Source organism: Athene noctua, chromosome Z, assembly GCF_965140245.1.
Source record: "Athene noctua chromosome Z, bAthNoc1.hap1.1, whole genome shotgun sequence".
Lineage (NCBI taxonomy): Eukaryota > Metazoa > Chordata > Aves > Strigiformes > Strigidae > Athene > Athene noctua.
Genome location: NC_134077.1, coordinates 74,227,678 through 74,371,856, shown reverse-complemented (window position 1 = coordinate 74,371,856; position 144,179 = coordinate 74,227,678). Strand labels below are relative to the sequence as shown.

At 41.6% G+C, this 144,179-nt stretch overlaps 3 protein-coding genes and 1 long non-coding RNA gene across 4 annotated transcripts; 2 read left to right on the top strand and 2 right to left on the bottom strand.

Annotated features, from left to right (window-relative positions):
• The first annotated feature begins 40,977 nt into the window (after positions 1 to 40,977).
• LOC141973602 (cyclin-dependent kinase 4 inhibitor B-like) lies at positions 40,978 to 42,969 on the top strand. The gene is made up of 2 exons (XM_074932352.1): positions 40,978 to 41,240; positions 42,706 to 42,969. The coding sequence occupies exons 1-2, from the start codon at positions 41,100 to 41,102 to the stop codon at positions 42,967 to 42,969; spliced, it is 405 nt and encodes a 134-aa protein (XP_074788453.1). The 5' UTR covers positions 40,978 to 41,099.
• Positions 42,970 to 43,359: 390 nt separating this feature from the next.
• On the bottom strand, positions 43,360 to 46,600 carry LOC141974009 (uncharacterized). Its single transcript, XR_012635655.1, has 4 exons — positions 46,542 to 46,600; positions 46,062 to 46,422; positions 45,276 to 45,359; positions 43,360 to 43,619 (listed from the first exon to the last, which is right to left on the bottom strand). It is a non-coding gene; the product is annotated as an uncharacterized LOC141974009 (long non-coding RNA).
• A 7,026-nt stretch (positions 46,601 to 53,626) lies between these two features.
• Positions 53,627 to 56,360, top strand: LOC141973805 (cyclin-dependent kinase 4 inhibitor B-like). The gene is made up of 2 exons (XM_074932719.1): positions 53,627 to 53,770; positions 56,052 to 56,360. The coding sequence occupies exons 1-2, from the start codon at positions 53,627 to 53,629 to the stop codon at positions 56,358 to 56,360; spliced, it is 453 nt and encodes a 150-aa protein (XP_074788820.1).
• An 11,489-nt stretch (positions 56,361 to 67,849) lies between these two features.
• On the bottom strand, positions 67,850 to 100,170 carry MTAP (methylthioadenosine phosphorylase). Its single transcript, XM_074931672.1, has 8 exons — positions 100,110 to 100,170; positions 95,466 to 95,552; positions 87,921 to 87,979; positions 85,415 to 85,582; positions 78,551 to 78,653; positions 74,852 to 75,091; positions 74,204 to 74,326; positions 67,850 to 68,808 (listed from the first exon to the last, which is right to left on the bottom strand). Exons 1-8 carry the CDS (start codon positions 100,131 to 100,133, stop codon positions 68,770 to 68,772), a joined length of 843 nt encoding a protein of 280 aa, XP_074787773.1. The 5' UTR covers positions 100,134 to 100,170; the 3' UTR covers positions 67,850 to 68,769.
• Between the last annotated feature and the right edge of the window lie 44,009 nt (positions 100,171 to 144,179).

The following is a 144,179-nucleotide window of genomic DNA, read 5'->3' as shown; positions in this document are numbered from 1 at the left end:
AATGAAAAATAGAGCCTCCCTGAATGTAAGGAGAGGAGAAGGAGAAGTAAAAGTCTCTTCTGATAATATCAAACTTACATACTAATCTTCAGGTTGCCCTGGGTAGGCTTCTTATTAAGACAATCTGCTCAAAAACCCCTTCTATACATACATTTCTAAGTGATCATTTCTATGCTGATTTCCCCTGTAAAAAGCCTGTCCAGTGACAATGAAACTGAGCTTTCAATATTAAGCCAAAATCTATTTCCAACAATTAACAATTTCCAACACCTAATAGAGTGTGTGTGAGAAGAAATTTAGTTAAGAGGCTATCTACTCTCCTTGGAGATTTGTATCCTCACCTAAAATGTAAAATATGTGTATTTTATGTGCTCGGACAAGCAGTTCAGTGTCACATGAACGACGTGAAACAGAGGACATTTCTTTGTCTTTATGTGAGTTTGAAAAATACTAAGAAAACAAGTTGAAAACAACAGGAAAATTACATTAGGAAACACCAAATGTTTCAAGAGAACACACAATATTACTGAGGTAAATCTCTGCCTTATGATAAAGAATTCCTTCTTTTGCCCAAGAATCTGAACTGTGACTACATCTCTAAGTTTTGGTAGTCTGAACTATGCTGCAGATTTGCTTGATGTTGCCTTGTGCCACCTTCCTCTGTATATCTTACCTGATGGGAAAAGGCCAAGGGGAAGGCAGGGGCTGTCAGGGCTTTCTCAGGCACCTGCTGGTGAGTTACCTGGAGTCCTTTTCTTTTCATCTTTTATTCAGTATTGATGAAAATCTCAGCGAAAAATCTGGTGAGTGAAAAGAGATTGTTCTTATTCCATGCTTGCATAAACTCAGACTCCTGAACATTGGAGATTTGGACTCAGTAACTTCAAACAAGTTATTCAAGACTGGATTGGATGTAAAATTAAAGCTAACCTCAAGTCAGATGCTGAGTCACTTCAGTATCTGGTCCTTGGAGTGAAATCCAAAGGGCCAGAAACAGCAGGGAAAGATCCTTGTGCGTTGCACTGGAGGAGTGAATACTCATGGAAGGCGGTGCAATAAAACCAGCTGCTCTACATAAAACCATCTGTAGCTTGGCAATCACTACTCAGAAAGGTGTGCCTGAAACCTCACTCCTTTCTCAAAAGTGGCCACTAGGTTCCCAGGTGCAACCAGGCAATCACGTCTTCATGCACACAGAGCCCAGGGTCCTCCTCTGCAGATGAGCATTGGTGTTCAAAAATATGACCCAAACAGAAGTGATCCCTGCAGCTAGCTTTCTAGAGAGGTGCTGTGGGGCTGGTCCAACTTGTTTTATACCACACAGACTGTCTGTGGTGAAGGATTCAGTTAAGGCTTTAACTGAGGTATTCAGCTCTCCTCTCCCTATCACCAGGACTCTGACTCAGCTACCTACAGAGATTAACCAAAATATCCTGAAGCTATATATTAAACAGCATCAATTGACAGAAGTTTTTTGTCTCTGGTATCCTGCCTTGACCATTCAAAAACATTGGTTTTGTGGTAGAAATTGTTAAAGTTTAACTGGCTCATACTAACATTGCAGTAGTATTGCCCTGAGCATCTGGCACTTGGAGGAACACTGCTGTTCTTCCCATCCCCAACTGAGATTCAGTATTTAATAATGGGGATCCTTTGTTCCATGAACTGAGGTGAACAGTCATATTTAGGAGCAACAGGATTTCCCGTCACGTCATCTCCAGGCCACAGAAAGAGGCAGGTGATTTATGTGCAGGCAGAATGGTTAGACTGGATGGCAACTATTTATGATCCTATATTAAGAAAATTACAGGATATGAACCATTTTCTGTGGGCTTTTTTTTTTCCCAGTAGATTTCTAGTTTAAGTTTCCACTGACTCCTGAAAAGCACCAAGTGTACAGTTACCTTTTTTGGTCAGTCTCCATTTTTTTTTTACCTGCTAAAGCTATAAAATTCTCAGATTAGGTTCTTGTTTGGGTTGTTTTGTTTTTCTAAACACTCAGATCCTTTCAAGATCAGCTTTAATGCACCCACATATTGTATTTATTACCATCTACTTTCATGTGTTATCCACACTTAATAGGATGGAGTAGGATATTGCCAATAGTAGCAAACTACATACTTTTCCCAGCATCTTTGCCAAATAGCCATAAAAGTCTGTCTGGTAGATCGCCAATGAATGCTGGTGGTCTATAACCACATTTCTCAAACAATATGGAAATAAATCTTCTCTGGAATATCTTTGATCTGCTAGAAAACAAAGCATTTATTCACTAGGATGAAATAGTAAGCATTCTTCAAATCATGAACACAAACTTTCTGAAGAGAAAACGAAGATGTCTGCTATTCTGTGCAGTGGGACCACATGCACATCCCAAAATCTGATGTTTTGTAAGTCTACTGAGCATCGGTACCTGTATTTTTTCTCTGTGATGAAATATGTTGTTGAATATGCAGGAGGAGGAGTCCTATGGTAATGCAGTTATCACTGTATGCATCCCCAACTTGCTGCTACAAGCAACACAACCCAGACACGCTCTTGCCTTGGCAGCTGAGTGATCATGTCACCACCCTGCAGTTGTAAGGAAGGAGTGGGCTGTGGCTCTGTCCTATATGTCCTGCTTACTCAACAGGTGACTTTATGGGCTATTTTCTGATAACAGTTAAGTTAACCAGGGAGTTGCCAACAGCACTATATGGTAGGGTTCACTTTCATTGAATTGATTCTTTTGAAAACAGCCTGTATATTCTTTTGCCTTTTATGCCTTCCTTGTGAGAAAAGGCTCTAATACCACCGCTAAATGTGAAAAGCAACCACAGGCTTCTGTCACATATGATTTACTGATCACCACGTCTCTCACCTTTCAGGTGGGATTTAAAGACCTTCTGGGCAAGAATTTGCACATGAACTTCCCTGTTTGATTCAGGTCCAACAGCCTTGGAGAGAGAGCTCCCAGAGGTTTTCAGAGATGAATGAGATCTCTACTGGGAGCTTCCAAACAAATCTGTCTCCACCTTTCAATTCCTCATTGGGTTTTTTTAATACAGAACAGCTCCATAAACCCCAGTGGGTGTAAACTCAGCCCAGCTTTCATTACAACTCACCTTAGGATCCATTAGGGAAACTTCTCAAACAGGCCACATCTGGCACACTGAAGAAAGCAGAGTACAGAGGCACATTTCCAGAGATTTCAACATCCCTGCCTTCCTTCTGATACCCATGTAGCTGGCTGTGGCACACCTGCGTGTGTCCTTGCCCTGGAGCAATAACCGTCCTGAGGAGCTGCAGGGATGCACCTCCGCCAAGAGCCCGTTCAGACTTATCTGCAGAATGACTGAGCAGAGTCTCTCAGACCTTGTGGCAGGAGAGCCCAAGTCTGTGTGGAATGGTGAGAGATCTGGGTGAGCTAGAAGGCTATACGCAGACTGGAAAAGCAGATGGTTGTTATAAAACAGCCATCAAGGGGTTAACAGCCCAGAAATGCTTTGGGATAAATGCCATGCGCTAAACCTCCTTTCCTTCCTGTTCATTCAGCAGGAGTCGTTATCCCTGCACACTGTTTGGATGCAGCTGAAATAAAAATAGCCTGTCCTCCGCAATTCTCTAGACGGGCTTCAGCCGGGCAGGGGTTTTTGTGCAGGAAGGCGGATGGAGCAGAAAGGGAGGAGAAAGATTTATCTGAGAAATCCCTTTGGAAGTCTAGCCACCACCGGCAAAGCAGCTGCCTGGCTATCTGCACTAACATCAGGCTGCTCCCTCCTTACAGCTATCCCCCACAGGAGTGCCTCTTGCTTGCGCACCAGTCCCCCGCGGCACTCGAGAGCACTGGGATGCTTTGTTCTAGTCCTGTTACAAAGAAACACCTCCATTAGACATAAAGCTATGATCTTATTCAAATCACAGAACAAGACAGCACAGTAATGTTATTTGTGATTTTTCTCACTGTCTTTACTTCTAAATATCAGGAAATGAAGCTACCACAGCTGTTCAGGGTTCCTCTGCAATCAGTCACTTTCAGGAGGCAGCTGATCCCCTTTGACTTAAACACTCATTGTAGGGTGATTCTAACTTTTCTGTAAGACTAGATTAATACAATTCCCAGTCCCCAGTAACTGGTATTTCCCATCTGTAGGTTCCACCTGACTGAAAATAGCTATTTGAGGCCTTCTTAAGAACTAGACACGTATGACTCATAAAGCTATAGTCACAATAAAATGGTGGTGCCAACTCTTACTAACAAAGGTATATCTGAAATGCCATTGAGCCGAAGTCTCACCAGAAGTCGATGAGATCTCTTACCAAGGGTTAGGGCTCTATGTTACTTTTGCAAACATTACAGCAGCTGTAGATTGACCCTGGAAATCTCTGTCCAGTCCTGATGTCTATGCTTCAGAGTACATTCTGGCAAAAAAAGCCACAAGAACAATCCTTAGTCTTGAAAATTTCCCCTGTAGTCAGAGATACTTGAGAAATCTCACTGATTAACGCAACAAAAACTTGAACGGTGATTTGGTCACAGCCTGTTAGTACCCACATTTGGGGAATGTTTTCAATACTATATGCTTCTTTCAATGAAGCAAGTAAAAAGTCATGATGTCATTCAATGGCTGAAAGCTAAAACTGAACAGAATCAGGCATACAATAAAGATGTCTATTTTTTAAGAGGATGATTGGCCCACTAAGGTGGTAACTGGTTCTCTGCCAGTGAAAGCTTTTTGATAAATAAAACTGATCTTTCCACAGACATACTGAAGTACAACTGTGGGGCTGATATAGACATTACTAAGAGAGTTTGATAGTCCATGATGTTTAGAGATGGTAGTAGTTACCCATTTTTCTCCTCAGATGTACAACAGCCTATTTGCCTCAATACTTAGGGCTTTCTTCCGTTCTTCGCACATGTCAAAATATGGAAAGGAAGAGAAAGTAGCATGAGGGAGGTATTAGAGAATATTTGAGACAGTGATACGTAACGAATGAACAAGTAATTCTCCAGTGTGTTTGCAGCAGAAATTAACGGGGTGCTTGATGCAAACTACAACAAAGAGATGCTCTACCTGTTTGATGTGACAAGGACCACAACAGGCAGATATTTGCTACCATTATGAAACTGCAATATCTGATTTTTTTTCCTACTAATAGAATCCATAGTGAATAAGAGATCAGACCCTCAAAAAATAAATCCTGGTTGGCATCTCAAGACCTATGGCAGCCAGAAGTAAAAGAGAAGCAAAAAACATTCTAGACTTCAAACCACAGAGGAGATACAAAAAATTACTTTTTAATCCTCTTTCTCTGAACTTCTGGGTATTCCTACCAGCAAGGAATTGAGAACTATATCTAGACTGTCCAAAAGAGGAGTATGCCAGCTGCATCGTTCCCACCATCATGCTTTGTACAGGAGCAGGGCTCCAGTTCTTCAGGCATGAACAAGACCACACACGGTCAGCAGCCAAAAAAAGACATTCCTGCCCCAATCCAGTAAAAGCACAGCTGGTAAAGGCTCATCAGGCAACATACATACACATCTTAGACACCTGCGAGTGGCAAACGAGGTCGCAATAAAGAAAAATAGGTGGAGATTTATCAATGAGCTTTTTGCAGTGCTTTCAAAATTCCCTGATAAAGGCAGAGGCTTCGTTATAATGAGTCTGCTGGCAGAAACAGCAGTTTTTTCTCCATCCAAGCGATTGGATGATCAGACTCGTATGATTGCCTTTTGTGTGCTGACTCACCAGAGGGCAGCAGCTTTCCAGATGTGATGTCAGCCCCTAAAAACGCGAGACGTCCCTCTTGCTCTCCCGGTCTGACCGTCCTTCTTACTGTATCCTGATGTCAGCAATCCCATTTTGCATGCTCGGCTGGCAAGCTAAACATCACAATGATTTGGGATAACGGCAAGTCAGGTCAGGTATCTAATGCATGGTTAATCCACAGTTCAATCTCTCAGTGTGTCTGTAGTATCAAAACAATCTCTTGCAATTAGTCTGCAATGAGTAACAAGTCCAGGATGATCTGCTAACTCATACAGACTTTTCTGTCACTCCATGGCAAACTGAAAAGATTTGTTGAAAAAATCTTTTTTTTTAGCAGCTAGATATGCTGGCAGCAGGACACCCCTTCTTCCCCCCCCCCCCCCCCCCCCCCCCCTATTTTTCTACTTTTAAGTGAAGGATGGAGAAAATTACATTTATCCTCTATTAAGACAGGCAAAAACTCTGTCTTCCAGGAGTATACCCTGGCAGGGAGAAAGTCTGACATCTGTGTATCTCTAGTCGTGTGTGTCTGCAGCTACACTTTGTTATTAGCTCCACTCCCTTTCCTACCCCTTCATTTCCCATGCCAAAATCAGGATAATATTTCCCTCACGGTGAGGAAGTTAGGAGAGTTTCTGGGAGGCGCTGTGTAACATGTGCCATACGTCGGCACGAAGGACAAGAAGTAAGAAATCTTCACTGCAGCAGTATTTCTGTTCTTGCTGCCTGGCTTCTGGGTGGCCTGGTGTAAAACCGATGCCTCAGAACTCCAGCACAGACGTGGTGGTGTCATTCATTCCTAAACTGGACATAAACTAACTGCAGAGACTGAGGACTGAGTCCATTTCCATTTCAGCTGAATGGGAATGGTGCCACTGTTCACAGCAGGACCTGCAATTTGCCACCAGAGATGTGCATAAAATGCCTTTAACATTCATCCCAAGGGGAGCCCGTTGTGGAAGTGCAGAGGACATACATCCCCTGAATAGCCACCAAGGTTCTCCAGAAGTACAAGATGCAGCAACGGCATAGTTAGAGAAAAACAAAACCCACTGGTGATTGTTTTAAATACCTCTGCCTAGTCCAGTGCTCCTGGGAAGGTGAAAGGAATTGGAACAAACATTATGGGAATGCAAAATCTTATCAAAAAATCCCTATCAAGAGACTATAAGAATTTGTCAAGTACCGGGGAAGTGTGCTATACATGCACAGGACTGCAGGCTGGAGCACGGTACGTTCATAGTTACATGTTCAAAGGATAAACCCCTCTCCATGCACCCTTTGCAATTGAGACCAAACTTCTCAAAGATCCTTAAGTGTTTGATTTCATGTGGAAGCACTAACTGTGATTTCTGCATGACAGAGATTAATTCCACCCTCCACCAGCAGATACCACTTGGAGCTTAAACATCTATTTTGGGTGCTACTTGAATTGGAGCAGCAGCCGTAGATGAAATCACAAGTCGATTATGTTAGTCACTGTACACATACACACTGCCAACAAAAGACAGGCCCTGCCCTAAGTCATTCACTGTCTAAATAGACTGGAGGAAGGACAGGAGAGGAGGGACACAGAGAGATGAAAGGGCTTATCTGAGGTCCTACCTCAGTAGAGCAGGAGCAGGTCACAGCATCCCTCCATTCAGCCCATCTCTCTGCCATCATTTCTGCAGTCAGTTCTCACCAGTTTTCCCCTCCCTGCAGGCTGAGCTCTCTGTGCTGTTGATATAATTTCTGGAGCAACATAAGAGATGACAGTACAGAGCGAGAAACACTGGTGAGGAAGGGATGCAGGTCCTCCAGCATGTCCGGGTAAATAAAGCACACCAGAGGTAAACTGAATGAAGCGATTTCTTGTGAAGGAAAAAAGCTTGCCCAGTGACAAAGTGAAGACAAGGAACTGCTTGTAGCTCAGCCCCCCAGTAGCAGGACCACCCATGGCTGCCCAGCTGCAGTGCCCACACCACAGAGGGGTTGCACAGACTCCCTCCACAGGGACATGCACTCCTTGCAACCCACACAGGACCCTCTCCAGCTTTTAGCACAGTCTCCAGCTAGCAAGTAGGGGAAAAACAGCAGGGCTGAACTTATCTACATGGGGAAAATGCCTTTTCTCCAGTGTACCGATGGTTTTACAGCTACATTTAGGCAGAAAAGGACTCCTCCTTATCCATGAGCCCCCCTCCGTCTGGATCGTAATTGGAAATTCAGCCTTCAAGAGCAAGGGCTAGAATCCTACTCTTCTTACAGAAGTACTGGTATCCAGTAAACCCTTCATGCGCCCTATACAATTCATCAGGGTGGATATACTGTTTTTTAACTTACTATTCCAAATCACCTGGCTTTTTCCTCTTCAACTGAAACCCCATTTGGTCTAAGCCTTTCTAAATTACCTTAATTTATTTAGCAAAATTATTCTCTCTATCCCTGTTTTTCTAAGCTTCTGTACAAGTGTGGGGTTTTTTTAAATATTGGGGGGGGGGGGGGGGGGGCTGGGGAGGGCGGGGGGAATATAAATCAGGAGAACGAAGACTGCTGCTTTCGATTTATGAGAAAAGCACCATGTAGGATGTATCAGGTTGCATGGAAACATGGTTTTGCCTAAAGTGTTACATCTTTTTTCCAGGGTTCTAGACAAGGAATTAATAGCGATGTAGCCAAACAAATATTTAACCACTGTTAACTGTGGAGACTTTCTGACAGCTTTAACAAAGTTTGTCCTTCCAGCAGATTCTGTCAAGCACTACAATATTGATCACCCGCAGGAAGGCACAGAAGATTCACAAAATTTAGATTTAACAAGAGCAAAGGGAAGCAGGCAGGAAGGAGACACATGAATTATTCGTATGAGCAGTCCTGAAAATTAATTCATAGTGCAGAAGAAAGATACTCTTGCAGAGCTTACAGCAATCAAAGGGCACCCTGCAGGGCTGCATCTAGAAGAGGGATTGGGTAAAATGTAGGCCATGGGTGCAAAGAAGAGCTGCTGGTAGCTGCTGCCACCCATTTGGAGAAAAGTGGATTAGGCTCCTCGACTCGTCTTTTGGAAGGAGCTCCCTCTCCATAGTGGGGTAACAGCACTGCAGGTCACCTTGGAGAGCATGAAACAGCCCCACTGGGCTCACCCCACGGATGTGGGCATTGCTTTCTGCTGTGGCTGCTTGGGTGACTTCAGAGGAAGGCACTGCCTGCTGAGCATGTCTGGACTTCTAAGAAATAGGAAGAGTTTTTAAACACCCAGCTTCCCATAAATGCAGTTCCTTTAATAGATGATAATTTTATCACCAATGACTAAAATTGAGCATTTGCAAGCCTGCAGCTGTATTTTTGGTACCAGGCTTAACACCTCAGTCCCTGAAGCCACCAGGAGTTCAGGCCTGGTGGTGATCCCCCAGGTTTTCTCCAAGACCACCCTCCTTTTTCCAGGATGCCTCCAGGAGCCCCCATCCATGCTCATCATCCTGCCCTTCCCACCTCAGCAGCACGCGAACTCTCTGCAAGTTGGGGACAGCTCATGCTCCCCAGTGGGTTTGTTCTCTATTGCACGCTCCTTGTCTTAGGCTAGTCCTAGCACTGCTTATTCTGCTTTTCATTTTGCTGCTGTGTGAGGGATAAAGTGTGTAAGCAGCCAATGAAGCCATCAAAGGGGACTTACTTTGCCATATTTTTTTTGCTATCATTTGCATGGCAACTCTTCATTAAAGCTCGTACATCATTGTCCTTTCCAGCTCAGCCAAAAAAATCTACACAAGCACCAGAAGAATTATTTAACAACAAAAAAATCTAAGCTTCAAGGAGCCCTTTTGCAGAAGTAACTCTCATTATGCAGGGTTAGGTTTCTATGCATGATACTGATTTTCAGACACTTGATAGCTTCCTAAGGGAAAAAATACAATTTAGATCATGCAGCATAAGAGTAGCTGGCAGCTACTGTTAGCGAACAAAATATAGCTACAGATGTTTACTTTTTAATAGATAAGCAAGAGTCTTCTGTCTTCCTGGAGCCTGACTGGAATTCAGATATTGTTTGACTTTTTCTCTCCCACAACACATATTTGATCTTATAATACTTTCGAAACCTTGAGCAAATAAAATACTGCAAGTTAAACATTACATGAGTCAAATGTACCCATTAGCATGACTTCAAAACAGCTGCTCAGAAGAACTTAGATCTGTAAGCAATTATTTTAATGAGGAATTAAGAGTAACCAGTCTTCACCACAGCTCATTTTCCTAATAATTCACCTGCCAGCTCTGTGAAGATTTCTGAATATAGCACCATTCCTATCCATTCCTACAGCTTCTTTTTGTTAGTGGGTGGTTGGTTTTCTTTCCCATTGGTGAAGCCCAGAGCATTTGACATCTGTTCATTATTTACCCAGTGCAGTGCACTTGGCAAGTGTAGCCAGTTCTGCTCATTTCATCACAAAAGTAAACCAAGGCACAGTGAGGCTCTGCCAGTGTTAATGGCTTACATGGCACTGACAATTTACACCAGGTAATGATATATCCAAAGATGTTAAATTGGTTGCCAGGGCTATGAAACAAGCAGAGCCGATAGTAGTGGGAGACATTGCAGTTCTGGTCACCACTACTGACAGCACAACACCTGCAAATTGGACCACTGGCAGTCCTGAGAAAATGCTGTTGGAAGGGAGTTTGTTGTCCGGAGTACTTTTTTTTCTTATTTGAAAAATTAAAAAATAAACCACTGATCCATATAAGTACATGTATTTGAGACATTTAATAAAAATACCTCAAAAATTCAAATAGAGAAATAAAATGTTTATTTTCAAAATTACAGTCATTCATCCCCTCTAAACTGAATTTCTTATAAGCAAACATGAAACAATAACATTTAAATTCAAGGGATTTTTTTAATCTCTAAATGCAAATGTCTGATTGCTAACCCCATCAAAAACAATGCCAGAACTACCAGTTATCTTAGTGGACTCAGGATTTCACCCAAACTAATATCTAAACTTCTGTGGGTAACACGTGAGGACGAGCATCCTGAAAATGGAAGGTTTGCTTGCTTTTATAGCTTGAGGATGAGAGATAGATACTTAAAAAAGCTGAACATAGCCTAGCATAACAGTATGCTGGCTTTGACCTCTGTAGCTTTCTCAGTGTCACATTAAAGGAGCCCAAAAAACTTCCTTGTTAAAAAAGAGTCTCGCATAAGGTAAAAGTTGGTCTAAGCATCCCTTTAGAAACAACAGTATTGATGATACAAATAGCCTGAAGTCATAAATACACATTTTATTAAAAAGGATCTCTGAATTATTTTATTTCACACAGACTGATGTTACTATATCTTCTCTAACTTTCTATGTTTGAGTGTATTTTTCAATTTTAAACATTCTTCTTCCTTTGTTGTCCCCAGAGCTTTATTTAAGATAGTGTGACATTAGTTCTTCAGTAACAAATCAGTTTCCTCACCCAAAACTGTTTTCATTTCCATATCAAATCTAGTGCAATTTACTTCAGTAATTTTCTCAGAGCTTTAATAAGACAAAGCAACTTCATTTATTTAAAGCTTCTTTAGGTGCTGGTTGTTGGTGTGTGTAAGGTTCAGATGGAAAAGAAAGTGACAAATAGTAATTTTCAGGATTTTGTATTTTAATTACAGAATTCTGCACCAGGCTCATAAGATCTGATGGAAGTTCTACAAATAGAAGTGTTATTACAAAGACTGTTACGTGTACCCATAAAAGCAATGGAAAGATGCTTTAGTGATCTTTAGTATTGCTAGCTTCAGAAATTATGGGATTTAATTGCCTTTTTCTTGATCAAACAGGTATTTTCAATAGACCCTACAAGGATTTAGAGCCCAAAACCATTAACAGATTCTTTGTTCATTTTAACAAACAAACAGACACATGCAAGCTCCACCCTGGCCTTGGAGCCAAGAGAGAGTGGGTGTAGGTCAGTGCATTTGCTTTCCTTCTGAAAAGGAGATTTCTAAGTAGTATGAACTTCATATTTATCTCAGAATACCCATACCACTTCTTCTGGTGCATTGAGACATAAATCATGTACTAGGTAAAACTGTAGGGCTTCATCATATTTTGTTTTGCCCACCCATACCCATTTAAAAAATGTACAGAGAAGACCATTAAAAATTGTAAAGTTATCATAATAAAAAGCTGCATCCCCAGCACAGGCAGGTTCTGTGGCTGATGAGAGGATAGATACTTCCACTTCTGTGAATCCTTTCTTGGGGAGGTTTGCCTGAAATACACAAGTACAGGAAAGTTAACTGACTTCAACTCGGCAACCTGAACGAATACTACAACAAAAATTGCACTAACTTTGTAGAAGCCCATAGTAGAATAGCTATGGTGTTATGGTTATTTGTTTTTAAAAATTAAGGACTCTAGTACTGTACGAGTCATTTTGTTCCTGGCATTAGCAGAACCTAGACTTTTTTGCATACATCTCATCTTCTGGGTTTTACAGACCCCTGCTTTGGGACACTCAGTGGCTTCAGAGCTATTCTTTTCCCCAAGGCCTTTCACCTTTTTGGCATTAAAACAGGCTATATGTAATGTTTGCACTCTAATGGAAACCAGACGTGGCAAGAATGAAAGCAGAGCCTGAATCCCAAAAAGCCAACTTTGGCCCCAAAAGGCTTCAGTAATAGCTAGCTTTCTTCATCTGTCCCCTCTTGCCTGGATTTCTCCTTGGTTAGACAAAGGGCTCCAGAGCCACCAACATTTCCATGCCATCTTTCAACGTTGGTATACGGTGTACATGACATCTCTTTCCCAAAATCAGATGTTGGTGGGACTGGGGCAGCTGGAAGGAAGGTGTCATGGGACCATCAAGACAAGCTGTTTCCTCCTTGTATGTGAAGACCATGTTTTTGGGGGCGTGCACTTGAATAGCTGCAGTTCTTTGGTTTCTTTCTCATAGGAGCATGACAGCTCCTCAGCTTTTGTTTTGCCTAGTGGTAGGTTCTGAAGTGATTTCCATCTACCTCTATTAAGATACTACAGTCACAAAAATAAAACACACCAGGCCTGTTCTTACCACGGTCATAGCAACTACTTTGTGGTTACAGCCCAAGACACGAGGAGAAGCCCAACACAGGCTCTGACGTAAGGGCCCTGAGCTCAGAAGCCAGACACAAAGTGTAGACTAAAATATTTCCTCCCCAAAACAGAGTTCCATGAAAGCAATGTACTTTGTTGAAAATTAAATTGTGGTGTTATTTTGATGGGAAATTTATTCTAAAACATCTTGAATGTTCAATCACTATTTAAAGGTGGACGTTTTTCTTTTTAATGAATCAAGCAGCTTCAGTTTCCATTACAGAACTTTGAAATCAAAGCCCTGTGATCTCTCTGTCCTTGAAAAATGTTTCTGATTTTATTTTCTACATTGTTTCGTTAACAAAGCCCAAGAGGTGAAATGCAGCAATGTAGAAGCAGCCTTCTCAAACACACTAGGGAGAGACAGGCACGGGCCTACCAAAACAATCCTCATCTCATAAAACTTGCTCAAGCCCTGTTGGCTCCATGCAGTAACAAGCTTGGATTTCTTTCAGGTGACCCATCAGTACCTCCTCCACAAGCCTTTGCTCACCACCTCATTCTCCCAGCCCCAAGAAGTACCAGCAGCAGTTTATGCCTCTCACTTCTCTTCCGCTCCTTCTTCCCCAGTCATGTTTTCTCAATTGCTTTCCATTCCTGAGCACACTTCACCAAAAGAGCACTTTTTTAAGCGTTTTCCCTCATCAGAAGTCTTTTGAATGTTCACTTGCACTTGAAATAAAACTGAAAGTCAGGGCCCAAAGTGCAGTGCAGCAGGGCTTCTGTTTTGATACTGGTCTTATTGCAGCAAGTAAGCTACAAAATCTTGCAGTGGGCATGGCTCCAGATAATAATTGGCAAATTGGGCAAGTGTACTCTGGGCTTTTAGACATATGATTATATTACAGGCCAGATGCAAATGATAAACATACTGCATGTTGTACAGATATATATTTGTCCAGAGCAAACTTAGTCCACATCAAAATAAAAATTGTGTTAGCAATACTGCCAGATTTGAAATATTCATGTATTTTAGACCCTTGCTCTCAACCGTTACCCTTCAGGGCATTACAGAGTGTTTTGGAAAACATCTAGCATTTTGCACTCCTCCTCTGCATAAAACAGCTGAAACTGTGTTTGTTTTTAAAAATTGCCTAATAATTAAGAGCTTCCTTGCCAAGATTCAAGCCTGAAGCCAAGTGCAGAGACCATATTAACATCTTGGAGTGGGGGAAGGAGAATTTTTGTGTGAAAGAAATAAATTCCCTATCACAGGAAGAAAATAGAGAAAGATCGAAAATCAAAGCACCTAAAAATGAGTATAGACCTGAAACATAAAACATGAGGGAGGGGGGAAAATTATTTTGTTTCTCCATGTATATAGCCTTGTATTATTGCTTCTAAGATCATCTTAAAGCAACCATTTTTCCTAAAAAAGGGGATGAGAATAAATTAACATTCCACAATTTTTTTAGAAATGCAGCTTTTACATTCCTCACATTGGCAGCATTAAAGACACACAGATTTCACTGACATGACATTTTTAAAAAGCTTAGAGCAGAAGACTTCCAATTAAAAATCTTCTTCAAAACACCGAACATCAGCTTCTTCAGAGGAGCACCAATTTAAAGAAAACAACCAACATAAAGCTGAACAGATAGTTTCCTGAACCCTCTCCATAAAAGCTGACAAGACTATCTGTCATCTGGCAGGTGCAGAATCACTCTGAGACTCAGGGCACCTGGGTACCATTCCCAGCTGTGTCCTTCATGTGTTTTGGACAAGTCATTTACCTCCATATGCCTCAAGATTCCAAATGCAAAATGTATAAAATAGCTTTATGCTAGCCCATGGTACTCATACTATTTATACATGTACACATCCCTTTATTGCTCCAGCCAGAAGCATTTTTCCCATATTCACTTGCAAAAGCTGTTGAAACTCACCAAAGTTTCCTTCAATGGCTCTAGTATTGAACCCACATCCTTCAATATTTAATTTTTAAAAATAAATTTAGGATGCAGTACATCTTGAAAACCACCAGCTCAGTACAAATAATAATAAGAAAGCACCTATTCATCAGTAAAGGTCAATTCTTTGAACCTTGAAGTAGTTAATTTAAAAAACTTCAAGTTAGATCTCTTGCATTGCCTGGAATTCCAGGTTTCCCCTAGGATGTTTGCAGTGGTCAGGGGAGTCTATCACTTTCAGAAAATTTATGTCTGAATCAAAAAATCAACCTCTCCAAAGCCTGAAACTCCTTTTCGCCTGGTATGACTCCTGAGACCAGTGTGCATGAGTGTGCGTGTAATTTTTTTCACTGTGTCCACTTTATGAATGGGTAAAGACAAACCACAGAGGTTAAATGATTCACCTACAAAGTCTTTGGACACAAACAGAAACTCTTGGTGATTTGTATTTCCAACCACCAGATCCAAGGAAAAAAAAAAAAATCAGCATCTCATGCAAAGCAGAGCCAGGTACCAGACAAGTCCATTTGAGAAGGAGAAGGAAATTCTCCAACAAATGTAACGCAAGTGAGTTACTTTTAACTGAAGAGGAAGCTGTGCCCTTAAACCATACCTTTCCTGGTTCATACAAACCTCTCCAAGAACCAACTCTACACAGCTGAATTTTGAGTCTCTTAGGCTAATGCACTATTTTCCTTCCCATTCATTGATGGGAGAGATGCCGTTGCTGGCTACCAGTTGGCAAAGAGAAAGGAGCTGTCATAATCCTGGATATGACACACGCATCTAGCTGTGGCCTCAGGCAGGTAAATGTCTTCCAGTCTTTCGTGCTACCAACTAGAAATAGTATCTGCAATCTGTGAGTGCTCCAAGGTTCATCTCAGGCACTGAGCTCCATGACTTGCATTTAAGATAGCAGGCATTTCACATAGTGTTCCACCGTGACATCAGAAAAGAGCAGTGCAGCCTTAAAGCCAAGCTTTCCATATCAGACCTCCATCTTCCTACTGTGAATGAACATTGCTACTCTGTGAGTATCCCATTCTGTCATTATTTTGAAAACTATTTTTGTTAGGCTGGATCATACATGAAGACTCCCTGAGAAAACCCAACAGCTTTTGCATATAAAACTTCTACTTCATGCAGCTTGAGCCCCTTCTAATTCCATTTCCTTTGTCTGTGTTCAAATTTGCTTCTAGTAAATAGTTTTGTTTTTCAGCTTTAACCAGTACAAAGAATTTAACCCAGCCAGATGGAAATACCTTCATAAAATTACTGAGAAATGTCATGTAGTAATACTGTGAATGAGTTCCAGGAATTACTGAAAGTCACTTGCTATTTATTGCTTAGTAATATAGTGCTTGAGGTTTCCTGTCACTAGTTCAGTTGTGCCAAAGCCTGAAAAACTAAAATACAGTTTCACATGATTTGCAAATGCCTACTTCTACCCAATTACTTTACAAAAATAACTAACCTGGTATTCAAGCGCACATGAAGAAGATTGGAGACCTTCCTTTATTCTTTATTTTTTATAACCAAACTGCTTGTAAAAACTAACCATGAGAGCAAAACCAAAAAGGATAACACCGAATTAAAGTGCAGTAGGCATCATTCTCCCATGATTTCAGACAAATAATTCTGTCACCCTTACCAAATAACTCAAGCACAGCATTTCATGTTAATTTCAACTTGCAGCTGCTTTCCACGTTGGACAGGCAGCCCCTCACCACCGCAAGGAGAAGGGCTACTCCACATCCTCCTCTACTCCCGAGGCCATCAGCTGAGAGCACAGTTCAGCTTTCATGACCACAGGGAACTGATTTCCTCAGCAGGAACATGCAAATGCTCCTGTTCCTGACTGAAGCACAGCAGACCATCTCCAGATGCCCTGCCTACGTGACTGAGGACCAAAGACCCACACACACCGTCAGAGACCTTGGGAGGACTCCAATCCACCTCCCTGTCCAGAGCAGGCTCAGCTGTGGGGTCAGACCAGGTCATTCAGGGTTTTTTTATCCTTTTGGGGCTGGAAACACTCCAAGGATGGAGAAATGGACAGGACATAACCTCTGTGGGCCTCTGCTGCACTGCTGTGCAGTCTTCATGGGGAAAAACCTTTTCCTTATCGTCAGGCTGAGCATCTCCTATTTCAGACTATGACCATTGCCTCTCACCCTCCTGCTCTTTCCTGCTCTGAGCAGCAGTTTTCTCTTCTCAGTAACCTCCTCTTAGACATTGGTAAGCAGTAAGGAACAGCAAGAACGGGGCTGCTCCATGGTGGGCACAAACAGGGTGTTCCCCGCACAGGCAGTGCCCTCGGTGTTCAGGTTGATGACAGTGACCAGTCCCATCTGCAGCTCCAAACAAGGTGAGGTAACAAGTCAGTCCTGGGGTCTACCAAGGGAGTCCAGTCACAAACAGCAAGAAACAGGGCTGGGTGCGCTATGTGTAGCTCAGGCCAGAATGGCTTGATGGGCCATTGGGTTGGACTGGAGACCTCCAAGATCCCTTTCAACCTCCACAATTCTGTGATAGATCATTTCAGATAGTTATGCACTGTGTCCATCTTTGCTTCTGTCTCCCCTGATAAGCCTCAGACTCATGAATTTTCCTAGCATGGAAGAAACAGTCAAATGAAGACAATCTTGCCAAGGAAGTAAATGCCATTGGTATACTTTTCCAGGGAACTATCTGCAAAACACCAGCCTAGTCAAAACTGAGAGATCGAGCCAACCACAAAGCCCCAAGATGAGAAGCTTTTTTTGAGAGTCAAAGCAGTGTGTACTGACCAAAAGGAGAAAACAAGGACAACTTTTACATATATTTAAAGTAAAAGAGTGAGCAGAATATATATTGATCTGGATCCATCTTAACTACCCCAAGTGAATGCAGCTTACACAGTCAAAGCCCTGTCCCTGTTTCATGTACTGCCACCCTCAGCAGTGAAAATAAAGGCTTCTCTGGTGACAGAAATAGCCCTATATCTCAAGCCCAGACAGAGCTGATACTTCTGGGAAACTACTTCTTCTAGTCTCTGCATGTTTCCTTGGAGGGAGACCAGTTAGGTCATGTACTCTTCCTTGGAAACCATCCAGATTTTAAGGGATTCATCTTTTTGCCCCATAAAAAGTCATGTCTTTATGTCGGCACAGCAGTCTGATGTGGTTTTCCACCTATTTATGTGAGTAAGTTCAACAGTGATGTGAAGTAGTATGGCCACCAGCTCTGAGGCAGCACCTTTCTAGGACATGTTCTGGCTCAGGTCTGTCAGGAAGAATGCATGCCCACAAGCACCCTCTTAGCAAGGTCAGAAAAAATGAGATAAAACTGTGAGAACTAGTTCAAAGGAGGGACTAGAATCAGGAACACTCTAATTCTACTACTCTGGGATAAAACTGTGTGTGTTGGGGATTTCCAAAAAGGATGGCAGCCCAGAGCTCAGACAATTTGGCTTCTGGGGACAGGAGATGAGGACAGCCTTTTATTTTACAACCCCAAGGAACAGAGAGCAGGTGGGAATTTTAAGGGCTTTGCTAAACTGGCAGAGATCTGGAGCTGATTGGCATGCTTGCTTAAATAGAGTATATGAGCATCAGAGAGAGCAGCCTCCCTGCCCTCACCATCTATGCTCCCACCATGGTTCCCAGCCTCTACTTCTCATGACCCCCCCTCCTATACATAACTCATGCCCTTCTACCCAAACAGTTACTCTGAACGACATCTGTGATTACAGATCTCCTCAACTAAGGAGGTGCAAAACCACACCATCTCCCAGGACTGACCTCCTGCCTGGGAGGCTGGGCACATATGACCCTTGTATTACAAACACGCCACCAAGACTGGCAGCCTGACAGATAGCAGGCAGGTGATTCAAGTGATAAGCAATAACATTTTTACAGTTGTCTGTCAAGAACGGCATGGCTGTTGTACTCAGTGTCTTGTGCTTACGAAGAGTGTCTACATAAAGAACTTACTGAGGAGGGAGTAACAGCACTGCAGATGTGTCCCACATTAATGGTGTTACTGTGAGGGGCACAAGTCAGAAAGAGAAAGGAATAGCTAAAGCATAAAAGAGAATGGTCATCTGGTTGCAGTCTATGCAGCAAGTGGGCATAGCTTCACTGAGACTTGGATGAGTAAAACAGGCTATTAATTCTCCAATTTAATGTTTTAAAGAGCAAATCACTTTAAATCAACGCATGTTTGCAACTTCCTTTTACACATTTTGCTGTGCAGGAGGAGGGGTGGTAAATACATACATCTACTATGCTGTTTTAAATATATTTATTTAGCTGGCAGAAATTATAATTTTACAAAGATCACTAAAAGAAATACATTATTCTCAAGTCTTGGAAATAAAAGTGCAAACTGATCCAGTGGCAGACATACCCAGAAAGCGAACAAATGTTTCATCTGTTGTTCTCACAGAAGAACGAAGACAAACGAAAAGACTCACAGTTTATTCTCAGAGCAGCCCTCTCATCAGGCAACACAGGTCAACACTGAATGTTTACGATATCCATGAGTTCTTCTTTCTGTTGCTATTAAACTCTGCAGCTTTACCCAAGTAATTTAGGGAAGCATATTTTAGGGAGGCCACTGACTTGGGAGTTTTGGAAGTATGGTTCATAGCAGATGCATAGTATTTCCTCTTGTCTGATATTTTGCTGTCAGCAAAGCTTTTGATCCTGACGTTTCCAAAACAGGGCACACAAAAATCAGGTTAGCTAAAATGAACCTTTAGATGGACTGGTGAAGTACGTTGTGTATTTAATGTTCTGGAAGTTCCCAGAAGACTCAGAAGTAGCACATGCACTGGGAGGGAGAATGTTAACCCTTTTGTGGCAGGCACATTTTATTGCACGTATTCAGGAATATTTCAAGAATTCCCTCTCACAGTCATATGACAGCTCTCACTGTGGCACTGGAGAAGGGAGGAAGTTATATCTTTATACCCAAGCCAGTGCTATAGGAAGCATGCAAACTGTGGATGTTTATACCAGAAAACCAAACCACGGCTTAAATAAAAATGTTAGTCAATATTTGTTATTGAAATGTCAATTTCACAGCAGAATTAAGGGAGAAGAAAAGTAGAGGCCAACCAGTGTTTTCTAGTTCTTCACCCTTTTCCTGGAGAAGCACAAATACAATGTAGTATCAGAAGCAGGAGTAAGAGCACAGGTCCTGGTCAGGACAGCCTCAAGATTCTCCACATGACAAATACCTGGCATCCTCCTGAGAGCAGTCTGTTTCAAGATTCAGTCAAATCAGGTGAAGGAAGGAAAAGAGTTGAAGAGTCTTTCACACATCTGGTGAGAATTTGGACAAAGGGGGCAGAGGCTCTGCTTCTTTGTCTAACTCCAGGAAAAATCTGTGGCTGTGAACTCTGAATAGATGCACCTTTCCAGCTGGTTGGCACCTTAAAGAACCTTCTACCTCATGAAGCCTTCTCCCCTTCAGAGAGTTTCCTAGGGATGCCTTACTAGCTTGCTGGTTTTGATAAATTGTCTGGCACCTGGCGCTGCAAAGCTTTCATCAGGGGTTTAGGTGGCTCTGACATCCAGTAATGACTGAGCACTACTCTAACAGTACTGGTCTAGCAATGACTGGTGATGACTAGCTTTTTTCTGTGAAACAACTTTGATTTTTCTTTCATAAGCACAGGAGGGAGAAGACTCCAGCAACAGCGTGTCTGACTCAGTGGAGGTGATCTGAAACAATGCAGTCGACCAAGCTTGACTGTCCTTTCTGTGATGGGACCTCAAGCTCACCAGAGATGTCAGATGCACTTGCTGAGAAATTTTTTCTTATAATGAGGTCCCCAAATAAATCCAAAAAGCTTTCAGACACATAAAGCCAGTTTTATTTTAGAATTGGGAAAAGAAAAATTTAAAGCTGTGAGGTCAGCAGAAATGAAAATATGTTTATAACTAATTCTTTCCTGGTACTGATATCCCAGTTTTCTTGCCGGATTTCAGCCACCTAGGAGGCTACCTAGACTCCCTGATCCCTTAGGGGTTTCCCTCTACATCATCATAAGACTACCCTTTTGGACTTCTTGGATATATTCTACCCTTTTCGGCAGTTTCTGCTGCAAGCTCTCTGTTCTTTCTCTGGGTCTAGACAGGTATCAGAGCATCTCTCAATGTCTGGCACCCTATCTTCTTGAGCACGTTTAGTTGCTTTTGAGGGAAGAGATACTCTTCTCTCCCTTCCAGAGGTGTCCACCCATCACAGTTCTTATAAATGAGCTTAACATAGGAACTGAAAGCAAAAAGGAATCAACAGACACTGTTCACCAGCCCATCAGATTCACAACAAGGAAACAGGAAACAATTAATAGAAATTTCCCCAACATCACTCTGAAAGCAAGTCTTTCAGTAATGCTGGGTTTCACAATTCAAATATATTTTCATTTAAATGGTTGACCTGTTTATGTATTGGTTTCTTTATTTTTCATATCAGTCTTGTATCAGCTTCTTATTTTATCAGGTAAATCTTAGTCATTTTGACCCTGAGGCAAATTATGACTACATCAGCATATGTGAAACCCAGAATTGAAGTTAGATAACACTGCAAATAAAAGCCTGAAAGAGAAAAGACCTTCTACCTTGAATACTTGTAAAATGCAGCTATTGTGATCATTTTTCCCCTTAAAATGTAAAAGAAATGTTTCTGCACTTGGGCTTATGCCTTTACAATTTTTATCACTGTTTCAAGTCCCGCATCTATTACTCCAACTCACTGCTTCATTAAATTATTAAACAAGCATAAGTAAGGGAATCAGACATGAAGGCCTCATCCATCTCAGGTTTATATGGCTATGCCTCAACATATGGCTCAACATTTTTGGTTCTCAGCTATATCTGCTAGCCAATATGAGTAGGGGAATCTCAGTATGTGATATGCTAATTATTTCAGCCATGAAGACAGATGGGAGTGAAGCTGAGATACCAGATAAAAAGGAGAAGGGGAGAGGCAATAGTGTAAACTTCTCTGGAGTTAAAAACGGTGACAGGTATATCTATATGTCAGTAGAATGGGAAAAGCAAGATTTGCTCTTCACACTGGTACATACTAATCAATGGTAGCTTCTATGAAGTTGTATTATGTTCTTGCACCTCTCCAGTAGCACCACCTGACAGGCACCCCTCTTCCTTTCTTTTGTGTTTGCTGCAGGACATGTGTGAAGCACTGACAACACATTCTGACTTTCCAGGTTTATCTGTTAATCAACACATGGCTCATCTGCACAACCCCTTCTCTGATAGAAGAACAGAATAAAAACTCTCCCTATGCTGATCTGCTGGGTAGCAAGAGCTTGCAATACCCAGACTTTTAAGTATTTTCATGATAACGGGTAGCAGGCTTTGGAAAAGCTCCAAGAAAAAATATTGAGAATACACCCCTTTAATCATGTGTTTGTCTTGATGATATCAATGGAGTCAGTCCCTTTGAACTCCACTGACTACAGAGAAAAAGCACTCGGCACCACTTCTGAGAACCACAGACCTTCTCATACCCTTTTTTACCAGACACACTGGTTTGGAAGACAAGAAGGAAAACATAAAACTTCTCCTCTTCCTCCCTTTCTTTTTTATTTGATGGCCCAAATAGGGGAAGATCCTGGAAGAGATGCCTCTGGATTTGGGTCACCCCCAGTGCCTGAGAGGATGCTAAAAAAGGATTAAGCAGCCCTGAAATGTCTCACTTAGCATAACACCACTGCCAGCCAAGCTAATATACCTGGGAGTACTGCAGTAAAACCGCCCTGGTGCAGTCACTGAATATTGCTGTTCAGAGGGAAGGTGGTTACATATCCACCCCAGAGCACCAGTCAGGTATGAGCATCTGATCTTAGCAGGCAAGTTTGCCATAAACATCCCCAAATCTGTCCTGTAACCTAACAGACTATTTCCTGTTTTGTCTCAAGAATTCCATAAGAAATTGCATAAAGAATGATGACCAAGCATGATGACCCAGATATGTTATGAAACAAACCAGAGTACTAATAAATCAATGAAATGCAGGAATCTGGTCAGAAACTGCTAATCTTTTAATTATTTCTCCAGTGGTATTTGGAGACTTTCCAATAGACCAGAAAACTAAGAAAGATTGTGATTTCCTCCTGACCAGTGGAAATCTCCAGAAACGATTTCTTGAGATAGGACTCCTTTGCATCTGACAAGAATCACGTCTTTCAACATAGAGAAAGAGAGAGCAAAGATACTTATAAATTCCTCCTGAACCCTTCCAACAACTCCTCTTAAATGAGGATAAGCACATACAACTAACAGAATAAATTCAAACTGAGCAATGTGTTCAATGCCACAGAACAAAGAAGAACCAAACTAGAACTTGATCCCATCCCTTTTATGTCTTCTTACCTGACACATACAGTTAAACTAATAGTGTTTGTTTATTTATTTAATAGGAACTATTTATCACAATATCTCTATTGCTTGAAGATAGTGAGCACGGAGTATCTGTCTACAACACTACCCAGCAAAAACTGTTGCAAAATGAAACCAGGAAGTCTACAGACTCTATACTTTTTTCACAGATTCTCTAGCATTTAATAACCTGAAAAAGTCTCTAATTCTCTTGCAGTCCCTCTGTTTCTGCTGTACCGGAAACCCTTATTATCACTTCTTGTAATTTTAAGCATTTATTTTTCAGAATTCCTGCTCATCCCCATTTCAAGTTTGACTCTGTTGACTTTATGTTCCTTTCTGTTGTCCTAAACTGCATTAAATTTTCTTTTCTGGAAGAGAATTCTCTAGGCTCTAGGGATACTGAGAAGCTATTTCAACCCAAGCTGTCCCATGCTGAACCTCGTCTGTTCAACCCTCTCCTATAGGGCAACAGTGTCCTTGTTATCAAACGCCTTGTTTCAGCTTACAAATTGTAACCACATCTCTAAGCACATAAAGATCCTTAAACCACGTAAAAACTGCTACATTATTTTCACAAGTCAGAGCCAGAGTTAGAAGTGAAAGAGCCTGAGACATTTCAGTCTTTCCTATTGAAGCTGCTCCACTCTGTGAAGACAGGTCAAGAACCTAAGCCCCACCTCCTTTCCTCATAGTACCCTTCCTTTCAGTATGAGGTGTTGGTCCCACTGTCGTTCAGCCTAGGGGCTGAGAAAGAGCAACTGCAGAGTATGCTATTGTCCAGTGGTCAGAGTACTTATCTGGAAAATGAGAGCTGTGGTCAAACCCCTTGAAGAAAGGAGGGAGGGATTCAAGTTCAGGTTAATGAACAGAAGGTCTCCAACTCCATCATATCATACAGCTGTTTTTTCAGGTGAAACTGCTACTTTAATAACAATGCTGTGATAATTCCTACTGCATCCAAGCGGCACAGAAATGCCTACCTTATTCCAGCAGGGATCAGGCATGGCTGACATATTTGGCTCTCCAGTGTGTTTTCAGATACAGATTATTTCTGGTAATGTACATAAAGAGCTTCAGAAATGCAAATCTGTGCATCAAAGTACTCTGATATCTCTAAGGCTAAACAATAACTAAGCAAGGATCTCCAGAACACAGATTTGGCAGTTAAATTACCATGCCATCTTACTGTGGTCATTTTCAAATGACACCCAGCTGGTGGGAAACAGAAACAGGAACACAGTGGGCTGTGTCAAGATGACCTACATCTCCCTCCAGCATGTGTGTTATTGCTTAAGGAAATCTGATAGTGTTTCCAAATTCACAGAACTGCAGTTTTCACCAGGTTGCAGAAGACTAATGACTAGCCTGCAAGAGCTGGACTTCAACCAACAACTGGTGGACTTTGTTTCATTATTAACTAATTGGTGTCTCCTTTTATGGCAAAATCAAGCAGAATGACCCACAAGTAATAAAGACCTAAGCCCCTACACTGTATGTTGTATTTGAAGACTTCCTGTTCTAAGCAAGCTGTCTTTTCAGACACATCTAAATGTGCCAATGGAAGTTTAAAAATAAAAATAAACACAGAAATGGAAATTTAGGCTCTGTAGCATCCTGAACTTCATGCATTAGCCGATGACTGAGAAAATCTTTAAGTGCGAAACAGTAGGTTGGATCCATACCTAGGACCTGTTAGCTTAGGTCTGTGTTAGTCTCCACCATGGTTTACAGCAGCTGAGGGTCTATGTGGTGTTCTGCAGTGACACAACCACTTCTACTTTGTCCACAAGAACAGCCTTGACACATTTTACTCACTACCATAATTTTTCTTGGCATGTAGATACGCCAAAATTTATCATTGAGAACAAGGTTGTCTCGGTATTTACTCAGCTGTGCTCGCAAGCCCATCTGCCAACAGAGGCAAGAAGAGGTACTAATTCCCATCTCTCTGATATGGGTACAGGAGCCAGTAAGGGAAAAAAAGCTGCACTCCTCTCTGGAGCAACCCAAAGGGAAAGGAAGGTGTTTCTGGCCCAAGTCATGTTGACATCTGCCCACTGAGTGAAGCAGGTTCTAATGATCCTGACTGGGCTATCAGTGTATCTAAAATGAGTGGAAAAACATGGGGTTCAACAGGAAGATTTTCCTGTTGAGTTGAGTTTTCAACAGTTGAGTTGTTTCTCTGGAGAGAAGACCAAAATTTATTATTCCAGCTCACTTTTTAGGGCTAATTGGATCTATACTCTGATTTCTAGTTTTTGTAGTTCCTCTCCTTCCATGAAGTGGAACAATAACAGCAAAAGGAAGAAGGATAAGAAGTTTTAAGAGAAAGAAAAAACCCCAGTTTCAGAAAATGACTGTATGAGAAGGTAACTTTAAAAAGGAAAAAAAGTTTTAATACATTGCTCAGAAACATGTATTTTCTATTAAGTGAACTGATTGCTTTCAAAGCAGGAATGCAAAAAGCATCTTCTTTCTTGTTTGCCACTCATTGTGACAAATTTTACAGTTGTTTTGGGGTGTTTTACAGAGCATGAATGAACAAATGTGAGAGAGACTTTCATGCTGGGGAATCAGGAGCAGAATTCGTTTGTGCAAGTTTCCAAAAGGTGAATTTGGGTACTCTTCTGAATACTCACAAGGCCTGATTTTGCAGGAGCCCTGAGTGTGTACAAGTCAGCAAAGAATGAGGAAACACAGTAGGATATAACCATTGGTAGAAAGAGAGAAGACTACACCCTGTGCTGTGCAATCACTTGACAAAAAGGGAGCTCTCAAATCTTGAGGGGGAACCTGTCATGCAGTTTTGTGCAGTACAGTAACCGACCTGAACATCTTGCACACTAAAGACATTTTTTATGAGACTATCAGCACTTGTGGTGGTAGCTCCAGGCACTCAGAAAAAAAAAAAAAAAATCAAATTCAGCTCTCCCATACCAAATCACATTACTGTTATTGCCCTAAATTAAAAAGGTGTTTGTTACAGATTCCAGCTTCCCTGCTGTCAAATCCTTTGCTCCTCCTGCATCTGAAACCCACCAAGGGCTAAATCCAAGAATGGCTGTTGAATAAAGCTGTTTTGTGTACACACAATGAGCATTTTGTTCAAACCATTTAAGACATATTTTACAATAAATATTTTCATTATCAGAGGCATTTTAACAATGTTTCACCTTTAGTCACAGTTTTCAGATTCACTGTGTACAGTATTAAGTTTGGTATTTGATGCGCAACACATTCTTCTTTTTCTTTTATAATGCTTAGTAATTTTTAAACCACCCCATGTTGCTAGAGAGGGCCAACCAGGGGTAAGTAAACGTTTTTGTCCATAACACATGTTTTCATATTTAATCTTATTTCAGTATGCAATAGGTTCTTTCTCACAATAGAAAGTCATGTGACAATATCTATACGGATACAACTGTTTTATAGCACTGGTTTCTTTGTGGTGTTTCCCTGTGAGTTTATTTTTTAAAGATCAATCGTTGTGTATTCAAAAGGAAAGCTGTGACATGCCCTTGGAAACATTTTCTTTGACACACATTCAACTAAAAAAACCCACCTACTTTTGAGATGGGCACAGACATATAGCTAATTATGGCACGGATTTTGCAAAAAATATTTCATGCACAGTGTTTTATTTTTTACAGTCTCCCACTCATCTCACTTGCAGAAGCAAGACCCGCTGCTGAAACCAACCATGGTACAAATAGAAACCATTTCTTAGACTTTAAAACGAATGTAATATCAGCTTACCTCTCTGCTGAGCTTTGTCTCTCTTGTCACTGCAAATCACAATAAAAACAAACTCCAAACTCAGCTTCTAGTGAGCACCTCCTCTAGTCTGCAAAATTCCATGACCCCTCACAGAAGTCTGCTGGGAATTAATGAAATGAACTGACCAGTATCAAAACTGTCTCTTCAGGAAGATGTAGCATCAAAGTGACTCAGTTGAAAACTCTGCCTGCTGATGCAAGACCTACAATGGCTTAGTAGAAGAACCACATTTCCCTGTGTGGGAAACCTTCTGTATGTTAAAAAGAGAAAGGGACTCCCCCACCACATCTCATTTTTCATATTAAAGCTGACCCAGTGATGACTTCCTCAACAAAGGCATCTGACCCAAAGGTGCTAGGAAGGAATACAGAGTTACAGCCACCTCCTCATCTGCTTATGACTCCTTTACTCATGACTTCAGCCCTCATCCTCTGAGAAGTGTATTTATCCTCTATTCACTTCTAAGAAGTGAATCTATCACCTCGTCATATTGGGGAGGCTGTATTTTCTTCTTCCCTACAGGGGGAAGCTGAACATGACCTCTTCTTTACACACAACACAAGAGACTAATGAGTTTCATTACACCAGAAGAACAGCAGACTCTCTGCTGCATACAGGAAGGCAACAGTGCAGTGTGTACATGCTCTCAGACTTGCTTTAGATTATTTTTATCTAATGTGAGTACAGCAAATAATGAATTTACAGCAGCATAACACTGAGTACTTAGCAGTTGAAAGCACTTTCACACTGACTTCAATAACCAAACCAGGTATCTCAGAGGTAGAGTATGTCTGTGTATGTCCACTGACACTGTGCAGAGATGTCCTGAAATGCCTGGTGCTGCCACGAGGTACCTGCTTTTGCAAACACAACTGCTCAGCATTGCTCCTTGCTGCTGTGCCACATCTCAGATACAGATCTTTTTGCTGCTCTGCAGGGTGGTACTGATCAGCCACAAATCTGGCCAACCTCAATGGACAACAACATCAACAAATAGTGCAGAGTAAATGAGGAGGTGAGGCTGCCTGTTCCTTCTCCACTAATGGGGGAGCTTCATCAAATTTACACCAGTTAGACAGTATCATGGAGTAGGAGACAAGCCACAAAATGTCACCTGAGCTTGCCCCACAGTTTGCACCTTCCTCAGCTTCTGCCACCGAGCAAGTGCCTACAGGCAAAGTATTTCACATTCGTTGTTGTTCACTCATTTGCTATTTGCAGTAAACACTTAAGAGAACCTACGGTGTCAAACAATAGAGGTTATAGAGTCTCCTTATGAGTAAGGCCCTTTCTGTGAGGTTGATGTCATCAAATGAGGTCAGTGAAAAAAGGTAGGTCAGATATACTCTGAACCTGTTTACTCATCCCCCAATACTAGTCATTATCAGAGAAGTTATGAAAGAATTCAAAATGTTAAGAAAGTGTACTGTTTATTAACTGTTATTGCAAACTATTTTGTAAGCAACGTTTCAATGAACTTTGGGAGAAAATTTTAGATCTTTAAAGCCACTGAATCACTATAGCTCCTATTTAGAAATTTTCAGTCAAGGCTTCAAAATCTTTCAGTACAACGAAATCAGGGGAAAGTTAGCAAGCATGACAAGTTGGCCTTACATCACTGTCTCTACATTTTGCAGCAGTAATCATGGGGAATTTTGGTGTGTACATGTCTCCAAGGAGCAAGTGTGCAGCAGAGCTCTAATTAACAAGCCCTAACTTCCTCTCTGGTCCTTCAGCTTGAACCTATCGCCCAGGGATGGGACTGTTTCCTTTACCTAGATCAGTTCACTAAAACACATAATATGAAACCAGGGAGCTGACCTTGTCAAGCAATGACTGCTGCACTGAAACCATGCTTTGCGGTTCCAGCAGTGCTTGAAGATTCATGCCTGCAAATAGTTGAGGGTGTCTTACCCATAAGAAACTTTGTGCACATGACTGCATGCAGAATCATCTCCTTGCTGGCATAGGTCCTACTTTTAACAAGTATTTATGGCATGGGTTGTTTAGCCACACTTGAGGCTCTATATTTATGCAAAATAGAGTTTAGTCATCCCCAAAAATCTCAGTACTGGAACTGCAGTGAATGGAAATTAAAGGATCAAAATCTGGGACACAGATTTTCTGCTGTATTGCAATATCTGAGGAACAGGGAATGAGGTTGTGAGGCTATGCCTCTTGTTTCCAAGCTGCTAACACTCTCACAACAACCATTCCTTTGAATTACACAGCTTCAGTAGGCATCCCTGCATTCCTAATTTCACAAAGGGACAGACATGGTAGAAATGAGCATTGCAAACAGAAATTTGAGAGAACCAGTTAAAAGTGCTCACTGAAATGAGTCCTGTTCAGAGGTCAGTTCTTTGTGAGCAAGCTGATGTTATGTAAACTAGGATTTATGTAAGAGGAGAACATCTGGATGCCTGTGACCCTGTGTCTTAATAAAATAAGACATACTACAAGGAACTACATGAACACCATCCATCACAGCTGCCTTCTCTTGGGGAAGCTGTTCTGCAAAAGATCAATAATGCTGCAGGAATAAAAGGCAACTGTATGTGCCCTATGAATTTATTTGCTTTCTTTATCCAGTCTTTTTTTTGCTTAGCTTTTTCTAGTATTTGCTGGTTTGTAATCTAATTCCTATTCTTCCATTTTCGTTCTGTTTTCTCCTCTCTTCCACTATCTTAGTTTCCCATTCTTCACTGCAACCACTCTCATTTCCATCTGTTCCTCCCTGTGTGGCCTCATCCTGAATGAGAGATCTCCTGAACTTTCTGTCAGCTGATCTAAAGCTGGTACATGCCAGAAACATCAGATCATGCAAGGTTCAAAGAACAAGGAGACACAAATTAAAACTGAAGGTTCTATCAAGAGGGGAAGAGGAATTCTGTCTTTGCCAGGTCAGAGCTGTTTCTTTCTGCCTCTTAGGAACTAGACAGCATTAACAAATGTCAGGACTACTAAAATATGCAAACAAAGGCATTATCTCTTTTACCAGAATAGAAGAGTACAGCATTCTTAGCCTCTTTTCCAAGGATATGCAAAAGCTTTGCAAGCACAGGGGCACAGCACTCCACTTACTGAGATTTCCTAAGGGAATTCAATCGTTTCTGAGTGTTGGGGCTTTTTTGCAGCTCCCCCACAGCCATCAAACAAACTTCAGGCCGCCATTTCAGGTTGCTCCGTACCCGCCGCTGCCGGGCGATTGGAGCGTGTCCAACATCCCCCCAGCCCAAGAAAAAACAGCCGCGTTTCCTCTAGGTGGCACACGTACCTCTCCTAAAATTCACACTGAGGTGGGCACCCGCCTCCGACACGCATTTGGCAACTTTTCTATGGGTTATTGCAATTAAAAAAAAAAAAAAAAAAAAAAAAAAGTGTCAGGTCCGCTGCCCCGGCAGGGAGTGGGGCTGCGGTCCGCGGGGGCGAGGCAGGGCGGCAGGTGGGAGATGGGGCATTGTGTTTGCCATCCCCGATAAAAGCGGTGAGTGCAAAGAGTGAAGGTCGTTATAAAGCAGAATGCTCTTGAAAAAATGCCGTTGCCTTTGAAACCTGTAATAGCACATGGAAACTCTGGGAACTGTTAAATAAAGTCAGACTTACAAAAAATAGCTATTTGGATATAGCAACTGTGTGGAGACTACAGAAGAGCCTAATTCTACCCGAGAGCAGCCTGCCATCTCCCACACACAGACACAGAAGTGTGTACCATCAGCCCCAAAAGCAAAGAGTCATGTCTGCTGGGGCTGGAGCATTCTAAACACCTTTGTGTGTGCTGCCCCTGCCTGGTCTCTTTTTGCAGCCCTCATGGTCAGGGGTTACATCTGTCACAGGTATGACCTCCATCCATCTGCTACTCACATTAAAAATGGTATCTCTTGCAGGTATTCTTGCAGGTATTACCCACAGATGAATGGCATTTTCACCACATGTCCCAATTCTCCAGTACTGTGAGCTGCTGTCTTCTAGTAGTCTTGTTAACCACTTTCTCCCTGTACTCTTACCTGTGTTTGGAGGTCCTGGTTGTTATGCCTGATGCCTGAACACAAGCTGTTAAAAATGTTTTTTGGGGAAAGAGAAAACAAATTAGAAGAGCCATATTATATTTATTGTTAAAGGTCTTACTCATACAGCACTCACAGTACTCCACTTGCTGTCACCTCTAAGCAACACCACAAATTTAATTAATAACATATAAACCTAGGATGGCCACAGGTCATGACCCAACATGTTCCATATAGATATGCATACAACCAGAAAATGCAAAAGGATGAAGTTAAGATGATAAAGAGCAATTCTCCCAGTCTTCCAAAATTCTCTAGTTTCTAAAATTTGTTTTCAAAAAAGACATAAAACTTTGCCAGTCAGAAGCCCTCTCCATTCAGCTGGACAGAAAAGCTACATCCAGCACACATGGGGGAAATTACATGCTTGGTATATGCTCTAGACACCTGAAAATGCCACCAACCAACACTAACCTGATCTTGGGAGGCCAGAACTCCACCAGCTGCAGCAGCTGGCACACCCCTGTACCCAGGATTTTCTGCCTCTCTGTACAGTCACTGCTTTGGAGTCCAACCAGGAGGGCTGCTGCAAACCTGATGAAAGAAGACATGACAAGCAGGTATAGGCTGTGATATTATTGGTCTGCCTCTGCAAAAAATGCTGTGCTGCCAGCTGCCGAAACCCTGTCCCTTTTCAGCAAGGAAACAAACAGGGACCTACACCTCACATAAAATTCTGCTGTGGAACTAACAGAAGAGCTCCTGAGCTGTAAAATGTTAGACCTTAAAGGGAGGAGCCAGCATGTGGGGTATGATCAAGTTGATGTGCTGCATTAGTACATTAAGGATCATTGCAAGATTACAGTCTGGAAGATATATTGAACACAGCAGCAATCAGTAACTGAAAGAAAAAAAAAAAAGGCAGCTCAGTTTTCCCTTATTGTAAATAAAGACTTTTTTTTTTTTTTTTTTTTTTTTTTTTTTTAATGTAGAAGCAAGTATTTCCGGTCACATTCCACTCCTAAATAAAACCTGTATTTGGACACAAAACCAGACAGCTTTATAGAGGACAGCACTGTGGTTAGTTACCTGAGACTACAGGAATGGTAACTAATGTGCATGTGTGTTATGGCAGGTGGGCACAGTGCCATTCCAGAGGCAACAGATAGCAAAACACCTGTGTTTCCTAGGCAGTTGCCTCTTCTGTGAATATGTAACTTGAAAACAAACACATGCCCAAATGTGCTTGATAGCAGCCATCATAGGCTGTCCCAAAAGAAACCCGGAACAGTGTGTGACAACGTGTTAAAGCGCACACAGCAGCTTGCATTACAGCATCAGCAGGTGCAGAAAAAGCAGCAGATTAGCTGTATTATCCCTCCATGTACAGCAGCTGCTTCTGCTAACTACTTGGCCTCTGCAGGAAAGCAATGAGAGAATCAGAAGCTATCCCTGCCCTGAAACAGAATGCCACTAAGTGGTTGTTCAACACTGCAAATCATTCCAACCTGATTTTGTTCACCAAAAAACCCATGCACAGCCATGCAGGCTGCCAAACCTACTGTCTTTTCCCCACTTTGAGCACCCTCTGTGTCTTACAGCCATGAAAAACAGCTTTAGTGGGATTCATTTTACAAAAGGCAGCAGTGCTATAGAGTGACTATATCTAACCCAGCTAAATGGAAGTATGAAGAGGCATATTGTAATATAGCAGCATGAGAAACAAGGATACTCAGGGAACTATTTCTAAGAGAGTATCTTAAGGTTGCAATCAGTGAGGAGTCTGCTGTAACCCTGCAGATAGGAAGTCCAGAATCACAGTGCCTCTTCCACTGTGAGAAGACTATACTTGTTGATAAAGAAAGATGACTCAACACATATTTCTGTCCTGGTTCAGATGGGATAGGGTTAAGTTTCCCCAGCAGAGAAGGGGGAAGGGATCTCCAGGTGGGTTATTCATACCATGCTGATGTCAGGTCCAGGCGTGGGAGCACGGGAACTTTTTCCTTTGTGGCTTTGGTGACGGGGAGCACACGGTAGGCTGGCTGTATCCATTGCGGTATTTCTCTGTATATCTTTTGTCTTGCTTACTGTTATTGCCATTTATTGTTGTTATCATTGCTACTGTTGTTGTTCAGATTGCTTATTACACTGTTGTATTAAATTTCTTATTTTAACCCGGGGTTTGTGCCCTACTTGTGTCCAAAGGTGGGGGAGGGACAAGGGCAACATGGTCTCTGGTCCCGGCAGGGCTTAAACCACCACAATTTCTCAATAGGATGTTCTTTGATGAGTAGTCTTATCAAAGCTTTTATAGGAAACACTGCGTACCTAAAAAGTTTAAAATGCAATGTGACACAAGTTTAACATGTTTATCACTAAAACAAAATAAAAATTTTAAAGTAAATGTAACAAAGTGAAGTTTTAATGACATAAACATTAACGATCTATGCATTTTAACAAAAAAAGGATAAATCACAGATAGCAGGGATCTCCTCAGCTAGAAAGTTTAATTCTAAACCATACCATAACATGTTCTCTTTAGTGCTTAAAGCCACATGTATTATAAAATATTCCATTCTGTTTCATGAGATCATACATGCATTATTTAAATCACAAGAATGCCAGCATTGCCAAATTATAAATATGAAGTTATTTTAAAAATTCTGTGTCAAGCCACTCTGATTTTGCTAAGCATGTCTTAAAATATTTGATACTAAAACACACTGTTCCATCTACTAACATTTCATGGACCATTTGATAAATTACGAGGCAAATCTCTTTCATTATTCTATTTACAGAAATCATCTGTGTTCTCATGTTAAAAATAAACCCGCTATATCTTAAGTCCAAGGTCATGGGCTTTTAGAAACCAACAGAGTTTCAAGGTAGGCCTTTCCTGCCAACATGGTGCCTCCTTGCTTATCCATAATTATAACACCTAAGAACAACAGAAGTGGTTTTATAACTGAATTTTTGATTTAGAGATTCTTGTATAGAAAACTTTGTCACTGAGGATTAAAATATTTTTACACCTGTAACACCAGATTTTATTGCCTGATTAGTCTTGTTTTACTGTGGGAGATGTTAGCATTCACTATCAGCTGCTTCTACAGACCTAAACATAATGCAAGCATCCCCTGAATTTATTTCAACAGAAAAGACTCTTACCAATAAAACAGGTAGCATTTAGCTGTGTCAAAAACTATAGAAAGAATATACTTCAAGACACAGGGCATGAGCCAGAAACACCAGTAAACCCAAAGTGGAGTGCAGAGGGAGACTAAGTCATGTCTTAGGAATGTAGGGAAGATTTAACACTACACGGTTCACCCAGCATAAACATTTCAGCTGGAAGTATGAACTCTACAAAGCACATGTGGCATGGACAGATACTGCACACATAATATGTGTTCAACATTTTACTGAAGCTTATTTTACTTGTATAAACAATTTGCAAACAAGTTAAGTGGATAATGGACCTTATCAGGTAAGTTACTGTATATAAAAACTGCAGGATAGTAAAGGAATCCAAACGCCAAACACCATCCCGTCATCAGTCATACAGAAATACTGAATGCCTTCAAAGAGATTGACTATGTTCCCTCCCCCACAGTTTTCTCTTTGTTTCAGGCTCAGACTCATCCCTCGGCCCTTCACTCTGCCCCTAGAGCTACTTACTGTTAGATTTGGCAGCATACCCTACAGATATAATACACACTTTGTAACAAACTTATTAAGAAAAAAAGAGAAAAACAGTCCATATTCAAAAGTGGAATGTAAGCTAGACAGGAACTAAAACTTTGCCCTGTATTTTTTTCTCTCCCGTACCATTGCTTCTGCCTGCCTAGCAGTGGGGTTTGACCAAAGCCTCAGGCGTCAGCTGCATCCCCATGTTTCTGCCTTCTCGCCATTGCAAAAGGGCTTTGAATGACAAATAGCAAAAGACAAAACCAGTGGGCAGACATTTCTGGTGTTTAAAAGACTCAGGTAAAGTTGAAAAGTAAGTTGCTTTCCAATAACTTTTCAGAGTGCACGTCACCTTTATTTCAGAAGGCTGTATGAAGCCTGGAGAATGGGGGAAGTGATGACATGTCAGGAGGCAAGGAACTGAAAGTTCAGCATTTGAAAAGAAACTAGTTGAGAAATTGAAAATACTATTCTAATTTTCAGCTGAACACTTTAGCTGAAATTAAAACACTTTCGGCATTTAATGAATGCTCTGGAGACAGAATGCTGGGGTTAGAGTGTCAAACCATTGCTCCACCATTCTCATGAAGTTCTAAGTACTTTGGTGTGGCCAGTTTGGGGAGTGCCATTATCCTGTTTCCTGCTTTTTTTGATAGTCTCAGTTTCAGGTCTTAGGTGATTAGGTAAGATAAAGATCTTAACATTTTGCAATAGGTTCGAAAATATGATCCAGGAACTGATAAAATTAATAGACAAGCTAAAATGTTTGGCTTTTATCGTGTGATAATTCAAAGTGTGTTATGTGGTAACTAATGGTTTGGGCTTTACAATAGCTGAACTAACAGTATACAGACTCCTTGCATTCTCAGTAGTCTGCCAGCCAGCTTGGGAACATCAGGTTTGTTATTCCTAACAATTAATTTTCAAGATGATCTAGAAAGAAGAGTGGGGTAGAGGGAAAGAAAACTTCTAATTCTTTTTCTTAAAACTTCATGGACTTTACAAAAGCAAGACAAAACTTCTTTGCAGGTCAGCTTTTCAAAAATGTCTTGACCTCCTCCCTGTGTTCCTTACTTAAAGGCAGGACAGGCACAGCTGCCAAGTGAAAAATTCAGAAACGTCCATTAAACTCTCAGCTAGCAAAGCTCACTTTGCAATCAGTTGACAAGAGGTCTGAATAAAAATTGAAAAAAAAGTAATTACTACTTGATGTCCATGGGCTCAGGTAGATCAAAATTTCATATTCCAAGATTTCTGTATGTTGAAGTAATGCACTAAATTTCACCACCTCCAAAGCCCCAGCTCCATTTGGAATAATTCACATTCTTGTGAATACAAGTTGACTGTAACTATGAAACCTTTCTCCTTTGTTCCCCATGGAGATATAAATACAAACCTTTAGAGATACAGCAATCAAGAAGGATAATTTACTACAAAATTGAACCTGCAGATTCTCAGTATGTCTTTACGTGCAGCTAAACTGTAGTGAGAAACTCATTAGCTTTTAGCAGCTAAACTCAACCACTGCACTCTTGATCAAAATAGAAAAAAACTGGCACAAGTGGCTGATTCTCCAATCTGACAAATGCATTACAGCTTAAGCAGAAGAGTTGTCATTAACAATATAAATCTATGTACATACACTTGAGGACTGGATTAAACATTTAATTAGACCTGCTCATTGTGAATTTTATGTAATTCAGTAATATAGTCATTGATTGTGAAAGATACTTGACATCTGCCTGACATGTTAAACACTGCTTAACTCTCAGACAGCATGTTATCAGACTCACCCCCTTCTTCAGACACTCCAAAGATGACAGTTCCCTGCAACTGCAGAATTGCAAAGCCCATGAACAGGATGCACAGTAGCTTTATCATTTCCCTTTATATATTGAACACATCTCAAATTCAGCCCCACAGCCTATGAGCACAATCTTACATGTGTAAGTGAGCCAGAGAGACAAAGTGGTTTGCTGACCACTGTACAGTTTAAGTTATGAGGATGTGAGAATTATTACTTAGATTCTAAGTTGTTTTGCTACACGGATGCCAGAAAAGCAAGCTGGAGGTGTGCTAGACTTTGTGAACTGGAGAATGCGTCCTAGATTCTGCATTCATGTCTTTCTCTGTAATCAGCTAAACCTTTGGATATGAAGGCATCTAAAATAAAAATTTAAAAATATTTTTAAATCAAACCCCTAGATCTAGACAGCACATTTTTTGATGCTGTGGTTTATCAGTATTTCCATAGAACAAAACACAGGACCAAACCTTTGGGGCCATCTATGTGTCAGGAAACTGGTGGAACAAATGTGGTATAAATAACAAAATCAGGGATAGCTTACAGAGAGGGTAGTCCACTATCATCTACTTGTGTTTTGGTAGCTTACAGCTGTCTGTCATAAGAAAGTCATTGATTTGTTTTCTAGTTTGAGTGCTTCCTCTATCACTGATTCAGCTGTTCTAGGAGGCTGTTTTGTCAAAGAGCCCCAAGGAAGCAAGTGGCATATCCAACATAGTAACCAAACATGGAAGCAAGTTTCAGTGTCTCACTGAATCTGTAAAGCTTAGACCATCGATAAGAGTAACAGTGCACATAAAGAGCTCATTGCAAAGACAACTAGGCATATAGCCATAAAATTGCCAGAAGTGTATCTATGCAATGTGTTGTAGTGCTTAGTCCACATTGTCATAAGGAACAACTGAGTGAAAAAGAGAAAATCCACTTCCAAAACAGTATCAATACTATTCAAAAGAGTCTCAACTAAATTTAAATCAGTGCTTATACTTTCACTTGAAAGAAATCCAAAACCAGCATGTTTTTCTGTTCTGATTTATTTGCATATTTATTTTTATCCAGACAAGGAATGTTAGGTCACCTGTGCTGTCTATCTTCCTCCTTCCCACAGAAAGAGACCCAGCTGAGGGAAGAACAGAACTTCCTGCTCCAAACATAACTCCCTGAAGTGTGTTACCTGGAAGAAAACATATCTGTGACAAACCTGCCAATAACTTAATTTCCTGCTCAGTGATAACTAGCCTAATTTCTTACCAGACCAAGCAGAAGAAATCATGGAAGAAACAGACTTTTTCACAAAGCCAGATTCTCCCCTGCTGAGGTTAAATCTCCCTAATATAGGCAATTACTATCTGGGGGAGCAGACTGCCAGAGCTGGCATGTAATAACTGTGAGGTGCAGTCGGTAGGAGAACTGGCCTGTAAACAGCTGATGGTTTGGAGACTGGAACCCCACTGCTCTTACAGTCATATTATCACCCATCTTGAAGATTTTAAAATCTTTCTCCCTGTTTTGTTCATTTGTATGATTTTATTTTGTTTTCATATCCTTACCACTGTATCCCCAAATATTTCTGTCATCCTGTGATGCCCATTATTCTTGGCAGACATCCCTGGTGATTTCCTACAAGAATCAGTGGTGTCTATTCACGCCAGTGGAAACAGAAACATAACTGATGCTGGGGATTTTTCTAACATCTGGACCTACTTTGTCACAACATGATACATTAAGATTATTCTGCAGAAAAAAAAATATTGGCAGGCTTTTCAAAATCCACAGCTCTTTACCCTGTACTAAATTGCATTTCATTGTGGTACAAGTTCTTCTTTTTAATTATGAAACAGTGTTTTGGAAGAAATTCAATTTCTCCGGAGTCAGATCCATGAAAAGTAAGAAAATCTGCTGTGAGTAACATCTTCCTTTATGGTAAGCTGCTTTTGGGTAATATTGAGCCGATCACACATTATGCATATGAACAATTATCTTCCTGAATCTTTCAATATTTCTATTTTTTCCTTCTGACTGTGGAAATTGGATCATTGCAGTGCTTGTAAGATCTACCTGATTGCCTAGTGATTCATATTTATTTGGCATTTTTTCAGTGTCTATATGCATATTTAATATGCCTGCGGCACACATTTGTAATACAGTTATGAAAGGTATGATGCCTCCCTAAATGATTGTTTTAAGGTCATGATTGCACAACTTATTCTTCCATGATTAACTGAAAATGGAAGAAGTCACCATATAACAGTTTCTTTAAAGCTACCATCAACTGGACAGTGACACTGTCCTTCAGCCAGCAACTGCATACTCAGAGCAAAAGGAAAACATTGTCTGAGACTTCAGCTCCAAAGCAAGCAGTTTTCAAATGAAATATCTTCTTTTCTCTCATGGGTGAGTTTTCAGTTCTTATGGATATATCATCGGCACCAAAGCCCTGTCAGAACCGTTTTTCTATCACTAGTGCATGACTGTCCTGTAGCTGAGAATCAGGACCAGTATACTATCTCTACTAAACTGATTCTGCAATATTGCTGTTTACACCAGCTGCTGTCAAAATTAGCTTACAGCCTGTTTAAGACTTAAGTATACTTTTCACTACTTGGGTGTTTCTGCTGTACAGTTGTCTACATACCAGGTTATATCGATTTAACTCCTCCTCTTGTTTCCTTTTTTTTTACTATAGGGGTCTGAAATATCTTTATTTTCTGATTTTTATGGCACCCTGTGCTTGAATAGCAAATTCATTAATAAAGAGGAAAGAAAGACAAAACAAAAGAAAACACAAAACAAACAAAAACCACAGACACACCACACACACACCCCAAACAATAGGAAATTACCAGATAGTGTATAAATGCTCAGTTATTTAAGAAGAAGCAATTATTTCTATCAAGAAGGTCTTAATCATGAGTGGAACTCCATTCATTTCTACATATCTGAGCAGATAAATAGTAGCCAAGCGTTGCAAATAAAGCCACAAACTTGACCCTTACATAGATGGTCTTCACTGGCCATGCCAGTAAACATTCTTCTGTTTGCTGCTGATGGAAATTGCCTGTACCATTTGGTACTGAAAACAGAGAGCATTCTTGGTGCTATAGCTGTGCCTGTCTAAAGTATTAGTCCAAGAAAGTAGTTGCATTTTTATATTAACTGATTGTTTCAGATAAAGATGCAGGTAAACAAGTGAGCAGCATGGTTGGCAAAGGATTAAAAAGCAGAGAACAGCAGTATGGAGTAGAGTTATGATGGCAAACTCCCTAAGAGAATGAGCTTAGAGATCCCATGTATCTGACAAAGGTTGCGGCCGTGCACTGAGGTGAGGAAACAGGTCACTTTCATGACACTTCACAGTGAAAGAAGCAAGGGCACTTGCACCTCAAGAAGCGACACTGTGAAACACGCCTGAATGACAAAGTGAGGAGCCCTTCCTTCCTCTGACTCTGCACAACACCATGGACGGTAAGACCCAAGAAACCTTGAACCGCCTTTGTAACGCCAGCATTCCGTTTATTGGTAGTTACACCGAGATTCACAAAGCAGACTTTAGGATGACGAGGAAGGTCGCCCGCCACCCGTCCGCCGGTGCGTGGCGAGGGCCGCTGGACGGCGCGGAGGCGGCGGGGGGCCCGGCGGGCCGCGGGGCGGGGGGGAGCTGTCCGTGGTGCTGCCGCCGCCCCGCGCCCCCCGCCCCGCCCCGCGGCATCCCGCCCCCCCCCGCCCGTCCCGGCGGGGAGCTTGCCCGTCCTCTGTGTGCTGTCTTTGGAGGGAGCGTTCAAAGTCTCAACCTGATGCGAGCCTTTTTTTTTTTTTTTTTTTTTTTTAAATGAAAAAAGAAAAAAAAAAAAAAAAGACAAACCAGCCGGTTAAGGCGGAGGGTGGACACGTCGCAGCCGCGGCTCGTATCTCCCTGCAGTCTCTCCGCGCCGCTGCGCCCACTGCCTGTTCACAAGTGTCCGTGCCAACGCAGAAGGCCAGGCAGAGCCCGCAGCTCACCCTGGGAGAAGGCGGGGAGGATCGGCCGCCGCCTCCTGCGCCTCGGGTACCGGTGGGTGTCCGGGGAGAACGAGGGCCCGCTGACACCCGCGGCCTCGTTAAATAAAGCCTTTTGCTCCCTTTGCTCCTACCCTCTTCTCCTCCGGGGGTGGTCAGGCACGAGTTAAGACGCTGATGCCCTTAAGAGAGGGCCGGGGGAAAAAAGGAAAAAGAAAAGAAAACAAACCCAAACAATGGAGAGGCGGCCTGGCCGCCGGACGCTCGCCGGGAGCCCGTCCCGCTCGGCCCTCAGATGGCAGCGCAGGGCGCTCCGCCGCGGTGACGGTGACATCGGAGCGGGGGCGAGGCGGGGCCGGCGGGGCCCGGGGGCCGGGCCGGGGCGGGCCGGGGCGGAGCGGTACCAGCTGTAAGGAGAAAACAAGCCGCGGGCGACTCCGACGCGTCCTCGCAGGTGGAGACGGCCCCGGCGACGGCCCCGCGAAGGCAGCTCCGGACTGGGGCCGGGCAAGCGGCGGGGCCGGGCCGGGCGCTCACATGGTCAGGGCGCTGCCCGAGGGCCGGGACTGCCGCCAGCCCCGGGCGGCGCGGGGCGGCCGAGCGGCGGCTGCAGCGCTCCGCGGTCCCCGGGCGCACGGCGGGTGTGAGGCCGGGGCGGGCCGGGGCATGGGGCGGCGGACGGGCGTCACGGCAGCCGACGAGCTGGCCAACGCCGCCGCCCGCGGCGACCTGCAGCGCCTGAGGGAGCTGCTGGACGGCGCGGCGGACCCCAACGCCGTCAACTCCTACGGCCGAACCCCCATCCAGGTAGGGAGGCCGGGAGGTTGGGGGGTGCGGGTGGCAGGGCGAGGGCAACGGCCTGTCCGGCCCGGGGAGCTGCGGCGGCCCCCCCGACGGCTGCCCTCGACTGCTATCGGAGCGGCACGGCAGTTCCTCACGCCTTTCTGGAAAGGAGAAAGTCTTTGACGGCCGCAACAGAGAGGTTTTATTCTTAGCAACCTTGGACTTTATTTTAACCCACTGAGATAGGATGACTCAAAACCGAGAACTTCAATGCTCATCTCGCAATAAACGTGCAATGAAAAAGTAACGAGTCACCTTTTCAGAAAGAATTATCCTTTCATCATACGTCATCTTCTGCCTTATACGACTATTAGTATTTTTCTTCTCCTCTCCCATGAAAAAAAAAAAAAAAAAAAAAAGTTTTCACTGTCTCCGACAATATAACTTCACCTTACAAGCAGAAACACCCGGGTACGACAGCCTTGCGCAACAGACCCTGCAGGTAGCCAGCTAGCAGTCCCTGTGAGGCTCAGTCTGCCCACATTTTACAGTCGCGTGGACGTGTACATAGATGTAGTGCGCGGAGGAGCAGTAGATACTAGATTTATAAGGCTAAGTTAATTTCCGAGGTAGCTCTGTCCAGCTTCTTAAATTTTCAAAATAAAACGAAATGGGAATGATCTGAGAAGCTATATGTAAGTTTTATGTCCGGTGCCTGCTAAACTCTCTCCTACAAAATGTCGGTGCATCATTTCACTCAAAACACGTATCTGATGCCGTCCTCCGGCACGTGTTTTTTCTGCACCTTTACGCATCAGGAATATAGCTGATGCGCCGGACACGCTGCCAGGTGCGCTGGGGAAAATGCAGCTTGGAAAACGGCGAGCCCGAGGGTGAATTCTCCCGGGAGTTTTGGTGCTGCACCGGGCAGGGGCCTTAGGCTAAAGGTGCGTGTTGGGTCTCTCCTGAGGGCGAGGGAAGGGCGGCTGCCGCGCTGCAGCGAGGACGGATTCCCTTGCACACGCGCGTACCCTTGCCAGGGACCTCCTGGAAAAGCGTCCCGGGTGAGAGTGGGTCGGCGGCAGCCCCCGGGAGCCGTTCTGCGGTGGCCGTTGCAAAGTGGATTGGGACTCGCCCTCAGTTCCTGCGAGGGTGCGCCGGGCGGGGAGAGCACCTTCTCCCGGTCCCTTCACCCCGCGCCTGCCGCCCCCTGGCCGCCTCCTGTCGCGGAGCCGCCCCCGGTGCGGGTCCGCACGCCCCGGCCCCGACGCAGCTCTCGCGATGCTCTGCCCCGCCGTGTCCCGCGGCGTGGAAAAGGAAGATTTTTCCCCCGTTACGCAACGGTCCCTCCGGGTCCGTGCTCTCCGCCGCTCGCGAAGCCTTCGGAGCTGATCTCTAGGCTTCACCCGCGGATTTTCCACTCAAGCGGGGCTGAACGGGAGCGCATGGGCGGCGGGCGGGCGGGCGCTGACGCTGTCTCTCCCCGCAGGTGATGATGCTGGGCAGCCCGCGGGTGGCCGAGCTGCTGCTGCAGCGCGGAGCCGACCCCAACCGCCCCGACCCGCGCACCGGCTGCCTCCCGGCGCACGACGCGGCCCGCGCCGGCTTCCTGGAGACGCTGGCGGCGCTGCACCGCGCCGGGGCGCGCCTCGACCTGCCCGACGGCCGCGGCCGCCTCCCCCTCGACGTGGCGGCGGGGGGCCCGCACGGACCGGTGGCCCGGTACCTGCGCCACCCGCCGCCCCTCGCCTAGCCTCCTCGTGGGTGGTGTCATCCGTCGGTGGTTCCCCCACCCCTAATTTATTTCCCGCGCCCGCCTCGGGAGACACGAAGTCGAGCAGCACTCACGCACCGGACCGCATCTCCCCTCTCGGATGCACGAAGGACCAGCGGGATATGTATTGTTTTGTACGCTGTATTTTGCACATGTCTGTATGTTATCCTTCAGCTGAAACGCAACGACCCTCCGCACACCTCTATTTTTCACGCGAGAGTCCAAACACTGTGAAGAGAAATAAATATGAAGGAAAACTCTCGCACAGAGATGGCAAAATAAACCCTTCGTGTTTTGACAGGACAGCGTCTGGGTTTTCTGTTTACCCTCGTCCCCGGGGCTCCCCGCTCGCACGTCCCAGCTCTCTGTCTGAATGGGACGGGAGAGGCTCCAGGCTCTCCCGGGCCCGAGCCGACTGTTCCCCATTTGATATCGGACTCAAGGGGCGCTGGAGCCAGCCTCTACCTCTCCCTAGCAAAACCGGCCGCGACAACGGGGAATTGAGGCTTCCTGTCGGGATTGCGTCTTTGGCAAGTACCTTCTTAAAACCACGTAAGATGCAATGCATGTCTGTGCACGGGCCCGTGGTGCATTCGTGGCTTTTCTCATGAAGGTTGTAAACACGGGACCTGGAAGGAGAAAATAAGGAGCGATTTGTGTCTCCGCAAGCCCGATACCGCCCTCGCTTGAAGTAATAGGTGCTTTACAGAATTTCAGGTGACCTTCCCTGAGTTACTGTAAGTTTAACAGTATTTTGAAGAAATCATGGCGGTTGCAAAACGAAGGCGGCGTGGAACTGAAAATTAAAAGTCGTACGTCTGAGCTCGGCCCCAGGGTTTCCCAAGCTGCTCGAAGGTGGCACGTTTGGTCAAGAAAAAAACGAGCCGCTGTAACAGCAAGCAGTCGTAACAGCTGTGCTGCTGGATGAGGAACCGGAGCGGCGGTAGATCCGTTCCCTGAGAGATGGTCCCTATTTCGTGGGCTGCCCCGGCGCGGGGAAGCTGGGTGTGAGCATCCCACGGAGAGCGGCAGCCCAGCCTCTGTCGAGGGGAGGCGGGCGGAGAGACCCGCTCCCACCGCGGCAGATCCCAAAGCTTCGGGCCTGCTGCGGACAGGCCCGGGCAGCAGCGGCCGGGATGGCTCCCGCGGCACGGGTGGGAGACGCTGCCTCCCGGGCCGGTTCCCACGCGGGGCTGTGCTCACACGTCCCGCGCCTTAGGGACAGGGAAGGGGGAGCAAGGCAGGGCAGCGAGAGAGCTCTAGTCTCTTACCCGGCGCAAATCCTGGGCACTTCAAAGAGCTACCCGTAGAGAATGAAAAGGGAAAAAGATTTATCTTCGTTTTGCATTCCTACTCTGAGTATCCAACTCCCAGATATGCCATTAAACGTTAAAAATCATGTATATAATTTTATATAACATATTGGAATATATAATTTATTACAACATTTTAGACAATGAGTGCTTTATTTCGTATAAGCCGGCACACTATAAATGTGTAGTTATGCCATTTATGTATGTGATACATCTATGTAATGCTTATATAAAAATATACGTAATATCAATATATATAAAACTATTACAATTATGTATCGAGCCTATGCATTTGCTCAATTATTTGTATATATAATATGCTTATGTTTAATTATAAATGCATTATATGCGTATAAAATATATACCAAAAATCATATCTTATTTAGTATACATGGACACTTTTTTATTATAAGAATTCCCAAAGTTTATGCATATCTTTAAATAGAAAATATATAAAACTACAGTATGTGATGATAACACTTTATGAAATTGTACTGTATTCTGTCTTAGAACACAACATAGCCATAAACGAGCCAAGGACAACACTGGGGACACAGCAGTCAAGCACCCCATGCCTGAGGGAACCGGGATGGAGCTGGGACCAGACATGGAGATAGGGCAAGGCTAGAGCCTGATCACCCTCTTTATAGAAAAGTAAGGGTCTAATAAACTGCACTTCCAACCTCAGCTAGACCAGTATTCCTGTTTTAAAAGGTCGATTTCTCAAAGAACTCCATTTAAGGTGTTGAGTATTTGTTACAACTTACGAAACAACAATATGATGATGATGATGATTATGATGATGATAAATTGGCAGGAAAAACATAATTTCCTAGGCTGACTGCACCAAATAAGCAGAATATGACCTCAAAACCCAGAAGGGCTAGATGCCTTATTGCTGTAAATCTTCCTCTCATGCTGTAGGTCCCAAGCCCCTGCCCAGGCCAGGCCCCACAGTGGGCTCTAACTCACCCCGTGGGAAGATGGGGGTCCCCAACGTGATCCCGGGAGCTTCCACAGGCGCCTTTTCTTCTGACAGCAGCTTCAGCTCCAGGGCTTGGAGTCGTCCCCGAAAAGAAGAATAGTAAATGTTAACAACTGAAGCAGCAATATACGTTTCAAGAAAGCCCTAAAAGCATTTAATCTAACGTGGCAGTTAACTGGAACTTTTAATTTTTAATATCATAGCTGTAATTGAGTACATGCGCACACACACACACACACACACACACAACCCTCTGCAGCAGTGTTTGCGCCCTGTGCACAATGAGATGCTCCTCGGGCCCGGCTCGGCCATGCATTCAGCGTTGGTGGGTATTTGGTTTCTATTGCCAAAATTGTCAGTTTATCCTCCCACCGCCGCTCTGGCACCTGCATCACGCAGCCGGGCAGACGCTTATGTCCCTTAGTTTTGCCTTGCCTGCCGGAAAGAGTCGCCGGGGGGGGGGGGGGGGGGGGGAGGAAAATAAAGAAAAAGGGGTGAAAAAGGAGCATCTCCCGAGAAGCTGCTTTCATTTCGAAATGGCTGTTTTCATTCACCCATCTCCCAGGCTTGAAATCGGATTCGGTCCAGGAGAAACCATGACAGGCTCTTCTTTATTAGCATTGTTGTTAGGGTTACTCTGTGCCCAGGCAGAAGAAGGAAACTTCTGTTGACATCGGTGTTATTACTGTTTGTCCCGCCGAGAGAAGGAGGTGTTTGTTGGAGGGGGGGGGGGGGGGGGGGGGGGGGGAAATGTTGCATACGCTTATATTCACCAGCCAGTCCTCCCAGGGACAGTCGCCGCTGCCTCACTTTCCAGAAGCCTTGCCGTCGGCTCCCGGCGCTCCCACCTCCGCGCCGAGCAGTGTCCAGCTGTGCCGAGCCGCGCCGCGCCGAGGAAGGCGAAGATGCGCCCGCAGGACCGACACCCTCCCTGCCCATCACCCTTCCAGGCGCCTCTCACGGAGGTACCCCGCACCCTGAGAGGGGGGATGCGCAGGGGGGCTCTCGGACAGGGGCCGGGCCGGGCCGTGGGGGTGTAGTGGGACCCACACACTGCCGCCGGCCGGAGATCCTCTGCGGAGCGGCGGGCCTCGCTCAGCACCCGTCCGGCAGTCGCCGAGGCAGCGCCTGGAACTGGCCCGGGAGAGAGGCGCCGGTAGGTTGCTTCGGGCTTTTGGGCGCTTCCCCTCTGCTCCTCCTCCCGCCTCCCCCCCCCCCCCTCCCCCCCCCCCCCCCATCAACCCCATTCTCACCCTTCAAACCGAAAACAAAGCGGTCCGGCACTGCGGAGCACGGCCGGGGAGAAGGTCGGGGGGAGGAAACAGTTACCGGCGGGGGGAGACGAGATCCGCTTTTTTTTTTTTTTTTTCTTCGTTTCGCTACTCAGCGGCCCCGCGTCGCATTCATATGACCATGTGACAAAAGCTGCTTGCCCGGGCCAATACTGGCCTGCGCTTTTAAAGCGGCAGGGACCCGCTAGCCGGCGCCCGGGGGGACGGGCGGGGGTCGAGGTGTGCCGGGCCGCCTCAGCCCCGGCTCGTCCGAGGGGCTCGCGAGGGAAGCGGGATCCAGAACCAACCAAACAACAAGGAACAAACCAAAATCACGCACCCCCGGCAAACGGAGCGGGAGGCGGCATGTTTGGAGGGGACAGACGGCGGGGGGGGAGGGCAAGGACATGTCGTCAAGGCTTTATTTGAAAGCAGGGGAGCGCCCTGCGATTGGCCGGCCTCCACGCCCGTTTGCTGGTGGTGCTCCGGGAGGCCAGTCGGTAGGAGGGAAGAGAAGTCGGCGGCCTCCCCCGTCCCCATCCCCCGCCGCCGGTTCTCCTTCCCCGTATTCGAGGCGGGAGCCATCATCATGGGAGGCGTTTAAGGGCAGGGGAGGAGCGGGGGGGGGGGGGGGAGGGAGGTAAGGCGAAACGGAGAGTCGAAGTCGAAATTAGTCAAACGGAAAAGAGAAAAAAAAAAAAAAAAAAATCCTCTCCAATGAATGGAGGATGAGAGGGCCGATTCACCGGTGAGGCCCCGCCGGAGAGGTATTTCTAGAGCGGCACGCCGGGGGCTCCCCCGCACCCATGACCTCCCGGATAAGATGCACCGTCCGCTTTCGGCGCGCCCGCAGCCTGCGCCGGGCCCGGGCGCTGGGCTGGCGCATCCTCCGCGGCGTCGTCGGGGCGCTGGGTCGGCGCTGGCCGCCGCGCCTCGCTCTGCTGCTGGTTCTGCGGAGGAGGCGCCGCGGGAGCCCCCGGCCCAGGTAGGGCTCCCCGGGGAGCGGGGCTGCTCGGGGGGGCGGCGGGGCCGGCGGATCCGGTCCTCGCGGACGGCCCGACGGGGCGGCGGGAGCGGGAGTGGGGGGCGAGAGCGAGGTTCCCGCTCCCCGCGGCTGCCCGGGCCCGGCCGCGCAGCTCCGCAGACCCCTCTCCGAACCACATACTCAGATTGCACCGGGAACACGTGAGGTTTGCACAGGCGTGGGTGTTTGGTTTGGGTTTTGTTGTTCGTTTTTTTTTGTTTGGGTTTTTTTTTGGTAATTATTTTTTTAAAGGCAGTGGAAAGCGACAGGTTCTTGAAAAGTTACTGTACTTTATTTCTGCCCCCCCCCCCCCCCCCGAGAAGTTTTTGTTTTCTCTATGGCTAATTCAGAAAAAATGAACCCACCACCCCTTTACCAATATTTACAGACTGTTCCTTGCGAACAAGGAACAGAATTACTGCCCTGAAGAAAGAAAATGGCCACTGTTTTCCGAGCGTGTATTACTTTCCACTATTGTAAATGACAGTGAAATACAATGGCCTACTTTACCTTCCCTTGCTGTTATATAAATATGCTCAATAAGGGTCAGATCAGCCTGAGAAGAGTAATTAAAATACACATGTATCAAGGACCTTGAGAAACACCCGAGGTTCAGGCGTTTTTAGAGACTTCTTCCTGATTGCAGAATGCAAAATCAGATTGTTGTGGATCTGCACGGTGCATCTTAGGCCTCGATAATAACACATAATTAGACACTTATATAGACATTTTTTTTTTTTAATGAGTATTTGAGGATTGTACTGCAAAATCCTTGTGGGGGATTATTAGAGGAGTCCACAACCTTGTGTAATCCAGAGCAGAGCCTGGAGAAAAACAGAGACAGAAGAGAGGGAAAGTAAAAATATTTGCATGAAAATATCTGCAAAAAATAGATATTATATATTTAAAATATATATATAAAAACCCTAAACCCCTCAAGTTGTAGGTCTCGAGGTGTGGAGATAGAGTAATTCACAGTTTGCCTGCTCCAGTCTCTAGTTAGAGATAGATAACTTACAGCGCTTTCTGAGTATCAGGTGTGTGGGGGATACACACACACATACATATGTGTGTATATATATACATTTATATATAAATTCAGAAACAACATACACTTTGCCTTGTTAATTTTATATTCCTTGTTTCTTGCATTGATAGTAGGCCTAATTTCTTCATTTTACAGTAAATGGGGGAAAAAGAAAGTACACAATCTGGCTGACCTGAAATGCATGAATGTCGAATATCAAACATAAATATGAAGGTGCCGATTATCTCAAAGTAAAATCGCTGTAGCAAGGACAAAACCCTCTCATGAATCAGGCAATGTGGCATTTTTATTTTCTCTCTATTTCCACACTTGCTGTAAATTCTGGTGCTTTCTTCCCTACCCCACCCGCACCGAGCTTGTAATCAGGGAGATCGAGGAGATCGAGTTCTTTTAAAACGCCTCTTAAGTGTAAAATAGTCACTGAAATGTGCTGAAAATCTGATTCTGAAGTGGCTGGGGAGGAGCAAAACAAGGGTCTGTGTTTAATCTGAAAAAGAAGATGACATTTTCCCTGTTGCCTAACCATATTCCTTCCATAATAAGATTTAACAACATTCCAGTCACAAAAGTAATTCATAAATATTTTGGCAGCTCGAAGAACAGAACAGAACCCATAGTATTTTGGGCCAAAGTCTGCAGGAGTGGGGTGGCTTCATATTCAGACTAGATGGAAATCTATTTCAGGGGAAAAAATGTTCTTTTTGCCTTTGGTTCCTATATACAGAGACGGGTCCTATTTTCAAGCTGTGTTAATTAAATTGCTTAATTAAATAGATGGAACAAGGAAAATTTTTACACTTCTCGAGCAGTGTTAGAGTCTTTTGCGTTGAAACACGATCCACGAAGCAGTTTCTGAACCCCGAGTGAGTCCGAGACGGGGACTGACACTGAAGAGCTGTCTGATAGAGGCATTCCCTACTACCCACGCGGGCAGAGCACTGGCCATGCCGTCACGTATTTTTTCTTGCAACATCTAAACCTGTTTATTTCTTAGAAAAATGGGAGAGATTCTATTTGCTTTGTATTTTATGTGAGGTGGGGTGTGTGTGTGGGGGGGTGTGGGGGTGTTTTTCTTATGTCTTTGCTTTTCTATTTGTTTTTTAAGGAAGGAAATATTTTGCCTGACGAACTCTTAATTACTTTTTGTGAATTGTTCGGTGATCATCCAGAGCCATTAGGTCGGTTTACTTTCCGGTGACTCCATAGCCCGAAACGAGGCACCAAAATAATATGCATCTAAAATTTTCTGGAGAGTTTCTAAGAAAAATGTAAAATTATCTAGGGACTTTTTCACAGCTACTTAGGGCAGAATGTTACTTTCAGAGATGAGCTCTGTAAAAGTTTGTAACACACGACTCAGAAAACAGAAACCGAAGTATTTAATTTTTATTATTGCAGGTTGTTGGAGTTTTGGGGGTTTGAGTTTTGTTTTGCTTTTTGATTGGTTGGTTTTAGGTTTTTTGTTTTTTGGGGTTTTGTTTGGTTTTGTGTTTTTTTTGTGTGTTTTATATGGTAGGTTTTTTGGTTTTTTGTTTTGTTTTGTTTTTTTTTTATTTATTTATTTGTTTGTTTTAATTTTATGTTCAAAAGAAACCTCTATGGCACAACTGCTAAAGGTCTAAAATTAAGGCGCTAGATTTTTCTGTTCTTACCCAATATGTGGAATGAGGATAATTATCTTTGCAAATATACTGAAATTTTAAGCAGAATAGTAGGACACTGTTCAGCTACTCCTAAAGATCGTTTTTTGCTTCATTTTTAGCATAACTCGAAACAACTCTTTTTTCCCCCCTCAACTATAAATCATATTACTTACAAGCAACCTCTCTATTACACCCTCACTCCTGCTCCTTTTTTTTTTTTCCTATTTACAGGTGAGAAAATCCTAATATTATGTGCTCTATATTTTATATCTTTGTAGTATTTAATTAACACCTACATTTATTACTGAAAAACTTGTTAGATGATAAAATAACTCACATAAATATTTTAAAATACTTTCTAAATTTTTGTTATTGTTAAAAGGGTAGTACTTGCTAAGCCTTAAACAGGGTGTAAGATAGCTGCTTTTGGTGACTGAAAAATTACCTTTTTCGTCCTGTATGCTATTATTAAAACATCCCAGAACAAATCACAGGATTGCTGTATTGTAGTATTAAAATGGATCTGTTTCCAGTGTCAAAGATCTGTATCTTTGTGACGGTGACTTTAAAAGGGAGTAAGAGCAGAAATATAAGATAGGGAAACTGCTTAATGTGGATCGATTTTTTTTTTTTTTTTTTTTTTTTCCGGGAAAATATCTTTGCAGTAAGGTTTGTTGGGGAGAGAGAGTGGTTTCTCCTCCCTCCCCCCAGCATACAAATGTAATACAAGGGTCGTTTTCAAAACACATTAACACAGTCTCGGCTGTTATTTCAGATATGACCGCGTGTTGTTATGTTTCGATTAATTTGAGGTCGTTTGTTGGTAACAGAATTGTGCAAAATGGGATTTGTATGTGTCGGGCGAAAAATCGTATGACTTCAATAATATAATTTAAAATCGTGTCGTTTTAATGGTCCAGTAGTTTGACAAGTGATATGGAGGGTCAATAATCGTTAGCGCGAGACGTAGATGTTGTTTTATGCCATTCTGCAATTTTGTAGGTTTTAACAGATTTTAGCCGGGATGGAGATGCAGACGGACCATCTGACTCCTAGTAACATCTACACTTACAAATATGTTGACGTGTGAGTGTATACATTTTTTTTATACTTACATATTCACGGAAAGACACCTATGCAGGTATTTATACACACACCCACTGATGCATAAAAGGCACTATCAGTACTATTTCACAGAAAGTAAGATTAGCCAGCGACAATATACAACCCTGCCGCTCCTCAATATTGATTTGAAATTTTAAGACAACTGACACACGTAACCAAGGAGGCTTTTCTCCCTTGGATTTATTTCTACATGGCTGTCATTAATGGCAGAGAGTGCACGAAGGGCTGGAGGTCCCTTTGCCTGTTGGGTGGGGGATTCTTTCCTCTTAATTTCTCAGACTTTAGGGACTTCAAACAAACAAACAAACAAACAAAAAAACACCCACAAAACAAAAAACACCACCAAACAAACAAAAAACCACAAACAAACAAAACGCTTTAAAACTTTACTTGTTGATTTTTAAAATTTTTTTTTTGTTTTTTTTTCAATCATCTGCCAGCCCTGAAGTCCTCTCTGCACCATGTGCTGCAGCAAAACCACGGTGCGTGAGAGCCCGGCGCAGGTCTCTGCCAAGTGGGTGTCTCACCCCGCCCGAGCCCCCTTGAAATGTGGCACCCTGCTCTTGCAACGCTACTTTTTCAATGAACAAATTTCAGTGAAACTCTGACTTGTCTATGCAGGGATGTATTTGTTTTTATCTCTTCTCATCCAAGGATGCCTCTGCCTTTCGGCCGTCGGTACATGTAGACGTAAAATCACCGTTTTTCTCCTTTGGCCCCGCAGGGCTGTTCGTGCCCGAGCGGCTGGGGGGGTGGGGGGTGGATAAGGCCGAAGGGAACAAACAAAGGTGCATCTGCACGGCGAATACTGCTTCTGTGGCAGTCACACTGGTTTTCTGCAAGTAAAAGAGGAGATTAGGGAACTGGCGGGGGGGGGGGGGCGCACAACATATTAATCTGTTTTCTGTATTTGCTCCACTTAACCTCGGCGGTGGCTCCGAAACGCCCCGCTCTCCTCACCGCCCCGCGGGAACGCAGGACCCTTACACCCTCTCCTCGCCTTGCCTCTTACCCAGATCTGCCCGTAGCTTGGAGGTGGCAGAACCAAACCTTCAGGCCGCGGGTAGTGGGTACAGCGCAGCCCCGCGGGCGTCGGGGCCGACCCCCGGCTCCCCTCGACGTGGGGGTCGCTTGGGGGCGGGGGGGGTGGCCACGGGCGTCCCCGGGGCCCGCAGCGGGGAGCCACTTTGTCCAGGAGGGATGAGTGGGAGGGCGGAAAGCAAGGGGAGGAGTCAGGTGCTTGGCTTTTGGAGGCCCTCACAGCGGCAAGGCGAGGTCCTGCCCAGCCTCTGGCTGCCGGGTTGGAGCCCTACCTTACCCCGGCTGGGTCTCGCCGCGGTTTTCCCGCCCGCCTTGGGCTTCCGCGAGGCCGGGGTGAAGCGGGTGCCTTCTGCCGGGTGCCATTATGTGGATCGCAGAACTTCCTGCGGGCACGGCTCTCTTCCTCATCCGGGCCGCCTGCTCCCGGCCGGCGGTGGGACGGAGGGACGGACCCCAGACCCGCCGCTCGGCGGGGCTCGGGACAGCTCAAGCCCCTTGCCCGTAGGCAGAGGCCAAATCCATCCCTCGCACGACAGCCCCCCTCTGCCCCGGGAAGGCTCCGGTCCCTTCCCCTCCGCTCCCGCCCCGCGCCAGACAACCGCGGGGGACGTCCCACCTGCCCGGGCCGGGGCAGCTGCGCCCAGCCCGGAGAAGCCGTTGGCTCCACTCTCCTGCCCCCCCCCAATATGTGTGTGTGGGCGGCGCGGGGCCGCAGTCCCCATCGCCTTCCTTCTCCCGCACCGACGGGGCCCCCGGAGGGACTCAGCCCCCGCGGGAGCCGCCCCGCACTCTCGAGGGGGTGAATTCCCGGGGATGCCGAGCTGACCACGGCTCTCGACTTGTGGAGCAAGCTGCCGTCACCCCGCGATCCTCCAGCCCCCGCCACGCCGTGACCCCCAAGGGGGGTGCGCGGATTTTACCGCAGCCGCCAGGACCTTGCTCCCCTCTCCGCTTGGGTCCGGGGGTGGGAGGATGCGGCAGGCGCCCAGCCCCCCCCCGGGGTGTGCGGAGGGGGGGTACACAGGGACGTGCCCGGGGGCCAGGGGCTGCCTGCCGCGGGAAGGGGGGGCCGTGGGGCGGCCGCTGCCCTCGGGGAGGAGGAGCTGCGGCGCCGCAACGGGCGAGGTCCTGGCCAGGGGAGACGGAAAGCCAGGGGCGGCCGTGCGGGTCGGGCCGTCGGTGGGCGATGGAGGGGTCCCCCCGGGGCGACAGCTCCGGCGACCAGCTGTGCAGCGCCGCCGCCCGCGGGGACGGCGAGGAGGTGCGGAAGCTCCTGGACGCGGGTGCGGATCCCAACGGGACCAACTCCTTTGGGAGGACCCCGCTCCAGGTACGGAGCACCGGGGGTGGGGGTGACGGGCGGGGGGAGCTGTCGTCTGCCACGCTGGCGAGGGAGGAGGGAGGGATTTCGGGTTTTGAATGAATTTTTATTGTTATTATCGGAACCAGACTCCAGGCGCAGCCGCCTGAATACAAACGGGCGTTTTTCTGAGCCCTCGCCCTCCTGCAAATACTAGATGGAGTTTAGAGGGGCACGCTGGCAGCAAACGAATTATGATGGAGGGTACGCAAAAGGAGAAGAGGGACTGCAAAACCCGCTGCCAGGTGGGTTCAGGGAGTTGACCGCGCTTCGATCAACTTTTCTGGTTTGTTTGTTTGTTTGTTTTAAGCCCTTAATGGGCTTAATTTCCCTCCAGGAAATCGAAGTGAGGTCCCTTCCTAGTATTTTGCTGTTAAAGAACGGCACAGAAGATGGCGTAGAAATTGTCAATGATAGAAATCATAACTTGAAACTAGGTATATGTTAGTAGTCGTCACTATTATTAGTAGTATTTTTAACATTCACTATTCATCAATAGTGATAGTATTCATTGATATATATATGTATCAGTGTGTAGAGGAGTTTCTTTCCAGACATTTTAAGACCTAGATGTGTATTATATTAATCGACATACATAAACTGAAAGTTTTTAAATGCTCATTGAATGATTAATGTACTGTGATTTAAACTGGAGTTGTGTGTTTCATGAAAAGGTTTTCTCGAGTTGTCATTTGAAGGAATATATTGAATAATTCATCAGCTAAGCTGAACAGCCATTTTAGTCCTTGACTTTAAATAGAAAAGGAAATATTCTGAAGTTTCAGAGAAAGGCACTGAGAAAGTTATTCGGTTTGTTTCTGTTGTAGGTTCAAATGCCAGATGTAAAGTGTCTCAGAATTCTTGTAAATTTTCTCTTTCCTCCCCTCGTTTCAAAGTGAGACTAAGTTCTGTTTCCCCTTACCAACATGTTGCAAAATGGCTGCCACTCTGACGTGGAATATTTTTACCTTTCTGAAAATCTTAATCTCTACAGGAATTTATAAATTATGAAATTTATAAGTTTATTTATAATAGAATTTTATAGATAATAAATAGAAATAGATATATAGAAATAGATATCATATATAAATAATAAATATAAATTTATAATTTTCACACTTCTATTATAAATAAAACCAAATATTTGTAGTCCATAACCAAATTGTCTCGAGGTAGAAAATAATTAGAAACCCTTAAGATACTTTCTACAGTGTTAAGACTCAGTTTATGGAGGCTGAAATGCCAGTGAAAATGTCTAGGAGAATGAGGGAAGTAAACTCCCAAGTATCTTTTTTTGTTTGTTTGCTTGTTTGTTGGTTTCCTTTGTGTTTGTGGTTTTTTGTTTGTTGTTCAATCGTGCATGATCAGACCTTGCCAGAAAATTTCTGCTTTTAATTTAACTGCAGAGTGGCATTACGGTTCAGCAGGAAAGTTTTGCGCATCACCCACGGGCTCCAAACAGCTTTACTTCCTCCTGTGAGAAGAAGCAAAAGTTTAGCCAGAGCAGAGAGAGAGAGGGAGAGAGAGAGAGAGAGACAGGCGGCTCGATCTCAGGAGGTGGGAAATCTGCACCGGGCACCGAAAAGAGCCCAACCACTGCCAGGGCCGTTACACCCAGCTGCTTTGCCTGGGCGCACTTGCAGTGCCGGGAGCTGTGCTCTTCGTTGCCAAATCTGTAAAACGTAGCCCAAGTGGCGGGAGGCTTAATGCAAGGCTCCTGAGGGCTGTCACAGAATACATATAGATACAGATCTATACACGCACTGTGTATGGTATAATAAATGGTACATATAACGGTATATATAAATGGCATATATCTCGTGTATGTATATGTACACACATATATACTTTCATATATATGTATGTACATATATACGCGTGTGTGTGTGTACACACACCGCAAGCACCGTATATATACATACCATGGTGTATATATAAGTGGTATAAAATGTGGAACAGAATGTACGGATACGTAGCGCCTCGTCTGGAAATCACACGTATCGTAGCGCATAATCTAATTTATCATAGACTATCTCAGGCTGGAAGGGGACGCTTAAGGATCATCGAGCACGGCCGCGAGCATTTACGCGGGCCAGAGCCTCAAGTGGCTGACACCGGGAAATTGTGCCCAGAGATGCCCCAGCGGCGCAGCCACCCGGCCCCCCGCCGCCGCCCGCCTCTCCGCAGCCGCGGTGCTCCGCGGTAGGCGCTCCGCGGCGCGGGCGGGCGCTGACGCTGTCTCTCCCCGCAGGTGATGATGCTGGGCAGCCCGCGGGTGGCCGAGCTGCTGCTGCAGCGCGGAGCCGACCCCAACCGCCCCGACCCGCGCACCGGCTGCCTCCCGGCGCACGACGCGGCCCGCGCCGGCTTCCTGGAGACGCTGGCGGCGCTGCACCGCGCCGGGGCGCGCCTCGACCTGCCCGACGGCCGCGGCCGCCTCCCCCTCGACGTGGCGGCGGGGGGCCCGCACGGACCGGTGGCCCGGTACCTGCGCCACCCGCCGCCCCTCCCCGTCGCCGCCCCGGGCGCCGGGCCGGCCGCGGAGGGGGCTACCCCCTGACCTACCTCCGGCCGCCGCCCCCCCGCCCCTTTCCCCAGCCCGCCGCCGCAGCGCCCGAAGCCCCGTCGGCAGACGTCCCCCGCCTTCCCCCTCGTCGAGACCCTCTCCCCTTGTTCTTCGAGGCAGGCTCCGGCCCGGTCCCGCCGCCGTCGAGGCACGCAGCGAGTGCTCACGGCTGCTGGGGAGGGTCTTCCCCTGTCCCTCTGCTCCGAAGCTCTTCACGCACGCCCCGGGCCCTCTGTGATTTGATTCTGCGAGGCGACGCACGCTGCTGCATTTTCTAAGAAAAAGCGGAAAGAATCAAAACACAGCCGCGGGGAGCGCTCCTGGTTCTCCCTCCCCGCAGGCTCCCCGGCGAGCGGAGGACAAGCAGCAAACTGTTCTCCGGTGCTCCAGGGGCAAATTAAAATAAAATAAAATTCGTCGTTTCCTCCCCTCCATTTATTGCTAAATTGATGTGGTTTAGAGAAGTGAGAACGCTTCTTTTCCCTTAGCGGCTTCCTCACTGCCCTGCAAGCTATTGCCTTGATCTCCATCAGATACCGGTGTTATTCGCGACAGTACTGATTTTATTCATTATCGCACAACCCCGGAGAGCTTTGCATTTTAGTCACACCTTGAGATTCTTTTATATAGACCTTCGAAATAGTGAACACCTTAGCCATCCCATTTACAAATTAATCTTCTCCCCTCATCACCCCTCTCAATTTAGAAAGTCTTAAAATGTTTAACACTGATAGAGATTACAGTTTGGGAACTACTACAATTATTTTATATGAGTGTATGCAGGGAAGGCGATCCCTGTGAGAAACCAATTGCCAATCGTTTAGTTACTGCGTAGTTTTAACATTTGGAGATACCCCGTTGATTCAGAAGATCTAGGCAACGAGCTGACTATTTTTAAGACAGCTCCGGGTCTCTAAACTAAGTATTTGGAAACAAACAAACAAACAAAAAGACCAAGGTTAGTTGTGAACCTGAATCTCCTCACGCATATTGCCTTTGGGTTTCCTACGTGATTTCCACTGTTTATCCAATGTTCGTACCACTTACGTGTGATGAAATACCTGTTATTATTCAACAGCAAAATATCAAAGAGGTTGGCTTAAAAAAAACCATCTTTGTGTTCAAATATTAAACGATCCTGTACGCATTGCTATTGAGTGTCATGCTGTGTTATTTATTTCGACTTTGTTCGTCACTTACATTTTTTGTGTCTGTGAATAAATATGTATACATACACACAACATATTCGCGCAGGTCGAATACACAGGGATTATACTCAGATGTGTATTATTTATGCACGCACACACTCGACTTAAAAACATCTACAAAACTCGTTAATTTACTTATTTAAAACAACGTTTACAGAACAACAGGAAAGTTCAACTGCACTTTGTACCCTCGCATGACATTACGATCTCTTTAAAAGTGGAAGATTTTAAAAAAAAATGTTCGGGCTAAAAAACCGATGGCAAGCACACACTGTAGAATAATGCACCTGAAGGCTATTTCTTTCCTATTCCGCAGATACGTTTATACTTTTGTTGCCCGTGCTTAGGACCCCTCACTTTGCTCAGGGCATAGACCACAAGGCCAGAAAAAGTGCTCCAAATGTCCCCTCGTTTCGCCCCTAGTTTATAAAGGAACGGTTTATAAAGGAACGGTTTATAAAGGAACGGTTTTCTCCAGCTCGTTTCTTTAAAATAGAAAGGGGAGTAGGAGAGGGGGAAAAAATTACTCTCTCCTAAAAAAAAAAAAAAAAAAAAAAAAAAAAAAAAAAAAAGTTAGTTCCTAGCTTTTTGGGGGCCAAATCGAGAGCGATCCCCACCCCAGAGGGTGTCTGGCGCTCGGCGGGAGAGGGGTCAGCAAATGGGGTCTGGAGCGGGGGCAGGGCGGGGGGGACGAATCTGTTTTTCTTTTTCTCCCTCGCCCCCGCTCCGGCTTCCATGCAGGTAGGCAGGAACCCAGCTCAGCCTGAGGGGAGGTGACGGTCCCACCCGTCCAGGCTGTCGACGGCCCCCGGGTCGCGGAGCATCCCTGCCTCCTCTGCTCCCTGCTACACTCCGGCCTGCGCTGCCCGCCGCCCTGCCAGCCGGCGGCTCCCCCTTCCCCGTGGGAAATAGGCTAGAGCCCCGGGGACCCCCTTCAGAAACGTGGCAGATGGAGTGACATTCCCAGCGGGATGCCCATGGGGTTTCCACGCAGCCTCTCCCCACCCGGGAAAGCCGTGCCGACAGAGAGTGACTTTCCCAGGGACATTGACCTCGGAGCTGCCGAAGCCCAAAATTTCCTTGGGAACTGGAGAAGGAGAGGAGAGGAGAGGAGAGGAGAGGAGAGGAGAGGAGAGGAGAGGAGAGGAGAGGAGAGGAGAGGAGAGGAGAGGAGAGGAGAGGGGAGATGGAGTTAGGCACGGTGATTTTGGAGGCAGTGTCAGAGCGGCAAGTGCCTGAAGGGACAAGGCATTCACCGGTGTGAGCGACTGACTCCTTTTCTGCTGCCACCATGAATAGGGAAAGAAAGAGAGAATTCGCACTGCCTAGGGAAGTTACAGAAGTTTTTCCCTCCAAATGTTCAGCCCAACCTCTGTGAAAATATATTCCAAATATTTTGTCTCTATAAAAAGTCTTTAAAAGGAGAGGTTCATCACGTTGAGGAAGCAACTTTAGGTGGCTTTCCTTTCTGTAGTAAATGTTCATTCTTTGGACAGGAGGCCAGCAGCACCATGTATTCCAAAGCATGCTTGAATTGTGCGTGAACACCAGCATCTAAATAGCCTGACTAGGTATTTTCCATCGTGGTGTCCTCTGTCAAGCTTTTATATTTAATAAAAATACCTTTAATGTAATGTCACTTAGAAAAACAAAGTGTTTACTATGACTCATTCTGGGAATTTACTCTTTGAGAACATGACTCCCAAGCTATATAACAGCATAATTCCCTTTAAATTCACTTAAGTTTATTGCATGTAAGGGTCCATAGGCTTTACATATCATGTTCATGGTCTCTGAAAGCTTCACGGAAGTGAAAAACAAGAAGCATTTTAGGAAAGGAAGTCATCACCTGACCTTCTCCAGGCCAAAGGTGAGGAAATACATAAACCTCACTACCTACTTACACAGAAAATAAGCCTCAAACACTGTGAGTCTCAGGAGGAAAATGGAAATGCTCAGAGCCCTCATAGAAGAAAGTGAGAAATTTGAAGATGAGACAGGTAAGCCACAGGATCTGGTGCTGGAGAGAGGACCTCTGAAGACATTCATGTCTTACAAGAGCTCTGGTGGGGTAATCACTCCCAGCAGTAGAGATGAGGGATGACATACATAGTGGTTCTAGATTTATGTATTTTTTTTTAATCAGGTCTCAATCAATCTTAATGTAACACTCACTGAAGTAATCCACAATTTACTTTTTCCTCTTTTTTTTTTTCTTTCTTTACATGAAAAAGAAGTAGGAATACTTTAAGATACTTTATGAACACAAGTTAAGACAGAATACTTTTTCTCTGTGGGAAAAAGACTGGAGGACAAATTTATCCACATTTCTCTGTGTTACCATATACTCGTAAGTACCTGCATGCTTTTGGTAGAAATGGTTGCTGAGAAAGTGTTTCTGTGCTGGAGAAAACCCAAGAATTGGAAGTGAAATTAGAGGTGATCCTTAGGAGTTGAAAACCAAGAACTTGCAACTAGAGGCTTCAGGTTGCCTCACAGAAAGGTACACACAGATGTTTGTCACTAGACCCAGCATTGCTCTTGGAAGTGAGTGTAAGCCTCAGGACTGATGGTTGGTGGTGAGAAGACCTGTTGGCACCTACTTCTTCAGCCAGAGAGAAGGTTTCCACAATGGACCAAGGGGACAAGACATTTAGAGTTCAGCTCACTGTCAGCAGAGGTCATGGTATTAGAAATACCCTACTTCCTACCACCACACTAGGTAGCTCATGCTGCCACTGATGTAGTCACTCTTAGGAAGCAGCCTCCTACATGTGAATTCTGAACAAAGACATTGCTACTTGAGGAGGCGAGAGTGGTAATTTAGAACATGAGAGTTTGATCTCCCAGATGGGGAAAGTCCCAAGATAAGCATCTTTTTCTCTACTGATGCTGGTGGTTGACAGCATGGACTGGGTAAAAAGGTAAAAAAACAAGCATGCTGAGAGCTGAGAGGATGGGGCAGAGGTCAGAGTGTCCAGAACAGGGGGAGAAGAGGCAGGTCCACCTCAGGGAAGAGGTACATGGTGAAAAGAGAGATAAACACAGCAGAGTCTGCCTAAGCCTGAAAGGATGCACACCAGACATTTACCTTTACCTCATTCCATGTCAATTCAGATCAATGGTTTTTTCTGTCTTCTAAAACAAAGCTCATCCCTGCAGACCTCCAAAGCACATGGCTGATGAGCAGTGGCCCTTACAATTAGACAGTGGACCTTGGGGGAAATCATAGGAGAGAGGGCATTCCTTGCCTCCTGACATCAAGCATTTGAACACTGATAGCTTTATGGCTTTTTTTCACATCTGTTTTCACCTTAGGCTCCAACCAGCCTAAGGGTCAGAGGAGGAATTGAGAGTCAAGCCAAGGTACCAATAACACCACAAAGTCAAGAATCTGTACCAAATATGGATCAGGTCCAAGAAAAGAGGTGATTTCACTGTCCTCATGTGCACTTTAAGGTGACCATGACCTTCATCCTACCGGCTTATCTTGCTGGCTTATCTTCAGGCAGATGTGAAAGAATGATTTTAAATGTTTGACCATGGTATGAAAAAAAAAAAAGTTATTTCAGAACTTTCTTACACAGTGTATAAAGGCCCATACAAAAGCTGCTTTCTACAAAGCATTAATTAATAAAACACAGATTTAAGTTCAAAGTAAAAGATTTCCATGAGATCAGATACCTTCCTCCTTGTGCTGGAGGAACCATAGTGTAGGAAACCAAACAACTGGACAATGTGTTCTCTGAGATATGTTTCACTTACTTACCGGCATTATTCTCAGTTTCGTATGTTGCTAAATCTGGGGATTGAACATTGTGGCCAAACCTCATGATTATTTTCTCTTTTCAAGGTGTACATAGAAATGACTGGTTTTGTTAACTCCTGCTGTTTTCTTAAGCAATGCCATTCAACATGACGGACATTAAAATGTTCTACAGATTTGCATCATGCGTTTCTTTTCTACAGCTGTATAGAAGCACACAAGCTATTACAATTTGTGAATGTACTTCATTTGTGTATATGCTCCTTTGTGGCTGTTTTCAGTAAATGTTCATGCAGTTCTGTTCACTGGTAGTAAGGTAAACTGTTTCACCAAATGTCAAGCTAAGTAATTTCATGCTAAACAATGTACATAAGAAACCTGAATTCATGAGGAATGCCTGCCCTAAGGCAAGACATTTGAAAATACTGAGAGATGTATGCATCCAAAAAAACCCATCCTGCAAATGGACTAGTCCATCAAGCTGATGCACAAAAATTACATGCAGAAGTTACTTTTGCATTTCATGTCAGTCAATAACAATTTCTAGAAAATCTCAGTCTACATAGCCATAGAAAATATAGCTGATGTTAATAAAAAAATGGAGAAACTTGTAGATTCCACTCAGATTTATTTCATATGAATTAATGTAGAATTCAATACATATGGAATTCAATACCAGAAACATTCTGTTTTCTGGTATTACTACTGAGACCATAAGGCATTTATGCCCTGAGTAGAAGACTGAGTCAGAAGATTCATAGTGCACTCATACCTGCCTAAGGTTCTGGAAGCAGGTTATGTATTCAGCAGTCATCACAAGAGCAATAATGTTATTCCTTACTGCTTGGTTTAATGAGAATAAAATTGAAAGGCAATAGAAAATACAGGCACAGAGTTAAGTGTGGGGTTTCTTACCTACACAGAATCTTTTTACTCTCTTTCAGTAAAAACACCAAACTAGTGTTATTTTCTCCCATACAGTTTAACAAAGATCAAAAGATCCAGGCAGCCAGTTGTATGCTAGGAATCTGGGGAGATCTTATAGCGGCCTTCCAGTAATTAAAGGGAGCCTACAGGAAAGATGGGGAGGGAGGGGTAACAGTTTTAAACTGAAAGTAGATTTAGATCAGATATGAGGAAGAAATTCTTTACTGTGAGGCTGGTGAGACACTGGCACAGGTTGCCCAAAGAGGCTGTGGCTGCCCCCTCCTTGGAAGGGTTCAAGGCCAGGTTGGACGGGGCTTTGGGCAACCTGGGCTATGGAAGGTGTCCCTGCCTGTGGGAGGGGGGGTGGAACTAGATGACGTCTAGGGTCCCTTTCAACCCAAACCACTCTGTGATCCTATGATATGAATTAAGCTATTGAACAATGATTTTATTGTTCATTTACAAGAATTAGCAGAAAACAGACAATCTAAAGTTTGATTTTTTTTCAGCCTAAGGTTTTTCCCATAGAAATAGGGACAATTCCATAATCAGTTCAAGACTCCTGAAGACTAAGTTGCTTTTCTTTTGGAGTGCAGTTCCTGGGCAGCTGGCAGACTTCATTTTTCACAGGTGCTGTAAGGGAAAGCACTTTCCTCCTGTCACTTGGCCATGCAGCCCCACTGTGCTGATGCCACACTGCACCCTTTCATGACCACCTTTAACTTGCTAATGCAGTGGAAGCTGTTCCATTTTGGAGAAGGGACTATATAACTGGTTTTTTCTCGTTCTGTGAACTGATGAAACCTAAAGAGTAGTTTGATGTGCATCAGAGTCAGAACAAAAATAAGTAGAAGGAAGGGGTAGGAGAGATGGAGTACAGCAGCCCCATCAGTACACAAGATGCACTGTAGGAAGCTGAAAAATCCCACAAATACCTTAAATAGTTCTAGATGTGAATCTTTTTAATCTCCTACACTCATGTAGATGGGCCTCTTCTATGTCACCCTGATGCTGAGACAGAAAACATCTTTCCAATATGCCTAGCCACACATGGCTTTGCATCCCAAATCAGCTGAGCCAATTTAGAGCAAAGCTGGTGGAGAACCTGACAACTGACCAAATAAACAATCGGAAACTTTTGCAAAAGAGTGATTGAGTGTTAATTTCAATTCCCTTGCACTGTCCTGCTTTAGTCAGTACTGCAGTGACAGTGGGGAGAGGAAGCAGTCGTTAAAACAGTTAAGCCAGAGTTTCCGTTTTAGAGGGCTGATCCCGCCCAACGCTGAGCACCTCTTGAATTAATTTCTCCCCTTACTGATAGTCAGCTGATTTCGATAAACAAAATACTCACTGGTTACAGTTCTGGGAACCCCAACTGCTCGCAGGTCCGTTTTGAATACTAACATAAAAACTAAATTCTGATGTCACATGCCACCTGTGCTGATGCTAAGAGATGCTTTGAGTGTTGTTAGTATGAAACAGCATGAAGTGTTAGCTAAGTGAAAATGAGATATGAGTGGGCAAACTCAACCTAGCAAGATAAATCAATGTTAGGCTGCACAGAATGATTTAGAGGAAATAGAAAAGGGAGAAATCTACTGGCCTGCCTCATGGCCTAGTTTGTGCCATATTTGAACTTGCAACATTGCATTGGCATCAGTACATTACACTGTTAACACACACACTGGAGGATGATCCGAACAAGATAAATGGAAACCTCCTCCAAGAGATAAGGATTTTAAAAGTCTTAGAAGTTGGAGGGTAAGCAAAATACAACACACAAACAAACAGTGGGAATCAGGGTGGGACACAAGAGCAACTCCACCATCAGAGAGAGCAAACATTCATAATACAATTAAGTGTGGGGCACTGGCTTGGAATATAGATAAGGGCTGTTTGGGTCTGAATGTTATTGAGTCCATATCCAGAAGTGTCTTCAGTCAAAGCGGAAAACGATCTGTTGTCTGTGACTCATGTGCCAAGATGAAGCAGAACGCCTAATGAATGCCACCAGAGGGACAGCTGGACAACAGCTCCTCTGAGTGGGTGTATGTCTTCCTCTTGCATTTCTTATTTGCATGTTGAGCTTACTCTGCAGTGACACTTCTGCTCGTGGTCTGCGTGGATCTGGACATTTCATGTAGTTCCAAGCTCTGGCATTTCCTTTGGAGGCCAGTGGAATATTTTCCAAGGAATCAGTTGGTTAGTGATTCTGTATTTCCCACTTCTTGGCTAATACTGGTATGCCTCCTGCTTTGTGCACCTGTGCTATTTACACTCACTCTCATTCAGTCCACTCTCTGTATGCATGTGGAAGAAAACTAAGCTTTCAGCATTTATTTTTAATATACCCACTGTCTCCCAGCTGTATTTTTCTATTCCCCCAAGGCAAGTCCCGCACAGAAGCATGAGAGATTGATCTGTTCTTCAGCAGTTCCTCCTAGCTCTAGGGGTGATCGCTTTTCCCCCAAATCCTTGAAAGCATTTAGGCCACACAAATCAGTGAGTTAGTTTAGGACAGTTTCACTGGAGAATGGGAAGTAGGTTTGAAAATGTAAGGTTAAATTTCATTAGCTAATATTTTACTAGGCTTTCCACAGTTTTAATCCATCTTGCATAAGACCTGCAATTTAGTCACTGGATGCTACCTCATTTGCTTCAGTGCTCACTACCTGTGTTGAAGCAGACAATGTTTACACAAGGCTTTAAAATGTAATGGTTTGGGAAATACATACATAGAAACCAGTCAGGTCCTGAAAAGTCCGTCTGAAAGCTTTGTTCATTTTTGTAAGAGACAATATTTGGTAAGAGATATCAGTGTAAAACTAGTGGTAACTGTGTAACAGGTTATGTTTAGCACACAGAACTCCCAAAGTTTCTGTAAGAGGAGCAATGACATCAGTTAACCTTGAGAGGCATTCACTCGGCAGTCCGGAGTTTGAAAACTAGGCAACAGCAACAGTTTAGCAGCCTATATCCTGGTAAGCCATTTACCAGGTCAAGGTGGGATTTTCTAAGAACCTCAAGCTAGTATTTGTTAACACTGATTCTGATGTTATGATATAGGACCAGTGTCAACACTATGCACCAGAAGGCAGTCCATCACAAATGCCTTCACAAGAAGGCAAATCTATCACAGCAAATGGACTGAATAATGATTGTAAAAAAATCAAATTGTCATGAATAGACAGTCAAACAGAACAGAGGTGATTTCCATCAGTGAAGTCCTCTGCATGACACTGTCTCACTCTTGTAAAACCAGGGACATTCTAAGAATGGCCATTGTTCTCTGCTAGAAACTTTACCTGGTTTTAGTAATGCAGTACATTAACTTTGTATCTTCTTGTTCTCTATCACACCTGCAGTACTTCCTACAATAAATTTGATACATTTCTTAGGACTGTTTAGAAAAACAACTAAACACAGTTACCTGGCCTGTCTTTATATAATTAAACATTATCTATGCTTTTCTTGACAGTCATGTAGTCTACTGGATAAATATCTCTCAGGACATTTCAAAGAGTATAAAATGTATGTTAAATTTTGCAAAAACACACTATGTGATGCTACCATGTTACTGACTTTACAGTAATTCTGCATGAGACACCTTCAGATATCAAGCCTATGTTGACAGAGCAAATAGGTATCATAGAATGGTTTGGGTTGGAAGGGACCTTTGAAACTCATCTAGCCCAATCCCACCACCATTGGCAGGGACACCTTCCACTAGAACAAGTTGATCCTGTCCAACTTGATGTTGAACACTTTGAGGGAGGGGGCATCCACACCACCTCTGAGCTACCTGTCTCACCACCCTCATGTTAAAAAAACATATCCAACTTAAATCTATCCTCTTTCAATTTAAAACCACTGCCCCTTTTTCTATTAAAATAGGCCCTGGTTAAAAGTCTCCCACCATCTTTTTTATAAGTCCCCTTTAAGCACTGGAAGGCCGCTATAAGGTCTCCCCAGAGCCTTCTCTTCTCCAGGCTGAACAACCCCAGCTCTCTCAGCCTGTCCTCACAGGGGAGGTGCTCCAGTTCCCTGATCATCTTCATGGCCTCCTCTGGACCCGCTCCAACAGGTCCATGTCTTTCTTATGCTAGGAGCCCCAGAGCTGCACATAGTACTTCAGGTGGGGTCTCACTAAAGCAGAGCGGGAGAATCCCCTCCCTCAACCTGCTGGCCACACTTCTCTTGATGCAGCCCAGGATACAGTTGACTTTCAGGGCTGTGAGCACACACTGCTGGCTCATGTCCAATGTTTCATACACTAGTATCCCCAAGTTCTTCTCCACATGGCTGTTCTCAATCCCTTCATCCTCCAACCTGTATTGATACTGCAGATTGCTCTGACCTGGGTGCAGGACCTTGCACTTGGCCTTGCTGAACTGCATGATGTTCACATGGGCCCACTCCTCAAGCCTGTCAAGGTTGCTCTGTATGGCATCCCTTCCCTCCAGCGTACCAGCTACACCACTCAACTTGGTGTCATCCACAAACTCAATCCCACTATTTTATGTCACTGATGAAGATATTACATAGTATGGGTCCCAGTACAGACGCTTGCAGGACACCGCTTATTACAGGTTTCCACTTGGACGTTGGGCTATTGACTGCAACTCTTTGGATGCAGTCATCCAGTCAATTCCTTATCCTTACCTAGTGTTATCATCTAACCTTGCATATGAAGAATTTGTAACAGAAATGTGTAACAAAACTCACTAACTATGGACTTGCTCTGTGCCATAATGTCCTGTGATACTGTAAGTACTCAGTATATAAAAGAAAATTAACATAATTATCTTTAGATGTCACTATGGAATATTAAAAAAACAACCCAATGGTGATTGAAAATGGAAACTCAGAAACAACTTTTAGAACATACAAATATGAACTTTATGGCTCCAATCCATTTCACTAAAACTGTCTAGGGGGCAAAGATAACAACAATTAAAACAATTTTTAAGGCCAGTCATCTGATTTCGCTAGATATTAAAGGTAGTAAAAGGTATGTTAGATCTGTAGCCTTCTTTCTGTCAAGCATCAAACTCTGGCTCCTGCAATCTAAGTTCTTTAAAAAAACCACTATGAAATATGGAAAGTCAGTTAAGCTATTTTCTCCAGCATCTGAAATGCACCTGTACTGGTTTTGCTAGGGAGAATATGTCCAAATCTAAAGGCTTTCATAGCAGGAGACTGGGTGTCTAACAGAACAAGGCTAGCAAGCTAAAAAAACGTATGTACCTGCTTTTTTTAAAAAAATTCCTTTAAATTTAATTTATTTTACATTACTGTGAGAAGCCGTACCTTTCATGTTTCTGATCTTTCCCTTGCTTCGCTTGGACTGAATTCTGATCCACTTCTGTCTCAGCAATCCCTACTGTTTCAGGGACTTAGAACCTTAAGTCCTAAGCAGCACAGTATTTTAGAAAAGTGGTCTTTATAGAAGTGGTGTTTACAAGTTATCACCACCAACCTGTTCCATGAATGGCAGAAGTCCTTGTCAGATACACAAAATTCACTCACTAATGACTAGAGGTAAATAAAAAAAAAAAATTTCCACACAGTTTGGAGAAGCATAGGTTTCATTTGTTTTATTTACTAGTCAGGAAGCAGCAGATTATTTTCTTCAAGTCAAATTGTATTAAAAACTGAAATGCATACATGCAAAGCACTTGAGCATATTCATCACTTAAACCAGAAACTAAAACCAGAGTTGTTCAGATCAATGAAGCAGCAAAATGCCAGCACAGTGTTCAGGACATTGGCAGCAAAGTACTTTTCTGTACCGTTCTGTAAGTCACATAAGTACATCTTCAGGCACAAATTTGTCTTAGGCATTACCTAAATTTTTTTAATAAGAACATTCCTTCATTACACAACTGCTACTGTGAAAGAACCACCACAATTATTAAACCATGCCTTCTAGCACACAAACAAAACCCATTGTTTTTTAAAAAAAATAAAATCACTGAAAAAAAAATATGGATAATGTATAAAAATAGTATTTTATTTTGAAATTGTCTGTTCAGTTTTTCTGGTATGCTTCTGAAGTGGAGTGTAAGCATTTGCCTTGTTGAAGGAAAAGATGCAAGGCAGAAATAGGAAAGCAAATAGACTATCTGTGAATCTGCTTTCTTAGATCTTATGAAGCTGCAACACAGTATTATCTAGCCTTTCCTTTCTTCCATCATCTAAAAGGTATCACTGAATAGCAGATGACAGCTTGCTACTGATTCTTTCTTCAGCCACTGTATGATCCAGCTTGACAGTAAAGCTATTCCTAGTTTAAAACATGCTCAAAGTCTAACTTTTGCCATCTTATACATTATCAAGCATGATAAAGATTATAAAAGCTGTCTTATACATTATTGTGGGTCAATGTTTACTCCATTCTTTTATGCTTGTAACAATTTTTGAAGATATTATAACCTCTGGAAGTTCAAAAGTGATCCACTTTTCCTTGTGAGCACCCAAACTTCAAGGTTCATCAAGGTTGTTACTGTTTTGGCAGGATGACCGAACACTGCACTGTTGTCTGAAATACAAAGTCAAAGTAGATGAATGCTTCTTCTGCCAATGCAAAGCAGAATTACTTTTCAATATAAAGGCAGACTACATAGCTTCCATTTGGATTACAAACATCTGCAACTCTTTCCATGGCCATAGTATATACAACTTCCTCCAACACCACAGAAGAATTACAGAGAGGGTATACCCTACAACAGTTCAAGGACTTGTCATTACAACTTTCTAAACCTCTGCAACAGTCTTATCGGTATTGAGAACAGCCACCACATTGCAGAAACACTAAGTTAAGGACTTCAGGCTCACACGCGACAAACAAAAAATTGTGCATCTTGCTTTTAATTTTTAAGACCAGTATACTGGCTTACATGCATCATATTCAGAGAAAGCTCTTTTACAAATACAATCCAAATGCTCTGAAAATGCACTTAATGCACTTAAGTGATTTTTATGTGTTTCTTCATCAATTTTGAAGTACAGCTATCAAGAACTGAAACTTTTCTCTAAAGGTGAATTGATTGAGAGTGAATGAAATACTCATGTCATGCAGGGACAGGCAACTTTGACATCAGCCACACTCAAGGGTAGGACCTGAGAAACACTTCAATCTAGGCTTTCTTGAGAGGTCCTTAGCCTGCAAGGATCAACACAGACCAGTGCAACTACAGTTGAAGTCAAGTCTTGATGAATTTCCCCCTCCACCTTATTTACCTGAGCCAATTCACTCAAGTCACATCAGTATATTCACTGGTTTGAGGTATTTTTTGAGGAAGAATATTACTCAAGAATATTTACAAGATCAGAGCTCAACATACATAACTTACAAACGTCAGTTGCACTTTGTGATAGACTAGAAAAAAATTACTAAAAAAAGTTAAAATTTATGCTCTTCAACTTGTTAGCTACCAAACACATTAAAGTCTAAGTACATCAGTGATGAAGTGTGCTGAAACACATCTAAAGATATCCTTCCAATCTAAACTGTCTCACAGTATTCACTTACCACAGCTCTCTTATCAAAGTACAACATTATTCCTTGTATTAGAGGTATTGTTGCACATAGGCTAGTGCAGAAGTTCAAAAAGGGCAGGTCTCCTCACAGAGTCACGAAGTTTACCTGAGAAGCATTCACAGAAGCTCTGATGCCTTATCACAAGCTAATTTTCTTACACCCATGCTGTAAGAAAAATCAGTTCTAACATGACATTCCTTTTACCATCCCACTTCAGATTTTTCTCTGATCCTCACGGGATTAAACTTTACTGTAATAAAGGTGCAGTGCTCAATTCCCAGTTGTTACAAGTTAAAATTCTTTTCAGCAAGAAAGTTTTTCCTCTCTCACCAACACTCTTCCAAAGAAAGATAAGAAAGAATCTACTATATTGGTTCTCTATGGAAATTGTTTGCTGCCACTAATTCATTTACTTCATTCAGCAATGAGTCCACATTTTACTTGAACAGTTTTTGATATCAATTCAGTGGCTGAAGTTCTTGTCGCCTTTGACATCTCTTCCAAGTGCTGACTACAGGCAAGCTTTGGTTTTCCTGAAACCATCCCTACATGTCTGCTCTCGCTTCTGGATTCCTTCTTTGTAGCTTTTCCCTGCTTCCAACCCTCAAATACTGCATTTTCACACTGGAGTTGTGTTTCCTGTTTAGTCAAGTTAGTCGCCTGATTGGCCTTTCTGTGGATCACTCCTGTGCTTGAAGAATGTTACCCTTAAAGACCTGACAGCTTTCTGGAGCTTCTTGCCCCTTCAGAGCTGCCTCCCATGAGAGGATACCTACTAGTTCACTGGTTAAATCCAAGTATGCTCACCTGACTGAACTCCAGCACCTGTAGTTAGCTACTTGCTTTCCTTCCTCCCTGCAGGATGTTGAATCACAAGCATTACAGCAACAACTGCCAGTGATCATCACCTCACTAAACAATTCTTCTCAGTGAACAGCAGACCCAGCTGTGTATCACCCATGGTTGACCCATCCTAACCAGAAATTTCCCTGACACCAGCCAGAAATCACTTGGAGCACTGTGATCAATAGCATCATCTGTGTTTCCTGATTCATGACATAAATACAATGTGGTCATACCCTGTTCTGAAAGAGTAAAGGCTTTGCACCCTGGACACGTCTCAAAATGACAGGCTGCAGGAAGATGCTGTGCTTGCAGGAAAATTATTTCCCAACTATTTTTTCAAGCTCATGTAACCTGAGCCTGGAGAATGATCTCTTTTTACAGCAACAGAGCCAGGAAATACTGGCCTGAAGACATCTTAGGCAGTCAAAAAATAGTCACTTTCAAACTACATTTAAACTCACTGGCATATCACAGATGAAAAGACACGTGAAAAGGAATGGACAGCAGGCAGCCTATCCTCTAGGAGAAGACCAGTCCTTGGACATTTTTGCTTCAATGCTCCAGGATTTCCTAAAGACTACTGTGAGATTCAGAGGTGACACCACCAGATGTGTGTGTGTGTGTGTGTATGCATACTGTCATGGGAGGAGACAGATAAATACAGCTGGGCAAAGAGACTGGCAGCCTATTTTCTCCTGCCTACTGAAGTTCCTCCAGTCACAGCAGCCAGATTACAGAGCTCAGAAATGAAAAACTGTGTCCATGTACAGCTTTACGGTGTCACATGGTTCCCTCCAAACACTAGGAACAGACACTGGCAGATGCCCAGCTGCAGCCTGGACACAGGCTGGCAGGGCTTTACATCGTCACTGATAGCAAAGCACCAGTTGCAGTCTTGCTCAGCTTCCTCCTTGTCCACATTACCACAGGGCATGCAAGAGGCACTGCCTTCAGGCTCTAGGAAAAGGTGCCTCCATAAAGAATCTGTTCAAAAAACCCTAATCTGACATCTGAAATTCCCAGAGTAAAATATACAGAGTAACATTTCACACCTACAAAGTGATTAGATTTTTAAATCTCTTTATGATTCAACTACACACTCATACAGAGGCACATGCATTCATCTCTCTCTTTGCTGTATTGCAAAATTGCCTCTCCTTACTCATTAACACAGAAGTCTAGGACCAATCTTGTACCTACTTTAACCACCATTTAATACCTCAAACAAAGATTTTTAGCCTTTCCTGCCCTTCCAAAGTAAAATCAGAGAAAGCTTCCAAACCCTCAGACTTTCCGGTCACCACTTTTCCAGAGTATTTCGCTGCGTTAAATCAGAGACAATTGTGAATCCTATTCTCCTGACATAGAATCTCAATCCCCACCTGCCAATTGCTGTTTCCAGTTCTTCTAATGTCTTCAAACCAAAATTCTCAGTATCCCTCAAACCAAGCCACTACCAGCAAAGATAAACATGTAAGAGTTTCCAAGCCCAAGTGGAACTATCTTAACATTGACACCAGGCAGTAGCAGATGTTTAAGAGAAAGAGTATAAGAAGCTACATTAGAATGGAGTGACCCTTCCTCTGGTGCGTCATATTTTCTTCTTTCATCAAATAGTAGTTCAGGGACTGAGGTGGAAGAAGCACTTGAATCAGTATTTTAAACAGATAACAATGAACTGGAAGAATGGTTAGCATTCATTAAAGGGGAACCTTGCAAACTCAGTACCAGCTCTTTCCAGTCACCTGCTCTTTCACTGCAGACGAAGAATCAAGACATTCATGCAAGGGAAAGCAGCAGAACACTGCTTACTGAAGTACACCTGCCAATTTGGAGGCAGATCCCTCAGTACTGAAGCAGCATTATATACCTGGCAAATTTCCTTGCATGCCAGCATGACCAAAGCAATTGAGGAATATCTAGCACATTTTTTAGATTATTTGTTCAAACTCAGGTTTTTGGTATGCTGGGTATCCGTATTACACAAAAAACGTGGCCCAGTCCTCTGAAAACATTTTCTGTGGATTAGAGGGGAGAAGAAATACTGATTCTGTTGTCTCCCTTATCCATCCATGACACAACTTCCTAAAGACTGCAAAGGGGAAAAGTCAATTACCTCTCACAAATGTATAGACAGGACATTTAAACAGCTGTTTCAGATAATTAGGTGAGGAAGAGTCATAAACATAATCTAAAGTCTCATAATAAAAAGTAGGTTTTCTAGTAAAGAATCAGCAAAAGATTCATTTCAAGGATTTGGTTTGGACCTCCGTGAACCTGACCTGGTCATGTATGCTTAAAAGTGTCTGGGGTGAATTTTGCTTAATGTCTTTCTTTTAGGACAAGTCATCAAATTAGTCAGTCTAGCTGACTAAGCTAGAAATGAGAGTCATTAACAAGAGTACCGTATTGGAAACAAAATGGAAAATATTATCCCAATCAGAAGACACGGAAGATTTTTACAGCACATATAGTTCTCTTGATAGCTGAATTTCAGGGATATACTCTGAGGCATATGAAGACATGACTTAGGTCTGTGTTCATATTTCTTACACATTCAAATTTCAGTCAACACAGTGATCTTCAGAAAAGAGAAAGAAAGAACCTGATTGAGGAGAGTGTTATCAGAGACTGGACTCTCATAAATTTCCTCCTTTTCAGACTGCTGCTGCATCCAGTAACAGAGATCTTTGTGGCCCACTTAATTCTGCTCCCTGTCTTTCACATTCCAATTCTCTATTTCTGTCTCCCACACCACCTCAATGTAATCCTCTCAGTTGCTCTTGTGCTTCATGATCTTGTACTCTTGGAAGTGGCTACTTGTCACAAAAAGCTTGTTGATTAAGTGGATAGACATCCAAATTATTTTAGCATTTTTCTTTCTCTCTATGCTACAGCCACAAATGAACCTCAAGCATGCCTGTGAAATGAGGTGATGTTAAAACATGTAAGTAAACTCTTGTCTAAGAAAAATTCTGCCTAAAAATCTCCTCACCAATATGTTTTGAAATGTTTTCATTTTCCTTTTTTTTTTTTTTCCCATGCACTATGGATCTGAAATCTGTGGGAGAACACAGTTCAACTGATCTCAAACTGGTTATTACCCATATCTTGTAACAGACTCCTCTCCTTCTACATATTAAAGAGAACACAATGTTTTTTGTTTGGTTCAGTCTTCTCTGCTTGGCTTTGCATTGTTCTAAGATCTAAGCTAAAGCTGAGTAGAGGTACAGGTTTTTCATTTGGATACTCACAGAGATTTGTATCTTAGATTTGCTAAAAAGGATGACACTTCTTCAACCATATTACAGATGTCCTTATTTTTTTTACCTTCTGTAATGCTTCTTGTAAAACTGAAGCTAGATCTTTGCAATAAAGCTTGTGAGAGTCTTAAGGAATTTGTTTGCCCATCCTGAGTGATTTGGTTTGTTGAAGCATCTATTCTAAATTATGATTTAAGCACAAACATCTCAGAACATATACCTGTATTATGTGTATATATGCATACACTCTCCCCAGTAGTTATCAGACTCATATGTATACTTACTTTCAGGGTGTGCAGAGTGCCAGTCCAGTCCATGGAACCTATCTGAGGTATAGCATTAAGGAGTATGCTAGTAGCCTTATTTGCATTCCCTTTCAGCGTCTTTAAAACTTTATCCACTGAAACCTAGAAATACAATAAAATCGAGTGGTGTCTCTCAATTTTGATAGTACACATTTTAAATACCCAAGTACATACATGTAACTCCTATCTCTCTATGCGAAAAAGTGAAGCTTTACAATGCCACTGATTTTTAGCCAGTAAAAACTGTTTCCCCTGTAGATAAATGTCTGATTGTATTTTACACAAATAGGAGAACTAAAGCAGATACATTGTTTTGCACAGACCTCAAAAAGAAAAAACACCAGACCAATTACAGGAAGACAAGCTCAGAGTTCATGAGCTTCATACACACAGACCCCTGCTTCAGGCAAGAGGAGACAAAATGTGTGCTAGTAGTGAGGCAAGTTTATGAAAATGAATGAACAACTGATTCTGTTTGTACTTTCACAATTGCTCATCCAGTATAACTCAGTGGTACTGATACAAGAAAGAACAGTTTTAGTTCAGTATGTGATCTCTTATCAGAACCTACAGGTTCTCATCCAGATTCCTCAGAACAAGAGCCAGAGGAAAAAAAGTTTCACTCACTGCTTCTTCATGTTCCTTCCAGCAGTCGTAATCTGTTACCATGGCAATACTGGCATAACTCATTCCAGCTTCTTTCGCAAGAATCACTTCAGGCACTGTGGTCATGTTGATAACATCAGCTCCCCAGCTGCGAAACATCAAGCTTTCTGCTCGAGAACTGAAACGTGGGCCTTCAATTGTGATTACTGTCCCCTTGGAATGACACTGGAGCCCAAGCTTCTTGGCAGTCTCCATAAGAACCTGCAAAACATGCCAGGAAAAGGAAATAATTCTCCTGGTGCACTGTTTTTGCATCCCATACAAAACAAATTAGCTTTATACAAAACAGTCAAGTTTCATATGGCCACAGCTGTCCAAAGCAAAAGATCACTTCCAGTTTCCTCATCCAGCAAAATAAATTAATAATCCTACTAACAGGAATGATCTCGAACTCATCTAATTTCGTTAGTATCAGTTGGATTGCGGTTTTCAATGCAGACCAAGAAGACTGGAAAACAGAAAATTTTGGCATGATATTTAGGCTGTGCTTACATTAAGAACAGAATAGTGAAAACACTCCACTGAGCACTACAGTACCACATGGTTGAGTTGAGCTGCTGAGAACAGTAATAGAAATTTACTTTTTGAAAGTAAAACTTTACAAGCACATACTTCAAAGAGTGTCCTGGAATTTGTAGAGAAATTATCATCCCATTTTCCCAGTGACTGAGCTGTCCACTTTAAATATACCATGCACTTCACATCAGTCTTTATAGTTTCAACTAGGACCTTGCATATGGCAGAACCATCATGATTTCCTCTCTGGGTAAGTGGCCTGGGCAATGCCAGTTGATACAGTAGGAATAAGAGTGTATCAGCATGAGTAGATGGGATTAGGATACCTGTAACTGTGCTGAGTAGGAAGGGAAAAGTAACTATGATGACATCTGTTTAAGACAATCATCTACAGAAAAGCTTGAAAAGTACAAAAGAGCATGAAAAATAATGATACAACAGGAGAGACCTTCATAACACAGCAGTAGTGAAAACCTAGTCTGACATCACTAGAAGCTGACTTGTCAGCATCATGACCTTCACACAGTCCAGGTGGAGCAGCCTCCCTTCAAAACACTGTGAGAAGCTGGCTGGTCGACCTGCCATATACAGGTGCAACAAGCAGCGATACTTCAAGTGTGCTATATGACCTTGTGGGGTGCTTCCTCACTGGCACGTGGATAAGTGGATTGTGTGGAGGAGCACAAGTACACAGAAAGCTGAAGTAATCCACACCTTCCACTGCAGATGCATGTAAACAGGTAAACCTGCACTGGCAAAAGAAGGTGGGCATGCATGTAACCCACATGTTCAGGGGAAGGGTATTTGTGCATGCAACTGCATGAATATGTGTGCAGGTGTAAGGCAGAGCTTCTAAGATTAGCCACAGAGGACACTTAGAAATTTATAGGTGTTTATTAATATGCTGTAAATTAATCTAATATTAATTATATTTAATATTGTGGTTTATTGCTGATATTCATTCTGAATATATGACTCACTGATTGCCAGTTAATTGCATGTTGTTAATAAATCAATAGACAACTTCAACTGTGATTTGACTTCAAAAACAGTTGAGCAGTATTTCCCTGAAACTCTTCACAAAGTTCCAGCTTTATTCCCTATAAGATGTTGCAGTAAGCCCCAGTTTCTGGAAGCAGTAATAACCATGACACCCTACATTATTCAAAAATTTGCAGTCAGAGAAAAGATAAACTCCTTTCAGATTCTCACTGAGTTTACAGTGCATAAAACCCAAAGTATCTTCATGTATGCAAACAAATGCAATTTAATATAAAGTTTTCAGATGTTTTCATGCAAAATTCTGTAGTCTATTATGTTAACACTTTTGCCCTTATTATTATTATTACTGCATTTATCTATGAAATTCCCCTGTATTAGAATAAACTGGGCTGAAAGGATCCCAACAATTTTCAGGGATAGTTCCAGGAAAAAAATTTAAGTCATTTTTATCTGGTGTTTTCAAATGAAGTGGAAGCATCCCGTTTCATCTTAAGAGCTCAAAACCACATGTTCTTTAAAGCATCTGCTAGGATGATTAGAATGCATAGGCTAATGAGATAATGATCACATGTGAGACTGGGAAGTACCTAAATGTTTTTTCTCTGTTTGAAAAGGAGCATTTCTCTGTTTGCTTTTCAAACAATATAATACCCAAAGAACATTATCTCTAGCTACTTAGCAATCAAATGAAAACTAGCCTTGCTGTACGTTTCCTGCAACCTCAGGAAATGGCTTATGCATATCTACTTACCTTTTCTAAAAAATGAAAAAAAAGACATTGGGTAAAGTATTGCCAATCACTTCAGTAATAACACTGCTTTTAATCCGCTTCGGAAAGCGTATAGTTAGCTGTCAATAAACTCCTTGTATCTGTTGTGATGTGACATCATGCTCAAAGTCAGTACGCAATTATATGCCAACTAATCTTTGGTAAGAGCATGTGGCTAGGCTCTTGTTGCATGAAAAATGCAAAGTATAATTTACTGCTCAATGGAAGAAGGCCAGAAGCAAGCACATGTGTAATATGTAGTGGTATGTTTTCTCAAGAGATTTAAGGTGTCTTTACTTCATTGCAAAACACCTTGATTCCCAGTGCACCAAAGCCTTGTTCTACTAACAGTGCTGTGGATCTGCTGGTGAATCTCCCCAAACCACACTGCATCTGGCCAATTAATAAAAATAGCCTGTAATGACACAGAAGTGCATTGGTGAGAACAGCAGAATAGCTCAGTAGTATAAACACTGTACATGCTCTGGTACAGATTGGGCCACCTGCTTCACAATTCTGCTTTGTCCTGCTTGGTGTACTAAATGACTGCAAAGAGACCAAGTTTCTTAGATGGATATGACTGAGTCTGTAAGCATTCCCGTGGTCCTGATAATGTACCTCCTTGCAGCTTCTGATCCAAGCATTCCACAACACAAAATAAGCAGTTCAGTCTTTACCTTCCCTTTTCCTTAGGTCTAAGAATACACTAAGATGGCATATTTAATCACAGATACACTCCTCCCAGAAGCTTATTAAGGTGTTGAAAAACAGAGCAGAATAACACTGCTTAGTCTAAGCATTTTTGAAGCCTGAAAATCTTGAAGTGACAAAACAAAGAAAAACAGTTAAGAATAAAAAACTACTGTAATTTGGCTTGTTTCTACATTTAACATCCTTTAAACTAAGCCTTGACTGTCCACCACCACCAACTGCTACAACACACAAATGTAATTTCTGTGAATGCTAAAGTACCCTTTATTTAATTCTTTGTATTAAATATGTAGAGTGCCTCTACCATAGGTATAGTTTTATTCAGAACAAAAAGGAACTAATTCCATCTTAGTGCTTTGTCCACTTTGTTGCTCTCTTGCCTTGCTACCTGATAAATAAAGATCTTTTGTCCTGTTATTAAGACCCCGGGGAAATCTAGGTTGCTAACTGACATCTTCTGCACACTTCTCTTAGGAAGACAGCTTCTACAGACAGAAGATCTTTTACTTCCCATGCCTTCCAAATGTAACATTCTTCCTTAATACCATGACATACCTGAGCAACGGGAATAAAGAGGTGCAGATTGCCTCTGTAATCTAAGAATGCATTATATAATGAGTACGTGTCTAACATTTCTAAATACTACTACAAAATTTACTAACCTCTCTGGTTTTGGTGCAGAATGGCTCTGCCATTGGAATATGACATACTCCTGGAAGAGTGGAATGCTGCCCATCGTATAAAGTACAATGCCTTTTAGTTGTCCTAGAAAAGCAGAAAACATGCTCAGAGAGAAGAACAGGGATAAAACAGAAGAGAAAGCAAGAAATTTACACAAATCCAACAAACAGCATTCCTGGGAGGGAACAAAATTACCAGTATGATAGAAACGACCATCTGTAACTCTGCCTCTGTACAAACCTTTCAGAATTGTACTCAAGTATAGAACTGTTACTCCAGCAGTGCACTGCCAATTAATTAGAGAAAATCTATTGTTATCAAGACACTGAAATGCTGATTTTTTTCCTAAATGACACAGCCACATCATGCTGCAATTCTACCTAAAAGAAATCAGCTAAATTTAATAGTCAGGCAAGTAATCTCTGAAAAAAAGAGCACAGTAAGCTTTCAGGAAGGGATTAACTCTGAATTATCACAAAGCTAGTCAAGATAGAGCTTGTTCATATCATTGCATTCCTACATTGAAAGGATGGAAATTTATAGGAACAACTTCCTGAAAAAGAGAGGTATAAATTCAACCAGAAAAACCCTGAAACAGGATGTCTTCAAATTCTCAGAAAGACTACACACATGCATTGGCAGCTTTCAAGTAGCAGAATCCTTTTTCTCCTGTATTTTAGTTGAGAAACTGTTTCCTTGCATGGAGTCAAGTGTGCTGTAGAAATTACTATCCATGTCATTTTGACAACTACTGTAACTGTTACCCACCAATTCTTTACCTTCAAATGCACTGCCTCAGGCTAATTCAGCCAACTGCATGGCAAAAACCCTCTGGAGCAAAATTCTTTGAGACACTCCCTTCTTCCCTGCAGTATGTCACATACTGTAATTCGTTAGGAGAAAAGTAATGCAACAGCCACAGCTAAAGTACAAAATTTCTGCTGGTAATACTGCTTGCAGCAGTTCCCCACCCAAGTCATCAGCAAATATTTAACAGAAGGTTTCATATACAACTTACATGTTAGAGTAGATTGGAAAAAAAAATACATACAGGGTAGCCATAAGGATGACATTATAAAATAGGAAAAGAGAGATGAGCAAATTAAAAACATATGCAACATGGGATACAGATATTAAAACTGCTTGAAATCCTAATATCAATTTTTCCTTTATGGGATACTGAAGAGCTGTAAATAGAATATATCTGGGTTTACACACTTTTTTTAAGTGTCTGGTAATGAATTTTTAGAATTGGAGGAAATGGGAAAACTCATAATCCATTTCCTGCATTATAGTATTTCAGATGTTGTTAGCCAGGCCCTTTCACTCAGAAAAGTGTTGAGGAAACATCACGTATGCATAAATACTAACCGCTGACTTTCAGATACCCTAAAGGCCACATCACTACATGTTCTAATAAAGAAATCCAACTATACATGCAAACTGCATGGGAGTAAGTAACAACAGTAAGACCTATGACTGCTCTGAGCAATGGTCCACATGTGTTTGCACTCTGAGTGTAACAATTTCTCTTCTGCATGGAAGAATACTTCAACTCTGCAAAGGCCACAGCTATTCCATATGGGACCAGCTGGTGTGTCTGTAATTGCGAGGCTTAGGGTGAGAATAGAGGCAGATTTGAAGCAAACTCTGATTCTTGCTATCTGTGAAGTAATGGCTGGCCAGAGGAATGCCTTTTAGCCTCTCCTCCTTTCTGTAGTTCTGCTACTCAAGTCGGGAGTTGGCCATTCTGATCTGTCCCATTCACCTGTCTGCAAGGTAGAGGGCAGAAGCATGTAATTTCCACTGGTGCAGTCTCGCTTCTCTGTATCCCTTGCAGAGAGAACGAAGGTTACAGAATCACATCCTTGCCTTACTCTCACAGAGACCAAGAGCCAGAAAGCAAACAGCAGTATCTGCCTAAAGCTCCTGTCATTACAGAAGTTTCCCTGAGTGACTCCTCATGGAGCCATCAGGAAAACAAGCAATAAGGAACTCAACAGCTACTCTTCAAAGACAGTTTGCTTATTAGATCTCATAGTTTTAAATGTGGAGAAGTCCACATGTCGTCCAGCAGAAGAAGAGCCTGCTTAACAGCAGAGCACAACCGAATGTTATACCACTCCTGGTTGTTTACATTAGAACAGGAAGAAGTCACCAAATGCCTGCCTAGAAACTAGCCACACTACTCATAAGTAGAAGCACACAGTCCAGAAGGATCAAGCACAGCATGAAGGGAAAGTACAGAGATGCTCCCGGTTGGGGGCAATCAGAAGCTGCACCTGAAGGCACTGGATTGATAACTACAAGCAAGCAGCTAAGAGAGCCAGGGCTGCATAGCTCCTGCTGGCCATCTGACCTCTGGAGGGCTCTACAGAAAATCCCCAATGGACCCTCATGCTGCTTCTGTGCCAGTGGGCAGCATTACAGGAGAAAAGGGAATTTTTCCCTTGCGAAAGGGGCATATATGTTTTTATTCATAACCGCTTGTGTAACAAGCTCAAGGAGACAGTGCTACTCACAGTGCAAGCAAACCCCTGCACTCTTTCATAGTTCAGCCATGCCTGCCTTGCCCTTACTGCTTTTTCAAATTCACAGCTGCATGTACCACAATTTTGAAGGTGTCCCAGAGCCTGTACTCCCTATCCTCAGCAACAGCCACACTTTTAATCAGACAGTAAGGTCACTTTTGCTCCTTCATTTTGATTTTATCACAGTAACAAGATTTTCTGGCAGTGCTGACTACCACTGATGCTAGGAAGCAAAACCCAACACAAGTATGTGAACAAACAAATAATTTCCATCTGTGTGACAAACAGTCCTCTACCACTTGCATCATCAATTTTCTTCCAGTAGTGTTGAATTATCAACAAGCTATTAGAAATTAAAGAACAAAATGAAAATTCACACTGGCATCTGCTGTATAAAAAACAGTCAGCACACTCTGCCTCTTCAGGAGCATTGAAAGAAAATTATCCCACAAAACAAGAATGTAACAATAACTGTAGTGGTGTGTGTGACACAAAGAATTCAAATAATAAAGTTGGCAGCTGTTAAAGGATTTCTTTTATGAAGCTATTTTCTGCACCCTTCCGACTGAGCTGAGTCATCCAAGTAAGTAGTTACCATCTTACTCTTCTTTTCCTAGCAAACAGCAGCAGCAATAAAGTATTAAAAAGCCCCTATCAGTCTGATCTAGCCAGCTGACTAACAGCACTAATAAACTCACAGGAGCCAAAGGCAGAAAAAAATTCTTCCAGATTTTTTTTAGGCACTTGTTTCAAAGAAGAGAACAACTGTTACAACCCATAATATTACCTGTGGTTACTTTTGGATTTGGAAGTAGGGAGAACACCATGTAAATATTTTGCTACTTATTTAACAAAACATCTTCTATTGTTTAAATACACACCCTAATAGATAAGTGCAAGAAAGCAGTGACTCTACATATGAAATCAAACACTTACTAGGAGTGCTAATGATCTGCAGAATTAAGCTCTCAGAAGTCTGGAGAAGCTATATAGATCTTATTACACCTATTAAGTGCTACCCACTGTAAGTCAAACCTATGCCCTAAACTAGGCAAAACTCCCACAGAACTCCATATACTGAGATCTGTCATTAATGCCACAAAACACATGTCCACAGGGAGCAAACTGCAATTGCTGCCTACAGCTTTCTGCCCAATTCTAGCTCTTCTCCTATTCCCATTCACCGTTTTTCCTTCTTGCTTCATACCTGAAAGGTACCTGGACACCTAGAAACGATCACTTTCAATGGCAGCTTGAGCAAATCCTTCCCACCTAGACCCAGGCCTCTTTCTTATCTACTGCACAGCATGGGTTAATCACTATACAGAAGCCAGCATACCTTCCAAGAAAAATAACTGTTTTTGCAGCTTTAAACAGTACCTTTTTTTCCAAGACTGGTGACATAGTTTGTTTGCAGGATCCTGGTTTTTCACTAGCTGTTTCGAAAAAATTGCATCTTTTCAGACTTTGGTGGACAATTAATATATTTTGTCCCACGAAAATATCCTCTTGTCAGCAGCATTGTTTTCATAATCATTTATGATACATAATGCAAGCACTCTTACACACGACACACACCTGCAAAAGGCAAAAATGCAGACCCTACCTCCAAAGAACTAGCAGTCTAATACCCACTGGCAAAGATCAGCAGGGGAAAAGACTTACCATAGAAATCAAATTCTCAAATGAAACAGGCTATTATGACTTGTCAGTTTTCTGAGCTAAAGGGCAAGCTAGTAATGATTTCAAAATTCATATTACATATTGTTTTCCACACTGAAATATTCTCACCTCTTTTTCTGAGGAGCTTCTTGGTTTCCTGAAGCCATGAAATAAGTCCCCACAAGTTCCCACTCTTCTAAATCAGAATGAAAACTTGCCTGAATTAAACACTGCCCATATATGGGTAATGCCATTACTATGCTGGCCATCTGAATAAACTCTAAATGAAGACACATATCATAGAATCACAGAATGGTTGAGGTTAAAAGGGACCTCTGGAGGTTACTGGTCCAACACTCTGTTCAAATAGGGCTACCAGAACTGGTTGCCCAGCCCAGGTGCTTTTGAATATCTCCAAGGATAGAGACTACACAGTGTCTCTGGGCAACCTGTGCCAGTGGTCAGTCACTCTCACAGTGAAAAAGTGTTTCCTGGTTGTTCAGAGGGCAATCCTCTCTTTCTGTCTGTTGCCTCTGGTCCTGTCACTGGGCATCACTGGGAAGAGTCTGGTTCTGTCTTCTTTACACCATCACTTCAGGTTATTTATATACACTGATGAGCTCCCCCTTGAGACTTCTCCAGGCTGAACACTTCCAGCTCTCATGCTTTAGTCCTGTCAACATCTTTGTGTCCCTTTGTTGGACTCTCTTCAGTATGTCCATGTCCCTCTTGCACTGGGGAGCCCAGCATTGGACACAGTATTCCAGTTGTAGACTCACAAGTACTGAGTAGAGGGGAAGAAGGATCACCTCCTTTGACCTGCTGGTAACACCCCTACTAATGCAGCCCAAAAGGTACTGTTATTTGTCTTCTTTGTTGCAATGTAAATGATCCCTGTCCTTTCACCCATCTTCACTTCAGATAAATATACCGATTTGTTCCATAACCTTTTTTTTTTTTTTCTTTCTTCTTGAAAGGGACTTGCTATTAAAACCCAGACTTAACCAAGCTGATTATTTCTTTTCCAGTTCTGAAGTTACGCTGCAGACTGGCAAGTGCTGGGAAATTTAAAGCTGTGAGAGGCGATCAGGTAGCTTCAAAAAGAATTGTTAATTTTGGTAATGACATTATGGATGAAAAATGGTCTCAGATTTCGTATCTGTGTTCACGTCCTCGCTCTGTTAATGTCTTTCTGCCTGACCTCTGCAAGAGTTAGTTTCTCCATACTTCCAGTCCTCATCTGTAGCAGGTAATAACTCTGCAATCATTCCCACTGTTTCTTGTTTAAAACTGCAGGTTCTCTGGGCCAGAGGCTACTTCCTACATGCATGCAATTCACAGCGTAGCGTGGTTAGGCTCCCCTCATCTACTTAAGAATTTGCTAGATAATAATGCTGTCAAAATAACTGGTGCTTCACTCAGAATCATCCAAACTGCGTACCCAACCAAGTATCTTTAATATCTTTCCTACATAAATCAGTATCAATACTAAAGTCACTCATTTCCAAGTACTACTAGCAGAATAAGTATGATTGTGATTTAATCTGTATAAACAAAGTGATCAGCCTAAATACTTTCAGACTTGAAAAAAAAAAAAAAAAAGACCATTGTCAGCAATACAGCAGCTCTCCATCCATACATCAACTCCAGTATAACAGGAAGCAGTATGTATGGGGCTTGCTCCTGCAGGGCACTTAGTCATTTAGATACACTGTACTTAAAATGTACCCTCTTACAAGAAAAAGCATTTCAGCTACACACACAAAAAATACCAGTAAGTCAAAACATGAGTAGCACTGCACTGCAGACAACAAACCTAAGTACACATGTTCAGTTGGCAATTAAATATTGTCAGCAGCCCCCCGAAAGCACAAAGAAGCTGCATAAACCATCCCAAACACTTAAAATTGGGTGGAATACCCAAATAAAACATCCAGTTACAGTATACCTATAAGTAGTAATAATAAATTTACTTCTTAAAATGTGCAACTATATATTAAAAATATTCGGTGTAGTTAGTGATCTTTAAATATAGCTTTTTTACCCCCATTTGCTTGAAGTTTTATAAACATCAGATAATCGAGGGGAGGACTGACTGGAGTAGATTCTGGAAAAAATTTACTTCTATATGATCCTTAGCAAATAAAAAATGTTAGCATATATCCTTGTTTTAAAATTACCTCCTCTCTTTTACCACTGTGTGGTATTTGATCTCTCTTCTGTAAAGACTCATTACTACTGTATAAATTTGCCTACCTGGATCCTACTATGCTTTCTTGCACCTCTCCATTTCACTTCAGATTATTCTTAAAACTTGGAATGGATTGTGCTCTTACCCACGTTCTTCACATCTGAGAATAAGAAATGTCTTCTCTTCAGAATACTCTTTCAAGGAGCTACATTTCAGCTCACTTGAGACCATTCTTCAAAGCCTGCTATTTCTTATGTCTGTTAGAACTGAACTTCTTGTAATCTCATTCCTGATTCTTATCATGTCTCCTTGCACAAATCTAATTTTTTGCCAGAAGAACTGAGGCTCTCGCCTCATTCCACAAAAACTTAATTTAACATTAACATATTATTATATGGTTTAACTTGTCTCCTTTTTTCTCCCCAAAACTAAGAACACAATTAAAACCAAATGTTACTCACCTGTCAATGAATTGGTCAATTATGACAAGATCACCAGGTTGTATTTCCTCACGTAATGAACCACAGGCAGTAGTCACTAACACATGCGAACAATTTTCTTCTTTTAATGCCCAGATATTGGCATGGTAATTGACGTTCGATGGCATAATTGTATGATGCCTTCCATGTCTACAAAGATACATGTTTCAAGAGAGTAAAATAAATCAGACTGAAATTGCTTCCTTCTCCCAGATACAGAGAATTCCAGGAAACGTAATTTCCTTAACAACACTGGAAGTGGAACTGATCATTTCAGTTACTTCCAGTGTAGCTTGTTTTCCTAACTGTATTAAGGTACTCTCAGTATTTGATTTGAGAAGTAGTGGTGTAGCTTTCTTTTTAAATGCAAAAATTTTAAGTTTGAGACTGTCATAAAAAGCATCTTGAAAATACAATCCTAATACACTTTAGCAGCTTCAAGAGTACAAAAAGCATTTTTCTCTGAATTTTTAAAGTCAGTTCCATAGATTCCGATAATCCAAGTCTAGCAGATTAAATCTTCCATACCGTACAACAAATTTGTAAGATTTATATACACCTCAACAAATTTTCTGCCCAGAAGTGCTGTTTGTATTCTCACCCAGAAAAGAACGGCACATCACAGGAAATTAAAACCAGAAAAAACAAACTGTTTTAATCTGTCACCTTCCCAAAAAACCAGCAGAATCATCACATTTTTCTCCTTGCTCTTAAAATGATCTGACAGCTTACATAAATTAGAAGAATGACTTCACACTGTTGCTCTGTATTTTCTCACCAAGACAGGAAATACTTAACACAAAAGCTTGTGCTTAAGACTTATCTCAGTCATCACTATAGAGCTACATCACTCACATAATGATTAAACACATTTGAAAATTATTTTCAACGATGTAGGAGGAGAGGATGAACTTAATTTCCCAACTGATTCTTTCAGAGACACAAAAAGGTCTTAAGAACTTTATTAACTGAAAACTGGGAGTTGCACACATGACAAGCAGGATTCCCATGTTGTCATTAGCATTTCTGATAAGCTACTAGGCATGTAGATTTATTGCTTAATGTTGCAGTTGTTGCCATCCTCTTCTAGAATATACATGCCTCTTTTTATAAATCTGGCATTCACAACCAACTCTGTTATTTTTCCCAAAACACAAAGTGAAGTTGCAGGTATCTTACTCCCAAAAGTAAACTCACGAGTGTCATACCTGAATGGTCATAAATCCCAGCAAGGATGTAAACCACAGCCAAGTTGTTCAGCCACCTGTAGCCCAAGGTCTACTTTGATACAGAACAGCTATGCGATCTTGTCTTAGCATTTCATTTGAGAAAATGAGAATTATGTTGTCCAGGTGTAATAAAATACATGAGCAAAGTCCATGCAAGGTAAGAAAAGTAAAACCACAGACAGAAGTGTAATGGCAGAAATGTTTAACAGTGAGCAGCTTAATGGAAAAGTACTGGCATGAAACCAACTGGGGCCCTGATGCACCACTGGGCCATAATTGCCCTGGCCAGTCTCACCCTGGGCCTCCACCCAAACACTCATTGCTCATGAGCCTAGGTGCTCCTGCCTTCAAGCTCAGGCTCCAGCCTTCACTCCTGGCATAAGTCACATATGTGCCTGTGCCCAGCACTCCCTCCTGGATGGCCTTAAGACCTATCCTGTAGTTTGTCTCCAGACCCATTCTCTGGATGGACTTTGGACACATGCTGCAGCATTAGTCTCCAACCCTGTCTCTGGCTCCATCTCCTACTGCTCCTGTTTGGACTCGATTCATCACCTTGACTTGTCTGGGACTGCTGATGGACTCTATTATCAGCACCTGGCCCTGCCCATGCTGTCCAGATGCTGACAACTGCATTAATATTCTCCTGTTTAACCTAGTAGCACACCGGTCCTAGATACCCACAGTTACATTAGCGTGAAATTTCTGTGCACTCATCTGGCATCTCTTCTGAGAATGGTAACAGATGTCTGAATAAGAATGACCCAGAGTGGGAGAACTGAAGTGGATGCAGGCTCCTAAGCAACAAATGTAACAGACAGAGGACTCAGTAATCAAAGGGGATGATTTGAAGAGTCTACAGTGATACCAGAGATACAATTCACCTGGAAACAGGCAATTTCCCAGTTTCACAAAGGAAATTTACAAACACAAGGAGCAGACAAATTACTGAGGTTATCAGGTACCACCTACCTATCAACAGAGCAGGCAGCCTTGCAGGTTCCTGTTCTTAGTAGGGCAGTATGCTGCACTGGATTTCTCTTTTCTAACCTATATGGTATTTTTAATACACTGAGTTCCTGCAGCATCAAATTTGTTCAGGACAAAACCCAGACTTCTGCTGGACTTTGCTAGCAACCACACAGAGCAAGATGAAGTCAGAGTAAAAATTTGGTTCACCTAATATAAAAAAAAACCCAACAAACTTTTGAGAAAACTTTAGGACACATAACATAAAACCCCTTAAAATGCTTGTTTACCTTGCCAACAGCACACAATCCACATTTTTTATCTTTCCCAATATCAAAGCATCCGAGGGCTGCAAGAGAAGCAAACAAGGAGTTACAGCCTGACAATCACATTAGAAACCTTAACTTTTCTTGCTACTCTAAAAATAAGCAGGGTAGTTAAGAAAGGAAATACTGGTTACCACTGTAGTCTTACATTTTCTTCAGCTCAGCTCTGTAATTTGATATGGCAGATTAGTAACAGTCTGGAACGGGTAGATCAAACTTGACACCAGAAAAAATAGCACAATTTTCTGTGTCCATACTAACATTAATATTGGAACTCCTTACTGTAGGGTTTGAAACAGTAATACTTCAAATACTTTGAAACAGCATTTCAAACAGTGCTACACAAACATGAAAAAATGTACTTGTTGCTTTCAAATTGATTAGCACTTTAGTCTCTTGTGCGAACTTTGGTTGTTTTTTTGCTAAACAGGTGCCATTCCCTACTAGAAGCCCCCTCCCAACAGATACCAGATTTAATCTGTCCCTTTCCACAACACTCCCCATTCTCTTCTCTGTCCCCTTCCTACCATGGCCCCCTAGCTCACACTAGGGGTGTGAGGAGGAGTTCTAGACTCCTCCAACACAACCTTCATTCCTACCCAGATTCCTGACGAACTCCCTCTTCCCTGCTGCTGGGAATCCTGCTTTTGGGAAGTGAACTGTGATATGAAAGAAAACTTCTGGTACACTAGTGGCAGAAGCAGTGTTGTATTTGGTCAGCCCAGGGCCCAGGAGACAGCATGAACTCTCCTCTCACAGCTACACAATGAGAACATACACAAGCAACCAGGCAGGAAGTGAGAGCATTTTGGTTTTAGCTGTCCAGCTGGGACACGTGTCCTGCCATGGTCATACTGCCCACATGGGGCAGCCCCCAAGTCATCAAACACCACTACAACAAACTGACTGCTCTGTGGGCTATGTTCTGCTCCTGGGCTACATGCACCAAGGATCTGAAACAGACAATGCTTCTAGCTTCCCTTTTTGTTAAAAAATGCAAGGCCTCTGTTTAATTAGATATTAAACTGCATTTGTGCTAAACAGCAGTACAGTTGGATGTGCTGCTTCTCCTGCTCAGTTCAGAACTGCATGCATTCACTCTTTATTGCAATGTAGAAGAAACTGTAAATAAGCTGGAAGCCACTCTGTATCAATCTTTCTTTGCATACCCTGGGATTCAAAGCTGAAATAGCTATTAACACAGCTCTTAATTCTATTACACACTTGAAAATTCGCAGAGATCTAGAATAAAGCAATACATGAGCCCCACATAGCTGCATTTTAGAGGTACTAATTTCTAATAAAAACACCACTTTCTACTACCCATTGCACAGGTCTTTCAGGTAATTTTTAATGTGAAATCTCATCAAAGCATAATTAACTCAATCACCTAGGTTTAATTTCTGCCCACAGATATTTTTTTTTTAATAAAGGGAATGTTCCAGAAAATCTATTTTTAAACTGTAGTGTATTCTGACTTATTTTTATAAGTTATCAATTAATATTAACTTACTGACATTTAAACGCTTAATCTATTTACCTTACTTTATACATACTCATCTGAACCAGACATGGCTTTCAGAGCAAAATTTCACACAGGGTGAAAGCCTTGCTGTCTAGTTGTCAAGGCATTTTGATGTTGCAACATTCCATAACAATGAAGGTTGAAACATTTGTGGGTTCGTTTTATTCTGAGAGCAGGCATTTGCTGTGTGAATAAACTTGCAACTTAGCTCATAGCATGAAGTGCTAAGGCTTGTAAAACTGGCCCAAGCCAGAGTTGACCTATAGATGAATCCTGTATATTTAATAACTGAAAACCATTGTGCTAGTAGGTATTGCACTAAGTTACAACGATGTTCTTATGCTGATGTAAAAAAGTGCTAAAGCATTGAAGTACTGAAGCCGCTAACATAGTATGTAATCATGAACAAAGTATGTAAACTCGCTAGTGAAAGAGGCAGCTTAGACAAAATATAATCAGTAGTGAGGAGAGAATGTATCCAACTTCCCGTGTTTAGCCTGTTCAAGGCTGAGAACGCGAGTATCTGGCCCTGTTAGAAACTCCCTTGGTTTCCCCCCCCCAGCCCTGGCCAGGCTTTGGGTGGAATCCAACAGGAGAATGAAACCAGAAATTTTCCTCTCAAAACAAAGGTGCCAGCTGTTCTGGCCTGTCGATCTCTGGTCTATAGTGCTGGGCCCGTTTGCAGCGACTTTGGCAGCCTCACCTACGGGTGGAGGCACCTCGAAGGATTTCCCCCTTGCCGGGACAGGCTCTGCAAACCCTCGCTGTGACCGGGGCTGCCCAGCCACTGCGGGGCTGGGTGATGATAATATATGTAAGTGGTGATGTATTTTTCTTAATCTCCATTCTCTCTCTCGTGTAGTAATGATTTAACGAATTACACTGTTTTTTCCTGTTTGCTGTTTTAAGTGCACTATTCTGCTTTTTCTTACTGCATGTTTTCTGTATTACACTGCTATCACTAGTAAAATACGCCAGCTCTTTTCACTCTGGTGTCTTGAGTTTAATGGTATCCTTAAGCAGCAGAACATAGCAGGACACAAAAATACTCTTAAAAATTAAAAAGGACTTCAGCCAAAATTCCTTGCTTCCTATCAAAATTAAAAGTAAAGATCAGTAAGTCGAAGACTGGATCCTTTGCTTTACAAATGACAGATTAAAGTTTATTGCAAGCAATAGATTCAAGTTTATATTAGTTTCCAAAAGATTTGGGGTAGAAAGGTCTAATTTAACTGCTATTTGATATTCAGTCACCACAGAACTTCACTGAATTTTGGCTTACGCTGCTGATGCAGCAAGAATCCAACAGCTTTGAAAACCAACAGACTTCAAGATCTGGTTGCAGTAGCCAGGGTTTCTTTCCCTATCTGCTGCCATCCTAGTCATTTCAAAAGGCTTCAAAGTGGCCATGTAACAGGACTGGTTATCATCTTTACATAGATTTCCACAGAACACATTCAGGGCATCTTCCAGGTGACTGCCTGAGCACCTTTCTTGTACATTATTGGTAGAAACATGGCAGGGAAAAAGAAAGATTTGGAACAAAGGATGTTCTGCTAAATGATGAACTGACAGTTTAAGAAAAAACTTTGCAGATACTGCATCATGGGTCATTAAAAGAGAGGAAATAAGGATAAGCCAGCATGTATAAAGTTACAAGGAAGTGAAAGATACAGAAATTTCAAACTATGTGTTAACCACTTAACAGAGCTAGTGTATACTTCTGTTCCGCTCTTTCACCCACGAGTTCTTTCCAGTCCTGTACCTCTCTACTATTATGTCAGTTACATTCAGGAGCTTTGAAATGTTAATAATAAACACTTCCAGTGGAACAATCCGAGTTTAAAGCTCTAATACAGTACTTTTAAAGCAGGATATAATAATAAAACACCCAATTTGAGGTGTTTTATAAATTTGAGGTGTATTATAAAACACCAAACTGAGAAAAGTTCTCAAAATATTAATAATTCATGTATGCATTTAACTACTTCCCCCTTCCACAAAATCCAAGTCAGATATATATTACTTAGTGTTGCAAACCAGAAAGGGAAGCAAAGAACCCTGGGCAGTTAACCCAAAATTATGAAAGTAACAAACAATTTAAATAAATCCCATTTGTCTGCAACACAAATATGCATAAAGTATTGTTCATGTGGTGCTTACAGAATTAATTTTTTCTTCAGTCTCACCTCAGAACCAAGCTAGAACAAAAAATGGAACAAACAAATAAAATAAAACCTGAGGAAAACGATATGGAGAAGTATCTCACAGGTTCCCCAAGCCTTCATTTAACCTGTGGTCTAGTTTAGAAACCAATGTACATAATTTTGGGTGGGCAGAAGAGGAGCGTAAGTGTTACATCACATGGTCTGATTTTCCTGATGCAAGCATACAAAGCTCATCTGCAAGGTGGAAACCCCCAACCCGCTTTGTTTGCCAGATATATGCATGAGCAAAAAAAGCGAGGGCACCTAAAATAATTTTCTAGAACAGGAAGATATTTTGCCAGTTTGGGGGAAGGTGATTCAGAACCAAGTTCTGTCATGCAGAAAGTAAAACAACCTAACAAAGTATATTTTGAACAATGTCTTATTAGTAGCTTCAAAATTCAATGATTAAGAAAAATGCTCTTATAAGCAATTTTCTTATCCTGTAAGAGAACAATATTTTCCATATCTGGAGATGGAATACCAAGAAGTTTTCAGGTATTTTCCATAGAGTACCAAATCTTTGATGCAATCAAAATGGTGGAAGCAGACAGGGAGAAAAGAAGGCTGAAATATTAACAGCTGTAAGCATATTTATTTTTGAAAAAAACTAATGTACTGCATGTTCACTAGTATTAAGTATTACTAATGTAATGTGAAAGATCATGGTGGAACGGACCAATGCCAATATGGAGAATTGCAAAAATTTTCATACTAGTTTCCTTTAAACTTTTCCATATTTCACCTGAAAAAAACAACCTCACATTCCCTAGTCATGTAAGTTTTGTTATTGAATGATTCTTACTACTACAGAAGACCGAAGCAGAAGACAATTCAAGGACTCTATATGAACAAAATGTAAGCTATTATTCTACTTCTAAAAGTAAAGAAATAGCATTAAAGAAACATATATTTTGCTGTTGTCAAATGTCAAAGGTGCCAAGGAACATGACCACCAGAAAGGTTTTCAGTTAAAAATCTTTTGGCTATGTCCTTGCCAAGAAACTCAAGAATTAAAAATGAAAATTCAAGGAAAGTAGAATTGTACACTTTGCATTTTTAGAGGGTAGAATGAAACGGACATACATTTTTTTCACTATGCCTTGCATTTTCCTTTTGGCATTCAGACAATTTTCATTGTTCTAGTTTTGCTTCAACTACATAGGCTTGATGTTGCATCTCTAATTCTCTCAGCAATTCAAAGACCACAAAGTTCTGAACTTAGAATCTTATTTAGATCAAGCCCTTTATCTCTTGAAATTTCAGACAGATCCTCTCTTCAGTGATATCACGGCTCTTTGAAAAAGCATCTTCATGGTGGAAAAATCCCTATTTGGTTTTATTTCAGTAACAATCAAGAAAAAGACACACCTTTTAAAAAAATACTAACCTAAACCACAAACTTCCAAATTTTTCCAAGCACATATTAAAAAAGTTATCATTTCACCTTCTGCATTCAGCAACAGCTGCTTCTCTCATCTCTTCTGTTCTAAAATGAGAGAGGCAGGCTGTGTAACACCTTTCCTGAATGCTAAAAGGTCTCCACAGCACAATAAGCAAATATTGATTCACCTAGTGATACCAATTAAATTTGTGAGGTATGTTTCTGCTTTAGTTGAAGTCCATCAACCTGACTCACTCAATGAACTTCATGCCACTGTCACTTGTAATCTCAGCCCTGCATATCTTACACTAAGGCTGATCCACCTGTTGCTCCATGAGGATGAAAACCGAGGATGTAAACTGCATTCAAACACTGAAGTTAACGTGATTCTATTCAGGAGTGCCTACAAGAAACAACCATGAGAACAACAGTCCGAGCTTAGGAGTTCATATCTACAGGGAGAAGAGTGACAGGCCAGCAGGGGTAAGGACAAAAGCTTGCTGTTTGGTTGTGCTCCCTTTCACAGATACAGAAGCCCCGTAAGTTGCAGTTTTCCATCCAGGCCAGTTTAACAGTCCCAGTTCAGCTCACCACAGTATCTAGGATCCCTGCTTGAGTTCCTATCATGACATCTCAGTTAGACACCACTCCCTGCCCCACCATACAGAGACAGAATATTCACAAGCTATTTCTGTAAACTGAGCCTCTGCCAAATGCGTAATACATAAGCTCAGAAACAGACAGTCCACTGGTAGAGGTTTCTCAGAAACCACAACAGGCAACCAAGATTTATTTTCCCCTATTCATGTTGCATTCTGTGAAGAACATATTAAAACAACAGTAGCTAAGCTGACTCCTAAACGAAATTAAAAAGCCTTCCATATTGAGGAAGCTTATTGCACTCCCTTATGCAGGAGTCATCCTGCAGGTACTCCTACTCTTCTTAGTAATACTAAACACTGCTGTAGGCCACCTAGTGTACCACAGAGTTTGGGCCACTAAAATCCTGCTGCATGCCAGCGCTGTGACAAAACCCTCTAAATGCTGTGCTGCCACTGTGCTCTTAACTCTGATCTGAACAGACCCCTGTGAGGGAGAGGAGTGTTTCATCCTTCCTGGAAACAAAGGCTTTAGTTAATATCTGCTACTAGTGCTATTTTTGCTCTGTGAGCACTCTTCAGACACAGCCAAGCTATGACTAGCCATGACTCTCAAAAATACAGAATGCAAGAGCACCCAGTTTGGTTTTGTCAGTGGATTCTACTTCAGACCAATACTGGCTACTTTTTGGAGAGCATGGTACAGAAAATGGAGGAGACAAGTTCGCTTCATTCTCTTGCAGTCTGTTAGACTTTGAGGGATAGTGCAAAAGTCAAAAGTATTTTTCTGATTATGTTTTCTCCTCCCTTAATCTTTATCTCCTTCCACATCTTGAATGGTGTGCACACAAATTCCGCTTGCTTTTTACTTCCCCCTTAAACCATTTTGAATGGAGGCATGGATTCAGATTTTCAATCACACACCACAGCTCTGAGCTTTTTTGGAAAGCTTCTACCCATAAAATGGCTCCTGCTACCACATGCTAGATGTTTTTTTGTATGTATACTAGCTTACACAGATTTCCTAAGAGATAATTCTGATAGAATTATGAAGCACTCAGACTCCCCCGGTCTTATGATATTACAGAGTATCTGAGATCCAGTTCTTCTATGAACTTCCTCCCCTTGATTTTCTGCCTGTAAATCTCTCATCCTTTGCCTTGCCTGTTTCTACTATAAATACTTCGGGGCATAAATTGTCCTCCACAACACACTCGACGCTGTGTATAAGAGCAATACCCATAGCCTCCACTCCCTTTTGCTTGGAAAAGGTCTGAAGCAATGTGAAGGAGAGCTGGCCAAGAATACCTGTGCCACAAAAACAGTTTCAGAGCTTAATTTTGTGGTTATAATCATGATTGTAAGGAGAGCACTGGTAAGTAAAACATAATTCGGTGGGTACAGGGAAGAGGGTGGCCCATATACCTCAAAGGAGTTTTCTGCAGTTCAGAAAGGTTCCTGGAGCAATGTGACATACACTGCAGATCACACAACAGCACAAATTTGAAAGACAGGGTTTATCGCTCTTGACTGCAAATTCAGGAGACTCAGTTTGTAAATTCATCCAATCTACAAACGAAAAGAGGTATGGTCTCCTTTGCATATCATCTTTTTAATAATCATCTTGTTTCTACAAACTAAGAATCATGGAATATATAGCAACTAAAGGGAAACAGTCTTGTGACAGTATCTCCTTTATGCATTCATTTAACGGTCTGAAAATTCTTAAAGCATACAGACATCTTTAAAAACAGCAAAAAATCTCAGTAATAAAAAAGAATAGGTTATACACACCTTGCCATAGGGAGTATCAACATATTTTTCTGTTCTTCCTTCTAAGATATCCGGATCATCCAGGCCAGTTCCACCAATAATTCCGATCTTACACAGAAAACTACATATTAGTCTTCTTGAGATTGCACTCCATTCAACAGCATGTCTGAAAAATTAACTAGGCAGCTACAAAATTTATTTTCTGCTTGAGATGGGATTATACTACAGATTAACAAAACATAATATACCCAGTAGAGTTTCACAGAAAGGAAATTTCAAATGACTGACTTTAAACAACTGTATTTAACTTGCCCATTTCTTGCACCATGATTCTCCTTTTAAAAGATACCAAATGAAAAAAGCTATTGAAAATGCAGAAAGATGTGCTAATTCATCATTTATTCCCAATACAAAAATGAAGGGTGTTATTTGGGAATGACTCAAATGAGTGAGAAACACCTGTATAAAGCATATTGCAAGAAAGGCTTCTTGTTTACACGGGGAAAAACAGCCCAATACATGACAGCCATCCTGAATACCCAGGCATTATTATATAGTATATAGTATTATACATACAAAATAGTGAAAACCTTTTTACAAAATAATAGTAGAAGGTTTGTGTGTTGACTTGTCAAGATCTAAGACCTTTCCCATTTCTGTAAATTGTCTCTGCACAGCTTCTGAAAAGGGGGACAGCCAAACACCATCTTCACAGGTGAAATAAAAAGAATTTGCTGACTATTTCACCTGCTGCGAGCACTGCCAGGTTTCTTCACATATTACAAATAGATTGTCTGGTACCTAAGAAGGTGTAAGTGCTCATTCAAACTCTGCCTGCAGCTGGGTCACTAATTTCATCCCGTGTGGACACACTACTGTCTGGTTTTACTCACAATCTTTCCCTAGGTAGAAACTTAACAGACTCTTGATCCTCCTACTTTTTTTCAAAGTCTTTTCAAGTGTCAAATTTTTATAAAATTCGCTAACAGTTTCAAAGCATAAGGGGAAGGGAAAAGAGATGGCAGAGCAAAGGGCCACTTAGATAAAATGTATTTTATTTCCTTAGGAAATCAGGCTAAAAGTTCTATGTTATGATACAATTTGCAGTAAAAAAGCATGAAGTGACTCACAAAGCACCTATATGACATGCTTTGGTAATCACTGATTTCTTGTTCTTGTTCATCTGTTCTAGTTCTTTTGTAAAAAAGGGGAAAGAAAAAAAGGTAATTTGAAACACATATTCTCACTAAGTCTAAACTCACCTGTGATTTCATATTCCAGCTAAAGAAAAATGAATCTGAGTTTTCTTGTTCATCATTAGAAAGTATCCCATTTTTGTCCTTCTAGGGATAATTTCATTTTCAATCAAGTCAAATTTTGTCTTGAGTTCAGAACACTTCCAGCTCTTTGGATGGAATGGGTACTTCACAACCTCAAGCTTAGTAATGGTATTTAAAAGTAGTGTCACTGTTTATCACACACAGAGAAAATGCTACTACTACTTTTTTTTTTTTTTTTTCCCTCCAACACAATGAGTTATTGCAAAATCTGTCTCACTTTTAAGCTGAAGAATTCATACCATGGATGAGTTGCTTGTCATGAAAAAAAAAAAAAAAAAGGAAATATTCTGGTGGACTTATTACTGCAATGGTTCCACCATTTTTTCTTGTTTTTAAAGACAGAAAATTTCTCAAGTGAAACCTGCAGACCTCAATGTACAATACCCTCCTTCCACAACACACAGCCAACTGTCTCTAGCTTTTTCTAGGCTTTCACATGCATAGACGCCTCTGTATTCCACCACTGTATTAGTTGGCTTATCAAGCATTTTGTGTCAATTAGCAGAGATTCTGGGGTCTTCATTACACATCACACACACTTCTAAGAAAGCTCTTCACACCAGACGGTGTAAACTCTGATACACCGGTAGTTTTAACAGATCTCCTATTTTTCCTTTTGCTACCCCCCCGTGGAGCACGAGGAGTAGCGCAAAGGGAAAATACCAGTAAAAATCCACAAACTCCAACCGTGAATATACTCAAGCATTAGGGAAGACCTAGATCATTTGCAGTAGTACTGATGGTCTGTTCCCATGTTACTCATGTTGCTTATTTATCACAAACGTTCAGATTGCTCATGAAAATCCTGAAAACTATATAGATTTTAGGATTAATAATTTTTTACCTTAAGAATCTTGTGAGAAGTGTGCAACAGAAGCAATCATAAAGCTCAAAGTCAACAAGAGACCACCTTTAACATTGTTCATGTATGCATTCAGTAAACAGGGAAGATTACTATATTAACAGAAGTCAGGATCAAAACAGTGCCTTTTTCTTTTAAATCTAAAAAAAAAAAAGGTTCCTTCAGTAACTTAGCTAGTTTTCCTTTGATATGATTCTTGTTTTATTAGTGCCCTATGATTTAAGATTGAGACTATTCAAATAGGAATGCTTATATGCCTGAATTTTTAAGTCTGGCAAAGTAAAAGTTGTTGGGACTGAGGAAAACAGTGCAATACTGGACATACCAGCTACATGACATAAAAGATATTTTGGAACTGCAATGCTTTATGGTCCTTATGAATGCACAGATCCAGCACTGTAACAGACTGTTCCTGTACGAGAAAGCAGCACACCTTATCTGTGGCAGTACAGAGCTTGGTCTGTTCATGGCAGCATGGATCTAGTGAGGTTGCTTTCAGATTTGCTCTTGGGCTCCTACTCCTGCTGCCACAGTGGAATCAATATATGCTTCTGCTGCACAGTTCAGTGACAAAGCAGGATTTTACTAATGGCCATGCTGTCAGAAATGACTGCAGTGCTAAACAGTCACAGCTCCCAGGGCAGAGAACCCACAGCATGGAAGAAGAGTTAGACTACCTTGAACTTGCTTTTGACTTCTTTCTCCTTGCAGCACTTTGATCAACCTTCAAGCTACCTTAGGCAACACTGTCTAGAGAAAGCCTGGGCTCACTGTAACTCACAGGAGAGCTACTACAGTGGAAGCAATGTTAGGCCAGCAGAGGTTTGTTGAAGCAGCTGATTCTCCAACCATGTAATACCAACTTGAAGCTTAGCTCCAAACCTAAAATTAATTTTACCTCTCTGCAAGAGAATTATTTTTCTTCCAGTTTACATAATCTCCAGGAGTATCAGCTGTATCTGGGGTCTGAAGACCCAAAAATCTGGTTCTATATTAAATTCTGCTTTACAGATCTTCTAGTTAATTATCAAAAGGGATGCAGTGGCTCTAGGCTCGGTGGAGAGTTACCCTGCTAAGGAAGCTATTTCCACCTAGCAGCCCAGGCAAGGAAGGGCAGAGAGAAGTAGACTCAGGGAGAAAAGTCTCGCCTTTCCTCAAAAGGCAGAGACAGTCAAGTCACATCTAGGAGTGACCTCAAGACTATGCTCTATTCCAGTCTTTGCATGCTACAAAGTGACACAAAGAACCTGTAAAAATTAATGAAGGTGGTAGCTAAGGTTATCTGGAATTTAGTCTAAAGTAAAATGGCATTGCAGTGGAATGCAACACAGAATATTTTTGCTATGGTATAGTCCATCTCAAACCTTGGGAGGAAGGGCAACAGAAGTGAAGCCTAACAAAAAGTTATCATACCAGTAACTACAAAATCAAAAGCATTTCTCTGTGGGAGTCCAAATAACGATCACACTGAAGTGTATGCCTTTCTTTACCTAGTGTTTGGTGAAATTCCTCAATAGGTTGACACACTAACAACCAGTGAACACATCTGTATTCCTCTCTTCTCTTTTGGGATAATGAGAGGATGGCTTTAAAAAGACTCATTTAGGAGATAAACAGCAAACTGCATACAATTTATAGTTAAGAGAATAAACCTGATGTCTCTGTAAGATTAAGACAGTTTGTAACAGATTGTTACACACCAGAACAACCGGGAGAGTTACTTCACCTCAGAAAACTAATTTGTATTTTGCTCAAAAGACAACCCCAGAGCTTCGGCCTGCTCCAGCCTAACCGGCCTTCTTATCTCTGGCACAGGCCGTCACCTTTTGGAGCCATTTTTTAAACACACGGGACGGACTAGTCTTAAGCGAAACTTTTGTACTGTCTCACTTCTGCTGCAGCTTTGGAATTTGTGCATCCAGCCATAGTCACAAACCCGCTCCGGTCTCTCTCCCTGACAAATCACACACCGTAGGCGGGTGGAAAACCCTGAGAAGCAAAGGCCTCCAGCTTTCATTAAAAAAAAAAAAAAAAAAAAAAAAAAAAATCCGTCTCTTCCGGGACGACCAGGAGACGCTGGCAGGGCCGCGGCGCCCGAGGCGCGGCCCCGCGGCAGAGAGGCCCCAAACAGCCGAGGCAGAGGCTCGGTGGGGGAAGCGCTCAGCCCGGCGCTAGCCGCCATGGCTCTTCCCGCCCGCCAGGCACCGCTAAGGGCCGCCGTGCTCCCGGCGGGCCGGGGGGCGGAGCGGAGGCGGGCAGCGAACAGGGAAGAACACGGCGGGCGAGAGACAGCGCCGGGGCAGCAGCGAGGCCCGCGCCTTTCCGCTCCGCACGCCCGAGGCCGGCCCGGATCGAGGGGAGAGAGGCCGCAGGCGGGGAGGGGTTGAGGGCGGCGGTGGGCGCCGCCTCCTGCCGCCACCGCCGCCTCCTTCCCAACCCATGGCGGCGCGGAGACACGCTTACCTTCACGGCCGCGGCGGCCGCCATGTCAGCAGCGGGGGGGGCGGGGCGTGCCGCTGGCAGCCGCCCAGCCCGCCGGGACCGCGCGCCGCGTGTGGCCCGGCCCCGCCCCGCTCCTCGGCGCCGCGGGCCGGGGGCGGCGGGAGGGCGGGAAGGCAGCTGTCGCCGTCGGGCGGCCTTCGCTAGGTGGCGGTCGCTAGGTGGCAGCGTCCGCCCGCGCTGAGGGGAGGCCGTGCTGGGCAGCGCCGCCGGGGCCTCTCCGCGGACACCTCCGCCCGAGGAGATGCGGGGGACGCCCCGCAGCCGCGGCTCGGCGGGAGAGGCCGGGGGCGCCTGAGGACGCCGCGTGTGAGCCCGGTACTAGCTGTTTTGCCTAATGCTAGTCACACAGCTGGAATTCTTCAGGAAGCGATTAGGAACATACGAGCAGAACAACTACGTGGAATAAATTCTGGTTTATCGCGACTTTGTGTCAGAGCATAGGACATAACCGCTTCCCCCTCTGCCCTGCTTCTTCCTCAGGATATCTCCTCTTCAGAAGTGGGTATTGTCGTCCCATTATTTTTGAGTATTTCTATCAATTCCTACACTTTATCAGAACGGCCTCATCAGAATGTCTCCAGCATACTTTTGAAACACCACTATCATCTAGTCCGTAAGCCCTGAAATGTTACTACATCTTTGAAATGTATCCCCAGTGAAGGTTTTTGGATATTCAAAAGACCACCCTTAATTTAAACCATATTAAACCTCTAAGTGAATTGGTTTGTGTGACTAGCAGATGTTTTGATGTCTTTATGCATTTCATTACTACAGATAGATACAAATATCAAAAGCAGAGCTTTCAAAATAGTATCTTGTTAATCAGAAGTACTTATTTTTAAAAGTATTTGTCATAGATTTTCTCTAAACTTTATTAGAGAAATTATTCTCTCAACTTTATCAGAGAGGTGTCAGCCATCCAGACACGCCATTCTCATGTGCATCTCAGTGCTACCTGTCTGTTAAAAAATGTCATGCGTCTGCTAGTAAATGCAGTCAGATTCATCACTGAACATGTCCTACATTTGATTGCAGCTTAGAAATTTTCTGAGATCTGTGAGGCAGTTCATAGTATATCAGAAAAAGGATATTGCTGATAACTTAAGGCAGTAGCAGCTAGTGATGAACTTCTCTTTCAGCTGGGATTTGCTCTCTGTGCAGCTTTAAACACTTTATCATCTTGTCTTCAGTGTATGTTAGGGATCTTCACAGACAGCTGGGATGTTTGTCACAGAGGCTGAAGACTTCTTACTGCAGTTAAAAATGTGAGACTATACTGATGAGAAATGGACTTTGGAAAATCATAGTTTAATAAAGGGAGAAAGAACGACATGGGTGAAGTTACATGTTAACTTCTTCACTGTGGTGCAGGGTAGCCATAATACCATATTAAGACTGAAATTTACCCTATTTTTCTCTTTCTAAGTTGGCCTTTCTATTGAAGGTCTACTTTCAGTGCATAGAATCTTTTAATCTGAATATTTTTTGGCAATTTCTTCTGTTTAATTCTACTACAATTTTCCTCCATTGAATTGCTTATAAAAAGCTGTGTCATCTGTGTTGCAGTATTGAAATGCTGGCTTTTCAACCCCAAGCCCCAAATTAAGGTTGACATATGGGTGATTCCCACAGCCCTTCCCAAAGGGGGGGTGAGTTTCCCTTTAGGCTTCCCCCCAGGGTGGTGCCGGCCTGGCAGACAGAGCCATTGGGTAAATGAGCCCCGGGTGTCCCGCACTGAGTAACCCAAGGTCAGGTGTCCCACTGAGGGATAAAAGCTGGGACCCCTTGCAGGAGGGGCAGTGTCTGTCTGTGAGGTGGGTGCCCTGTGCAGAGTTCCCTGTTGGGGAAGGACCTCCTGCCTCCCTGGGACTGGGCTCCAGTCAGGTCTGGCCTTTGTAAACGTGAGCTGTGTGGAGATTCAGTATGTGGCTTCTTGGTCTTATGTGTTTGGCTTGTTGACTTGGTTGTCTCCTGTCTCTTCTATGGTCTCTGTCTCTGCTTTTCATGATTTATTCCACCCATTGTTGGTTGTGCAGTGTCGTTGTTGGGGTCAATGGGATCGATGTTGATTATGTATACTCTGACTGACTTGTTTGTACCCCCAGTGCTCACCCATGTACTGACCCTTTTGCATCAAATACAATTTGGTTATTGGTTCATCTTTATGCTGGCTGTGTCCTTTATGCTAGGCCTAATAATTGGCAAAACAAGTATTCACTTTTTACCACAACAATATGCAATCTGTTCACTTTTCTGGTTCTGTTTTTTGCTTCTTTTTAACTATGAGAGCTTAGTTTGTTAAAATAGTGTGAAAGTACTATTAGAACTCCTAGGGACTGCAAGTTCAGAGACCTTCCTTAGTCCCATTTAAAACTTGTGCTAGCTGTTCCTGCAAAGATTGTTGCCATGGAAATTTGATATCTGATATGTCCAGAGACATATCAATCTTCAAATTTAAGAAAGCTTATGGACTTTCTGCATTATATGTATTTTTGTAGGAGCATTACTCTGTATAAAGCTCTCTAGATACAGGGTAAATCTGAACACAGAACAACAAGCAGAAAAGCCTGCTCATGGTCAATTGCTAATGACATTTGAACTACAAGCTCAAAAGAAGCTTCATTCAATGAGGTTTCGAAGATGTATAGTCTGAGCCACTATTTTAGTGCATTCCAGACAGTGGGTGGACAACTTAGAATCAGAAAAAGGAGCTGAGAAACTGTATTCTTGAAGACAAACTAGGTAGCTTTTCAAATTTAATGCCATCCTAAATTCAATTTAGCAGCTTACTAGTAAAGAAGAGTTCTATCAATATGAAATTTTGCACTTCTTTAAGTGAGCTTACTATATATCTGTCATGGTTTAAATCCGTCCAGCAGCCAAATACCAGGCAGCCATTTGCTCACCTTCTGCTGCTTGGGGGATGGGGTCAAAATGAAGGGGTAAAGGGAGACTTGTATATTGAGATACAAAACAGTTTAATACTTGAAATAAAATAAAACAATAATAACAATAATAGAAAGTACAAGCGGGTAATGCACAATGTGATTGCTCAACACCCGCTGACTGATACCCTGTCCATTCTTGGCTAGCAATCCTGGAAAAAGCCAGGATCCCAAAAACACAATCCTAGAAGCAAGAGAGAACCCCCTCCTTCCCGGCTGACCCTCCTCTACATACTGAGCATGATGTTACATCATATGGAATATTCCATTGGCCAGTTTGGGTCCAGTGCTCTGGCCGTGCTCCCCCCCCAGCTCCTTGTACACCTGAGCATGGGCAGGACATGGGGAGTTGGAGTCCATGATCTCTCAGCAACAGCTGAAAACATCAGTGTGTTATCAGCATTCTTCTTGTACCAAATCCCCTACTGAAACCAAAGCACAGCACCACTCTAGCTAAGAAGAAAAACTAGCTCTGTCCCCACTGAAATCAGGACAGTATGAACATCTAGTGATTACTTACACCAGTTTATAACCTAGGTCAGTCATACATGCATTGAAGCCTTAAAAATTATTTAACTATTCAATAGCAGGTAAGAAATAGTGCTTTGTGAAATAAACATTTTAAAATGTGTTCATTTCTGTAGACAACATGGTCTCAGTAATTCAGTTTCGAATAGCTTAAAATTGAAGTCCTACTATAGACAGATGGAATCAAGTTCAGTGACTGCTCATGAGTAAACTGTAATCTAGAAATTCTTAACGTAGCATTTATCATTGCGAGTAGTCAGCTTTCTACAGCAGCCACTTGAAATTGGAAGCAGGTAACTAAACACTACCCCACTAAGACCACCACCATAATATTTAAGAAAACATAATTAGCATGGATGTCCAGTATGAATGTACGCTACTGAAAAGACACCAGTTGCAGGGTTACTAGAGAGGTTGCAATTTCAGTTCACTATTCCATCTATGACATTAGAGAAAACCTTGAAATAAAATTATAGCTTTGTATTTTCCAAGAGGGTGCACTTTGTATTCTAAATGATGGAATGTAAATCCGTTTATCTAAATAAAAATGAGTAATTTAATGGAGTTTCAGTTCACTTTTTCAAAAATAAATGCACAATGACTTGGAGGCTCTTTCCTTTGATTTCTTGGTATTTCAGGTGGCTGTATCTCATGGGCAGTGTTTCCTTGGCTTGAGTTAAAATAATGCATAAGAACTAAGTCTTATTTACACCTTATACCACTCAAAAACCCCAGAAGAACCTTTTGATCAAAGTAAGTGAATTATACATCAGATTAAGGCCCTTCAAACGCAAATATAAAATGTAATTTTTTTATGCCTTAAGAGAATCGTGGTGAAAGTCCACATGTAAACAATACCTGAAACCCCTTCCTTCTTACAAGTACTGATGGGAAGGTCGGACAATTTAAGGCCCCTGCAACTATCTGACAGTTTTGGCCATATGCCTGACAGAGTTCTGAAATCTTGACCAAATGAACTGAAACATTCTTGTTTGTGTAAGAAGCACTTTAATTACACAAATAGTATGTTATTAAGTTAAATATAGAAAACAGTCTATGTTTAAGAAGATAATTCTTCACAGTGCAAACCGAGGCTGGGATAAGAGAGTCTAACATTGTGGGCAGATAATGAGGACATAGTGACCCTTGAGTTTTAATCCCTCTTCTGATATCAAATACTTTTGTACATTTAAGTAATCTAAACTCTGTCCCTCCTGTAAAGTCATAATCATGATGATAATCAACCTTAACTACGTTAAAGGGGTGTTCAGATTAGCTAGAATGTTTTTGTGAAAATGCTTTGAAGATGAAAAGCACTGTATCAAGGTAAAAGGTCTTACTATTTTTTTTATACAACAAAAGTTGGGGTAAGGAAATAACAGTGCTGTGTACACATAGCTGAGCTTTGAATTTCTTTTGCCAATGTTACTTAAAAGAAACAACATTCCCATTGAAGAGGGGGAAATAAAGGTTTGGTCAAGTTTACCTTCTGCATTTGTTCATGCAGATCTCATTGTCGAGAGTTCCCATTATGTTGTACTGCATGTAGGCTTTGTTGCTTCTGTCCTAAAAATTCGTAAAATTTATTTCAATAGTGATGGAGTATTGCACGTGTGTTACAAGAAGAGCATCCTGTGTATCCTTCTACATCAGCCAAGACCTGACTCAAAGAGGAAGCCCATATGTTTATGAGCTGCCTCCCCATGTCACTCCACTGGAACTTGCTAATCTACCACATGCTTCTACTTCCAGCATATTTTTTAGCATACACATCATCTTAGCTTTGCATCCATCATACAAATATTAAGCAGGGAAGAATGAAAAAGACTGGCATAAATTTTCCATTGGTTGAAGTGTAGTTATTTGAACCCTAGCTGGTTTTTTTTTACCCATAACTCCACTTTGACTGCATCTTGACTTCAGGTGCCTTCATTGGCTCTGCTCAGGCACTGCTTCTGTCTGACTTTGATGACTAAAAATTAGGTCCCCATGATTGTAAGCTTCAGCCCAGGAGGCATGGTGACTCAGAGGTACCTGACGCAGACTGCCTCCCGGCTTCCTCCCTGCCCAGGGGGTGCAGATACTCACTGCTGGCCTAATGCAGCCCTCAGCTATTACATGCCCATTCCACACAGCCTTGCTGAGGGTGGTGAATAGTGGGAGTGGGGCCAGATCTTCACCTTGTTCGTGCCTCTGCCTGCTCCCTGAAGTGGGATCACAGTCCAGTTTCTCTACAGTTAGACCTCTGGCTTGGCAGGTCCCCTGTGGAGGTGAATATGTACACGGGGTGGGCATTAACCCTTCGTTCTGAGGTTTCCTGGTGCTTCTAGCCAATATTCGGCTAAGCTGTACCAAATAAACCCCACATCACTCTTCCATGTGAGTCGATTGCAGACACAGCTTGTGCCCTTCACCTATGTGATTTAACTCTAGCAGTGAAATAGCTCATTTTCCTTGTATTGGCGGCTTCTTTGCTAATGCAGCCTGTATGGCAACACTGGCTAAGCCTTGTTGTATATGTCATCTTCTCGCTCATCATCCATCTTTAAATAGCAATTAATAATTAGGTCCATGCATGTTACTTGAAAGTAAGGGAGCTTTATATGTCTTCTTATATTGCCATCTGCCAAAATAGTGAACGAAGCTTGATCTAAGTGACACCTTAAAAAAGAGTTTGATTCAGTAACTATTGTAAAATATTTGGAGTGGAGCTAAAGAGGTATTTAAAAGTTTATACTTAATATTTTAGTTGGTCTCATTATAGGATGACTAACACAATGTAGTAAGAGTAAAATAAAACCCCTAAATCAAAGGACATACTACTTTCCAGTTTAGTAAAGGGACAATGTTTTGAACAAAGAGTTCATGTCCACTGGTATCCATCATGTATATGGAATTCATGTCACTGTATGAAAATTGCAATATTTTAAAAATATTTCTCCTAACAGGACCCAAATAGATTGTAGAACTATTTACAGATGTTAGGCTAAAGGCTTGACAGAGTTAAGTGTGCTGAAATAATGACAATCTCATCTGGTGCTCAGGTCTCTATGTAGGTGATGAGTTAATGGGGAGAGCTGCATACCTCATAATGAGATCAAAGTATCCCAAATGCCAAGAGAGACATCACCCAGAGCTGGCAGCCTAAATTCTCTGTTGTCCCTGCTACAGGTTGAGTCTTCTGGCAAACCTGAGCAGGAGGGCAGTGCAATCGCAGTGAGTAGTTCTGCCATGGTCACACCTGCAAAGAGAAAGGAAAGAATTTCCCAAAAAACCTTTTCCAGGAGAATTTGCTGGGTCTCAAGTGAACACAGAGGTGCATCCTGAGACGTCACCAACCAGGCGTCTGAGTCTCACCCAGACTCAGGCACAAAGAACTCCTTGATTGTATTAGGGATCTCTGTAAGATGTTTATGTGACAGAAGGGTTTTTCAGAAATTTTGTCTGTGAAGAAAAGTCTGTCTAATTTCCACTACTTACCTTTGAGCAAGATTTAAGAGATAGCTGCGGAGTAAATATCATAGTTCTTGGAATCAACATCCTTTGCTGCTGTTTTTTAGCTGTTGTAAGAAGTAGAACATGATTAACAAGAGTATTATTGTGCAGGATGTCTCCTGAAACTATGCCTTGCTGTAGCCACCACTTTGGAGAAGGAAAAATCTTTAGTGTAGACAAACAAAAGTGCTACTAATTTTGAGGGCAGTGCTTTGCAACTGCACGGCATGTACTGAGATGGTCTATGCTTCAAAGAGCTTAGCGTTCACACAGATCCAAACAGTCAGAAAGGACATGAGACAGGAACAAAAGCAACCGAAGCTGCTGGAGCAATGAAAATACAGAAACAGAACCCAGGTCTCATGACACCCAATCCCATACTTATTCCACTGAGCTGGACTAAGTTACAGCCACAAAACTTCCTCATCAATGACAAGTTGTAGTGGTTCGAATCCTAGTTTTGAGCTCATTTACAATTAAAAATTCATCCCGATGCTGCTGTATACTCATTGTTCCACCACCATCCTAACAGCTCAACCATCTGCAAACCTCCCAGATTAAGAAATGGACTTTGCCAAAGCTTGCTCAGCGTTCCTTGGGACAATGCATAAGAACAGATTTAAATTTTAATTATTTCAGATAATTCTCAAACAACTGTGGAAAGCAGAAGGAAAGCAGCAGAAGACCATGATTATCTCTAATCAGCCTGAATGAAATGAAATGGGAATAGTTTTAGGAGCCTAAAAAACCACATGGATAGAATGAAGTGTTTAACAGGTTGGGGAGCACTCTGGAATCACTGCTATGCTTCTAAGAATGTTTTTCTCACTGTTTTCTAATTTAATAAGAGTAGATTTATTTAACAAGATCATCTTCTTTTTCTAAGCAAATAATATAAATCTTTTGATGAAGAAAGGGAAGGGTTATGCTGGGGTAACTGATTTGTCTTGTTACTATAATGGATTATCAAAATAATTCGAGTTTAATAAGCTTTAGCAAACTGTCAAAAGCTGTTAGCAGTGTAAAACCCTGCAGCCATAAAGAAACTTTCTGTATTGATAGTCCTGTCATGAAGAAAAAGCAGTAAGCTAGAGGAAACAATGCGCTGCATAGACATACTGCAAGCCCCTGTAGGGATGTTTGCAACAGGCCTGTGATGGGGTTTTGTGCAAAATTAGGATGAGAGACTGCATTTTGGTTGTTGAAAAGCATTTCTTTTCAGTCCTGAAACGGGATATAACACATTTTATGGATTTAGGTAGGAGCTAAAAGACAGAAATATTGCTGAAGGATGCATTATGGAGCTGGGGTACTTCAGCTGCTAAATGAAGACACTTCTAAAGAAGTCATTCTCCATCCCCTTATTTAGAAAGTACTTAAAGTCACTGCCTTTGGTGGGGGTCTAAGGAAACCATTTTCAACAAGTATGTAGGAAAACTCCTTACATTATAACAGACTGCATGATCCCATGACTCATTTGAGTTGCGAAAAGGAAGGTTGACTGGGAGAATTAAGAGAGATTGGCAGAATAACAAAATAAATATAAATTGATGTGTGAGCAGGCAGGACACAGTGCTATCCTGTGTGGGTGTACATACTGATGGTCTGAATGTGCTGCTTAGTATTGTTGTGAAAAAGGTGCTAGTTTAAAAAAAATGGCAGGAGAGAAATGAGGTGCAGAAGCTCTTGGCAAAGAGCTACTGGGTCTGTGGGAACAGAGTAACTTCAAACCCATCTGAAGCCAACAGTTAGTGTTCCTTTATCTTTGGTATTATTAACAGCTGTGTCATAGACTTTTGAGTGAAATTAACCTCATGATAATGGCATTTTTATATAAGACACAGAAAATAATGGCTATGGAAGGAAAAAAACAAGCAACAAACTAGAATACACAGCTAATATATCTATCTACTTTGGCCTGATAATCTAATTTATTTTTCAGCTGATATTCTTGTTAGGGGGAATATCTATTTAGTTATCTCTCCAAGTCAGTAAGGAACTGAAAAGAAAGTAAACAAAGTATTCTTGCCATTTGTTGATGCTCTGCATTGTATGTGATCTGGTGTCCTGGACCACAACAGAAGATGACAAGGCCTATAAAAAAAGAATGCATGCTGGTTCCCTGTGAAACGATCTTTGCACCATGCACAGAGGGGGAAAAGAAAGAAGCTTGTGATCCTTACAGGCAAATATAGCCATTAAATAGATTTTGGCCTTTACATTTCTTACAAACAAAAGCAAGGAGGGAGATGAGTATAGAAAAATTTTAAGTAATGCTTAAGCTTCACATAGTTATTTTAGATTTTTCTAGGGAGAATTGGATGTACTCAACCATTCTGACTCTGTGTATTTCTGCACACTCTTTTCTCACCCCACCCCCCACCCCCCCCTTAAGTTTTGACATTACTGTCCAATGTCAATCCAAGAGGGCGAGAAGTCTTAAAGATACTGATTCCTTTAAGATATGTGAAAACGTGTCTGGGCAGAAGACAGAAAGCCAGTTAATCATCTCCTCTTTCCACCTCTTCTTCCAGAGGAAAAGGCTAAACCTCTGTCCTTTTATTGGCAAACAAAATCCTTCTGAAATATACTGGAAACCACATTAAGCTGAAGTCAGAAGCAGTACATGCACACTTATCATTAATAACAGGGATAACTACTTTGAGAGGATGGACCTGTTGGGTTAGGTCCAGTTTTAGAGATGCTTCTAGTCCAAATTCTCTTTATCCTTTCTTAACAGTGGTAATATGTTTCATGTCTGCAGGATGTAATGACTGGACCACACAACAAGAAACGGAAAGTCCAGAAATCTCATTTCAAGCTAAAAGGCACTTGGAGAAAAAAAAAATCTGCACTCCTTGGGCACAAGGACTGCAGATTAAGCACTTTTTTTTTTTTTAATAACATGTTTTGTTTCTTTTTGTACTTTTTTCCTTCTTTTTCATTGTAAAGCGTAGATCATATATTCCTATATTATTCTCATTCTCCTTTGTTTCTAAGCTTCTGTTTTGCCCATCTCATTCTGTCTTCCCAGTTTGGCTGATGAATTCTTCCACCTTTTTTTGAGGTTTCTGGGAAAAAAGAAAAAAAAAAGAAAATAACCCCCCAAGAAACTAAAAAACCCCAAATCTTCTTGTAACTGTATAATACCACTGTGCCTTACTTTACTTCCAGTACAGTGGCAAATACATATGTGCAACAAGCTTTTTCTAAGAAATTATGTACTGGTATAAATTTTAATTTGGATTGTTCATTGGAATTGCAACATATCTTTGTGATTCTGTGCTAATACTGTGTTGATATTTGATAATACTGAGTCTAAATAAACAACTTGCTGCCCGACAAGCTTTCAGCAAACTTACCTGGCACCATTTGACTGGCCCTTCTAGCCTGGAAAATGCTTCTTGTTATTACACAACACCTCTTCTGACTAGGCTAAAGAAACGGAGTTGACATCCCACTTAAATATGTTGTCTTTTTCTCTGATCAGCTGTAGGCTGTCTTGCAATATCATGATATCATGCTAAACGCAATGTGTAGATGTCATTTGGCTGATTAATTAGTATTTACTGATAAAAATTTGTAAAATGTAAGAAACTATTATTATTCATAAACATGCATAACAACATGTTACTTTGTGCATGAACAGAAAAACTCTCAAGGAAAACTTTTTAAAGAAAACTTTTTTAAGGAAAACTGTTCCTTGAAAGGAACTTGACTCATGTATTGCACATTGTTATTTCAGTGGCTTTTTTTTCTTTCACCTAAGACCCAGGCAAAAGTTTGTCAGACTTTAAAAAAATAATCCAGGTGATAAGGTCTTTGATTAGTAGTTAAAAATGAGGCTTTCTCTACTTATTTGTTATAGCGGTGGTTCAAAAAAGTGTCAAATGCCTCTCATTATTATATGTCAAATAAACTCAGTCATTTTTATTTTGCTATACTAGAGCAACTCATCTAAAGAAGAGCTCATGGTGAACATGGAATATGACAAAATTCCAGGCAAATTTGAAGGCAATTTTTGGGCAAAATGGCTGGTTATAACATAAAACAATATTAGCCTAAACAGTTGATTATCTTGCAATTTACCTGTTGGCTAAATTAAATATTTAAAAAGTTAATGTGGTGTCCAACACTCATATATAGATGGTGGATAGTTGTAGGGAAGTTAGACATGTTTGGGGTTTTACAAAGTAAAACATACAATGATCCACTATTAACAGACCTTAATGAATGTCCTGTTTCAGCTGGGACAGAGCTAGTTTTTCTTCTCAGTAGCTAGAGTGGTGCTGTGCTTTAGTTTCAGTAGGGGATTTGGTACGAGAAGAATGCTGATAACACACTGATGTTTTCAGCTGTTGCTGAGAGATCATGGACTCCAACTCCCCATGTCCTGCCCATGCTCAGGTGTACAAGGAGCTGGGGGGGGAGCACGGCCAGAGCACTGGACCCAAACTGGCCAATGGAATATTCCATATGATGTAACATCATGCTCAGTATGTAGAGGAGGGTCAGCCAGGAAGGAGGGGGTTCTCTCTTGCTTCTAGGATTGTGTTTTTGGGATCCTGGCTTTTTCCAGGATCGCTAGCCAGGAATGGACTGGGTATCAGTCAGCGGGTGTTGAGCAATCACATTGTGCATTACCCGCTTGTACTTTCTATTATTGTTATTATTGTTTTATTTTATTTCAAGTATTAAACTGTTTTGTATCTCAATATACAAGTCTCCCTTTACCCCTTCATTTTGACCCCATCCCCCAGGCTGGGAAGGTGGCATGGTGTTTGGCTGCCAGTTGGGTTTAAACCATAACAATTTCATAGTCAACTTAAATACTGCTTAGTAATGCTAACATGACTGTATTGTTTATGCTAGAATGATAGTTTATCAAACAGACACAAATCCCAAATCCTCTCAGTAAATATAAAGAATTTCTCATCTGTTCAGACAAATATGACATACCCGCCATTCATTTATAATGCATGCTTGGACTATTAACATCTGCAGTTCATGTATGCAAAGAATCAAATGATGCACTAAGGCAAGTAGGGGCTGTAAAGAACTTAAACCAGGCTTCTGTTCACATAAAACCTGTATAAATGCCATGGTGAAGAGGCTTCAATATTTCTTTACTACATAATTTGGTCTCATGCAAGTATAATAGGGATAGAGACCGATTTTAATAACAGACTAGATTTGCGTGGGCAAAGAGCAACAATATTGTGTGAAGCTTTTTGAACACAGTCCATTAACTGCTTGTAGAAGGGAAAGCTGGTGTAAAGAAGACTCGCAGTCTCTCACCTTTAAACTGAAGATATCATTCAAGAAAAACTTATTACAAGAGGAATGATTAGCAAAATCATTCAGGGTCTGCTCTCCAAATCTTAATAATTTCTGTAAGTTTGGTACCAAGAATCTGCCATGTTCAAAGTAAGAAAAAAAGACCTTAAATTTTGTTCCACAAAAAAGAAAAATCCGCAAATATTTTACCTTCCCAATCTTTGGCACTGAACTCAACCCACCACATTTGCTAAGCATCCATTAGTAGTATTAATTTTGTAATGGTATATTACTGAAATAAATCAGCACAATTTGTGAATTTGTTTGATTTGCTATCACAAGTAGTAGATTAGAATATTACTTCAAATGAGAAGCTGAATGATTTCTTCACAGATGTCTCATGCCGCTTAAATTGCACACATATGACTTGCATTACTTCAAGACTGTAAAAATCTCTGAAATCATGAACACTTACAAGATTCAGATTAATTGTGTTATTTTCTTTCTGAAATGTTTGGCATTTGGCAAGGGTTTTGAAATAAGACTGATGTCATGGTTTAAACCCAGCACAACACGGCTGCTCGCTCACTCCCTCCACCAGTGGGGTAGGGGAGAGAACTGGTAAAGAAAAGTAAAACTTGTGGTTTGAGATAAAGACAGTTTACTAGGATAGAAGAGAAAAGGAAAATTATAGAATCATAAAATCATAGGATGGTTTGGGTTGGAAATGACCTTCAAGACCACCGAGTTCCAACTGCTCTGCCATGGGCAGGGACACCTTCCACTAGCCCAGGTTGCTCAGAGCCCCGTCCAACCTGGCCTTGAACCCTTCCAGGGAGGGGGCAGCCACAGCTTCTCTGGGCAACCTGTGTCAGTGCTTCACCACCCTCTCACTAAAGAACTTCTTCCTTAGATCTAATCTAAATCTACCTTCTTTCAGTTTAAAAGAGTTACCCCTTGCCCTATCACTATACTCCCTCCCCATCTTTCCTGTAGCCCCCTTTAAGCACTGGAAGGTCGCTATAAGGTCTCCCTGGAGTCTTCTCTTCTCCAGGCTGAACAAACCCAACACTCTCAGCCTGTCCTCACAGGGGAGGTGCTCCATCCCTCTGATCATTTTTGTGGCCTCCTTTGGACCTGCTCCAACAGGTTCATGTCTTTCTTATGCTGGGGGCCCCAGAGCTGGACACAGCACTGCAGGTGGGGTCCCACAAGTAGATGGGGAGAATTTCTGCTGGCCACACTGCTCTTGATGCAGTCCAGGATACAGTTGGCTTTCTGGACTGTGAGCACACGTTGCTGGGTTGTGTTGAGCTTCTCATCAACCAATACTCCCAAGTCCTTCTCCTCAGGGCTGCTCTCAATCGACTCCTCTCCCAGCCTGTATTTGCATTTGGGATTGCCCTGACCTGGGTGCAGGATCTTGCACTTGGCCTTGCTGAACTTCATGACACTCACATGGGCCCATTCCTCAAGCCCTCTGGATGGCACATCCCTTCCCTCTAGCATGTCGACCACAGCACATACTTCGAACTATTATTATTATGAGAAAAATATCTTACAAGAGGAATGGTTAGCAAAATCGTTCAGGAGCTTCTTCTCCAAATCTTAATAATAAATTGGAAATATGTGTTTTATTGATCTGAGCACTTGCTTTGATTGCAAAGCACACACTGAAAAACATCAACTGCTCACATGTAACAGTATGTGCTTGTTTTTTCTCCTTTCAGGCTCGCTACAAAAAATTACTATTGATTGCACAATTTCACAGATTTTTTTCTTTGGATTTCACTGGGAAACTCCTAATGAAATGGATTTGGCTGATGCAGAGCAGGAATTTTGACAAATACTGCACATACAGTTAGTACAAGTATACACTGATGAGGAACTGGTAACTGGTAACATACTTTACAGTTAAAAAATATGTCTTTAAAGAACTAGTACAATGCCAGTGGTATCATATAGCCTCATTTGCTGTCCTACCCCGACTTTTTCTCAAAGTAGGCTGACACATACTTTTTTTACTTTATATACAATGTACTTACATTCTTTTAACAGCCTTAAAAACCTGGTATTGTATTGTATAATAGGAACCTGCAGGAAAAAGCAGCTGTATATTATGCAGGATCACCTGTTGAAATCCTGCTTACGTACAGGAAGAACATAATTTTTTAATGGGCACAAAGAGCATGTCACACTACTTTTAAATATGTTCAGATCTAGAAGGGCTTTTCCAGGTTGCAAATATTTCATTGTATCATTGGAGCTTGAGATCTGTGAAGGAAAAATAAGAGTATCAACATAACTGAACTGCAAAACTAATACAAGCACAATGTGCAATTAGTATGCTACCTCTGTATTAATGCATAAAACTCAAGAAAATGTGGAGGAATTAGAAGTCTTCATACCTGACACAGCTATATGGTTGTTACTACTGAGATCTGTTAACCAGGACTAATGTGACTGAAGTGTCGTAGTTATTGGTGGAGACCTATTTACAAAAGGAGGACAGTAGTGGTATATTGTTGATTTTATGCAATTTATTGACAGCTTGGAGACCAGGTTATTGAGTCTGGTAAATGACTAGGTAAAGCTCTGGTAGAAAACATTTTTTAAAAATCCAGTCAAGTCAGATTTAAGAGCCAGAGCATGAAAATGCTCATCTCTTCCCTAGCGCACCAAGAGAAAAAGGTTGTTGTCCAAGACAAGTGCATTTACGAAGATGCATGCTAGGGAATTTGAGCTGCCACCACCATTAAAATGATTTTGGATTTTCTATAGTTCCCAGAACTTCCACTTCCTCTGCCACCAAAGTAATGCAAAAAAGTGACTAATGCTGCCATGACAGCTCATTCTGGTAATGCTGGCATAAACCTAGTCACTAAATAAGCACTAAGTGCCTGCAAGTGATTAACAACCTGCTAATGTCTTCTGTGCAAATTTGACACATACCCATCTATTTATTTATGTACTTAACACTATGGAATTACCAGTGTTCCCAAGAAGAAATTATTATTGCAGGGAGACATTTCTACAAAAGTGTAGATAAAACATAGTTACGTTATGATAGCCTGTGACTGAAAAGAAAAAGGAAAAAAAAAAGGAAGCTCAAATTCCTTATTTTCCAAAAAAATGGGCTACTTCTGTCAAATGCACCTTCTTAAACCAAGAAATGTTTGAAGCATGTGTGCAGTTCAAAATCTAATCAAGAAAATATTTCAGGATAAGCTTAACTTTCTATTCCTCTGTATGTTAAGGTGGCTTACCTTTTTCTACTGATTTTGGTTTTAATTTGATGATTGTTTTTAACCACATTTTAAAGAGTCAGCTTCCCAGGGGGATAAAGTAGTTTTTGTGATAATGTGTAGGAGACAGAATCTTACTCAAAAAACAGCTAGGCCACACAGGAGGGCAGTCACACAAGCTGTAGTGCCTTCTAGGAATATAGCTCAGAGGTGATGGGAGCTATGGGGCAGCTAAATTACAACTTCTGTATGATCAAAGATGCAATTTCCAATTTGTGGAGAAATTGAGGGGTGGGAGCAGTTAGTTTTGGGGAAAACGTACAGTTCATTATCTTACAGTTTCATTAGAAATACCACTGAGAAAAAACCCAAAAACCCCAAACAAAACAAACAAACAACCCACCAAACATTTTTATATGCATACATTTAGGAAATAATGTATTAGATGTGATGTATGCCATATATTTTAGTAGGTACCAAACATACAGCTAGTCTCCTAAAAATTGTATTTAGCTTCACACAGGGATTGTTACTAACTACAACTTGGAAAGACAATAATTTTCAGAGCCTGGGAAAAACAAGAAAAATAATATTGGAATTCTGGAAGATCATATACAGGAAACTAGTTGCTCAAGTGTGGTCTCTGAGTAACACCATCTGGGAAGCATCTTCCATTCAGATGAGTTTATTGTTTTGTTGTTAGAGAACATCAGTAAGTGCAGACAAAATATCACCTAGAAGTAGGTGAAATCAGGCTTTAAGTCCCATGGGCCTTACTAGGTTCAGAGAGGGTGAGGGGGAAAATAAACACCAGTGAATTCAATCAGCTGTGTCCTGAGGGGGTGATGGGAATGGGAGTCCTGCACCCCGAGTCCTCCTTTACACAACCTTCAATAATAACAGTCTCCTGTTGTAACAAAACCAACCTAATGATTCAGGACTGTTGTAGATGTTTTGTCCTGCTTAGCCACAACTCAGCAAATCTTAACTGATGGCAATTTATAGCAAATAGGATGTTAGATTGCATAAGAACAACATGAACATATGAGTGGCTTGGACATGTGCCCAACTCTGTATAGTGCATATATTAGGGCAAAGGCAACCTACTCAGTCGTCTCTTCATGCTTCCAACTTTGGCTAGTGAATTCGCACATGCAAATATTATGGCTGAAAACCTCCCAAGGCTTTGTTTTGTGTGTTTTATAAATCAGATCATAGGGACAACACTGTGTAACAAAGTTCATTCAAAGTCTATTTTTCTGAAAATTCACAAGACAAGCCCCTTCTTCCTTCATTCCTCAAAAATAATTCTCCGCATTTGATGGGAAATGTAATAGGACAAAAATAGTTTGTAATGAAGAAACTAGCATGGACTACAAAATTCTGTGGTTAGCACTTAAGAAGGATCAGATCTGTGTCTGATTCATTATCAATACATATTCAGGAAAGAATACCACTTTAAATGGTCCATGCTATGTCACATAGCACATAAGGTAATACATACTTTGTAAATTGCAAACGATACAGATGAAGAACCAAAGCAAAGGAACAATCTCTGTATGAATTTGTAAGAGGAAGCCCAATGGCTGTAGGGGTCTCAGTCCAAAGCAGGGAAGAGAGGACCACGGAGTCATGATAAGGCCTTAATGTAACTGCTTATATTAAATAACACACATAACAGGCTTAGCACTGTCTGTGGTGAAAGACTAATATACTCATGTACCATTGGCCCAGCTTAACTATAAAACCTAAGTATACTTGTAAGACCACAGTGAAATTGCTGACATTCATTGTCATGAAGAGATTTAGTGTCCTGCTCATTTAACAGGTTTTATAGAACTTAGGAAAAAAAGTACATGGTTAGAATGCCTAGGGCAATGATGAAAGCAGCAGTCACCTCTGAGCTGGTTTCAGGGAACAGTCTTCTGGGGAAGAGCTGCAAGATGAAGACACAGTAACAGGAGGATGCTGTGACTGGTCACTTTGGGATCCATTCAAAAAGTGACTCAGTAGTAATTAATCTGTCCAGAAAATGGACGAAATTAAGCCAGATGGCTATAGGTCATGGTGTCCTAGGCAGCTAAATGGACAACCCAAGGGTGACAAGGGTGAGGTCAGCAGAAGAGAGCCAGCATTGATGACACTGGGTCATAAGCATCAGCTGCTATGGTGGCTGCCCTCTTTTCCAGATCACCCTGACCACATGGACACCCCGAGGTCCCATGCCATCAGTGTGAATGCTCAGTGACAAAAATGGATCTTGCAGACCTTGCAGCACCTGGAGAATCCAGGGATTTGGGAGCAGCCGTCATAATCATAGCAGTGTACCGCTAACTCTTCCATGATTTCATGCTGCTCAGCTTGTTGTGGCTATCCACTGGCATTATCATAGTTATCTCAGTTATCTTACAGTTGAATACTGCTAAACTGTAACTCTTGCTAAACTGTAACTCTAACCACTACTGTCATTCTTGTATTTTTATATTTATATATTATGGTTGTATAAGCTATCACACTGCACATGATATTAAACATCATTATATAGACTTGACATAGTCACAGTGTCTTTTCTTGATGGGTATCACCTTTGAATGCTTCTGACTTCCTGCCGCCAGAGCTCCTCTTGCTACCCCTACAACATAGTAATTTCCAGGACAAGCTGTGTAAAAATTCCTGCCTGTGCGCCCTCCACCCACCCCTAGAGGCACTTGTAAATTGTATCCCTTTTACTGTGTCAGCATGCACAGTGACATATCAACATGCCAGAGTGGGCAGAGGGTTTGTAAACAAGGTCTGCCTTTCCAAAATGCCTCAGGTGATCTAAAAAGGGAGATGCAAACCCATCAACCTAAAAAAAAATTGTGATGCAAAAAGACTAATAGAAGAAGGTGTACTGTTAATACTGGGGATGGACCTAGTGTTTTGTTTCATGGCATGTTAAATTTACTGATTAATTCTAAGTAACTAGTGAAACATGTTTTGATGGAGGAGTTGCAAATACTGACATGAACGTGATGCTCAGATGCCTCTTCTCTGGACAGGTGTGTTATTTGCTCCAACCTATGAAGAGAGCCTCTTGAAGCATAAAGGTAACTTAAAAATTTTCAATAGTATGAAAAATTTTCTCCATGCCATGTAAAAATTTTAACAGTCTCAGTGGCTTGGCTAAATGACTCAACCCAATTATTTTCTGGGATAGTTATGTGGGGGCCAATACATTGGCCTTGTAGCATAGCTCACTGAGTAGCAGACCAGACTGACTTTTTTACGCCAATGTACAGTTCTGACACCATCAACAAAATCATCTTTGCTGAGTTTCCCACTTGTCTGAGAGACATTAAAACCAAAGGACATCTGCGATGAAACCATTTCCATTCCAGTACTGGCACAGATCAGAAGGGAAGGGATGGGTAAAGCTAACCACTGACTGTTTCACAGAGTAATGCCAACATTTGAATTGTTCCACAACCAAATCTCTGAAACTTGGCATAAAATTTTGGCTCCATCTTCAACATGATAATGGAGTAATGAGGTGCTGAAAATACGAGTAACTCTTTTTCTGCCTTTCATAGAAAAGAAACAATATGATATTTGGGGATTCTTTCCTCTCCTCTTAAATGATAAAAGAATGGAGCAAAATTTCCTGACAGTGTTAAGTGCTTGAGAAAAGTCTATCTCATGGCAAACATGGAAAACTTTTGACTTAGCAAGTGTTCTTTTGCACTTCTCCTGGATACATAAGCTGTTTTTTTAACAGTTAAGGAATCAGTTAAGGTTCATTTAGGATTCTCTGCATGCTTATGGCTTTTACTCTTCTTGTAAACAATACAAAAATTAAGACAAATATAATCATGCACCAGATGTTGCAATTGGCAACAAAAATGGCTAGGGCATGCTGTAAAGAGAGGTTAAGCCCAAGTATTTAAAAGCAGCAGTAAGAAACTTTTGATTTGTGTAAAGGTTATTTTCAAACGGAAATGACTGAAGGTCTACAAGTTGGTGATATCGAGTTTCTCTCTTGAATATTGGAAGTATTGTTGTCCCCAAATCTGTGTTCTTTTACCCAGTGTGCAATGAGCCAAAAACCACACAGAGTAAAGATACTTGTTTAATCCAAATCTGCGCAGCTATGGGTTCTAGGTAGTAATTCCACAAAGCTAACACACCACACATAGGCAAGCAACATACTTATACACTTCAAACTACACGAATACACGAATACACGTTTACTGTAATGATCATTGGTTAGTTTCTTACCACTTTGTTTCTTATTGGTTAAAAACATGCCTCATCTAGATTTAAAGTACACTATTCTCTTTTAATTGCTCATGTTGAGTGAAGAAGGGGCTTTTCTTGGTAGGGGTCTTTTTCATACTCGAGGGCATGTTTTTACTATGTTAATGAGGAAAGCTTACTCATAGTTCAAGTAGTTCTCTTCCTGGTTCAATTAGCAGCTTTTGTTCCTCTCTGCTTATCTTGGTGTTTCCCTGCTTAATGGATTTATGGTGTCATCCCTCGCACTTTTCTCATTTTTTCCTTGATTTAATTGCAGTGTTGCTTCTTTGGGGTCACTCAGATTTATCAGTTCCTTTATCAATTCCTGGCATACTTTCACAATACCTTTCTTTGATTGTTTTATTCATTAAGATGTAAAAGTATTAGACAGTCTCCTTTTACTTTACAAAACATGTCACAAAACCCTATACATGACTGCACATTTGCCAAGTGTCTTGTTCCACATATATCTAAATTTATGTGATCTTTTTTATGCAGCATTTCACCACCATTGTATATCGTAAATTAAAAGCATCAGTAATTGTATTTATCAGATGGATTAGGTTTAGTAACTGGAATTGAATTAAATTCCATATCCTGCTTATCCTGAAGATATATATATTTCCAGTTCAGAAGTGTTAGGGCTACTTTGGAGTGAATGATACCAGTAGTGTGATGACTACAGGTAAGTAGAGTGGGTGACAGGAGCAGAGTCCAAAACACATACCTTCACTTTTTTTGGAAGTTTGTTCCACAGTCCCTCTAAGAGTACCTGATAGCCACTTGTGCACACATCAACATGTATGTGTGTCTGTGTCAATGCATACAGACCAAAACAATCATCTGTAAGTGCAAGGTCATGTTTGTATACATGGGTTCAAAAATGATGTCATGATCAGGTGGTTTGCAGTATCATACATGGCACATCCACAGCTATTTTATTCTTCTAAACCACCCATTGCCCACTAACCATGTCTCTCAACCACTGGCATAGCCTAGGGCATGAGTCGAGAACTGAAGTGTATTTCTTTCCTTTTCTTATTCTCCAGTACTGGACCTTCTTGAAATTAGCTTAACAAAGAGAAGATGCTGTAAATACTTCTGGGACCCATACCCACTACAGGGTACACAGCTTATGCTGTGGTTTACTGTCTACTGAAAGCTCCACAGCCCCTAATGTCATAGAATCATAGAGTAAGAGGTTGGAAGGGACCTCAAGGATATCTGGTCCAACCTTTCTTGGCAAAAGCAGGCAAGAAAGTCCTCTGGCTTCTTCAGCCCATGACATATTCCCTCCCCACCTTGCTGCCTACCAGTATTTACTAGCTTTCTTGAGAGAAAGTCCTCCAGGGAGAAGGAAGATGAGTATTAGATTTTATGTTCTGAGGAAAAATTACAGCACTTTACCTTCACAACAAGTTCATGCACGTGCTCAGGTTGCTGCTGCCCCTGTTCACTTATCTGGCTCTCTCATCACCAGGTGTATATCCATAGTGTATAATTCTCCGGTATGTCTTCTGAAAAACAGGTATGAAATGCAGTTTGGTGAGCATGCAAAGGGACATGGCTTTGACCATGAAGACTGGAGGTAGTCCCGACCTCTCAAATCTGTGTGAATTTGATCCATAATGATGTTTAAAATAAAAAAAAATGGTATTTGTTTTTCCATGGCTGGGGAAGGCTGTTGAATTCTTCAAATGACAGGTGGATAGGAGAGCAGGAGCCAGAGGCAAACACCACCTCCAGAACTAGGTGAGTGGTAGGCAGTGTGGAGCTTGGCTCAGCCCTCTGAGACAGTCACTGCTGTGTTTCTGATGTCAACAATTTAGCTACATCACATCTTCCAAACCTAGAAGCATCCCTGATGTCCGCACAGCTGCTGTGTACAGCAAAAATGTGAGGCACTCACTGAAGAATCACTCTTTTCAAACCTGTGTTTATATGCCATCTGGATGTGTGTCTGGCTATAAAACTCATTTTGAACAGAACCTTGTCTGTACATTTCTGTATTTCTGTGCCTCTGAGAGTGTGATTTCAATAGCATGATGATTGCAGATAAGTGAAGTTGATGACAGGAATTAAGTCTGGGATAGAGATGTGGACCTGTTTAAAGAGGTAATACTTGGCAGTACATGAAGGGGTGAAGAGGGAGAGGGCAAAAGATGGGAAGACTTACAACCATAAGAAAACTGTTCTTTTTCCAGAAGCCCTTGGACAGCATACTGTATGGGCTATTTAGTTCTCATGATGGCTAATTGAAGACCTTGCACATGGCCACTGCACCATTTATATCAGCCCTGAAGCAGAGCCCAAGGCCCCTGGGGGATCCTTACCCTTGCTGTAAAACTTCTGCTTTAGAGTAGTTGCCCTGTGAGCAGCACAGCTAATCAAGGCTAGTTTTGCATGGTGTGGGGTGGTATGTCCCCTTTGTCCCCTGTCCTCACACTCCATCCTCTTCCAGGAAGGGAGACCTCTGGTTCTGATGGGAGCCCTGCTCCCTTCCTGGGCAGAGGACAGTGCATGGCCAGGATTACTTGCACAACTGCAGGTGATGACTGGCATCTGCAATCGCCTCTCTGAAGCATCACCGTCAGCCTGTTTGCACTGCCTGAGCGAAACACATCTCTGAACCTTGCTGCATTAGCTCGTATTTGGTTAACAGGTTATTAAGGAATGGGCAAAGACAGGAATGGATACAGTTAATATCAAATAGGGTGGCTTCAGCTCTGCTTCCTGAGAGAAACCAGGCTACATATACAGACGCAATGCCTGCATAGTAAAACAAGTGAGGTGGGGGAGGGAAAGAGGTCAGAGAGCTGCAGTGTCCCTGCAAGTCTCTGCAGTGCTGTGTGTTCATGGCCTCTGTGAACAAGGACAGGGTGCAATTCTCTGTCCTCACTATCACTTTGATCATGTCTTGTGTTAAGCAGTTTTGCTTCCAGTAGCATTCAGGTTAATATTTCCCTGATTAAAATGTCCATACCTTCAAACTGTCATCACTGGGTTCTCGTATTAAATTACTGCACACATACATCCTTAAATGAGTAAGAAGATGCTATGTCTGATTAGGACCACTTGAGCTGATAGTAGTCTGTAGAATTATTTTTTTAAAATGTTATAAGGATACTCCTATTTAACCCTCAAAATTACACAAGGACAAGGCTATATGAGAGAGACAAGGCAACTACAGACTACTTCAGGCCAGTTTCATTCTCAAAAATGAAGCCTTGTTCTGTCTCTCACATCTCTTTCTGTACGACTGGCTGTTGGCTCAAGTTCAACAAGGTTTTGAGCCATCTCTGTCTTGGCAGGCTTTGCCAATGTACCTTTCTTGATGCTTACCTGCCACACAGACTCTCAGTCTGTAATATTGAATGCAGTCTCAGTGTCTGGTCTTAAAAATCTTGGGCACTTGTGCTGTGCAATGTTTTCTCTTTCTCAAGGATACGGCCATTCCAAAGGACACATTTCATTTCTTCCGCTCTCCAAATCCCACACCTTCATCACAACATAATAATTCCTGACTTTGGCAAGCAGGGGCTTAGATCAACCCTTTCTATTACTTTTTGCTGCTGAAAAAGATCATTTTCTTAGATAGCATCTTAGACAACCTCACTCTTTGTACCATGACACTGCTCCCTTCTTCTTTCTCAACAAATACAGGTGACTTCTTGTCACTGTCAAGCTTCTTCATGTTCTGGTTTGCCTTTCTTTCTCTTTTTTTATTGATAAGTGATTGATACTGCAGAGTAGTTCACAGTGCCGGAGTTTCATTTTTCAGATGAATATCTTCAGACTTCCTCTCTCATTGCCGTTTACACTCAGAGGAGATCAGCAAACCAGGCTGTTATTTCATTCCGTGTTTGCACAGAGTATGGGGCAACTAAGCTCTCTTCGGCTCCCTGACAATACAAATAGTTCAGAACAGAAGGAACTGAGATCTCCTGGAGTTTTAGCTACTTGTGCTTACAACCACTGGTGCTCACAACCATCGATGCTCCTGTGTTTACTGTGGGAAGAACAAAACCGATCATTTTCACTTCTGGGTGTGAATTACTATCTTATGAATTCAGGTCTGTGCCAGAGGACACATTACTCCCATCATTAACCTTAACTCTTAAGGCACATTTCCAATCTTAAAGCTGAATATATTTTTAAAAGGTTTCAGGAATGTGCCATATTCCTTAAAATTGCCACTGTACTTTAGTTTTCATGACTCTTGTTCACATGGAACAAATTCACATTTCCTAGACTTAATTCCAACAATAGATTATTTCTTTTAAAACATCACTACAAACATTTTATTTAAATGGGACTTAGGACCAGTGCAAATTGAACCAAGAGAATATGTAAAAAGTAAGAAAATTACTTTTGACAACAAGAGAAAAAAAGGCTTTTATTTCTTCTGGCTGACTTTTTACATACATTTGTTTTAATAAAAGCCTTTATGTGCAGATGTCATCTCTTCATTGTGAAAAAAAAGACATGGGGGCTCCATGTGACATAAGGCAGGAGGGAACCATGAGTAAAAAGACTAGATCTGTCCTACATGAATTTGGGCAAGTCCTTTAACTTCTCTACGTCTCAGCCTCTCCCACCAGAAAATGTCAATGCTTGCAAGGCACTAAAGTCTGGAGAGGATGACCTGCTGTGGGAGCACCAGCTAGTATTACTGATAGGAAGTTTCTGACAAGTCAGAACCTTTAAGAAGGCAGAGAAAATTGGTGAATGTACCTTTACATCCATAACAGGGCTATGACTTAATTGCACAGTCATGTGGGAGGAAAGAGGGACTATCAGATCACTGGCAAAGGGATAAAGAAAGTAAGTAAAAACAAGGCATGTCAACTTTTGCACGTGCTGCTGTTGAAATGCTCAGGAACAAATTCTAACCAAGTTTTCAGATGTTTCAAAAACACTATGTCAACCTTTCCATCTCTCCACACCAATGCCTTGCACTCCTATGTGGTCTCTGTCCTCCTCCATAATGCATTAGAAATATCTAATCACCATTTTTATCATCTTTTGTCAACTATAACAGTAGATCAGTTCAATCAGATGCAGACATTGAGGTCACCATAAAGCATTCAAATGATGACAGAAGCAGTTTGCTATGCGTAAAGGTGTTATTATATCACATGTTTAAATTTGTAGGTTTGGTTCATCTTTAGCTAAATATCTAGTTATTTAACAGCTGCTATGAGTCAGCCAGAGAGAGGATTAGTTAAAAAAATGTGGTGGTAAGAAATGCTTTAGTCTTGAGCTACAATAGAAGAGCAAGTCTGGTCAGGTCATGTCTAATAAAGGTGGTTTTCCAGTAATACTTAGGAGTCTATCACTGTTCATACAAAACAGGAGATGGCTTGATATAGTTCATCCTGCCATCTTCGTATTAATCCTAGCAATTTCAGAGATAGTTGGGAGAGATTTTTTTTCAGAGCATGGTACCATGCTTAAACATTTTCAAATAATTTTGCAAATGGAAGTGGTTTGCCTTATGCATTCTGTCATGATTCAAGTTTCTTGGTATTTTCCATGATGGCAGTATCTTACTGAGTTCTTGATAGTGTGTCTTCATGTCACCTGTCTTGTAAAGGTAAAGAAGACATTGAGACATGAAGTCAGTGTTCCAGTGTTCCTCTAGCTAAGAAGGATAAAGGCATTGCAAAGCTGTCAACCTGTCAGAATGGTCATTTTGTGGGTTCTGGGTCTAATATCTCCACACCATGCTTAATTCAGCTTGGCAACCACAGGTTTAGATTGTCAGGAGAACAGACATGGAGGAGAGGCATATCCAGGTACTGCTAACCTATTACTCCCAAGATTCAGGTGGTCACCAATAACACTGAAACATCTTAGAACAGCCAGATAAAAGCAGCCCCAGTACAACACAGAAACATGGGTATGAAAATGCTGACTTTAACTTCTCTCCAGACTAGAGAAATAACATTAATAACACTGGCCTAACATAGTTGTGATGGGTAGGTACAAAATGTCTCTGAGTTGTGGGGCAGAGTGTGAAAATCAACACAACACCCAAACAGCTGCAAGGCTGAGGATCTGTCAGCCTTGAACTTGGGCAGCTCATAGCAGTATTTCTTCTGAAAAACTTTTCTGAAAACAGGAAAATCTGCAGAAAACCCCTCACACAGAATTGAATTTCCACTGCTGGGGAAAGGTTAACTCACTGAAGTCCTCATGGAAAAGATGAGCTCTTAAGCATTTCAAGCAATTACTCTAGACCCTGTTTGTTTGTTTAACTCAGATTACATAATACCTCATAAAAAAGAAGCCAACGTTTCTTCACAAGTATTTATAAAAATTAAGACTGCTCAGCCAATGTGCAAGTACTCATCGAGGAGCATGCTACTAACTGGAAGCTAAATAACTACAACAGAATTGCTAGTCACATTTCTAAGGATGTGTTAAACTGTGACTACTAGGCAGTTTCTGAAAACCCAGACTGTACAAGGAGTCAATCACAAATCAGACAAAGGAACTATGAAGACAAAGCACTGAAGCAAGGAGAAAGTTTCCGGGAAAGTACAGGAACTGTATTGTCTCTGTGCCACTTGTTCTTGGCTTTACCATTTGCTAACTGGGAAACAGGATGGAAGGAACCAGCAGACAGCAAACTGGTTTGCATTTGGACATGTAAAAAACCATTCTGTTTCAGTTCAAATGTGAACCCCATCGTTGGTTTTTTTTTTTTTCAATTCTCATTAATACCCCAGTGATATCATAGAAGATATTTCACAAAAGATTTGTAAGAATTATTTGTTTTCTGTAATAATAATGATAATAATAATAATGCAAGGAACATGCAAAAAAAATGCAACAATCAAACAGAAAAGCTGTGGGTTAAACCGAGGAAACTTACATTTTAGGCAAGAAATCCAGCTCTATTCTTAAGTAAATTCGAAAGCCTGAGATAACTCCTTAAAAACTGTTCTGAAAATAGGATTATGGTTTTTTTTACAAGAATGTATGTTTCCAGTTTGTCATTTTCCTTATGATTAAAAATTATATGCTACATTCAGCCTGATTTACATTCCTGAATACTTCAGAAGCAGTTTTTATATTGGTTCTTGTCATGTGGTCATCCCCCACATGGAAATCAGTATGCTACCTGGAAATTTAGGACAGTGCTGGAAGCTGATCTAAAATCTAAAATTCTCCAAAGACAAATTCTATATATGTAACTGAAAAGATGTTTAATACATTCAGCATTTTTTAGCCTATCAAGTTATCATCTAACCTTTCGATGATGGAGCTTCTCAAAGATAGATAGCAGCCACCTCCATTCACAGCAACACCCAATATGAAATCATATTTCATTCCTGACGTAATTGCAGAAATTAACTACGTCAGGAAGGAACAAGGGAAAAGTATTGAGTTTTTGTTAATTTTCAAGGCATTAAGTTTTCACCTAAAAATAAGGAGGGAAGGAGTGGAAAACAAAGAAAAAATAGTTGTTCAAAATCACAGAAACACATCCTTCAAGGAGAATATGTGCTTCTGTCCTTTGATGAACAGGGACAGAAATAAGAGTACAGAATATTTTGCCATTCTTTACCTAAACAGCAGCTTTCTCCTGAGAGATGCTCACAAATATACAACTTCAAGGACACCCAATTTCAGTATATTCCAAATTCAAAGCCCTTTCTGGTTCTTTGCAAGACAAAAGATGTTATCAACATCTTAAATGATAGTTTAAAAAGTAATAAAAATGAGCTACATCCTCAATTCTAATGGAAATTTCCATGATTTCTTAGAGAAGAGCACAGCACTGAGCAACTAAGTGCCTGAAACATTGATTAGGATCTCATGATTTAATTAGCAAATTACACCTTTGTAGAACTTTTCACAGAATGATAGAGAGAAAAAAAGTAGGTCTTTAATTAGTCATTCTAAATTATCTCTGTATCGGAATTGTTATTTAATGAACACCTCTGATTAAGTTTGTTTCATTAAATTATGAGATCTGAATCATACTCTGAGACCTGTATAGACTTACGAATTTTAAGGAGGAAGGAAGTTAGTCCAATATGTGTCAGCCTGACACCTAAATTATTCATCTTTTTGCTAATATACTTATGAGTTGTTGATTTTTTATTTTAATAACATACCATTGTATGGCTGCACTCCTGTTATCTTCATCTTTAGCCTGGCTTTACGAAATAACAGTTAATACATAGGACCATAATTTTTAATCCCTTAGGTGTACTAACCACCCTTAAAACCAAATGATTTTCACAAAAAAGGGTTTGAAATATTTACTTTGTTTTGGTCCACATGGAGGCTTTTTTTCTGATTGTATCTGTTTTGATTAAAGCTGCAAGTTATACAAAACCAGAAAAATAAAATAAAATAGCTACACAGTAAGAATCTTTACTGTGGTGACAATCATAACAAGATAAAGATGCGTTTTGCCTTTCACTAGGAGAGTAGCTATGGCAATCTAAGCACCTTTATTTCAGTAGAATTCTGATCACAGTTATATTTATATATATTTATCTTCTCCATTAAGTGTTTAGACACCTTAAAAATTCTTTAAAGATCCACATTAGGAAATTTACATCCCAAGAACTAAATGAGAAATGTTGCCAGACAGAAGTTTCAGGATCTGTTGCATAACACTGTAAGGCTAAATATTAGACTTATAAAGCTGAGACACTCACAATAAATATGCGTCTTGAAAAGCAATTACAAAAATGTCCTTGATTCATTATCATCCTGATGATTTTTCCTTGATTCATACTGAGTAATAGTTTATCTAACTGTTTTCAATTCAGGTACTGCCTTAGTAATGCAATGAACAAAGTAAGTGTGAAGGAAGAAGTTCTTACTGCTGAATTATTCAGAGAAAAAAATAGGTTTTGCTTTTTCTTCCTTGAAAAGATTATAATTTATAATAGCTTACACATTGTTCTCTTACTGCAACAGACATTTCTGAGAATTACTAGAATTTACACCATTGTTACACTCATTAGAGTTACTAGAATAATTAGGATTTACTAGAATTTCTATATTTTACAGCATTATCACTAGAATATGTTCCAATGAGAGGACAAGGAACCTCTTAATTTGCAAAATAAAACACGTACAGTATTTCAAGTTCAGTCCAAAAGGGCAAAAAACTATGAACATGAGAAATAAACCTTCCTGAATATCACTTTGTTAATTTAAAAATAATTTTACCAAACAAATATATATCCCTAAACACAAGCAAATCAGATGATTCTTCATGCATAACAACTCACTGAATGAGTTCGTTCATAAGGTGAGTCTATTCAGTGTCGTCACTGTCAGCTACTGCCAGAAAAATATCCCAAATTTTCTGTCAAGTTTGGTCCTGTATGGGCAATTAAAATTGTGTTCTTCTAAATGCCTTTAAGTTACTCTCATGCAACATTTAATAGGGCCAGCTTTAAGGGTAGACAAAGAAGTTAAAGTGATGAAGAAGCAATTTCTTAAACTCAGGTTACCAGAGAAAACAACTTCCTGTTGAAATTATTAGCTTAATTCACTGAGTATTTTATAGAGAATTTTTAATGGGTGAAGTCTCCTATCACCCCTTGAAAATAGGCTGGTTCTGATGTAATTTATACTCACTAAAGGTTTCCTGACATATTGTGCATTATATAAACCATTTGGATTTTATATTCACCGTTCACAGTGATTGCATATTTTTTCCTCTTCCTGAATATTTAGGTTTAAAAGGAAAAAAAGGAGCTTATGTCTAGTTCTAGACAGAATTAGTAATAAAATCAATAAGAAATTATTCAAGTTTAATATGTATTCTATTAAAGATTAATCCATAAGAAGATAACAATTTTATAACAGAAAAACTGAAACTAAACATTTCTTCAGGATCATATTTCCCCACATAAATAGTTTACTGGAGTTCACTGTATCCCCCAATACACAAACTCCCTAGTTTGCAGTAGTGACCTGCAACATTCAGTATTAGTCTTATCCCTTGATTAAGCAGCAACATAAGAGGAATTAGCTGCAGTGCTGCAGCACCTCAACACCTCAACAGCAATCAAACTCACCACTTCCAAGCACAGTCCTGGTATACTGGAGAGGGCACTACACCAGCCTCTGCAGATCAGGTTCACACAACCCACTGCAAGCTAGAGCAGCAAAAAAGCAGTTTCATTATCCTGGTTTACATATAAGAAACCAAATTTCCAGGGAAACAAGGAAAATTATATGAGGGGTCTTTGGCAGGGTGAGGCCCTGAACTGGGATCACCCAAATTTGGCTAGTATTGGGATACAACTGTCCACACCTCTCTTTTATTATGAACAAAAGCAACAATATTTTTATGGGAGTGAACAACTGTAGTCTCTACTGGACTGTAGGGCAGCCCCAGGTTCAAACATCAGCTGCCACAATCCAATATACAGTCAAAATTTTCCTTCTACTAATTGGAAATTTAAAACTTCTGGGTAATGCCTCCCAAACTACTCAGCAGAGGGTTATAATGGCAGTTTCCCCCAGTATTCACTACGTGGTTATTACTGTAGCTCCACAACATGGATCTAAATGACCCAAAAGCTTATTAACGCTGCCATAGGACACATTAACCAGCATTTTCCCTGAGTGGGTATATACAGCTCATTTAATAAAGATCATGAGTGATTGCACCCCTTTTTTGGCTATGACACAACTCAAGGATAGAAAAGTTTAATAGCATATTAGTCATCTGCCCAGAGGTGAAGTATTTCATAATGAACTGAAAAGCCAGAAAATTGTGTATATGTGTGTGTTTTAATATTACTCTGTTCCTACTAATGAAATTTATGCAAAACACCACAAAAACTGATGACTATGCATCCATAACGTGTCTGAAAGACATTGCAGGTTGTGTTAAGGTGAGGTGTTAAATTATTTATTACATGTCAGTTTGGGGAGGTTTTTTCCAGTTGCTTTCCTAGTATTTTGAAATTATTTTTGCCAGTTAGTGTGATGCTATTAGCATAAAGGTCAAGAAAAATGTCACATATTTTTGTTTCTGCTGTACTGTGTGCCTTGCCCAATGAACAAGGCAAAGGCAGTGTTACACAAGGAATATCCCAAAACGTCTCTAGGCAGCAAACTGATTTTTTTTTTTCATCTTTTGAAAAACGTCATGCAAGCTAGGTGTGTGTAGAAGTGGAGGGTGAAGCAGGGAAGGAAACAGTGATTCAGAGGACCAGTGGAAAGAATACATGGAAAACGAGTTTTGCTTGCAGGTGTAAGGATGAGTGATGGCATGGCTGAACTGCCTCCTCACCTTTTGAGCAGTGCCTCATACACCCACAGCCCTGCAGTTTGCTCCAGGTACCTCTCAGGTGTTGGGCTTGGCTGCGGGTGATGCAGGGGCACTATGACCACTGCTGACCCTGCCCTTGGCCGTCCACCTTGCCCATGGACAACCAAGGTGACATTGCTGGTGAGCACCACAAAGCTGGCTTTCACACCATCTTAGATTTAGCATAGCTGTCTATCTCTCTGTGCTGTTGACCAGATGTCAGGAAGAAATGGGAACATGACTTTTACACCCAGCTGGGACTGGAAACCAGCTCAGAGGCCAGCAGATCCGCAGTCCTGGTTCCTCCACCCAAGAGGAATTCCTCCCATCCTGCCTAAGCATATGTGGTACTGCTGCTCCTCAAAAACCTCCAGAAAAACTGGTCTTAAGAGTCTGGTGAGCCCCTAATTCTTCCCATAGAAACAGTTGCTCATTTTGGGTTTTGCTTGGAGCCCAAGGGATGAGAGACAGCTTGCTTCAGCTGCAGTGTGTCCCCCACCAGAGGATTACTCACAGCATCCGGGTGCCAGCCAGGAGCCAGATGGCAGGGTGCTGCCCTGCAGGTCTAGTTCTCCTCCTGCAAGTACGGATCTGCGAAAGCTGGCATGTTCCCTTCTGCTGCAAACAGCAATCCCCAAATTGGGTTGCCAAGCATTCTGGAAATCAGAAATGTCCACCTATTCACCTGGCCTTCAGCTGAAGGCGTCTGTTGCATGGCCAGGGAGAGTCTCACAGAATGTCTTTGTAGCTGTCAGTTCTCTGTGACCAGGGAGAGAGAAAAAGGGGGAAAAGATAAAGAAAGAGTTTTCTATTTTTGGCTAAAAGTTTTTTAAAACTCATTGTGAGTACCTTGGGCACTAGGCACTAAATTGATTTTTTTAGATTTATCTGAATTTCTATTGAATAGTTTTGAATAGGATTTTTACTAGTAGGTGTATTGTTGCCTGAGAACCTAGTGACTATTGAGCATTTTAAAACCTACAGTGATTGTCAAGTTTTCCTCCAATCATCTTCACAGCAACTTTTGTTCGTGTTGGCAGTATGCAAATAGGAAGAGGGTAAGACTTAGCCTGGAATATTAGTGCACAATGCTTTGTGATGGTCAGCTGTAAATTCTTTTAAGGAAAGAACAGTAAAAGCTACAATCTATATGAATGTGTAAGTATGTACTGCATGCAGCTTTGTAGATGCTAAGAGCAAGGATGTGCTTAAATGCATTACTGAACTGAGATATGATGGTACAAATTATGTCCTTACTACCAAATCTGAGATTCTTAAATCAGGTCAAGTAATATTTTTGATGTCTTAAGCACAATACTGTTGTTATGTATTAAAATAAGTCATATACAAACAAAAAGTACCCTCCCTCTCCGTCATCTCCACTGTATATTTATATATTTTTTTAGTTGTCCAGAATGCACACTTTGGTAGAGTAAGGCTTGGTAAACCCAGAAAACTTTTTAGTTGATTCTGAAATTTTTCAAAACCAGCTCTCCCCACCTTTGTATGCTTCTGAGTCATGCTTAACACTAATGATCTTGTAAGGTTGATTGCAAAGTTTTGCTTCTTTCAGGTTTTGAAGTTTACATAAAACCTCTTTGTAAAGATGATAGTCTTGGACCTGAAAGTACCTCATGCATGATATTTCAGAGTACTTGAAATTTTGCTGTTCCTATCGAGGGCAAAGAAAATTCACTCATGAAGGAGAAGAGCAAATTCTTTGGCTTGTTGAAGATCACCTCTCTGAGGCATGTCTGGGCAGAGGTATGCTATAAATTGCTCTTTCCAGAAACCAGTGGAAAAATCTGTAACAATTTAAGAAGAAATTATTTCCTTTTCATGTTAGCGTGATATTTATGGAATTCTAACCCACCTGTTGTTGTTTTAGAACAAGTAGATACAGTACATTTTACCTAACTGGAGGGAAGTTTGCTATTCTGATTTTTAATTATAGTTATGTAGAAACAGTCTCAAAATCCATGCAGTATCAAAGCACTGTGCTACAAAGGGCCTGATCATGTCATGTATTGACTAACATGCGAGATAAATCTTACTAACTTCAAGCAGGATTGATATTAGCCTGTGCTTCTCTAATTACTGCTTACTAATAAACCATTGTTTATAAATTATACATTCCCAATTGCATAAATAACTTTCACTTCATGTTATTGATTCTTTTGCAAATCTCTCAGTTGAAGCCAATAGGGAAGTTGGCTGACAAGACACCAGTAGGAAGCTCAGATATAAAGTACAAGTCTCTAAATATTTTTCTTCAGAAATTAAAAGAGTTATTTTCCTTACATTCCCTAAAACAAAAGTGTGGTTCCTCGGCTTACAGTTTGCATGTCAAAACTCAGCTTTCTGTAATATTCTTCTTGATTTATGGTTTTAGGACTAATTCAAATAACCCCTTTTTTTTTCTTTTTCTTTTTTTTTTTTTTTTTTACCAAGCATACATACAGTAAGTGTTTCACAGTTTTTTCGATCTTATCTTTTTAAATTTGTACCATGCTGGTTTTGTTCTGTACCAAAACAGGTCATAATCACAAGGCAGTCAAAATGCCCTCTTTTCTAAAAAAATATTTTAATGTCTAAGAAAAAAATAAAATCATTGAGAAAGAAAAACTAATCCATTGGCATAGAAGTCTTCAAAAGCCACACATATAACAATCATACATGATAAAAATAATTTATTAAAGAAAGCATACTTCAATTTCAAGTTTCCATAAAATTTCACTGAAAAATTAAGTAAAAGATGGTGATGTCACAGTGGGCTATGTAAACACCATCATGTGTATAGTTCACATTACATTCACACACACAGAGTAATGAGAAAGTGTGAACAAACTCCCCAAGAAAGGCCAAAGATTTTTCAGGAACTTTTGTATCTTACCCCCCAACAATTTATAAACAGGAGTGAAGAAAAAGACCTAAGCAAGTTGTGTAACCCAGATCTAAGGCAGTCCCAGACATACCATGACTTCTTTTATAAAGGATCCTACAGGAATTTACTTCTGAAATTTCTGTTAGTATTGCTTGAAATGCAGGTTAAATTTAACGCCAGTTTTTTTTAATATTAGTAAGCTTTCATGAGTCGTTCATCAAAGCAACCTGGTTTTAGTGTAAAGGGGTGGTAAACTCATGCACTGCAATTGTACCTCTTTTGATATTTTTAAAAATAAAATTACTAGCTCGCTTACCATGTACCTACTTGTTAGGTGAGAAGGAATATGCCTTAAAATGTTATAAATTAGGGTGTGGATATGAAGTTCAATCACAGTATTGCATAGCCTTATGGACAACTACAGGAGATCTGTTAAACCAAACAATATCCAGTGATTGCTCAGCAGACCACCTTTACTTTACTCCTACACAGTAACATTTTCATTTATTATAGCAAAGGATGTTAAATAATAAATGATGTACTTTGTATGATATCGGAAAATGAGAAAATAAGGGAGACAATTTGAAAATGAAAAAATATGCTAAGTATGTCAGGAAAGAAGAGGATGCAATCATTTTTCCAAAGCCTTTGACCTCCCCTGTAAGTGCACGCCTGCACTGCTGTGTGTAAGTCTGAGTCATCTATACAGGCGAAGAAAGCAATACATAGAGAAAAAAAATCCAACAGAAATATCCTTTAAACAAAGTTCTTCCAGGATTCAGTGTCCTGAATTTGGAATAAGCATGGGGACGAACAGAATTATCTGCTTCAAATATATCACATTTATAAGGACACTGGCATACATGGAAGAAGCAAAAGAGGATCAGTTGTGGCACTTCAGAGAAAACACAGCCAACAGATTCACACCACACCTATTACTGGGCAGACAACACAGGCTCCATCCTACAGCTCTTTGGGATGCAAAATGTGGACCAGAATCAGGGAAGAGTCTGGGCGTAGAACTCGACTTCCAAAAACAGGCAGGAACAATTTAGTCTTGGATACCACTCCTCCAAACCTCACAGCCAGCAGTGGCTCTGAGGCATGCCGAGTTGTAAGTTTACACACACAGCTGCAGTCAACATGTACAAGCTGGGAATGGTCATTTCTGTACCAGACACTGGTGAGGAGGGTCTGATGGAGCCACAGCCTGTCCTCAAAGAGCAGTCTACGCCAGTCCATTCATGCTGCTGTTCCCTTTGCCACTCCAAATCCATCCATTTGAAGCTTTATATGCTGCATTTTTCTTCGCCGACTGATTCTGAGCACTGCCTGAGACCAGAGAAGCAATGGGAAGGAAAAGAGTGAAATGAATCCTTCAAAGCCACTACTACATGGGAGGACTCCAAAATGACAAAAAGTGGATTTGCAGCCCAAAAATTCTATAAGTCTGTCTCACTTCAAGGACAAAACACTCTTGTTTTTCATAGTGATCAACATTTTATTGAGCTTTACAGGCCAACCTGCACTTCTGCTATTTTATGTATGCTTGTATATAAATACACATATTCGCATGTGCTTATTTCTGTGTTTGGTCCATACACAGAAGCACAGAAACATATGGGATCCCCCTCTTTTCCTTCCCTATTTACAGAAATGCTGATAAAATAGCTTATAAACAAGCCTCTTACCATAAATCTATTGTTGTGCTTTTACTTAAATTGGTATCTAGAAATAGATTTGACAGCCAGTACCATATATATGTCCTGAGAAACCTCTGCAGGGACCTCTGGCCTAAAATTAATACAGTTCCCTCTAAAAATGGCCAAATACAGAGGAGTATAGACTGCAGTGACAAATACACTGAAAATAAGATAATTTTAATGAAATTTTTATCCATGTGAAATGAGCTCTCAGCATTATTTCAGCACTGAATTAGCATGCTAGCTTCTTAGTTTTTAAATGCTCATTGAGCAAAGCATGAGATTTTTCATGTTAGGGAAATCTTCAAGCCTGATTTTGCTGATTATACTTGAGGGACTGTGTCATCAGGTAAAACCCCATGTACTGTTAAGTAGGCAGTTCTGGAGTTCAAATTGTGGCTGCACAAATGTTTCGGTCCTAGCCTTACCATGTTTCCCTGCCATGTCTGAATTTTGCATGATGTTAAGATATGATTTATACATATATATATATATGTACATATGAATGCATGTGGGTACATGTGCTTATATAAAGGTGAAGGAACATGCTCATCCTTGTGATTCACTGCTCAAGAGGAAATTTGACCTAGGAGCAACAGTCAGCACACCTACTGTACTTATTTCCAAAGCATTAATATCTGTTTTGATGACTTACATGAATCTTAGATGATCACATATTTTTACTGCACTCTTGTCCCACATAACTAACAAGCAAAGTGAAAATAATTTGAATTATTATGACATGTGCAAGACCTAGTTTTCAACACTCTGTCAGTCTACGTCCTTCCAATTCCCTTCTCAGTGCAAACAGGATGGGCAATGATGCCTGGTTTCAAAATGAACTTTTCAGACCAATGCCCATTCTTTTAAAAGCAACAGGAGTTTTGACAACGTAACATGCTTTAAAGTTATCTCTGACATTAAAAGAACACCAAAAAAAAATGCTATTTTCCCACCACAATGAGAAATTAATACAATCAAATGGACTGTTTCAAGTCATACAAAAAAGAAATTATTCTATTGCTCTTCAACTGATTTCTTGCCTGCCAGTATTTATGGAACATAGCTCATCAAAAATCAAATAAACATTCTAATTCCAAAATTAAGCCATGAATAGAACAACTGTGAACCTTTTGTCTACTCTGGCACTGTAAATGCAAATATTGCAGCTGTATATAGCATGTGCACATGCTAATATTTACAGTTGGAATTTGTCGTATTTATTATAGTTTCTCTGAATTATGAGTACAGCATCAGACTGGTAAGAGTGGAAAAGGAAGAAGAGTATAGGCAACAAGAATCAGCAGTTAGTTTCTACAGGTCTAAACTCGTAAACTGTGGTATTATTGCAATAGTTGACTTTTGTCTACTTCATCATCTTTTTTGTTATTAACACTTGAATTATCCCTACTCTTTTGGAACTATGAGTTCTGCAGGCCAAAATTCTTTATTCAAAAAACATGTCCCTCCCAGGCAACAGAATGAAACTCTTTCTACCAGCACTTCAAGTGCATGGTAACCTTGGAGTTAAAGGGCATCACTGTACAGTAGTGAGAACATCATCAGTTTCTGTCCCTGCTCAGTTTGTTTCACTCCTCAGGGCAACAGGGAGTCTCGGCAGCCTGACCTAATCTATTCATATTGCAGAAGAGTTTTCATATAGAAAACATAGATTTTGGGGTGAGTAAGGAAAGATACATGTTAAATATTTCAGTACAAACTTTGTAAAAATGGTCAAAGTAAATTCAGGCTGATGAAAGAATGTCCTCCAGGAATAAGTACGGTGAAGTGAGGGTACAGGAAGACAATTTTTTTGCAACATTTTTCTTTTCTGTCCTATAGCGTACAGCAAGTACATCTAAATGCTGCATTTCAGTAACTCATGTAATACCCACAATTTTTTATTTTTTTTTGAGAGTATGGTCTTTGAAACGCAAATTGCACTTAGGAAGAGGACATAAAACACCAGGCAGTCCAGTAGTATAATTGAAGGAAATCATATAGTGGATGACAATCTGAAAGTCAGCCAGCAGTTCAAAGCTTTTGACAATAAACCAACGAACCAACGAACCCACAAGCAAAGCAAATCAAAACAAACAAAAATTCCTTCCAAACTGCTGTCAGTGGTAGAACTTGTGAAATGTGAAATTGCATTTATTCTCTTCCAAACCAACACCTGCACCTACTCTCTCCTGAGTTTCATCTTCGCCAAAAAATACTTGCAGCGCACTCCCACGTTTTTCAAATTCCCCTCTTTATACTCCCCATTCTGCTTCACATACCTAGGTAGGAGGGGGCCAGATGTAAATTGTAATGACAGATGTAAATTGTAAGGACAGGACATACATGCCAGTGTCCCCAAACAGTCAGCCCCCAACCCTCTCTAGGAGGGTAGCTGAGATCTCTGCTTAGCCATTGTTTTTCACAAAACTCATAAGAACTATGGATTCTTATATCTTCTTCTGTCAAATGTGGTTGAAATAGACCAATATATTAAGAATTTGTTCAGGAAAACTGGCAGATACAGAATGAGATAGGGCACAGCATAAGCTCCTTAGGAAGAATAAGGAAAAGGAACTTACCTTGAGGTATTATTTAGAAGAGTGGTATACAGCAGACTTGGAAGCTAATTATTCAAACATTCATTACAGTTTAAGTGCTGTATCCTTTCCTGGATCTGACTTTTAAAGACAGATTAATTGCAAAGCACTCAGAAAATGAGAATGGTAGCAGGCTGGGGAAACATGATCTATAGAGTAAAAAGTGACATAAGTGGATATGTTTAAATTGGATATAAAAAGACAGAGATGGGAGGTTATGTAAAAAAGACTTTAATGAAGTGATCAACTGCTCTCCATGCCCAGAAAATAAGAGATTGACTTAATTAGCAGCAAAAAAATCTGGATGAAACATTAGAAAAAAAAATGTGCTGGTGGGAACAGTCAGACATGCTTTCCAAGGCAGTGCACCTACCATAAAGGTTTCAAACAGCAATTTACACAAGCACAGTCTCTTATAGGAATTTTCAGCTTTATGTTTCTGCCCCTGCATCTTAATCCTTTTTCTTTGGGGAGATTCTGGGGACAGACTGAGGACCACTATAGTTATAGCAATTTTGGGCTACATTTGCATAATTTGCTAGATTTCTAAAATGTAAATCTGTGCTCCAGTGATAAATCTGAGAAAAATCCAGTCAAGAAACTGTAAATATTGCTATAGGCTTCAGTTAGCTTAGGCTCAGGATCTGAATGCATGAAGACAGTATACTTGTGTATTTTAACATCCAACAGGGAGAAACACTCTTCATGCCCTTTGTTTTACCAAACCAGTAAAACACAATCAATTCAAACAAAGTAAACGGAAATATTTCTAAAGCTTTTCCCTTCTGAGAATTCCAGTCTAAATATTAAAGCAATGAAAAATCAGCTGTGGGTCCAAAGTCATGTAATTATTTCCCAATAAAGATTAATAATAAGCTTTGTTTCGTGGTTATTTCCGTCTTCACCTTCTCCCAAAATACTTTCTAAAAAACTAGTTAATGACTGTAGAGACACCTCTTCATTTATGGAGAAGTGATTTTAGCCAGCCCTTCCATCTAGGGCAAACAAGTCTCAAACAATTTTTTTTGTTGTTTGGTTTTGGTTTGCTGTTCTTTTGTTTGGTTTTTTTTTTTTTTTTCCTTCCTTCAACTGGGACAGTGTAAAGTTTCAGTCCTACAAATCTGTATATCTGTGGACAATCCTCAACTACCTAAGGGTCAACTAATTTCAAGTGGTACTTTTACATGAGTAAAAAAAGCATGAGCAAACATTTTTAAAGACCAGGACCTAGAACTACATTCTGATTATAAGAATTTAAAGGCAGATTCTTTCTTGCTTGTTATACCACAAAGGGGATTTTACTACAAAGTACTTTATAAGATTTTAAAAATGCAGAAGCTGGAGTACAGCTGACATTGTCTAAAAAATTAGATTGCAATAAAAGTAATGCATAATTAATTTATAAATACTGTATTTCATTCATGTTAATTAATCCATTCATTTTAATATATAAACAGGTATGAAATTTGGTTTTTTAGGTTTTGGAAAAAAGAAAATACCAGAATTATGCCCCCTCTTATATATACACTTCATAGCTAAATAACTCTAAATTTTCTTGACCTTAATATGTTAGGTCTGACTATAAGTAATTTACAACTACAGTCCTGCAAACCAAGCTACTAAATGAGTGATCATTCCAAACTTTGACACAGGAGGAACTGAAATTGCTGGATATATGGGAAAAAAACATGTGCACTTGCTGAAACAGCATAGGAATAGATAGGAGATCTCAGACGTTGGTGTTTAGCATAAATTTTATTTAACATGGCAATTGAGAGGTGGCTCAAAGGATCAAACAGAATGCATAATATCCCAATTGTCTAGTGAGGTCTGCCCACATTATTCTCTTAATACTCTGTTTAATTTTCAGGGAAGAAATCTTTCTAAACCCAGTGCTTTGAAAATCACAATGGCACATCAGTCACATTGCTTGGCAGCTTTCAAGTCATTCCGATTGGTAATGTACTGTAGCTGTCTTAGTACAAGGATTTCAGGTCTTGGGGACTCAGAACTCTTGCCACATCATATCTCTAAGCATGTGAGTAGACCAATGGGAACAAATACGGTAACTCCCATGCAAAATGTGTGGCTGGATCTGAGGCCAAGAATTACATGTATAAAAGGGAAAAGAGAGAAAATTCCACAATAATGACTGGAGCACAGTCAGAAGAAGGGTAGAGGTGCCAAAGTAGCAGCCGCTTCCTGAATCACAGCCCTGAGCTGTGCCATTTAAAGTTAGCATATTTGGTCCCAAGTCCATTACACATAGTATCAAGGGCTGAAGATAAACACCTGCAGGAAGACAGTGCCCAATTTGCACCATCACAGGAAGCCAGGGCTATGTTTGCACGCCTAAAAATTAATGCATTACTTGCATGTTCAAAAGATTTCAAAATCAGCAGATGTGTCTCTTAGCTAAAGATGCCACTGCCAGAAGCCATATGATTGACTCAAAGCAAAAGGTATTTCAAGTGAATCATACATCCAGGCAAGCCCAGACAGGACACCATTAAGTATCAATTGGGCATCATACTGGTTATGTCTCTTTAGGAACTTCAGTGTCAACAAAACCCCTGGCAAACACAGACCAGTCTCACATGCCGGGCCCAGACCTGTACTCCCTCGTGTGGTAAAATTCCCACAGGTAGCAGTGGAAATTTTACCTTAAGGTCTGTGCAATTCTGCTGTTCATGTGAAGGTCAGAGCTGAGCCTTCTGTAGAGAACAAATAGCTACACACATCTTCATACTGTTCTGCATTGTGTTCTAGTATCTGGGGAACAGAGGGCAAAGGAACAGGAAAAATGTGGTCTCCTTCCCCTGACACAATTTATGCATCAGTTTATCAGCCCTCCTTCCTAACCACACATCTACATCCATGGCCAAGTCACTCAACGGTTTTGTCCAAGCACATTTATTTTCTGCCATTCTTAAACCCCAAGTGAGTAATTTACAAAAACACATCAGGAAATGCACTTCTCAGCTCTTAGAGTTGAAGGTGATGATTCTATGGCCAACACAATGGAGATGAGCTCTCTGATCTACAACAAACCAGAACTGACAGCTTGGACCGGTGCTCCTATAGCTAAGCATCAGCAATTCAGGCTTATGGGAATAAATCAGACAGCCACCCCTCTCCACTCATCAGCTAACTGTCCATCTAATTCTTCAGTGAGTCAGGCTTTTCCACTAAATTCAGCCATAGGCACCCTTAAAATGGAAGTCTGTTGATGAGGTGGTTTCAGGAGCACCAGTAGAAAACTTAACGAAGAACTGTGGTGTGGAAAATATCTAAAGTTAGCTGAAGCTGAGGAGGAGGAATTTTATCTGTTTGCATATTTTTTCTGTAGTTCCCACCACTGGATTTCTAATATCATAATTCAGAAAGCTAGGTAGCCGCCACCCTCAGGATTGTCATACTACTTCAGTCAGAACTGAGATATTTCACTTCTAGCTCTGCTTAACTGCTCACTTGGAGGCAGTTGTTCTCACTGAAGGCAGGTGTATATGGTGGGACAATGCATTTGCTATAAACTGTGTAGCATGAGTTATAAGATTTACCCATAAAAATTTCAGAGATAGTCAGGTAGAATACAAAAGCAAAATCTTACTTACAGCTTTTCTTCCAAAGAGGATTTGTCTCTCTGTTTTTTCATTGGCCCAATTATCCTGCATTTATTGTCAATCGAAAACATTGTTCTGTATTCTTCCTAAAAATTACCACACAATTGTTTTTGTTCCAAAGCCCTCCCATTTTTCACCCCACAGACAGCTGCAGCAGACAGCTGCAGCAATGGCAAAATGCTGCCTTCCTTCTACGAAATTATGTGGATAATGGAATTGTTTTCCATGATGCTCTTTGGGACATTTGTTGTAGAAGCTGCTGTCCAAAATCAACAGAGAGAATTTGGACTGTTAATGAAAGCTGTCCAATGTAATCAGTGCATAATTTTATCTATTTTAATATTTATTAACATTTACATTCAGTCATAAAATAAACATAAAATGCATGTTAGTATTTTAAATCAATAAAAAACCAGTAACTAAAATAAAAGATAATCCACAGCATTGAAGTAAAGTTTTAGGATGAAATAGCCATTGCACCACAAACGTGAACAAAGTCAAGCCCAGTTATCGTGGGTCTTCAAACTATCAGAACTCTCTTGCTATCATCAAGAAATGATGATGTTTCAGCTCGGGCTTCAGTGATTAGGCACATGCTGTCTTTTGTAGAGTTATTTAATTAGGAAGATGAGCTGATAATATGAATAGTTTTCAGTTTTCTAGATATTTGTTTAACAAGAATCTAGATATATGCAAAGTTGGTTTTCCTGGAATCTAACAGAAATGGACAACAGCAGTAAATTTCAGTCAACAGTATGCTCAAAGGGCTTTGCATTTGAGAGGACCATACTCACAATTGCTTCCTTTGCTGGCTTAGTAGACAAACAATTCCCTTCTCCCTGTGTTTTTGCAACAAGTACCAGTTAAATCCCTGACATTACACAATTCAGCTCTGCTGTAACTTTGCAGCAACCTCTACTCAAGGCTGCATTTAATTATTCCTTCCACTAAGCCTGACAGAAAGGATGCCAAACATAGTTATTGGCCCAAACCAAGTCTCCAAATGCCTCTAGTTCACCTTCTGATGGCTGTCAGACGTTGACACTCTCCAGAGTAACAGTTCCATCCCTATGACTGCCTTTTCTTCCACTGAACCTGGCAAAACATCACTAGGTCTAACACTAGAAGTGTAGATATTTAAAACACATCCAGACAGCTACATTTTGTAGACTGGGATGAAAAGAAAAACAGCAGGAGGTATGATATAATTACAGGGTAATAAACATTGTTAATACATTAATTTAATATTTGGCTTTCTAATCTGGGTGTACGAGTCCACAGATGTCCGATTGTTTCCATTTTAGGTTGGAAATTTTATTTATTTATTTATTTATTTATTTTACTGATGCCCATCAGTAGATATGTAATTTTTTCATCAGTGACATAGAATAAAAGGTATCAGAAATATTACCAAGGGAAGCTCATCTCCCCATGGAGTAAGCAAAAAGTATAAAATAAAAAATCCCACTTTATTATAAAGATTTCATTTGTCTGGGTGGGAAAAAATCTCTACTGGGTGGGAAAAAATCTCTACTGGAGAAAATATGTTTATATAAATGTAGGAAGGGCAAAATATTACTGCTACCATAGAAAACATCCCTGACATCCAATTTTCTGACTCGTTTCTGAACATCTGTACTGAAATTCTGAAACCCTTGGAAAACACTTTTTTTTTTTTGGATGAGGCCCATAAAAGCACAATTATCACGACCTTCTCATGTTGAAAGCAAAGTATCTGTAGATAAGAGAGGAAAGATCATTCTAGCCTTAATTTCTGGATGGGCAAGAAAGCCAGCTAATGACAGTATGGCTAGTGATTTGCTTTTGTCCATCCTGAAGAGTCAACGCTCACAGGAAAGGACAGACTGACACGGAAGATCTGTAACTCAGGAAGGCAGGAAGGGTTGGGTGGGAGGGAACAGAGTTGAAGGGAGAGAAGTGGGTGGGGTGCAGTTTCTGTATCAGGGAAGGACTGAAATTGAGGACAAAAGGGAGACAGCAGGGAGCAAGGATGGTTACATACTTTGGAGAGGCATCAGATGATCATTAACCAAATTCAAAGCAGGACCAAACCTTACTGCCAATAGAAAACTCACAGAGGTTTGCCAGTTGCTTATTTGAAATAAGTAAGCAAACATAAGCCTCTGAGAATAT

Coding starts and splice junctions, on each gene's coding strand:
- MTAP (XM_074931672.1), bottom strand. CDS start 100,133: ATGGCGGCCGCCGCGGCCGTGAAG. Junction 95,553..100,109: donor CGGCCGCCGCGGCCGTGAAG/GTAAGCGTGTCT, acceptor TTTCTGTGTAAG/ATCGGAATTATTGGTGGAAC. Junction 75,092..78,550: donor TCTGCACCAAAACCAGAGAG/GTTAGTAAATTT, acceptor CATGTTTTGCAG/GTTCTTATGGAGACTGCCAA.
- LOC141973602 (XM_074932352.1), top strand. CDS start 41,100: ATGGGGCGGCGGACGGGCGTCACGGCAGCCGACGAGCTGGCCAACGCC. Junction 41,241..42,705: donor ACGGCCGAACCCCCATCCAG/GTAGGGAGGCCG, acceptor CTCTCCCCGCAG/GTGATGATGCTGGGCAGCCC.
- LOC141973805 (XM_074932719.1), top strand. CDS start 53,627: ATGGAGGGGTCCCCCCGGGGCGACAGCTCCGGCGACCAGCTGTGCAGC. Junction 53,771..56,051: donor TTGGGAGGACCCCGCTCCAG/GTACGGAGCACC, acceptor CTCTCCCCGCAG/GTGATGATGCTGGGCAGCCC.